Below are 103,976 nucleotides of genomic sequence, written 5' to 3'. Positions count from 1 at the left end.
CTCAACAAGAAGCAATTACAGGTTTCTTTTTATTCAATTCAAGGATTCTAACCCGTCATCTGTTCAGATTAAGACAAAAATGATTTACAATATATACAAACATAACCAATTTTTGCATGATACAATATAGATACGAACTAAGATGTGGTTTATTTTGTGATTTTGTACATACCCTTTATGCTTTCCACTCGGCTGAACTGCATAGTAACGATTGGAAGATAGAGGGTGATTAAGAACAGGAATAAGAGCAACACAATGAGGACAGTGTTAGCTTCTTGTTTTGAGGGAAAGGCAGCTTTTCAAGTTCATCATCCTTGCACTGTCCAAAACAAAGTAGGCTCAGCTTCTTCATCTAGGATCACCAGAATATCAGAATTTGGGCTTTCTAGGGGAGGCAATGAGAGAGCTGAGGGAAACTTTTTCTACGTAGAAAGAGGCCTTGGCAGTTGTCACATACATTTGATCTTTACGGTTTTGATTAATATTACCACTTTCTGCTTGCTTTCATTAACTTGAATGAAGATAACGTTGACCTATCCAATAGCAGCCAAATGTGAGATTTCTTCATTTTGGACAGGTTATATGGAGAATTTGTGACATCCTGTCGGTTCAGATGTATTTTACTCTGGTTCTATAATTTTTCTTGTGTTTGTGTTGCCCTAAAACCTTTGAAAACAGTTTATCCTAAATTTCTATTATAAAATTTAACTTATCTGTATCACCATACAAAAATCAACACATACTTGAATTTGTGATAAGGGTCTTCAAGATTACGTGTTTTCTCTATCTCAATAAAACATTAAATGGGGTCAAATTTAACCAGTTCTCACTGTAATAGCTTGAGCCTTCTCATATCATTTAGCTGTGCAAGTCACTAGAGATTTACTTCATATTTAGCAATTCTTAATTTGGCTTTGACACAGTGTTGTGTACCGAATATATAGTCAGAAATCAAAGTCTTTAAAATAGTGTCTGATTTTTCAAGTTGTCAACACCCAATTAACTGTTACATTCGAAATCTTTGAGAACATTCATGTCATGCTCTTTTAATATTGCTATTAATAACAGGACTAATTCACAGAACAATCTTGAAATGACACTTGCATCATAATTCCTATAGAGAAACATATTTAACTTTTCATTCATTGAACTACTACAGTGAAATCTATGCAAAAACAATGTAGCCTTAACACACTATATAATATAAGATCTGCAGTAAACCACATTTTCTTCTTCTCTCATGATTAGTACACTTAATCCCACATTTTTTTCTTCTCTTTCTTTGCTACAACTTCTAAACCACATTCTTCTTTTCAGGCACAGTTTCAGTCCTCGCAAATGACACCACTTCTGTTTGAACAACAACATCCACAACCACGACATTCTCCCTGTTATGACTAGTTTCACATGCAAATATTTGTTCCCATCTTTGTTCTGAGAATACATTGACCTACTCATTTGCTGTTTCGGTGTAGCTTCTTTAACAAACATGAAAGGACAATACCATTTACCCACAACAACTGGTTTAGAAGTCTTGTTTGACAATGGGAAGTTGAAATCTGGAAGGCGGAAACGGAGGTTAGCATCAAGACCTGCTGCTTCACCTAATTCAAAATTGTGGTTAGTTCTTGCTATCATCGTCCATCCTTTTCTTCTCAAGAATATTGGTGGATAAACATCTGGAGCTACTGATTTGGAGAAAAAGCCACTGATATCTCGGCGACAGATCTCAAATTGCTGAAAAAATGTTATTGGGGTCACAAGGCTGCGGATTTCTGTCGGAAATACAGTTGCATAAACAGCAGGTGGTCTTATCTTCCTCCTTTGAGCTTGTGATCGCTTTCCTGAAATAAATCCAAACTAAATGTGATTAAAATTACTCAGCATAAGTTATTCCCGGGAAATTTGGCTAAGTAACATCTATTCTATAAACTGGATTGGGAGTACGGGAGCATCCATCTTGCAGTAATTTCAATTAGATTTCTCTTGTGCATCAAAGACAGGGCCAAGTTGGTTTGAACTATGTCAAAAGCATTACTTAATAGGAGAATTTGAGCTTAAAATTGAGGCATGCCCTTTATGCATCCCACGAGGTTGTATTGCATAGTACTGATTGGAAGATAATAGCTGATTAAGAACAGGAATAAGAAAAACGCGATTGTAGTTGTCATAAAACGACACAGTTAGTCTCTCGTTTTGAGAGAAAGACAGTTCCCGAAGGTGATAACTCTTGCACAGTCCGAAACAACAAGTAGGCTCAGCTTCTTCATCTTGGATCACCAAAATACCAGAATTTGGACCCTCTGGTGGAGGCAACGAAAGAGATGATGGAGCATTGGAGACCTTATGTACATGGAAAGAGGCCTTGTCACATAATTTTTTTCTTTTTCTTGATCCTCAGTTTGCTATATGGGTATTAATCATCTCTATCTTTAATCTATTTATATGAAACATTACCTTGAATTATGACCTCAACAACTTGGACAAGTCATGCTATTTTTTATTGAATCTAGACAAATTGTTTATTATCGTTTATTTTCCAATTTTTTCTTATTTTCTTTCATAGTTGAATTGCATGACGATTAGAAAAGATAAAACTATTAAACTTGGACAAAGGATAACATATGAGAAGGCAAATGTTAAGGACCTGAAGTCATATTTAATTTTGCTGTGTTACCAAATTCAACATAATAATTTAGGGGTTGCAAGGAAGGAGGATACTGCACCAGTACATTACACTACAGGGTACAAACATTTAACATGAATAATTTGATAATTATCCAAAGTTGACCAGCTACAATGTAAATTACGTTAAGCATCATTTTCAAGCGAGATCACGCGTTTCTTATATTCCCAGGCTTATCTCAGAACATTTGTTGGAGTCAGCTTCACTTATTTGTTGGCTGTCATTGCGTAAATCCAATTTTATTTGCTGTTATTACTAACCTTCCTAGACCTGGTTTTAATGTTTAGATCTGCAAATCACTAGAAATTTATATTAATATTCAGCAGTTAAGCTTAATATGGCTTTGACATGCGTGTTGCATAAATATATTGACGGAATCATTACCTGTGATTTTTCAGTTCTTAATTAAGGGGTCAGATTTCATACACCGAAATGCTTTGAGAACATTCCTGTCGAGCTCGTTATTGATAGAGATTACAGGATTACTTCTCTACCTCTTTCCTTTTCTTTTTCAAAATAAAGAGATTGATATTTCAGAAAGACTACAGAAGTATGGAGCAGTCTTCAGAGGACAATATCTTCAGAATTTTACAAAATGCTATCATTGTTTGTCCAAGGAAACAAAGAAGTAAATAAACTTTTCATTCATTGAACTGAACTCTTATTACAATCAAAGCTATGAATTGAATAAAACAATGAAGTCTTAGACACCCATATAGAACATATTTTATACACATTAAAAATGGACAAAGTATAACTTATGTATAACAAAAGGCTCAAAATCTCATTCCCATTTGCTCCTAATCTGATGAATGTGCTTGAAATCATAAGTTAACACCAAGGTACCATCCATTCTTTTCAATGCATACCTCTCAACCAACACATAGCTACCAAATTTCCTCCAGTCACCAACTCCGTCAAACTGCTCTACTCTATTCACTCTAATTTGCCTCCTGTTCCCTCCAACCCACCCAAATCTTTCTTGCTCCCACTTCAGTCTCTCAGTGATTAGAGTACTCAACCCCACACTTATTTCTCCTCCCTCATTGCTGGAACTCCTGAACCGCATCACCCCATCTACCACATTATTCTCATCAGGCATAACCTCAACCCCACCATATGACACCACTACTGTTTGAACTTCAGCATCTACAACCGCAACATTGTCCTCGTTATGATTATTTTCACAAGCAAACACTTGTTCCCATCTTTGCTCAAGTGTCATCTCATAATACATTGAACTGTTTATCTGCTGTTTCGGTGTTCCTTCTTTGATAAACATGAAAGGACAATACCATTTTCCCACCACCACGGGTTTAGAACTCCTGTGTGATAATGGGAAATTGAAATCTGGAAGGCGGGCACGGAGGTTATTATCAAGGCCTGGTGCTTCATTTAGGTCAAAATTAGAGGGAGTTTCTGTCACCACTGTCCATCCCTTTCTTCTCAAGAATTCTGGTGGATAACCATCCGGTGCCACTGATTTGGCGTAAAAGCCTCCCCGGTCGCGGTAACAAATCTCAAATTGCTGATAAATGTTATCGAGATGGAAAGGCTGAGGTTTTCTGTCTGAAACAAAGTTGCAGAAACAGCAGGTTGTCAAGTCCTCCTCATTTGAGTTTGTGAATGCTTCCCTGAAACCCAATTTGAATATCCATCCATTAATTAGTTTATTAGTGTGAGCATATCTAGTAAAACCAAGTTTAGTTCATAATATTATACTTACCCTTTATGGCTCCCTCGTGGTTGAATAGCATAGTAGCTATTGGAAGATAGCGGGAGATTAGGAACAGGAATGAAGATAACTCGGTTGTAAGAGACTTGTGTGCTGCGGTTCTGTCCAGCACCTGAGGAAGTTGAATGGCGAGTTTTGAGGTTCTTGTTTTGAGGGAAAGGCAGCTCCTTGAGTTCATCGCTCTTGCACAGTCCAAAACAACAAGTAGGTTCCGCTTCTTCATCTTGGATCACCAAAATACCAGAATTTGGACCTTCTGGGGGAGGCGATGAAAGAGCTGAAGGAAACTTTTTGTACATGGAAAGAGGTCTTGTTACGTACATTTTTTCTCAAAATTTCTTTGATGTATCGGCTTTTTAGATTGAAATTTGGTTTTATCTCTTGGTTCAATCTATTTATACTAAAGACGATGGTGAATTTCAACGGCGTAGACAACTCAGACAAGTCATGTAATAGTTTGTGGAATGGAAGTCAAAGTCAAGATGTTGATTATTATCAAAAAACATGGGCAGAATTTTAAGATATACGTATTCAAAAGTTGACCCATTGCATCGTCAATCATGGAGTCTGGAAGGAGCAGGTGTCTTTCTTCGAATTGAGTTGGACTGATATTTATATGATTGCTGAGTCGTAATAGCTACAGCCCATGTTCTTTTGTTCTCCTCCAAACACGGGAACTATTATTCAAAGCGTTTATTTAATTGATGTATGTACAAGATTTGCTTCTGCACTTCACAATACATTATTAATATTAATCAAACTTCAAACGTTGAATGAAAACGAAAATTTGACCAAATTTTCTTCCATTTCCTTGCCGACCAAACAATGAAAAGAAACATATAATTTTTAATTCTTCTGGTTTCAACGTCAATTTATTCCCTTATAACCATTTCACGTCATTCAGTTTCAAACGACAACCGACCACTTTCTGTTCTACATCGTGGTGATGTGTCTCAACATAGCTTAGCTAAATTCAAGTTGCAACTGGTGATGATGTTTGTCCACATAAGCCCGATTGTTGAGTTAGTTATATCCTCACTGAGCATAAAGTCAGATCTCTTTGTTTTTCACTTTCTTTAATTTTGTATATTGTTCTCTCCATGCTGAAAATTCCAAAAACTACAGATTGGATTCTTGTGGTTGTAATGGGGACTTGAGGTAGATTACGAATAAAATTCAAAAAGCTCTATTTCTTCTTCATAGTGCATTCTTAATCATCAAGTCATCAACAGCAATAGATGAGAGCTGAACCTCTATAAATCCTGGAGTTCTTGATTGTTTTGTTTGAGTTCTCCATGTTCTTTCATTAGTTCAGCAGTGTATTGTTCTTTTCAAAGACTACGAGGTTTCCAATTTATCAAAAATTGTAAAGAGTTTGTGACAGTTATTTCTTTTCTATGAAAGCCGAGTTAATGATAAATTCCGCCATAATTCATTTCTAATATGGTGACTTAAAGTTGAGAAGAAAACCCTGCTACAAACTCTCTGTATTGATTCCCTTTATTAATAGAACAATAGAACCATTTTCAAATGACAATATCCATCTTATTTTATAAGATTTGTGTGTACAGACACCGAGAGATAAATTAACTCTTCATCGTTCACTACTTTACAATCAAACATACACATATAAATAATAATGTTCAACATTCTCTCACTCACCGTAGTATCTACACACCGAAACAGGACAAAGTTGAACTTCAGGCTGTAACAAAAGACTGCCAAAATTATCATTCCCATTTGCTCCTAATCTGATGTGTGTGCTTAAATCATAAGTAAAACCAAGCTCCCGTCCATCTCCTTCAATTTGAATCTCTCAACCAATACATACAACCAAAGTTCCTCCACTCACCACTCCTCCAAACTCTTCTACTTTCTTCACTCTCACCTGTTTCCAGTTCCTACCCCCCCCAAATCTTTCTTCCTCCCATTTCATTCTCTCAATGATAAGTGTACTCAAACCCACACTTAGTTCTCCCTCCCGCGTTGATAGAACTTTTAAACCACATCATCCCATCAACCACATTCTTCTCATCAGGCACACCCTCAACCCACCAATGACACCACTTCTGTTGGAACAACAACATCCACAACCACACCATTCTCCCTGCTATGACTATTTTCACTTGCAAATATTTGTTCCCATCTTTGCTCAAGTGTCAGCTCATAGTACATTGAGTTTTTTATTTGCTGTTTTAGACTACTTTCTTCAATAAATATGAAAGACAATACCATTTTCCCACAGCCACAGGTTTAGAAACCTTATTTGGTAATGGGAAGTTGAAATCTGGAAGGCGCGCACGGAGGTAGAATCAAGGCCTGTTGCTTCACTTAACTCGAAATCATCACTAGTTTCTGCTGTCATTCCCCAACCTTTTCTTCTCAAGAAATCTGGTGGAAAACCATCTGGAACCACTGATTTGGCAAAAGCCACCACCCCGTTTTGAGCCAAATCTCAATTTGCTGATAAATGTTGTCGGGATCAAAAGGCTGCGGCTTTTTATCGGAAACAAAGCTGCAGCAACAGCATGTGGCCTTGTCCTCCTCCTTTGAGTTTTGTGAATGCTTCCCTGAAACCCAGTTTGCAGAATTACATGTTATTAAAAATGGCATGATTGATCCTTATATGCAGAAAAATTAAAATATAAATACCCTTTATGCTTGCCACGTGGTTGAATTGCATAGTACTGATTCGAAGATAGTGGTTTTCAATAACTGAATGAGAATACAGGGTTGTTGATGACTACGGCACCAGTCCCTTAGAAGTAGTAAAGAAGGTAGTTAGGTTCTTGTTTGAGGGAAAGGCAGCTTTTTAGTTGATCATCCTCGCACAGTCCAAAACAAGAAGTGGCCTTTCATCTTGGATTACCAAAATACCAGAATTTGGACCTTCTGGAGAGGCGATGACAGAGAAGAAGGAGATTTTTTTTAACATAGAAGAGGCTTTGTCACATACATTTTTCTCAAAATTTCTTGACCTATGTGCTTTTTGATTGCAAGCTATTTTATCTCTTAATTTCGTCTATTTATCTCAAAGAAGATGTTGAAATTTCAACTGCGTAACAACTCAGACAAGTCATTGACTGTTTTATGGAATAGCAGATGTTGATTTTTATTATGATATGCAGAAACTTTGAGATGTACATATTCAAAAGTTGACCCATTACGTTGTCAATCATCGAGTCTGGAAGAAGCAGGTGTCTTTCTTGCAACTGAGATATGAACGAAATAGAGAAGCAACAGGAGCAAAATAATAATAGGAAAACAAAATAAACAGTAAACAAAAAAATTATATGCGCGATTTACCCTGGTTCATCTAATGTGAGCTACGTCCAACTGAGTCAATATTATTAAAATATGTCTCACTTCTCTCGTTTACAATGAATGAATTGCTCTCACACTCATAATAAGAGAAAAGTATGTTTATATATTAGGTTTAAGAGATTAAACCTAGTTTTACATGGATTCCTATTCTTAAGCCCAATCCAAAAAGGAATTAATAACTTAAAAGAAATCCTACAGCGGTTATACATGGAAAAGCCCAAAACCGCCTACGGGCTCGGGGGCGTTGCCCCCGCAACCCCTGCCCGCTCACTGGGGAGCGGGGCACCCGTCCGCTGACCAGGCAATGGGACCTCCGAGTGCGTCTCCGTTACCCATTAATGCTGAAGTAGTCGACAACTCTAACAAGATGGACTCGTATGATTGCTGAATAACATTAGCTCCCCGCCCATGGTCTTTTGTTCAGCTTCATAACGCGGAAACTCAATTCAATTTTCAAAGCGTTTTTTCGATGCTCTGTATTTGCTTCTGTCTTTCACATTAGAGGATTGAAGTTCACCCAATTAAATGTTCAACGCCAGTTTATTTTTTTTATAAACAATTGATCTCATCCAATTTCAAACCACAACTCATCACTTTTTGTTCTATCTGGGTAGTGAATGCATAATGAAGACTGTGGTGATGTGTCTCAACATAGCCAAAGTTTAGTTTACTGTATATTAGTTATAAAGTTCTATTTGGAACTACCGAGTATAAAGCCAGATCTCTCGTGTTCACTTTATCTGCATACTGAAAATTCCAAAAACAACAGATTGGATTCGAGTGGTTGTACCTGGGATTTGAGGTAGATTAGGTACAAAATACAAAAAGCACTGTAACCTTTTTAACTTTCTTGTTCAAAGTGCATTCTTAATCAACAGCAATGTATGTAAAGCTGAACCATAGTAAATCCTGGTGTTCTTGATTGTTTTGTTTGAGTTCTCCATGTTCTTTATCAGTTTAGCAGTGACTTGTTTCCTTACAAAGACTTAGACTTCTCCAATTTATCAAAAATTCAGAGGAGGACACTCTAAGAAACTTAGCTGGCCTTTAAGCGTTTGACACTCTTATACTTCTGCCATCAATTATTACTTGTTTATATGGTAACAAAAGTGACTTAAAGTTGAGAAGGAAGCCCTCCTTGCAAACTGTGAACTCAAAAGTAGCTTGTCAAATCAACTTTGCCAACAATTTATTTATTTATTTTTTTTTTTTTTTTTAACCTCTAAAACATTAGAAACAGGTAACTCTGTATTTCTTCCCTACTCTGGGAAAGTAAAGCATATATATCTGAAAAAGTTAACAGAACAACAGAATCATTTTGAAATGACAGTATCTTTATCATTTTGATAAGATGGTCATAATGTTTGTATACAGCAACAAAGAGATAAAGTAAACTCTTTATTCCTTCAACAACTTTACCATCAAAAGATACAAATGGAATAAACAATAAAGTTCAACAGTCTGTTACGCATCATAATACACACAGAAACAAGACAAAGTGCAACTTCTGGGTAAAGCAAAAGAAGAGCCAAAATTATCATTCCCATTTGCTCCTAATCTGATGTGTGTGCTTGAAATCGTAAGTTAAAACCAAGCTCCCGTCCATTCTCTTCAATTTGAATCTCTCAACCAATACATAACAACCAAAGTTCCTCCACTCACCAACTCCTCCAAACTCTTCTACTTTCTTCACTCTCACTTGTTTTTCATTCCCTCCAACCCACCCAAATCTTTCTTCCTCCCATTTCATTCTCTCAATGATAAGTGTACTCAATCCCACACTTAGTTCTCCTCCCGCGTTGCTATAACTTTTAAACCACATCATCCCATCAACCACATTCTTCTCATCAGGCACACCCTCAACCCCACCAAATGACACAACTTCTGTTGGAACAGCAACATCCACAACCACAACATTCTCCCTGTTATGACTATTTTCGCTTGCAAATATTTGTTCCCATCTTTGCTCAAGTGTCATCTCATAGTACATTGAGTTTTTTATTTGCTGTTTTAGACTACTTTCTTTAATAAATATGAAAGGACAGTACCATTTTCCCACAACCACAGATTTAGAAGCCTTATTTGGTAATGGGAAGTTGAAATCTGGAAGGCGCGCACGGAGGGTAGAATCAAGGCCTGGTGCTTCATGTAACTCGAAATCATCAGGAGTTTCTGCTGTCATATCCCATCGTTTATGTCTCAAAAACTCTGGTGGAAAACCATCTGGAGCAACTGATTTAGAGGAAAAGCCACCCCGTTTTTGAGCACAAATCTCAATTTGCTGATAAATATTTTCGGGATCAAAAGGCTGCGGTTTTTTGTCTGAAACAAAGCTGCAGCAACAGCATGTGACCTTGTCCTCCTCCTTTGAGTTTGTGAATGCTTCCCTGAAACCCAGTTTGCAGAATTACTTGTAATTCAACTAGTCTGAGCATGGAAATTAGGTAGTCTTTTTATTCAATATATCAGTGTTATGACCATCCAATATTAAATGTTATCATCACTCAGCAAAAAGCAATTACAGGTTTAAGTTCTATAACCTTTAATCCACTTGATTAAGAAAGTTGTTTAATACGTAACAGAAGCAAAAAATGGCATGACAGATCCTTGATGCATATTTTAATGGAAAGTAAAATTAAGTTAAATTTCACATACCCTTTATGCTTTCCACGCGGTTGAATTGCATAGTACTTATTGGAAGATAGTGGTTGATTAACAACCGGAATGAGAATAACACTGTCACGAGAGTATTGGTTACCACTCTCTAATGAGAATAACACTGTCACGAGAGTATTGGTTACCACTCTCTTCAGTGGCGCCCGTAAAGTGAGAAGCAGTCAGGTTTTTGTTTTGAGGGAAAGGCAAGTTTTGAAGTTTATCATCCCTAGAGAGTCCAAAACAACAAGTAGGCGTTTCTTCATCTTGGATAACCAAAATCCCAGAATTTGGACCTTCTGGAGGAGGCTCTGAGAGAGCAGCAGGAGACTTTTTTAACATAGAAAGAGGCTTTGTCACATACATTTTCTTTTTTTCGGGTCTCAGGATGTTATGTCTCTAGACTCTGGATTTCATTCATGTATTTATTTATCGGAAATTATGAAGCAGCTTCGCCTCACAACAGCACTTATTTCTCTTTTGTTTTACTCTCAATTGGTCCCCCCGGCATCATACCATTCCCTACTCCACTCCGCTCCACTAACAGAAAGTGATAGAGATATTTATTGAAGTTGGGCTTGGGCTTGGGCCCCCATTAGTTAAGCCTATTTATAGTTTTGGAAAGTCCATTTGAATTAATCGATAGCCCCGGTCTCCCTTCACATGACATGAGGATAAAGTTGTAAACTAAAGAATTTATAGTTAAAAAAGATATGGAAAGATAGTAATACTACGATATGAAAACATATTGACAGAAATGCGGTTAAGAGGAAGAAGAAGTAGTTAATGAAGACAAGAGCTATAAATTTAATGGGTATGTACTATGTAGTCCAAAAACCGAAAGAGAAAGGGAAAGTTGTTGGCTTTATTTGCCATGGAGATCTATTTTAATAATCATCTTTCAGTTTTTCTTTTTCTTTAAGAAAATGTAACAATCATCTTTGAGTTTCATATTACAATTTTCTTGCATTCTTAAAAAGATAATATCTCTTTTCCTTTTCCCCTTTTTTCAATAATAATTCCTGATTTTGTTTGTTTTAGCAAGGATTATGGCTTTTCTTTCTTTTTCTTTTTTTAATGTTTTTAGGAGAATAATCTATATAAAGATTTTTGGATATCTTACTCAAAAAGTCTTGAGTTTGAGTCTCTCATCAATGGCTAATAAAGTAGTCTTCGATTATTGTATTTGAGTTATTGTTCTTACAGTTGTGGTTAGTTAGTGAGTCAGTTAGTTTAACTATAGTTAGTTGGTAATTGTAATTAGTTGGTTTAACTATGGTTTACTTAAAAGTGTATATAAAAGAATATTGTATCTTCTTTCTCCTCTATAGCTTTACAGCCAAAATAATAACGTTGAAAGATATTCATCTTTTTCTCTGAATTGAAACATGGTATCAGAGCAGGCTTCTAAAATGTTGAATCGATTTTAAAGAGAACCAGCCCAAATCCGAAGTGATGCTCTTCTCAATCTTGATTTCTTTCTTCTTCAATTTTTTTCTTCAAATCGTCAATTTCGCCCAATTTTAGCAGAGATACAAATTGAGATATAAGATGTCGAATATCACTGATTGTGGATCTCCTCTCTACGTTCATCCATCAGACACTCCTGGTTCAATCTTGGTCTCGGAACAACTCACTAGTACAAAGAATTATGGAATATGGAGTCGCGCCATGACAGTTTCTTTGAGAACCAAAAATAAGCTAGGGTTTGTAGATGGATCTTGTGAGAAGTCCGAATTTGATCAATCGTTGCATGCTCAATGGGAGCGCTGTAACTCCTTAGTTCTTGCATGGATTTTTAATACAATGTCGAAGGAGATTTTCAATAGTATCGTCTATTCAACCAGCGCTCATCAAGTATGGCAGGACTTGCAAGAGCAATATAACAAGATAAATGGAACAAGAGTGTTTGGGATTCACAGGGAGATAGCCAATCTGGTGTAAGGAACAAACTCGTTGGCTGCTTATTATAACAAACTCAAGACTTTGTGGGATGAATTGAGTTCACTGGTAAGTTTACCACCGCCAGATAGTGACTCGGCCAAAGCTTATTTAGCTCACTTGAATCAGCCGAAACTGCTACAATTTCTGATCGGACTAAATGATTCTTATGGAATGGTTCGAAGTCAAATATTGTTAATGGTGCCTTTGCCATCTGTGAATCAAGCTTATTCTATAGTAAGCCAGGATGAGAGTCAAAATGTGTTAACAGGACACAATCAGGCTACTGACGTTACCACAACATTATATTCACAAGGCAACCAAAGAAATTCAGGCCAAAATTCTAAATATAAAGGAAAAAACCTTACATTGAATGTGATTACTGCCATGCACCTGGACACAAGAGAGATACCTGCTACAAACTTCATGGATACCTAGCTGATTTTCAATTTACCAAGGGGAAATCTAGAATGAAAGCTAAAGCCAACCAAGGTCAACCAAGTCTGGAGCAAGGATCACAGTCGCAATTGTTGAATACTGAAGTTGCTACTGATGGTGCTAAAGGAGGAGCTAACCTGGGAAATGTACTAACTCCAGAACAGTATGCTCAACTGCTGCAGCTGCTGGGAAAGGAGAATCTAACAACACCATCAACCAATTTGGCAAGTAAGACCATCTCATTATGTTCAAGTCTTGATAATGTGAATAATTGGATATTAGATTCAGGGGCCACAAACCATATGACCCATGACTTCCGTAATTTTGAATCTACCATAGCTAGTTAATCGTCCATGAATAGCTTCATAGGTCTCCCAAATGGCAGTAAAACTTCAATTAGGAATATTGGATCAGTTCGATTACAAGAAGACTTACTGCTTGAGAAAGTCTTATATTTACCTGATTTCAAATACAATTTGCTATCAGTATCTAAATTGACATCTTCAAGTCATTGCTCCATCATTTTTTATCTGGATTTTTGCATTGTCTAGGACCTTTGGAGTGGCAAACTGAGGGGGATTGGTAAGCTATGCCAAGGGTTGTATCATTTCATCCTTATCTCCAAAACAAAAGATTGTTTACATGATTTTGCTCCAACTTTAAGAAAAGCATTAGGCATATGCGAATTTGATTGTAATAAGGAGATATTTTGTAATTCTACAAATTCTGTTGATGCTCATATTGGTTCATCAATGAAAAGGTCTTTGAATATTAAAGATATTGTCCTTTGGCATAGACAATTGGGGCATGCTTCATTACCCACTTTGCAAACTATAAATCCTGAAATTTTAGTTCAAGAAAAGTTTCATTGTGAAGTTTGTCCCCTGGCCAAACAAACCCGATTATCTTTTAGTCTAAGTAAGACAACTACATCAAATGTGTTTGATTTATTGCATCTAGATGTTTGGGGACCCTACAAGGTATCAACACAAGGTAATGCAAGGTATTTCCTTATTGTGGTAGATGATCATACTAGAACTACATGGCTGTTTCTTATGCAGTTTAAAGCCGATGTGTATCACACATTGAAGAATTTTCTGATCATGATAAAGAATCAGTACAATAGAACCCCCAAGTCTATTAGAACAGACAATGGAACATAATTCTTTAATCAAAATTGCCAAGAATTGTTGTCTAGCTTAGGAATTATACATCAGAGTACTTGTGTCTACACTCCACAACAAAATGGAGTAATAGAGCGCAAGCATAGGCACATCCTCAACATTGCTAGAGCATTCAAGTTTCAGTCCCAAATTCTAGAATTTTTATGGGGTTATGCAGTAAAAGCGGCAATTTATGTTATCAATAGATTGCCTACCAAGGTTTTGAATGGTCTTTCACCTTTTGAGAAGTTCTATGGCCATCAACCTAAGCTAGATCATTTGAGAGTTTTTGGTTGCTTAGCGTATGTTACAAATCTAACTTTTCAAGGTAAATTTGCACCAAGGTCAATCCCATGTGCTTTCCTTGGTTATTCGGCCTATAAGAAAGGATATATCCTATATGATTTGCAATCCAAAACAGTGAGTGTTAGCCGGGATGTTGTCTTCCATGAAAAAAAATTTCCCTTCCTTATGCATCAGTCCAGTAAACCATTATTTCCTTTTGAGAATTTTATGGAAGAAGAGCTAGTTTATCCATCCTCTGATTTGGATACTTATCATGAGACAGAACTTGATGTATCTAACCCTGTAGCCCCTGTTTTACCTTCAACTGTACCTACTGTCTCTTCCCCTTCACACAACCAACTTCGCAAATCAAGTAGAACCTCTAAGCCACCTATTTGGACAACTGATTTTGTGTGTCCCACTCTGCCACAATCAAATCTGATCCCTACTATCAAATATCATATTCACAATTGCATAACCTACAATCATCTTTCCCTAACCTACCAAAGATATCTTCACTTACTGAACCAAATTCTTTCACCCAAGCATCCAAAGATCCCAATTGGGTTGCAGCCATGCAACAAGAAATTCAAGCCTTGGAAAGAAATGGGACATGGTCTTTGGTTTCTCTACCACTAGGTAAGGTTCCAATAAGGTGTAAGTGGGTATATAAACTCAAGTATAGAGCTGATGGGACTCTAGACAGGTATAAGGCCAGATTGGTGGCCAAAGGATTTACACAGAGGGCGGGAATTGATTATAAGGAGACTTTTTCTCTTGTGGTGAAAATGGTGATAGTGAGATTAGTCTTGGCTATTGCCTCCTTGAGAGCTTGACCTCTCTTTCATTTAGATGTTGATAATGCTTTTTTGCAAGGGAATCTTCAAGAAGAAATATACATGAATTTGCCGCAAGGTTTTTCCAATACACATGCTCAACCTTTAGTTTGTAAATTGCACAAGTCACTTTATGACTTGAAACAAGCTTCTCGAGCATGGAACACCAAAATCACCACTACCTTGTTAGCAAGAGATTTTCAGCAGTCCCCTTCCGATCATTCTTTTTTCTTTAAAAAGCATAATGGTGATATTATTATTCTTCTTGTATATGTTGATGATTTGGTGATTACATGGAGTGATGCTTCTATGATTCAAGCCACTAAAGATCTATTGCATTCAAATTTTAAACTCAAAGACTTGGGATCTCTTAGATACTTTTTGGGTTTTGAAGTGGCTCGCTCTTCCAAAGGTATAACTCTCTGTCAAAGAAAGTATGCCTTGGAATTGATAGTTGAATCTGGTCTAGCAGCTTCTAAGCCCACTTTGGTTCCACTTAACCCTCAATTGAAGCTTACAACTGTGGAGTATGATCAAACCTTTCCTGGACAGTTTGATCCCATCTTAAGTGATCCTTCAGTCTATCAAAAGTTGATTGGCAAGCTGTTATATTTGTGCCTCACCGACCTGATTTAAGTTTTGCAGTAAAATTGCTCAGTCAATTTATGCATCAGCCCAAACAATCCCATCTCAACACTGCCATGAAAGTTGTTAGATATGTGAAAGGCTCTCCTGGTTTAGGTTTATTGTTCCCAACTGATGGTACATTGCAGCTGCAAGCTTTTTGTGACTCGGATTGGGCCTCCTGCCTCATGACTCATAAGTCCGTAACTGGGTTCTGCATCTTTCTCTGCAACTCCTTGCTGTCCTGGAAATCCAAGAGACAAGTCACAGTATCTAGATCCTCATCCGAAGCTGAATATCGTGCTATGGCTTCCACAGTTTGTGAACTTGTTTGGGTGTCTCAACTGCTTACTGATCTTGGTTTTCCCCTGCAGCTTCCTATTCCCCTTGGCTGTGATAATCAATCAGCCATTCATATTGCTTCCAATCCTATTTTTCATGAACGTACAAAGCATATTGATATAGATTGTCACATTGTTCGTGCAAAGATTAAGGAAGGTTTAGTGCATCCAGTTCGTGTACCTACACAGGACCAGCCTGCTGATTTGTTTACCAAGGCTATTCCAACTGCTCTACATCGCCATTTGCTGCCCAAGTTGGGGGTGCTGGATATTCATCACCCACCAACTTGAGAGGGGGGGGGGGGGGGGGGGGGGGGGGGGGGGGGGGGGGGGGGGGGGGGGGGGGGGGGGGGGGGGGGGGGGGGGGTGTCTTGGATTATTGTATTTGAGTTGTTGTTCTTACTGTTGTGGTTAGTTAGCGACTCAGTTAGTTTAACTGTAGTTAGTTGGTTTAACTATGGTTTACTTAAAAGTGTATATAAAAGAATATTGTATCTTCTTCCTCCTCTGTAACTTTACAGCCGAAATAATAAAGTTGAAAGATATTCATCTTTTTCTCTAAATTGAAACAGGTAGCCACTGAAACTCTTACTTGACCGGTAGTTCTAAGGGATAGCCACTATAGTTCTTACTCGGCTGATAGTTTCAGGATTCTAGAGGTTTAGTTGATGTGCGCGTAAGTTAGCTCGGACACTCATGGTAATAAACAAAAAAAAAAAAAAAAAAAAAAAATTAGGAGAATAATTTATGTAATTTTCATCAAATTTTTACTTTAATGAACTTATATCCATACATAGGGCTAATGTCTATTGATTGAAGGAAGTGATCTTTACTCTTTAGCCCCCAGTGGCCTAGCCCACATTCAATGGACAAAATTGTAATTAAAATATTTTTTAAAATAATGGAACAATATCTTCCATTTTTCACAAGTATGTCATTGTCATAAACGAGGGCTAATGACTATGAAAGCAATTCTTCCATCCAAGCTGGGAATTTTTTTAATTTTTCAAATTCTATTGTTAAAATCAACATATTAATTATAAGATTTGGGATTTTCTTTTAAATTCTATTAACTTGGATTTATCAGACATTAATTCTAATATAAATTATTATTTACACAAACAAAGATGATCATTCTCACTTTCATAAACCTTTTAAGTAGCTGACAATATTTTTCATGAAGTTAATGAAAGAGTATAATTTCCTCTTTAATTTTGGAGTTCATGGATCCTCAAAATGAGATTGAAGCATTACATATACCTAACGACTATTTTAATCCAAAGAAATGTTTCCATCATTCAAATAACATGTATTAATTTTAATAGATTCTGTGATATCTCTTTTTTGTATTATTGTGCACAATAATAAACAATCCGAAAGCATGAAAATGTGAGTGGCATATTAATTAAGTAGTTAATTTGTAGGGCGATCTTACACACTAACATCCAATCCAAATGTGCATCCAAGTGGGTATGTTGTATTAATGTGAAGCATAATCATGAAAAACCAATACCATCCCATTTCCAAATTCTATTTAATACCTTATTATTTCACCCACCATTTATAGTATCTGTGTGCCCACTGCCCGTCAGGAAATGGTATCCAGCCCAGCGCACAAATGAAAATACAAATTAAAGCGCAAAACTTTAGCTTACTCTTTGCACTTTATTTTTCCCAAAGCTGCTTGTGAGATTCTTTTAGGTCCTCACGTCCTGCGATTCTGTTGTGAACTTTTGCGTTTTTTAATTACACCATTCACTTTCTGCGGCATTTATTATTGTTAAACAAAAATCTGTATTGCATATTCTTAAGTTTGTATATTTAAAAGCAGAGCAAGAGGTGCCTTTAATTTGTCTTTATTTTCTTTTTATGTGGGNATTATGTTCCTTTCTTCTTCCCCCCTTCATTAATTATTTTGTTGTTTTCTAATTGATTATCAGTTTCACATTGGATTAATTAAGATTCTAATTAACCTAACCTAACCTCTATATATATATTACGTTTATGCATATGATTAAGTTACAATATTCGCTGTCAAACTTGTTTAGGGACCCCATTACAATCACAATGCTAGCTCTACACTCATAAGTTGGCTCTATATGTGTTCGAGTTTTCAAAATAAAAATTTTGAGAGTGTAAAAACTTTTTGTATCCAAGTAATGATTTGATAGTGTTGATTTTTATGGCTACGTCCCTACCTTTCTTCTTCTGTAAGTCAACATGTTCTTATAATTACGCTGTTATGCACCTCATGAATAAAGCTCAATTCTAAAGCCATTTCAATGAACTGACGTCTACCCAACTCACTTTATATTATTCCATCTATTTCTTTTTTTTTTTTTTTTTAACTATTCAATCCATGATAATTTTTTTTTTAAATGAGGTTGTATTCACAAGCCGACGGGATCAAACATTACTTCTTCTCGGACGAAGATTATACTACCAGTACACCCAGAGACAGGATATTGTACTTATCATTTTAGTAGCTGCTACTATTGTTACAGTGAGAATAGAAACTGGTTCTAATTAATGTTACTACCAATAGCTAATACATTTGATCACGGGAAAGCAAAGCAAGAACTCTATTTACGGAATTCAAAATACTCACTTCACTTCTGGACTTCCCCTCCATGAGAGTTATAAATGTTAATTAAAAGCGAACTTGTTGCTTCCATTCACTCTTCGCGGTTGATATGTAATATAAAGAAATTTAAGTCATAACATCAAGAAGATCAACAAAAGCTCTCAAATTGATTCGTTGAATAATGTTCATAGATGCAAAAGTAAAAGGATATTAAGGGTGTCTGGGTGTTCTATTGTAGGTTAGTTATATCATGGAACAAAACAAAACCTAAAATATATGTAATGATTTTTGTTAACATACACCCAACAAGGGGATGTAGCTCAGATGGTAGAGCGCTCGCTTAGCATGCGAGAGGTACCGGGATCGATACCCCGCATCTCCATTTTTCTAAGATTTTTATTTTTCAAGGGCCAAACCTGGGATGCACTTGCCAGTGTACTAAAGCGAATATGGAGCTCTTCTTCATCATAAAGTCTTCAAATCATCTGATTTATAACCCATCAATCTGTCACTGGTTTTGTTACCTTTTGCGAGATTTTCTTCACTTTCTGTCATTGGTCTTGACTTTTCTCCACAAATCACTTCAATTCTCTTATGTCTCTTTCCTTGTTAGTGGTTTAGATATACATCATTTTTACTAGTAACAACAGTAGCTTATATCAAAATTATACCCTAAATTCAATTCAAATCATAGCATATCAAATTTGTCTACAAAATTATTGGTCACCTTTTTCTCAACTAATCTTTCTCTTCACAAAAGTTACTTTTATATTAATATTTTTTGACAAGAATACAAATATATATCAAACTATTGAAAGAAGTTTTTGTAAAAAATTTGTCCTTTCAAAGACAATAATATTATTTTGGTTGTAGTTATAGGGTGACTTGATTGTAAAAGAGAAAAAAGTTTTTATAAGTTTCTGAATTTGAGTCATTTTAAACATTAATAAGAGTGGTTACAAAAGGAGCATCATGAGCGAATTTCCTAACTAAAGATGACACTTAAATTTAAAACTGATGATAATTGAATGTATATAATTATAGTGTTGATATCACGTAATAAACAAATATATATTACTGCTTACGTTATTGACAAGTCAGTTGGTCTCATTCAAAATATATTATATAATTTATTTTAAGGAAATTGGAAGATAGATATGAAGTTAAGTAAGCATAACGTAAACCGTATATTATGTTGTCCACATGTTTGACATTGCATCATGATTTAATTAGACACGTCTATATTATGTCGTTTTCCTGTAGTCGTATAAGTGAAGCACGTGTCCCACCGACAAATCTAATACATGGACCCAGGGGAAGGAAGAAAACTGTTCGGCCCCTCTTTAACGTGTTGTGATATGTTAGGTACATGGGCAATGATGGTGATGAGAGGCATGCTCCACTTCAACGCAAGGCAATCAAGTCGTAGATGTGTAAAAATCCACTCAAGGCAGATAGTCTTTAGCGTGTCGTGTCAACTCAACTAACAATTCTCTTCTTCTTCTTCTCTTCTTCTCTTGTCTTTTCATTCTATAAATCTCTCATCTTTTTTAGTTTAATTAAAGTTATGTTTATGTGGAGCATTAATCACATGATTAGATCACTCAATGTGGACTTCATTTCTCTCCTTTTTTTTTTTTTTTTTTTTTTTTTTATCTTCAAAATACAGTCAAATGGTTATGGATCCAATGCAAGTCTCTTATTTTTTAGAACAAGTTACAAGAGAGGTTTAATGTGTCTCATCAGGCAGGATTACGGTTTAAGACAATTCAATTTACAACTCTACTGATTGGTCTCTTGACTACTGATGGTCTTTGATGGATGAGGTTTACTCCCTTCCTTCATTGAGTTGTTTAGATTTAATATTACGGTCACATTTAATAACATTGTAGTTACTAGTTTTTTGGTTGTAGGTGTTAATAAACTAAAATTAGTGAGAAGACATAAATTTACCCAATACCTGATATCTTATTTAATTTTTTTTCACTTTTGTGAACTATTTATCTTGTTTATCTAACGGTGATGAGGATTGGGTTGACATTAAATGTAATTACCTTATACTTGTTATTTATCAATGTTAGATAAATAAAGAGAATGGTTTACAAAAAATTATCAAAAATTTAAATCAAATAAACTACCAACCTAGCTTAACACACCATAAACTCTCATAATTCCTAATAAACCTGAATAAGATTGAATTATGATATTGTTACATGTAATAGTAATATATTGGTTAATTGGTAATGTTGGTTGAAGTGAGATTGTTGAAACTGAAAGCCAAACGTTACAAGTAAAGTATAAAATAAAGACAGAACATACAATTTATCCTGATTCGTTCAATTAAGGAATTACGTCAACATTAATAAAGAATTTATTGAGTATCAAATACAAAGATGAGAATATCAACTCAATCTTTTCTTCTTATTTAACTCTTTAAGTTTTACTATTATAAAGATAATAGAAACCTAATCCATTTGGGTTACCGAATCTAACCCAAAACATAGAATTGTCATAAACAGAAAATCCGTCAAAATTAAAAGAATATATATCATATCCATTTCAGATGTCCCTATTTGATCATTTTGTTAAATTTCCCAAAGTGAAAAGTCAAAAGGGGATGGGTTAATGGCAGATAGAAGAGTTGTGGGTGTGGAAAGAAGGCACGTCTAGGGAGTAAAGATTATAAGGTGAGGCGGCATGCCCAAGTCGCATGCAAAGTTGAAAATACCCATGATCATTGGCTTACAAAAACAATTTTTTTAACCTATCTTGCTAGACAACAATTTCTCTTAAATTTCATTTCTTCTTCTCCATCCTACATGATTGACCAAGAACAGAGAACAAGACAAAGATGACATAAAATTTAATTAAGATTGGTCTAATTAAGCTAACATAATGTTTATGGTAATTTTATGATGGATTGACCATAAGATCTTCATGATCTTTCTTCCTACCACTAATCCAATTTGGATGTTGCTTGAAAATCCATCTCCAACCTTTGAAACTTTTCCTGCTCTTTTTTATCCCTCTTTCATTCACTGTAATTCTACAAGAACCACCATGACACAACATCGCATCCCCACCGCCACAGGAACCTCCACTTTGATCATGTGACAAAAACTGATGATCACCACCTCTCATGCTGCCAAAAGCTGAGTTTGAATCTGACAGAACTCCCATTTTCCCAGCATGATGATCCCCTTTAGATTCTGATGGAAAATCAAATTTCAGATCAATGAAACCTGAATCTTCCCCACCAGTAAAGTAACTCTCTTTAAGTGAAAACACACGTCTATTAGCACCATTAACACCACCACCGTCAAGCTCCATAAGACTACTCTTTCTCATACCCTTAAAATCACTACCAAATTGATCAGATTCTACTGCTGAACTATCCCTCCTTGAACTATCAAACCCACTTTTTCTTGGCTCAGCTTCACTGAAGCCACTTCTTCTCTCTGGATCAAAGAGTAGACCCGCGTTGACTCCAGAACTCCTTGCAGCTGAAATAGAACTCCGAGCTCCAGAATAACTCATCAAATCACCACCGTCTTCTGACCCCAAAAGCCCACCGCCCCTGAAGCTACAAAGAGACCTGGACCTTGACACAGTACCCATATAATCAACAACCCATAAATCACTTTTCTCATCACATCCACCGACACTTTTGCCACAATCTTTGTCTCTTTTCTTCCTAAACAACCTTCCGATTCTCCACAACCCATTCTTTTTCTTGATCTCAACACAGCTACTGTTACTTCTCTTGAGCAAGATAACTTCTTCTGGTTTCTCTCCAGTACTGTTTCTGGGCTTAGAGTTTTGATTTGATGAAACCACTTCATTTTGCTTGTCATTTTCAATGAGAAATGAGACACGACCAACACTGCCTACGTCAACAGTGCAAGAATTCCGTTTGGAGGAGATCTCAGAGCAAGAGCATGAAGAAAGACGCTGCTCTCCACAATCTGAGCACACCAACTTCACTAAACGATCTTTAAGACAATAAGCACATATACCAACGGAAGAAGACTGTGGATGTTTCTTGCAAGGAAGATCCGATGAACAACTATAATCTGAGAACAGTTCATTGTTGTATACTTCCACAGCTTTCCCTCTATCTTTCATGGCTTCCCTTCTTTAATAGCTTCAAATTAAAGGTATATAAGAAAGAAAGATAAAAGAATGTAGGTTTGAAGAGTGAAGAAGAATCAAAAGAGAAGATGAGGAGTGAGAGAGGTTGAGAGATAAAGTAAAGATTTAGAAGTAAGGAAGTAAGGTAGTATCACCATGACATTTTAGAGTGATTAGAGATTAGATAGAGTGGCATAGAGAAGCGTCAACTTTACGTTTTCTTTCCTAAAAAGAAAAAATAAACAGTGGGGGAAGAAGAAAAAGCAGTGATATAGAAAGCGCTAGTTGCTGTTGCTGTAGGTATAATTGTGTAGGGAAGTGAATGCAACATCAAATTGAGTAAAGCAGTGAACTTGAAAGAAAATAAAAATAAAAAACAAAAAAAAAACTCTCTCTTTCGATCCATCAAGACTGGTAATGTAATGTAATGTAATGCTAATCATGCACTTGCCAGTACTAAAGCGAATATGGAGCTCTTCTTCATCATAAAGTCTTCAAATCATCTGATTTATAACCCATCAATCTTCACTGGTTTTTGTCACCTTTTTGCGAGATTTTCTTCACTTGCTGTCATTGGTCTTGACTTTTCTCCACAAAATCACTTCAATTCTCTTATGTCTCTTTCCTTGTTAGTGGTTTAGATATCATCATTCTCTACTAGTAACAACAGTTAGCTTGTATCAAAATTATACCCTAATTCATTCAAATCATACATATCAGATTTGTTCTACAAAATTATTGGTCACCTTTTTTCTCACTAATCTTTCTCTTCACAAAAGTTACTTTTATATATATATATATTGACAAGAATACAAATATATATCAAACTATTGAAAGAAGATTTTTGATAAAATTTTGTCCTTTGACAAGACTATATATTATTTTGGTTATGTTATAGTTGGATGACTTGATTGTAAATAGAAAAAAGTTTTATATTTTCGAATTCGAGTCATTTTCAACATTAATAAGATGGTTACAAAAAAGTATATATGATTTCTAAATTCGACTACTCTACTATTAAGGGAGTGACTGAAAGTTTAGAAGATGTATATAATCTAGTGTTATATCACGTAATAAACAAATATATATTACTGCTTATGTCTATTCCTGACAAGTCAGTTGGTCTCATTCAAAAATTTATTATATAATTTATTTTAAGGAAATTGGAAGATAAGATGAAGTTAAAGTAAGCATAACTAAACACGTATATTATGTTTGTCCACATTGTTGACATTGCATCATGATTTAATTAGACACGTCTTATATTATGTCGTTTTCTCGTAGTCGTAGATGGAAGCACGGTCCCACCGACAAATCTAATACTGGACCCAGGGAAGGAAGATAACTGTTCGGCCCCCTCTTTCAACGGTTGTGATATGCGTTAGTTTACATGGGCAATGATGGTGATGAGAGGCATGCTCCACTTCACGCAAGGCAACAAGTCGTAATAGATTGTGTACATCCACTCAAGGCAGATAGTTTCTTTAGCGTGTCGTGGCTCAACTCAACTAACAATTCTCTCTTCTCTTCTTCCTTCTTGTCTTTTCATTCTATAAATTCTCTCATCTTTTTTGTTTAATTAAAGTTATGTTTATGTGTAGCATTAATCACAAGATTAGATCACTCAATGTGGACTTATTTTCTCTCTCTTTTTTTTAATCTTCAAAATCTATCAAATGGTTTGGATCCAATGCAAGTCTCTTATTTTGTTAGAACAAGTTACAAGAGAGGTTTAATGTGTGTCATTAGTCAGGATTCGTGTTTTAAAACATTCAATTCAATTATACAACCTCAGTGATTGGTTCTAGATTTGCTTCCCTTCCATTATACTGAATTCTTAGATTTAATATTGGATGATTTAGTTTTCCTAGTTTTTTAAATTTATAATAGATGTTTAATAAACCTTAAAAATTAATTAAGGTATGTAATTATTCTAAACTTCTCATGTGTATATATATTATATATATACATTTTTTGACACTGTTATGAACTATTATCTTTGTTTATTCAACGGTGATGATGGATTTGGTTGACATTAATGTAATTATTTTATCCTGTTTATTTATCAATGTTAGATCATAAAGATAATGGTTTCAAAAAATATCAAAAATTTAAATCACAATAACCCTACCAACCAGCTCTAACACACACTAAACTCTCATATTTCCCTATCAAACCTGAATAGATTAATTTGATATTGTTACATGTAATAGTAATAATTGGTTAATTGGTAATATGTGAAGTAGAGATTGTTAATTGAAAGCCAAACATGTTACAGTAAAGTATAAAATAAAAGCAGAAACACATTTATCTTAATTCGTTCCAATTAAGGAATTACGTCCAACATTTAATAGAAGAATTTTTTGAGTATCAAAATACAAAGATAAAAGTATCGCACTCAATCTTTCTCTCTATTTTTCACTCTTTTAGATTTTTCACTATTATAAAAATAGATAAGAAACCTAATCCATTTTGCTTATCCGAATCTAACCCAACAAATAGAGTTGTCGTAAAGACAATCCATCAAGATTAAAAGAATATATATCATATCCATTTCAGATGTCCCCTATTCTTGATCATTTTGTTAATTTTCCCAAAGTGAAAGTCAAAATGGGAGTGGGTTATGGCAGATAGAGAGTTGTGGTGTGTGAAAGAAGCACGTCTAGGAGTAAGATTATAATGGTGAGGCGGCATGCCCCAAGTCGCAGCAAAGTTGAAAATACCCATGCATCATTGACTTACAAAAACAATTGTTTTAACCTATCTTAGCTAGACAACACTTTCTCTTAAATTTCATTTCTTTCTTCTTATCATTATGTTCCTTTCTTCTTCCCCCCTTCATTAATTATTTTGTTGTTTTCTATTATTATCAGTTTCACATTGGATTAATTAAGATTCATTAACCTAACCTAACCTCCATTATATATTACGTTTATGCATATGATTAAGTTACAATATTCGCTGTCAAACTTGTTTAGGGACCCCATTACAATCACAATGCTAGCTCTACACATCTAAGTTGGCTCTATATGTGTTCGAGTTTTCAAAATAAAATTTTGAGAGTGTAAAAACTTTTTGTATCAAGTAATGATTTGTAGTGTTGATTTTTATGGCTACGTCCCTACCTTCTTCTTGTGTAAGTCAACATGTTCTTATAATTACGCTGTTATGCACCTCTGAATAAAGCTCAATTCTAAGCCATTTCAATGAATGACGTTACCCAACTCACTTTATATTATTCCATCTATTTTTTAACTATTCAATCCATGATAATTTTTTTTTTTAATGAGGTTGTATTCACAGCCGACGGGATCAAACATTACTTCTTCTCGAGACGAAGATTATACTCCAGTACACCCAGAGACAGATATTGTACTTATCATTTTAGTAGCTGCTACTATTGTTACAGTAGAATAGAAACTGGTTCTAATTAATGTTACTACCATGCTAATACATTTGATCACGGGAAAGCAAAGCAAGAACTATATTCATGGAATTCAAAATACTCACTTCACTTCTGGACTTCCCCTCCATGAGAGTTAAATGTTAATTAAAAGCGAACTTGTTGCTTCCATTCACTCTTCGCGGTTGATATGTATAAAAGAAATTAAAGCCATAACATCAAGAAGATCAACAAAAGCTCTCAAATTGATTCGTTGAATAATTTCATAGATCAAAAGTAAAAGGATATTAAGGGTGTCGTGGTGTTCTATTGTAGGTTAGTTATATCATGAACAAAACAAAACCTAAATATATGTAATGATTTTTGTTAACATACACCCAACAAGGGGATGTAGCTCAGATGGTAGAGCGCTCGCTTAGCATGCGAGAGGTACCGGGATCGATACCCCGCATCTCCATTTTCTAAGATTTTTTTTTTTCAAGGGCCAAACCTGTGGGCCTTTTGTTGTATATCGAACTCTTTGTTTAATGAGTGAGCAAAGCAAAACCTCACGATTGCCCCGCCTGCACCACCAGGCCCCGTTTATTTGACTAAACTATACAAAAATGCCACTTGACCCGTCTCCGCATGTAGCTGTGTAGTGACAGTGACACTCTGTGTCGCATTCCTTTCCTGGCTTCAGAGTTAGCCCACAAATGGATGTACGGACGCTGCAATTCTACTGTTCTTTCTGGTCGTACCACGAATCTCCCCATTCTCCATATTTCTATACTCGCCCATGTGGGGCTTTAAAACTTTTTTATGTTAACGTGCAGTATGTCAAAGTGATTACAAATGCTCACGTGCATCACGAGTTGAGGAAGATCTCTGAATGATCAGGCAATTTCGTCATTAAAGTAAATATGAGGCCATTTACGGTACCAAGTGAAATGACTGTTTGGAGTCTTGTTTCTGCTTCTGATCGACTATTGGCTTCGTCCGAAGAACCTGCTCTGCTGCCTCTGCATATGCAAACTGAAAAATTACCTACACAAAGTGATTGAAAAACATGGGCTTTATGATTATTTTGGAGTTTGTAGTAAGATCTTTTATGTTGTTCCTTGGTATGTTTTTATTTTTGCTGCAGTTTAATGATTTTTATTCTTTAATTGTATGTTTGTTTTGTTTCTCATTGTCTGTGATTTACTTTTTGTAGGACTCTCTTTGCTTTGGTTTACCTCTGTAAGTATTTACCTCGTTTTGAGTTTGATTTACTTGGGAAATTAGTTATTCTAAATTTGCAGTTTCTTTTTCTGTTCACATTCATTTTAGTGATGCTTCAGTGGGATGATGATGGTGATGTTGTTGTTTCAACAGATATGCTTCTATACGGGCAATTGGAGACTGATTCAAGCTCAGATTTTAGGAAGTTGGTTGCATATGTATTTTATTTTCTTACTTTCCTCTTGAAGGTCTTTTGTGAAGCTACTCGAATGGTGATTTTACTACTCTTCTCTATATATATATATATATATATATATATATCTGTTGCTGATTAAACCAGACGTTATATTTGGGGTCTATTTACATGCAATCAAGCATTTGTCGTTCTTTTTGAATTAGATTACTTGATAAACGTCTGCAATTTGCTCATAGCCACCAATCCTTCAAATGTAGCAATGGGATGGAAATGCAATATTAATAATCTATTGAGTCAGTCCAACAAACAAATTGATTGTCCTCATATTTACTTTTACATTTGCTATCTTAATTATGCCAGGCTACCACTTTTGTGGCCCTACATTAAGCGGGTAATCTTCTGCTGGTTGGTATTGTCAAACTTCGATGGCGCTTTCTATGTTTACAAACACCTTCTTCATCCGTGCATCTCTTTTGGTAAAGATCTTATCAACCAGTTCAAGGAGAAGAAGAGTTCTTTTTCAACAGAATTAAGTTGTTACTGTGGAAAAAGATATGTAAAAGAGATTGGAGATGAAGCTTTGCATGAAATTGTTGCTAACAAGTATGACTAGTTAGATTCTAATTTGGAAATATTTGCTATGTTCAGAATTTTTATAAGATATTCAATTTTGTTTCTATTTTAAACTTATATTTGTCGTTGTTGTTTACATATGTTCATACGACAACAAGTGTTTATTCGTTGAAATTATTAGATTGCATTGGTGTAATATCAAGATTGTTATAGAATTTATGAAATGAAGTTAAGATATGCAGTGGTGATGCTCATGCATGTCATCACTCTCTCTTTCCCTCCCCTTATTTCCTTAAGCTTTGCCTTCACTTCTGTTGAAGATCACACAAAGCTTAATTTTGTATCAAAGTTACATATGTTGTAGTATGATGGTATGTGTTGTGATTTTAGCATTGTGATGAGACCCCGTTGGGCACGCTTTCAGCAGAAGAAAAGAGTGGGCAGAGAGGATAAAATGACATTTTTTCTAAGCATGGGACAGGTGCACATCCTTGGATTGGATTTGGAAATTCTGTTAGAGTGAAGTTGGGCGTAAAAGGGTTGACAGAGAATATTTTTGGTATTGAAAAAGTAGAGGGGAATTGGGTTGGGGAGGTACTGCCCTCGAAGCCAGCTGATTGTTCTTTCTATCTTTTACTTCTTAATTTGTTCTTGGGAATCTGCTATTGTCATCACTGTTCATTCTCTTCTTGTACTTGTTATCTTGTGAATTGTACTTTATGAATTCTGAAATTGTAGTGCATGAGTGTTTTCTGCAGGTGGGAATAACATAGGGTTCTAACAAAACAGAGGGGTTTCTAACACATTGCCACATGAATGTAACTTTTATTGTTCACTATATTATATGATATTTGTTTTAATAATGATTAACGTATGATGATGTATTGAAGACAAAGACTGTGACATGTAATTTTGCTTATTAACTTTCTAAGGAGGTAATTTTTTTTTCCTTGATGCAGTCAAAGGGCAGTGAGCACATTAATTTTGTGCAGAAAGACACAAATGCCTTAGAAGTAACAGAGAAGAAGGAAGTGGCTACAGCCGAGCAGGTAATTAAAGTTCTTCTCACATGGATTTCTAAATTTATTAATGGCAAATTGCCAAGGAAAGCCAAATTGAGAAAGTGTACTTTTAAAGTTGGAATTCTTAATACACTAGTTAATGCCCTTGAATTTTGAGTTAAAAAAATCTGCAATAGGTTTGTACTCATTGATTATTGACCTATGAATACTATATATCCTCTCGTCGACTTCCCCATATTTTACTTATTTCTCTTTTCTCTTTTACTCCACATGTTTTCATAAGCTTATGCTACAGTTAGCATCATATGATTGAACAGTCTTATCCTCCATTCGTTATAAGCAGGTTAGTCTAACAGAGCCTGGTCTTGCTCACTCTAAGATCAAGAAATTTGAACCTGAGGCAATTAAAGGAACATCAGAGAAAGTGGCAGCAAGTAGTGAATTTTCTGAAACACCAGTTTCTACGAATGTCCAGCAGGATTGGACCTTTGGTGTATGTCAAGTTACAATTTTAGTTGATCAGTGTATATATATGATAATGTGTTTAACTTATGATGAATTGGTTATATGATTATTGAAGAGAAAGTATATGCCATATGGTTTTACTAATCAAGTCTTGAGGAGCTATCCTTGTTCCTTTATGCAGTCAAAGTGCGGAGAGCCCATTAATGTTGTCCAGAAAGATACGAAAGCTGTGGAAGTAGCAGAGAAAACAGATATGGCGACAGCCAAGCAGGTAACTCAAGTGCATTCGATCTCACATCGATTTTTGAGTTCATTTAACAAATGCCCGAGGAAGCGCCATGGGGCATTTGTCGGGTGGTTAAGGCTTAAGACCTCAAGTTGTGAACTGTAGGCCTAGACCCACTTTCACTATGGGTTAGATTTCCTGCCACTATATAAGTCTTAAACTGAAAAGTTAAATGTTTTGTAGGGCCAATATACATGCCATAGGTTTGCCCCTCTGTCCAACTTCGACTAACAACATTAGGCCCTTGATTTTGAAGTCAGGGAGGACATGCTAAGGGGATTTGTTTCATTATCACACACACACATACCAAAGAAAAAAAAAAAGTTAGCCCTGTTCCTAAGATTTTTATTTTTCAAGGGCCAAACCTGGTGGGCCTTTTGTTGTATCAAACTCTTTGGTTTAATGAGTGAGCAAAGCAAAACCTCACATAATTGGCCCGCCTGCACCCACCAGGCCCCGTTGTATTTGATTAAGCTATACAAAAATGCCCCTTGACCCGACTCCGCATGTTATCTGTGTACGCATATCCTTTCCTTGCCTTAGCCCACGGAAATGGATGTACGGACGCTGGAATTCTACTGTTCCTTCTGGTCGTACCACGAATCTCCAACATTCTCCATATTTCTATACTCGCCCATGTTGGGGCTTTAAAACTTTTTTTATGTTAACGTGGCAGTATGTCAAAGTGATTACAAATGCTCACGTGCATCAGCGAGTTGAGGAAGATCTCTGAATGATCTAGGCAATTTCGTCATTAAAGTAAAATATGAGGGCCATTTACGGTACCAAGTGAAATGACTGTTTGGAGTCTTGTTTCTGCTTCTGATCGACTATTGGACTTCGTCCGAAGAACCTGCTCTGCTGCCTCTGCATATGCAAACTGGAAAAATTACCTACACAAAGTGATTGAATGAAACATGGGCTTTATGATTATTTTGGAGTTTGTAGTAAGATGCTTTTATGTTGTTCCTTGGTATGTTTTTAATTTTTGCTGCAGTTTAAATGATTTTTATTTTTTGATTGTATGTTTGTTTTGTTTCTCATTGTCTGTGATTTACTTTTTGTAGGACTCTCTTTGCTTTGGTTTATCCTCTGTAAGTATTTACCTCGTTTTGAGTTTGATTTTCTTGGGAAATTAGTATTCTAAGAATTTGCAGTTTCTTTTTCTGTTCACATTCATTTTAGTGATGCTTCAGTGGGATGATGATGGTGATGTTGTTGTTTCAACAGATATGCTTCTATACGGGCAATTGAGACTGATTCAAGCTCAGATTTTAGGAAGTTGGTTGCATATTGGATTTTATTTTCTTTAACTTTCCTCTTTGAAGGTGCTTTTGTGAAGCTACTCGAATGGTGATTTTACTACTCTTCTTCTATATATATATATATATATATTCATTCTCTGTTACTGATTAAAGTAGACTGTTATATTTGGGTTCCATTTACATGCAATCAAGCATTTTGTCTTGTCTTTTTGAATTAGATTACTTGATAAACGTCTGCAATTTGCTCATAGCCGGCCAATCCTTCAAAATGTAGCAATGGGATGGAAATGCAATTAATAATCTATTTGAGTCAGTCCAACAAACATATTGATTGTCCTCATATTTACTTTTTCATTTGCTATCTTAATTACTTGCCAGGCTACCACTTTTGTGGCCTTACATTAAGCTGGTAATCTTCTGCTGGTTGGTATTGTCAAACTTCGATGGCGCTTTCTATGTTTACAAACACCTTCTTCATCCGTGCATCTCTTTGGATGTTAAAGATCTTATCAACCAGTTCAAGGAGAAGAAGGAGTTCTTTTTCAACAGAATTAAAGTTGTTACTGTGGAAAAAAGATATGTAAAAGAGATTGGAGATGAAGCTTTGCATGAAATTGTTGCTAACAAGGTATGTGACTAGTTAGATTCTAATTTGGAAATATTTGCTATGTATCAGAATTTTTATAAGATATTCAAATTTTGTTTCTATTTTAAACTTATATTTGTCGTTGTTTGTTTACATATGTTCATAAGACAACAAGTGTTTATTCGTTGAAATTATTAGATTGCATTGGTGTAATATCAAGATTGTTATAGAATTTATGAAATGAAGTTAAGATATGCAGTGGATGATACATCATGCATGTCATCACTCTCTCTTTCCCTCCCCTTATTTTCCTTAAGCTTTGCCTTCACTTCTGTTGAAGATCACACCAAGCTTAGTTTTGCATCAAAGTTATATTGTTGTAGTATGGGTACGTATGTGTTGTGATTGTAGCATTGACACCATGAATGTAACTTTTATTGTTCACTATATCATATGATATTTGTTTTAATTAATTATTAACGTATGATGATGTATTGAAGACAAAGACTGTGACATGTAATTTTGCTTATTAGATCACACCAAGCTTAGTTTTGCATCAAAGTTATATTGTTGTGGTATGGGTATGTATGTGTTGTGATTGTAGCATTGACACCATGAATGTAACTTTTATTGTTCACTATATCATATGATATTTGTTTTAATTAATTATTAACGTATGATGATGTATTGAAGACAAAGACTGTGACATGTAATTTTGCTTATTAACTTTCTAAGGAGCTAATCTGTTTTCCTTGATGCAGTCAAAGGGCAGTGAGCACATTAATTTTGTGCAGAAAGACACAAATGCCTCAGAAGTAACAGAGAAGAAGGAAGTGGCTACAGCCGAGCAGGTAATTAAAGTTCTTCTCACATTGATTTCTAAATTTATTAATGGCAAATTGCCAAGGAAAGCCAAATTGAGAAAGGGTACTTTTAAAGTTGGAATTCTTAAGACACAAGTTAATGCCCTTGAATTTTGAGTTAAAAAAATCTGCAGTAGGTTTGTACTCGTTGATTATTGACCTATGAATACTATATATCCTCTCGTCAACTTCCCATATTCTACTTATTTCTCTTTTTTCTTTTACTCCACATGTTGTCATAAGCTTATGCTACAGTTAGCATAATATGATTGAACAGTCTTATCCTCCATTCGTTATAAGCAGGTTAGTCTAACAGAGCCTGGTCTTGCTCACTTTAAGATCAAGAAATTTGAACCTGAGGAAATTAAAGGAACATCAGAAAAAGTGGCAGCGAGTAGTGAATTTGCTGAAACACCAGTTTCTAAGAATGTCCAGCAGGATTGGACTTTTGGTGTATGTCAAGTTACAATTTTAGTTGATCAATGTATATATATGATAATGTGTTTAATTTATGATGAATTGGTTATATGATTATTGAAGAGAAAGTATATGCCATATGGTTTTACTAATCAAGTCTTGAGGAGCTATCCTTGTTCCTTTATGCAGTCAAAGTGCGGAGAGCCCATTAATGTTGTCCAGAAAGATATGAAAGCTGTGGAAGTAGCAGAGAAAACAGATATGGCGACAGCCAAGCAGGTAACTCAAGTGCATTCGATCTCACATCGATTTTTGAGTTCATTTAACAAATGCCCGAGGAAGCGCCATGGGGCATTTGTCTGGTGGTTAAGGCTTAAGACCTCAAGTTGTGAACTGTAGGCCTAGACCCACTTTCACTGTGGGTTAGATTTCCTGCCACTATATAAGTCTTAAACTGAAAAGTTAAATGTTTTGTAGGGCCAATATACATGCCATAGGTTTGCCCCTCTGTCCAACTTCGACTAACAACATTAGGCCCTTGATTTTGAAGTCAGGGAGGACATGCTAAGGGGATTTGTTTCATTATCACACACACACATACCAAAGAAAAAAAAAAAAAGATGCCCAGGAAAACCAATTTAGGTTAGGTACTAAGTAAAGTTGAAGTATCCTTAGGAAGGATTTGATGCCCTTCAAAGCAGTAATTTAGTGGGAAAAGTAGACTGTACAGGAATAATGAATGAATTTAGAAGTCTTGATTTTAAATAATTGCAATGGGGTGTACTCACTGATATTGATCTATCAATATTATCATCTACTTCTCCATGTGCTACTTATTTCTCTTTCTTCTTTCACTCCACATGTTTTCTTAAGCTTATGCTACAGTTAAGATTGAACAATATTCTTCAATATATCATTATTGGCAGGTTAGTTTACCAGAGTTCTGTTTTTTGCTGTCCGAGAACAAGAAATTTGAACCTGAGGAAATTAAAAGAATCTCAGCAACAGCGGCAGCCAGAAGTGAAGTCCCCGAAATACCAGTCTCTTAGGATGTCCAGCAGGAGTGGACTTGTAGTGTTTGTCAAGTTACAGCACATAGTGAGGCAATACTGAAGTCACATATTCAGGGAAGACGACACAGGGCACGTGAGGAGCAGCTGAAAGCAAAGAACCAGCCATTGAAAAGCAAAGTTCCACCTGCTCCAGAGGATAAGAAATCTGAAGATGGTGAAGTACCAACACAGAAGCCATTGCAAGTTCAACAAGATTACCTGACGAATAAATGGGTTGAGCTTAAAGAGTCTCTTTGGTGCTGCACCCTCTGCAATGTAAGTTGCACTAATATGGATATCATGTTTGGTCACCTTAATGGGAAAAAGCATTTGGCCCGGATTCGACAATCTAATGGTCTTGTTGATGGGCATACCGCATTCGAGCAATGAGTTTTAATGTGATGGTATGTATCGGTAATGCATGAATCCTATTAAATGTAGGTGTTAATATAATGATGTATGACCATATATGAAGATTGTGTGAATGGCTCTGTTTAGAGATGATCATCGACATTTTAAGTCTTGTGTATTATGTATCTCTAAAGAACGGGGAAGTTGATAATCGTGTAAATAGCGTGGAGTGTGGAGACATCCGCATTTGAGAAAATTTTATCATTAAGACATGTAAATGTTATTATGTAGGTTACTGAGTCCATTACATTAGGGATGGCAAAACTGGTGGATTGGATAGGATCCGGATCCAATCCTCATGAATTTTTATCCAATCCAATCTATTCTCAAAATCTAAGGGTGGATTGAATTGGATTTTTGTGGATAATGGATTGGATTATGAATTACTCAATCCGTAAATTTTAATATGTAAATTAATCTAATTTTTGTATTTTTAAATTTTAATCAAGTTTCAAATTTTCATATTAATTTTCATATTTTAAGCTTAAGTAATTAGTCAAAATATAATTTGTTCTTCATACTAATTTGTATTTTAATAGGTATTTAATAAATATTGAAAAATGTATTATATTATTATTAATTATTAGCAGGCACAAGTCAACCAACATTGACTGCTGATCAAAGGTGGTGCATTGGCACCATCTTCGGCCTAGTTCAGATTAGACTTCCCCGATCTACATAAGTTGGTTGAATCATCGGATTTCGATGTTTATTTTGGTCACAAAAAGGCGATGAACTATTCTAGTTTCGTTTGCAGCCAAAATTGGCGCATGAATAAGGTGATTCAATCAGATCCCTATAGATAAACTTGTTTCGATCTTAAAAGAACTAGATTTGACGCTAAATGATCACCTTTGACTGGTGGTTGACCTATCGTTGATCAACGAATGACTTGCCATTGACCATCACTAGTGATGCCCAACAACCATTGTCATTTCAATTTTTTTTTTTTTAAATCACTAAAAAAATTATGAAATGATTTATTCAATGAATTAAAATCTTTATTTAATTTCTTATTATATTTTGAAGAATTGTGTGTAGATAATGGATAATGAATTGAATATTAGAAATCCATAATCCAGTCCAATCAATATGGATTCTATGAATATTGATCGATTTCATATATGAACTAAATCCAATGCAATCCAAATTGGTTCAGTCCATAGGTATCCAATCTATTTAGATATTTTTGCTATCCCTACTTTACATCTATGAATTATGTTAAGTATTAGAGTGAAGTTGTCATCTGTTTTTGTGATTAACAATTTCCTGAAGACAAAAATCTGATTCTTGCTTAACTTCCATTGAATTTTCTAATGTGCGTTTTGGTTAAAGGAACATAAATTCATAAGGGTCAATTAATCGATATACCGGGCTGGCCCATTAAGTGTATTTTGGGACTTGGTCCCAACAGGAAAAATATCAAAGACCCAATTCAACCCATCGTCACCGTTCCTCACCCGCTCTCAATTCAATTCCCAGCAAAACAAAGCACAGAAACTACGTCCATGAATCATGAATCTCCTCAAAATTCATCCCCAACCCTTGTTCTTCTTTCATTTTCCCAAAACTACCTCTTCTCATCAACCTAAATTACCACTCCAATTTACCTCTTCTTCTTCCACAACTCTTTTTCATTCTCTTTCTCTCTTCAAACCCAGCTTCAAACTCTCTTGCATTTCGCAGGCCAAAACTTCGTTTCTTAATAATGAAGAAGAAAAACAAGGTATCAGCGTTAGTAATACTTTATCAGAATTTGATGACTTAGCCCCAGACGGTGTCGTTTACCAAAAGACACTGAGATTGGTGGAGTGCTCTATGTTCGCTGCAGTTACTGGCCTTGTTTACTTCTTGAGCAATTCTCTCTCCATCGAGGTTCGTTTCAGCTTTTTTGTTTCAGTTTTGAAGTAGGTAATTTATTCAATATTTATTTTTTCTCCGATATGGTATGTTTCGCAAATGGTTGCTTACAATTGTTTGTTAAAAAGAGGAAAGAAAAAATTGTTTTGATGTGTATTTATTTATTTGAACACAACCGAATTAATATATATATATATGTTTGAAAATAGGATTTGGGTTTGCGCAGAATTACTTTGGATGTTTTTTCTCATTGCCGATAGTAATCTCTTCAATGAGATGGGGTGTTGCAGCTGGGAGGAAAACTATGGTTTGTAACCATTTATTATCAATCCCTATTTAGAATTTTTTTTTTTCGTTTATTGCATTGGAAGTTTGTTTAATTATTCAATGATTGCAATTATTTTCAGGTGGCGACGGCCATGCTATTGCTTGTCTTGTCTGGTCCTGTGAAAGCTTTAGCCTATCTGGTGAGAGCTCTGTCATCATTAATGGTTCATTCCGCCGTATAAAGGCTGTTCTGTTCTTACACTTGGTTATATGAATGAGTGTGAACTGCTTATTTAATTGCAGTTGTTGGTGCGGTTGAAAATTCGTGGCCTCTTTATAATCATTGATGAGTTAGATATAATGCTTGTGAACTTCCTACTTCCTGTAATTGATACCAATATTTCCTACTATTCATGTGAATTTTATCTGAACACAAGAAGTGAAACCTCTGCGGATTTTACGGGGTTTTAAAACCTTTGACTTGGTCGAAGATTATGGAATACATTGAAGTCAGCATAGTGAAGTTTAAAAGTATGAGGAATTTTAGTCTGTGGAAATGGATGCTTCATTGCTTTGAGCTATATATGCCATGACTGCAAGGATAATATGATGAATTCTCTGTTCCTTTCTGAAGCAATGGCTTTCCCTTTTATTATATCTCATGAATAGAATACCATATTCTACTTTCCTCGGTAGAATGACTGATATTGCTTTTTTCTTCTGCAGCTTACACATGGTTTGCTTGGTTTTACAATGGGTTCTCTGTGGAGGTATTTGATACAAATTATGACTATCAAATGGGATTTTAATTTAATTTTCTTGTTTAAATATTTTTTTATCCTTCCTTAGGATCCTTAGGGAAGACATAAACATTATGATGAAATGAGATAAAGTTTCAGAATTTGAATAATTTCTTGTTTTACTCTTTTGTTTTCATTGACCAAAATTTTCATATTTTCTTCTCGGTTAACGACAATTTGGTAATTTTTTGTGAATAAGTCAAATACCTTGATTGCCCTTTTGTTATTCTTTGTCCTTATTAGGGATATTAAACTCTTGCATATCCTTCAACTTGCTTTAATTTCCTCAGATTTTTTCATATCTCAACAAGTTTAATGTTTTGTAACTTGGTAGCATCTAAATCCCCTGCAGTGTAAAGCCCATATTGAGTAAGTAGAGCCAAGAAACCCATTTAAGTTAATCTGTTGTTTCATTAGTGTGATAATTGTTAATGAGTTTTTACTCTTTGGCATGCTTCTCACCCTTGAAAATGAGATGACCTTTTATTTGTCCAAGCTAGGAATGAAAAACAAGAACAATCATTTTGAAATTTATCAAACTTGTATAGTAACTGTTCAATTTTCTTTGTGCAACTTTTCAGGAGGGGGACAAACTGGGGTCTTTCCATTTTCTTGTGCACCATTGTAGTGTTTTCTCCCTTGTTCCTTGAATTCCTTACCTGTGTTTGAACCAAAGCCCTTCTTTTCCAAATTTCTAACCGCAGTGGTATTTGTTAAAAAATGCAGGCACGTTCAACAGGTGCAATGGGGTATATTATGACATCCTCCTTCTTAATAAGAGAGAACATACTTGCATTGGTGATTATATTCTCTCTTTTTTTTTCAATTAGCTTGATTTGATATCATGAATTGACTCAAAGTGTTGTTTCATATGCTTGTAGATCACCATAAACATTCATGCTTCTCTCACGTTCATTTTCTCTGCCACGGGTGTTAATATAATTCCATCAATGAATGTGATATATGCTATATTTGGAACTTTGGTACCTTTCACTACTCTCCCTCCTAATTTTTAACTTCTTTTATGTTTGGTAAAAAAAGCTTACTAATCTTCTGATTACCAGGTCTTACTGAATAGCGGATTTTTTGTGTTCCTTCTCCACCTATTGTACACCGTGTTTCTTACCAGATTGGGGATGAGGCCTTCCCTCAGATTGCCAGGATGGCTAGAGAAGGCTTTATAATGGTGTCAGAGATTGTCCTTTTCCTGTAACTTGTACAATACAATCTAAGTTATAGTAAATTGAATACCCATTCTTTATGCTGGGTTCTGGTGTCTGGTGGTAGGTAATTAATAGCCATTTTGAACATTTGATATGATATTCAAGAAAATATTTTTCCTAGTTGTAAAACTGTCAAAGATGCAAGTAATCCATGACTCTGGCATTGAAGCTGTATGAAATCTGATTTATTAAGATGTATTAACAAAACCATCAATGCTAAAGAGAATTACGACAATACCCCTCTTCACTGCTACTGCTTTTTCACTTTTTGCTCCTAATTTTGGTTGCATAGTAATTGAGGGAGAGAGCAGGAGAAAGAAAATGAAAATAATTCATTCACTCCAATGTAAATTCTTATGTATGTTCTTTATGGTCTTGTTTACTAAGGAGTGAGTATCAAACTAGTTTCTCTAACAGAGCCCTCAAATATGAGAATTGAATGATTTAACCAAACTGGGTGCTAAAGAGTATAATTCCTGTTACTGATAAACAATCTGAACATATCCCATTTGTGCTCAAAATATCATGTATAGAAAAAAAAAATTTATAACTAAAAAGTAAAGAGAAAGTGAAGTGTATATTATTGATATAGTTTATGTTCAACAATTGCTATTTGAGTGTGTAAATGGAGTTCAAGACATTAAAAAACAAAAAAAGGCAGTACTGAATGTGTGGTAGACTGGTAGTGTGTTTAGCAACACTATTCTCAATTTGATCCAGCAGACCCAAATTCGTAATAAGCCCACCAGGATGGAACTTTGGGCCGACTGAAAGGAAATCATATTACCATGAAAACCCTAAAATAAAAAACATTTGAGGAAATTTTCATTTCTACCACTACGTTGAGTGCTCACTATCGTCTATATAAACCCCTAACCAAGTCCCAAACAGTCCGCTTTCTTTCCAATTGTAACGCAAAATTCGCTTCATTAGAGCGGGAAACAAAAGAAAACAAAGTCAATCCAACAATAATAATACAAGAACGAGACTGAAAATCCAGACCTAGTTTTTTATTGGCAATGTCGACTACTGTTGATCAAGATCAGCAGTGGCTGCTCAAATGCTTGTCTGCTACTCTTGATCCTAACCAAGAGGTTCGATCCTTCGCTGAAGCTTCGCTTAATCAAGCCTCTCTTCAACCAGGTCTTTCTCTTTCCTCTTCGTGCTTAATTTTAAAATTGATTGTTAAAGCGTGATTATGACCGATTGAGCTCTGTATGTGTTGATTAACGTCATAAGTTATAAACTAGAGGAGAATTTTTTTGAGCATTAGTATCATACGTATGGATGGACATGACGCGTAATTGATAATAGAAATTATAAAATTTAAAACTTTCAAGGCAGTCGTAACATAGAATCTTGCTATCTCATGCTTTATGAAAACATGAGAGTAATAGAAAGTTGCAGGTGTGTTTGATATTTTTACTCCTTGACCAGTTTATAGTTACATGTCTACCTCCATTTTTGGCTTTCTCTTCTCTTTAAAGCCGAGGATTCAATCCGTGAATCCTAAGGTTATGACTTATGATGTTCTTCTCTTGAAGGTTTCGGAGCAGCATTATCTAAGGTTGCTGCAAACAGGGAGCTTCCATACGGATTGCGCCAGATATCCTTTTTTATATTTTTAAATTTAACTTTCACAAACTACATGCTACCGTTTTTATTTTATATTATTTTTATAAATGATTAAAAAAACAAAGTTGGCTGCATTTTCATGTAAAAATGTTGTAAATACTCTCTTATATCGCTTTTGCTGAGAACATATTGTGTCTTGTTAGATTTAACATAACTTCACCTAGCTGCTGTTCTTCTAAAGCATTTCATTAAGAAACACTGGCAGGAGGATGACGAGTCGTTTGAACATCCTGTTGTTTCAAGTGAAGAAAAGGTATATGAGACTCCTGCAATAGAAGAAATGTGTGTGTTTTTATACTTTTGTATACTTTGAAATGCATTCTACTGTTATTTTCCTTCATCAGATTTGTAGTCTTGTAGTATGTGTTATAATTGTTTTTACTGATGTTGGTTTCTACTACATGTTGCAAATAATGCTGTATAATGGACATATTAAACAAATTAAGAGTTTGTAGTTGCTTAAACTTGCAGCACAATTAGACTTTTTTAAGAACAGCACAAACTACTTATGGAGATAATGCTTATAAATTTAGTTATTGGGTTATTTTGTGCAATTACACTTGCTTGTCAGGATTTGGACTCATAGTGGAGATATTTCTGGAATGCCATTTTGTTTGTGGGCAGAATTTTCAAAATTTGTTTTCCAATTACCTATTTTATCTATATGGTTCATTATATCTGGCCATGTTGTTATATCTTGTTATCAACAGTTGTAAATCAATTTATATTGTTAAACTTTCTAAATAAACATTTTAATTGGTGAATGCCTTGATTTTATTATACTTTATCTGCTTGTACTTGTAAAATCTGACATGGTTACATTATCAGGAAGTTATTCGCAGACTTCTCTTATCATCATTGGATGACTCTCATAGAAAAATCTGCACTGCAATTAGTATGGCTGTTGCATCGGTTGCAATTTATGACTGGCCAGAGGATTGGCCAGACTTACTGCCAATCCTCCTGAAGTTAATTACTGATCAAACAAACATGAACGGAGGTGAGGTCTTTGGGAAGTTTAATTTTCCGCCTTTCTTAGGTTCACTCTCCAATCCCCTCCCCCTTCCCAAATATTTTAATAAATTGTTTTAATACTGTGAGTGGCTTTGCATGGTAATTTATGTATTAGGTGGTTTTTTGGAATGCCTCTTTCTCATTATTTAGTAAAACTTGTATAAAGTAATATTGTTGCAATCAAAGTGTGTACATTATTTTAGATAGTTATTACATTGGAAAGATTGGTAAATTCATTCTTCTGTTTTGTCAGTTGCCCTATATGCAACAAAGTCGGCTAATTCTTCCATTGAAAGCCAAAAAAGGCACTCAATATTCATGCAAGAACCAGAATACACTGGTTATATTTTTTTCTGTGACGGATAGTACAAAACAAAAGTATTACTATAAAAAAGATTTGGTTGTACTAACATTATTTGTTTGGGACCTAGTTCAGATTATCAATTACCAAATTAGATAGGTTTATTACTTTTTGTACAGCGCTGAGATCAGGTTGAGGTTTTATGTTATTTTTTATGATATTGCCTCATATAAGGTTTAGCATATACTATTTTTATTGAGATCGCTTATTCACTTGTTTTATGAAGTTTGCATGAGCATATGTAATAACATTAGATAAATTTAAGCAAGTAATGAATGGAAAGCCTGTGTTTCTTTGAGCATGCCACTGGGTCTTATGTATATGTGATACTTAGAAATTATTGACTCTCAGAATTCTCTAAATATTTAAAAAAAGTTTGCTTTGTATAGTATGATCTATAATTATTTATTTTTTTTTAATGGGAAAGTTTTATTGTATGCTTACTGCAAAATAAGCACTTTTAAGATTATTAGGGCGTTATTGTTTCTATGCAAGTGATCGTTTTTATGATGTTGTTCTTGAGCTCCGCTATGTTCGATTAAAATTGTGTTCTAATATCTTGCTAGTGCATGGAGCTCTAAGGTGTTTGGCTCTCCTCTCTGGGGACCTAGATGATACTATGGTGCCAAAGCTGGTACCAGTTTTGTTCCCATCCTTGCATACAATTGTATCTTCTCCTCAGGTTAGTTTTGTGTTGTTTAGTTTGTATTCTTATTTTTCACCAATGTAAAGCCTGTCTATGCAGTAGCTCATTTTATTTATTCATTTTTAATTTTTTGTTAGGTATAGATTTATCAAAATTTAAAACAAGCAACTTGGCAGATTTTGTGTAATATGGTCCATTTGTCTGTGTGCACGCTGCACTACTCACAGAGTTTAATTGGACGACTACACTATATTGCCTAAAGTTGTTAAACGTACATGTGAAAGGTCAATGGCTGCTGTGGCCAGTCATCACTGCATTTATGTAGGTGGTTTTCAGTAATAAAATTTATTGTGTCTGGCTTTCATATCACAAGCTTGTTTCTCTATGTGCATTATTTTATTGTTTGTTCCAAAAAGAAAAAACAAGGTTTTGTTTTTGACGAGGAAATCATGAGATGTGAATATTTTGTGCACCCTTTTATTAGATGTCATGCATTCTGTATATTTGGAAGATTAACATTTCATTATAGCACTTCTAGCAATTTAATTATACCTTATTTCTCAGCTAGGAGAGTTAAGTGCCACAATCATGCATGCATTTGGCTGAAAGATTTTGAGGAGTTATTCAATATTCTGCTATGGAGGTTCCTTGGGTTTCGTGATTTCTGTACATCTTTTGAATTTGAACATTGATATCGTCTATGCATACAAAAATATTTTCAGTTAGCCATGTCAAACTCTTCTCTGATATTTTCATGTTGGTAAAATTTAACTGTTAAGCATTCTTCATCTTGGAACTGTCTTCTTATTTTATTGTGGAACTTGTTTTCCAGACCTATGACAAATATTTGCGTACTAAGGCCCTTTCAATTGTTTATTCTTGCACCTCCATGCTGGGGGTGATGAGTGGTGTATATAAGGTATTTTCTAGTCACCTAATCTTGATTGTCGGTGGTTTTGGAGTGTGGTTGAAAACCACTAGTTCTATAATGAATTGATGGATCTGTACAATTTTGTGTTTAGTTAGAAATGCATGCATTGATGGTACCAATGCTTAAACTATGGATGGATCAGTTCTCTGGTATCCTAGAACATCCAGTACAACCTGAAGATCCTGATGACTGGGGGATCAAAATAGAGGTTGGTTTGGTGTTTCCAAAACAGCTTTCTTTTTAATTATTTTTCTTAGCATTTCATTATAGTTAAAATGGGCCATTGATAACTGATTTTATGTTCTCTCTTTATCATTAGGTTTTAAGGTGCTTGAATCAGTTTGTTCAGAATTTCCCTACCCTTACAGAGAATGAATTTATGGGTGAGTTCATATTTTTTTTTAGGTAATCAGTGAGTTCCTATTTTCTTATTTCCTTATTCAAAACATTTAGATTTAACCCTCATACTGCTTGTTGTTGCAGTGGTTATGGGACCACTATGGCAAACATTTGTGTCATCTCTAAGAGTGTACATAAGATCATCAATTGAAGGTACAGAAGACCCCTATGCTGGAAGATATGACTCTGATGGTGCGGAGAAAAGCATTGATTCCTTTGTTATCCAGGTAACAAGAATACAACTTCATTCAACATTTGGGATCTCAACATTATTAACTCACTTCATATGTTCAAGGGTAGGAGTTAATTTTTTCAGCTGATGACATGTGATGCATTTAAATATCCTGTATTAGATTGTTAATTGTATAAATCTTATGTATGGTTAAAAATTAAGTTAGCTCCAGAAGGCTCTTGGGCAACCCTCTCCTTTTCTCACGTACCTACTTAGGCTTATGTAGTGCCAGATTTTATGAAATTCACTCGTATTTTTACAAGTTGTGGAACTGTCTGCATGTGGGTAATTGTGACATGCATTATACTGTTAATTTTGATAGATATGTAGATGGGATGTTGGAGTTTGGTTCAAATCTTTACAAACTAGAACTTGAAGGCAAAAGTCTATAACTTGTTTGCAACTGATGATTAGAGAATGTTGATAACTTTATAAATGGTTGACCTTAAGTAATCCAATCTTAAAATAATAAAGTGCCTTTATCTTCTGTTCATGGCAAAGGCAAGGCCAAGTTCTTTGGGTTAAAATTTTCTGTGAGTGTGCAGCTTCTAAAGGTTTAAAATTCATTTTTTGGGTTCGAATGTTTTGCTTAGGTCATATTGTAATTTTTTATTTTTTTCAAGTGTAGTTATTTTAAGTCATATTGGTCCTCATGATTTATTTCTAACATATATGTTGATCATTCAGCTGTTTGAGTTTCTGTTAACCATTGTGGGTAGTGCAAAGCTGGTAAAGGTGAGTTAAGAGAATTTTTAACCTGTTTCTTCTTTGTATTGCTTTATTTTTCTTCCAATTAATTTTATTCATAAAATTCTGTCTTTTAGGTTGTTGTGAGCAACGTCAGAGAATTGGTATATCACGCAATTGCTTTTCTGCAAATGACAGAACAACAGGTATATGTTATATATGTCCTGCTTTTCCTTGCTTTGTCTTTGATTATATGTCACATAGTTCTTGGATTTCTTCCTGTTTAATGCCAACCAGAAGGCCCACATGCTTGTAGATCAACGGAACACTCTTCTTCTGTTCTTATCCTCAATTGCCTTATGATATTCAGGCCGGCAATTATCTCAGAGCTGCTGATGAGTCTCCTACATCCTTGGCCACTACATCCACTTTCTCTAGTATTTTTATGTGAACCTTGATATAACTATTCTGACCCCATCTTTGTTAGGTTTCTCAACAATTCTTGGATTCATCCCTGACTCAAATCTCTTTGATCCTCCTTCTACAACTAGTTGTTGCACCTCCTTGATTTAGTATGATTAATAAACCCATTTTATGTGTTAGCATTTACTTATTAATTCATGTAAATGGCTTAGGGCCTTCTCGAAACGCAATTCAAATCCCTTTTGCAATAATTGCAACTAATTGAGTTCTTTTACTCTCCGTGCATCACTTTCTTGCATTTTCTCATTGCACTTTGGATTGGTTTGGTAAAGCTATTTTATATCATTCTGCACCAGTTAATTACCTACCTCTTTAAGTTTTACCTGACTAGTAAAATCTATTTATTGATGGAAAATAAAAGAAGAGAAAGAATGGGGAGAAAATTTGTGGAGAATTTGAGGGAGAATTCACTTTATTACTCAATAATCAATCATACCAAATCTGAATCCCAAAAGAACAGAGGCTTTTATTGATAGTAGTCAAGTCCTAAACAAAAGTAGGAAATGGAAATCTACCCTAGAAATCCAAGTCCAACTCAAACAAGAGTACAAATAGGAAGTAAATCCTAGGTATAAAAAGAATGGATTTTCAGTGAAGTCCTACACTATTATACCTTTCAGGATCTTCATATGGCATTGTTTAGTTAGCTTTGCTAATACATCATAGCATCAATTTATCAGGAAAGTTTTGATGGGTGATGCCTAATAGCTTTCTTGATCATTGTTGAATCTTCTCTCCAGAATCTTGTTGGCTTCATGAACCTAGGAGAAAGGCCATTCACTTGAAACCTATATGCTTCAAGAAAGTGGCCTTCAAAGGTTGGAAACTGTTGGCAAAAAGCTAGTTGTCCAGTGAGAGATTTGTCTTGATATTGTTCATATTCTGTCCATAACTACTGATGGCTTTGTGATTTAACTAGAAAATTTTAACGATAGAGATTGTTTGTGAAATGTTATTTTTATTTACATACGTCAAAAGTCATTGTCGGAATTACCAAAGTTGGAAAAGAAACTATAAGTGACAAATGACTAAACAGAACATTATGGTGTCTGGCTGTCTGCAATCCTTTGTATATAAAGTTTAGAGTAATATACTTTCCCAACTTGAATCCCGAATATTTCATCTCAAGTGATATGACAATTAGCCTAACACTATCACGTGATTGATGAGACAAGGCATTAATACCATTGCTGTTCCAATCAATTGTCACTTGACTTGGGATAAAATTTTTAGAATTCGACTAGGGAAGAGTAGTAATACTCAAAACATTTTAGGACCCTGGTTTTCATTAATCGTAAATGACTGTTGTCCAGGTTCATACGTGGTCAATGGATGCCAACCAATTTGTAGCTGATGAGGATGATTCTACTTACAGCTGTCGTGTTTCTGGTAAGTGTTTCTAAGCTGTCTTCAAGTTACTTAATCTTCTATTAGTCAAAAATCTTCTATTACTTAATCTTCTATTACACTCATATCTTCTTGTTTCCATTTCACCCAACTATCAATTGTAAAATTCATTTCAAAGCCAATGTTCACCCAGGAAATGGAACCTTATAGGAATTCAGACATTGTGCATATGGTTCCATAGAAAAACCAGACACTGGTGCTACTGCCTGGTTCTAAGTATGTCAATAATCTCAAACTCTGAGACTGTCAAGAGGCCATGCAATAAATGTTTCTTTTATAACTCTCCTTAATTTTGGGTTCTAATATTACATGTGTCAATCAATCTAGAGACATGATATATCTTGCTTGAGCAATAATCTTCACTCATTTCCGTCCACAATGCCAATATTCTAGCAGAATCATTAAAATCACACCTTATTCTCTTCATAAACTCATCTGGTGTCTATGATTGATCTAGCTTCCTTTCCCTTTCCCATACATAAAGCCTAGAACCTTTTTCTAGACATTCTTTCTTCCAACCAGAAATCTCCTTAGCAATTTCTCTAACTGATCCAAGGGATTTTTTGTTGGGATTTTCTCTTTTTGGATTGCTTGAAATTTAGCCACATTCTTTTAACATATTAGTGTTGCTTCTCACAGGTACCCTTTTGCTAGAAGAGGTGGTAACTTCTTGTGGTAGAGATGGAATTGATGCCATTGTAGATGCAGCTAGTAAACGATTTGATGAGTCACAACAAGAAAAAGCTGCTGGGTCTGTTGTTTGGTGGAGAGTAAGTATCAAACTTTTGGTTTCTGATGTAGAATAAGGGTATTCTCCAGGATCTCCGGCCTGGCCTTTGTCATTTAGGCTGCTGCAGAAACTGATAAGAGTAGCAGAAGGAAAACAAGATAGATAATATAGAAATCAATAAGATATACAAAATTGAGAGAATAAAGCACGATAGATAAGGGAGAACAACAAGATAGGGGAGAAATCCAGAACTAATAGAGGAAGAGATAATCTGATGAATACCCTTCTGTTCATACCCACTCTAATGCCTACGAACAACAGAAATAATCCAACAACAGACCCACAATGCGCATAAACCATCCACAGCAAAAATAACAGCAACTAAATGCACAGTAATGAAGAAAAGACTTTCGTTAAGATCCCAGAATTTACAAGACAGCAAAAGAGATAAGAAAGCAACACCCAACTGGTCTTTGAGGGCCTGCAACCTCCCTAAACCTTTTACCCAAAAGTCAGAGAATGCCTCTATCACCACATTCCTTCGTCCCTTTATTCTATCACCCAAGATTCTATCTAACAACCTAGGCCACCAGTAAGGCCACTTGTTGTAACAACCTAGGCCACCTGTAGCCATATCAAATGCCCACCTGTTATAACAACCCAAGCCACTTGTTATAACAACCCAGGCCACCCGTTACCCATATCAAATGCCCTTTTTGCCCCCTTTGCCCTTGCGTGTGTACCTCTGGATGATATCAGGTCCATCAATACCCTCCCCAAGGAGTGCCATCTTGTTCTCAAGGTGGAAGGAAGGGAACTGTTGGCATATAGCCTCATAATCCTCCCAAGTATTATCACAAGGAAGGAGATTTTGCCACTTGATCAGCACCTCATAACTCCCATTTAGTAATCAATGTTTCCGCAGTGCTTGTTCAGGTTCAACCTTAATTACCATGTCCCCGTCAAGAAACTCTGGAAGAGGTAGTGCATATATGGGGTGGGAAAGAGACTTTTTTTAGTTGTGAGACGTGAAAGACACCATGAATTTGGGTTGAAGGTGGGAGCTTTAACCTGTAAGCAACTAGTCCAATCCTTTCAATGACTTCATAGGGACCACAGAACCTAGGGCTAAGCTTCTCGTTAGGTCGCCATGGCAAGGATTTCAGCTTATATGGCTGTAACTTCAAGTAAACCAAGTCTCCTATCTCAAATTGAAGGTTCCGTCGCTTACCATCTGCGTATATCTTCATCGAGTGTTGCGCCTTTTCCAGATTACCCCCTTTAACTCCTCCAAAGTCAAGTTTCACTCAGTCAAGAGTTCATCCACAACATTCACCAATTAACTGTGTTCAGAATACTTGAGTAGGACCGACGAGTCTCTTCCATAAAGTGCTTGGAACGGCGTCATCCCGAACGATCTGTTGTATGTGGTATTGAACCAATACTCCGCCCAGGCAAGCCATCGGGGCCATTGTTTGGGCTGGTCACTCACAAAACACCTTAAGTATGTCTCGAGGCAGTGGTTGGCGACTTCGGTTTGCCCATCCGATTGAGGGTGATAAGCCGTACTCATGTGGAGTTGGGTACCTAACAATTTGAACAACTCACCCCAAAATGCACTCATAAATAGGCTGTCTCGGTTTGATACTATGGTGCGAGGGAATCCATGTAACTTAACTATATTAGTGAGGAAAAGGGCTGCCACCTTTTTGGCTGAAAATGGGTGTCGTAGTGTGATGAAATGACTATACTTGGTAAGACGTTCTATCACCACTAAGATAGTATCAACCCGTTGAGCTCTTGGGAGTCCCATCACAAAATCCATGGAAACATCCTCCCATACTTGAGAGGGAACAGGTAGAGGTTGAAGTAATTCGATCGGTTTGAGGCAATCATTCTTGTTCTGCTGACAAGTAGGACAATCTCGGACAAAAAATTGAATTTCCTTCGTCATACCTTCCCAATAGATTACCTGTGACAGTTGTTTATATGTGCGGAAAAACCCAGAGTGACCTCCCATTGGTGAGGAATGAAATTCTTGGAGAAGGAGTGTTACCTGAGGGCAAGATCGTGGAAGGACTATTCGGTCACCATAGAACAATTTGCTTCCTATTAATCAAAAATGCGGGTGACTGGTCGGGTTGAGTATCAAATCTTGAAAATTTTTGCTTAGCTTTACATCTCCTTGAACATCTTCTTCCCACTCTTGTTGACTCTCGAAGTAGCATGTCGAAATCACATTACACTCAATAAGACCTCGTCTGGACAAGGCATTAGCGACCTTATTTTCAAAGCCCGACTTGTATTAAATCTCATAATTCAATCCCAGAAGCTTGATAATCCATTTTTGTTGCTTTTCCCCCTGTAACCTCTGGTCATTCAGATAGTGAAGACTCTTCTGATCGGCTCGAATAATAAAATGGTGTCCCAACAGGTAGTGTTTCCATTTCTGAACTGCCATAACTATTGCCATAAGCTCCCTTTCATAAACCGACTTCAGTCTATACTTAGGAGGCAATCCTTGACTAATGAATGCTAATGGTCTGCCCTCTTGCGTTAAAATAGCTCCTAATCATTGGTCAGAAGCATCGGTTTCAATGATAAAGGTCTTGGAAAAGTCTGGCATTGTGAGAGTGGGAAGGGAAGTCATGAGATACTTGAGTTCATCAAAGGCTGCCTGTGTTGATTCACTCCATTGGAATGCATTTTTGCGTAGGAGATCCGTTGATGGCCTTGCCCTTGCCCCATACCCCTGCACAAATTTTCGATAATAACTGGTCAACCCCAGATATCCACGTAACGCCTTGATATCCTTTGGAACTGGTCATGTCTGAATACACTCTATTTTGGTTGGATCAACAGCCACCCCCTGCTCCAAGATCAAATGTTCGAGGTACTCAAGTTGTGAATGCTCAAACTTGCATATCTTTTTATTAACAACCAACTGATGCTGCTCTAAGATATGAAAAGTGGCTTCCAAATGATCCATATGAACTTCTAAGTTTGTATTGTAAACCAAGATGTCGTCGAAGAAGACTAACATGAACTGCCGTAAGTGGGGTTTGAACATGTCGTTCATGAGAGCCTAGAAAGTTGAACGAGCGTTTGAAAGTCCGAACGACATAACTAGGAATTCATAGTGTCCTTCGTGGGTGCTGAAGGCCGTCTTATTAGTTCACTCTCCTTCACTCTAATTTGGTGGTATCTGGATTTAAGATAAAGTTTAGAGAAGACCTTGGCTCTACCCAATTCATCAAATAGTTCGTTGACGGTTGGAATGGGAAACTTGTTCGGAGTTGTTATCTTATTCAGGGCTTTATAGTCGACGCAGAATTGCCAACCCCCATCCATTTTTCGTACCAATAACACTGGGCTTGAGAATGGACTTTTGCTTGTCTTGATGATGCCGGCTACCAACATCTCCTTGACTAGGCTCTCAATCTCATTTTTTTGATAATAGGGATACCGATATGGTCGAATGTTGGGTGGTTTACTATCAGGCTCTAATCTGATGGCGTGGTCATGGATCCTTTCCGGTGGAAGTCTTGGGGTTGTTTCAAATAAGGCTTCATGATGCTGTAATAGTTTCTGGACCCTCAAATCCCTAACTTCCTTCTCTTTTGATTGCGATTGTAGACTATTGAACTCAATCCAATACCCTGGACCTTCCAATTGCAATGTCTTCAGCAACCCTTTAAGTGACACCATGGTCTTGTTTAAGGATGGATCTCCCTTAATGGTAATCACTTCACCAGCCAAATTGAATTTCATTACCAGTGTTTTCCAATTAATCATGGTCTCCCCTAAGGTTTCCAACCAAGCCACTCCCAAAATGACGTCAGCTCCACTCATCTCAAATGGGAAGAAATTTTGAAGAATGGTGATACTCTGCAATTTAAGCTCAACCCCTTTACATTCCTCATCACATCTGATGTGATACCCATTGCCCGCTTTGACCCCGAAAGCTCTAGTACGAGTCACCAGAATATTCAACTCCACTGCCACTACGAATGAAGTTATGAGAGGCTCCACTGTTGACTAAAATGATCACCTCTTTTTCCCTAATGCTCCCTTTCAGCTTCAGCGTCTTTGGCCCATCAATTCCCACAACTGAGCTAATCAAAAGTTCAGCCTCGTGCGGTGTGAGGTTTTCTTCGCTCACGGCTCCCTCGTCAGATTCCTCCCTGTCGTCTCCTTCGTGTTCTTCCACCAACAATATTTGGAACTGTCTCTCCCCACATATATGGCCTGGCGTAAACTTAGCATCACAGCAATAACATAGACCCCTCTCTCTCTTCCTCTGAATTTCGGCTTCAGTCAACCTCTTATAGGGAAAATCTTGCCTAAAGGTATTAACACGGGAACTGTTTGCTGACGTTGACCCAGTAATTGAAATATTTCAGGGGAAGTTCGTGTAAATGAAGCTGGTGGGTTTCTTTGGTTATGGATATTGTTGGGTTGGGTTTCGGTTTTATTAGTGTCTTTGGGCTTGTAAAAATTTGAGTATTGGCGCGGCCCACTGACAATTCCCCCCACTTTTCCCATTCGACCTAGACCAGATTTGGCCTTATCCAAAGCTGGATTTCTCTCATCCACCCGTTGGGCTAGGAGAGAAACTTGGGTCAAGGAATCAGTTTGGTCCAAATGGTTGGGCTGTTGCAACTTAATCTCAGCTTTAATCTCCGATTTCAACCCATTTAGGAAGGTTGCCTTCAACACTTCTTCCCTCTCACCCATCGTCAGTGTCGCCACTTCCTTGAAACGACAACGATATTCTAGCACATATCCTACTTGTTTCGTCGACATGATCATCTCCAAGGGACTTACTTCTTGGACGCTGCTAAACCTTTGTAGAAATGCCACTTTAAACGCCGGCCATGCTATCATAGGTGTCCTAGATTTTGTCCATTGGAAACAATGCGGGGCTTCACCCTCCATACATAACACCGTAGCCAAAACCTTGTTTTCATCAGCTATCCACCCGTATGGATCTTCACCTGAAAATATCGGTAACTCCAACCTTCGTCCTCCCCATTCTCTCCTGTATCCCTCGTCGCCATTATGATATGTTTCATTCTCATAGGGTGGTGGTGGTTGGTTCCCTATTCCCGAGTGTTCTCCTTGCTCCAACGCCACTTGTCTCCATCGAGCCTCATCTTCATCATCCTTACGACTCATCCAGTTCTCCATTTCAACTAGGATTTCTCTCATGGAGGTAACAGTTTATGTCTCTCTCAACGTTGTCGACTCTACTTTCCATTCTAGTTCTAACCATACCCCAAAGAGCTTAAGCTTTGATTCCACTGATGAATACCCTTTTGGTCAAACCCACTCTAACGCCTTCCAACAACAGACCCACAATACGCATAAACCATCCACAGCAAAAATAACAGCAACTAAATGCACAGTAATGAAGAAAAGACTTTTCATTAAGATCCCATAATTTTCAAGACAGCAAAAGAGATAAGAAAGCAACACCCAGCTGGCCTTTGAGGGCCAGCAACCTCCCTAAACCTTTTACCCAAAAATCAGAGAATGCCTCTATCACCACATTCCTTCGTCCCTTTATTCTGTCACCCAAGATTCTATCTAACAACCTAGGCCACCTGTTATAACAACCCAGGCCACCTGTACCCATATCAAATGCCCACCTATTATAACAACCCAGGCCACCTCTTATAACAACCCAGGCCACCTGTTACCCATATCAAATGCCCTTTTTGCCCCCTTTGCCCTTGCGTGTGTACCTCTGGATGATATCGGGTCCATCATAATCCATAGGGACAAAACTGATAATTATATTTGTTTATAAACCTATCATGTCAGCAGTAGGCTTATTAAATAGAAATCTAGTCCTAATCAAATATGAAAGAAACTCTAAAACAATGACAAACCTAATAAACTCTGAAAATATTAATCCTAAAAACTATCCTATTCTTCCTACATCGAAGGAGCACATGAATGAGAGTACCTCTGAAAAACTGTCTGATGTACTTTCATAAAATCAGCTCAAACTGGGAGAGAAGTAGCATATGGATGGTTGTTGATTTTCCCAGTGAACAGTTACTTCAACTCTTCCAATCTAGGGATGAGGAATGACACCTCAAGAATCAATTTTTCTGCTACTAAACTTCGTTTCTAGGGAAGGGGAAAGTATAGGAGCCATAAATAAATGAACAAACTTAAAAACTGAGAACAATAGAGCTGAGGCCCAACGTCTAAAGCAAGTCCTTTGTTCCACAATCCAATTAGGTTGGCCAAATTTTAAGCTAACTTCTTTACAAGTTCTGTAAACAATCAGTTTTGAACCTGTTACCAATGACATTGAATCTATTTATATCTTCTCTATTAACGCAGCTGTGCATTGTATCTTTTCACAGATGAGGGAAGCTACTCTGTTTGCTTTGGCTTCTTTGTCAGAACAGTTGCTTGAGGCAGAGGTTTGTGCCTTATAATTTAGTTATTGGTATATATGTGGTATTTAGTTTTTAATAAAATTGACCCCGTTTACATAATTTATCCTTATAGGCTTCAGGACTTGTCAGAGTTAGCTTAGGGAAATTTCTAGAGCAAATGATAACTGAAGACATTGGAACTGGTGATTATTTTTTCTCATATTGGTCTGAGCTCCATAGTTGTATTCAGATCATTTGAACAGTGGCCAAAATTGAGCGTTAACTTTTTGTTTTGCAGGGGTGCACCAATATCCCTTTCTTTATGCTCGTATTTTTGCATCAGTTGCCAAGTTCTCCTCTGTGGTAATTTACAGTTTCTCCAGTTTTTCAAGGATTTTATTTTCAAAAATCTTCTAACTGGATAGCATATTATTCAGATTGGCTCTGGAGTTCTTGAGCACTTTCTGTATGCTGCTATCACTACAATTGGCATGGATGTGTATGTGTGTCTTATCTCTTATTTTGTATTTTTTATGTAAAAAATAGAATAACTCTTATGGTGAGAGTCTTTGGTTAACAGTCCCCCACCTGTGAAAGTAGGTGCCTGCCAGGCACTTTCCCAGCTCCTACCTGAAGCAAATAAAGGAATCATTGAGCCTCAAATGATGGGTTTATTTTCATCACTTACTGATCTTCTTCATCAGGTAATGTATGGCTAGTATATTCATTAGTGTAGTTGATGTCTAATTTAGTGGTTTTTTTACTTGATTCTGCTTTTCAGGCATCTGATGAAACATTGCACCTGATACTTGAAACGTTGCAAGCAGTGATTAAGGCTGGTGGGTCTAGATTTGTTTCTTTTAAGTAGAAAATCTTTTATGAGAGAGGTCAATTGTATCAGTTATGTTGATATGGTTTTTGTTCTGTACCATTTAATGCTGATCATCTGCATCTTGTGAATTGTTCTGGCCAAATTGTAGGCTTCTTGACGGCATCGATGGAACCTTTTCTCTCTCCTGTAATCCTAAATACGTGGGCCTTGCACGTTTCAGATCCTTTTATCAGTATTGATGTAATTGAGGTTCTGGAGGTAATGACTTGTCTCATTGATAGTTAACTTGAGTTATTGAAATCTCTGTGCTTGTTTTCATGCATGATGCTGCTATTCAGATCTAGAAGGTCAACTAATTTTGTGCTCGTATGATATTTGTCACCTGCTATTGAATCCTTTGAACAATCTCAGCCGTATTACTCAGACTTGTGTGAATTCATCTGAAAAGTGTCTAGGAACTCCATTTGTCAACAGGGAAAAGTATCTTACATATTTCTTATAGTGATTTAGCTTGTAATGAACCTGATTTAGTAATTGAAATTCATAAACTGTTTGATGAATAACTGGAGGAAAAAAAGAAAAGATCAGAGATAGAGAAAGAACAGGAAGAAGTAAAGGGAGGAATTAGAAGAAACCAATAGACTAAAATAACCTTGCATCTATGACTTTGCAATATCATCATTTCAGAGTGCCTCTGTGACAACCTATACTATTTTCTGTCGTTCTTTTTAATTTTTTTTTAAGGGAACTGTAGCATTTTTTCTGTGAACAAAGACTTGAAAAGTATTAGTAGATTTTAGGAAAAATTGGACTTCAATGTTTATTTTTATTGCGTTGTCTTTGATAATTATTGATGAGATATTAAATTTAAGTTTGATAATTTTGCAATATTTCATATTCTATTTCTTAGTTTCGTATATTGGGGAAAAAGAAGAGATTATAACGTTCTAGTTTTTGTTTTTAATCCTTCCCCAGGCAATAAAGTGTTCTCCGGGTTGTATTCATCCACTTGCTTCCCGAATTTTGCCATATATTGGACCGATATTAAATAAAGTATGGCTAGTAAGAATTTTCTTTTAAGTAGTGCATTACAGTTTCACAATTACTGTTTAAGGTATTTGTTTCTGATGCATCTTAATGGCAATCATTAGCCTCAACAGCAGCCTGATGGATTAGTAGCTGGATCATTGGACCTGTTGACTATGCTATTAAAGGCAAGTAATACTCTGCACGATGGTTATCTGATCTTTACTTTTTGCTTCTGGATTTTCATTTTTTAACTCTAAACAGCGTCATGATTGTATGACATATTTTGCTAATTACAGTTTGTCATAGCATTGTACAGAATGCTCCTTCCGATGTTATCAAAGCAGCATATGATGTTTGTTTTGATGCTGTTATCCAGATAATCCTTAAAAGCGAAGATCATAGTGAAATGCAGGTTAAGATTTTGTGAAAGAAGATCCATACTTCTTTACTTTTGCTAGTTGCATGTGACCTGTGTGAAAATGACCTTTTTGTCTCCACTATATTCACCAGAATGCAACAGAATGTTTGGCATCTTTTATATCTGGCGCAAGACAAGAGGTCCTTGCTTGGGGTGGCAATTCTGGATTTACAATGAGAAGTTTACTTGATGCTGCTTCAAGGTGGGATTTTTTTTTGTTCATTCTTTTGGTCGAGTGTTTTATAATCGTTGAAACCTTGAGAATTCAATAAATTTGAACACAAAATATGGATATTCTAATGAATTACATATATGTATTCAGTTTCTTAGTCCTTTTGTGCATGTGCCCGTCAGCTTGGGGTTGAGCTCTTTTGTTATGTCTTCTAAATCATTTTTCTGGTAACTGATATTATGCTGGTTATGAAAGATATGATGCTGCATGATTATTGCTGGAATCATATAGTGCAAGTTGCATTAGCCCACAAGCTGAAGCTTATAGACAAAGCCCTTATGACAGCCTTTCGCTTACGAGGCCAAAAATGAATCTACTCACCTTTCATGTGAATGAAACATGAACAAAGTTGTTGTAATTACTCAATTACATTGAGAATAACCTTTGATAATTAACAAATTGCTGCCTCATTTTGGCCCTTGTCAAACTGTTTACCTTTAGCTGGCTTTGTATTTGGCAAGTGCTTTTTTAGATTTTCATTTCTTGCTACTGAATTTTGAACAATATGAATGTAGGCTACTTGATCCTGATATGGAAAGCTCCGGATCACTATTTGTTGGGACCTATATACTGCAACTCATTTTGCATCTTCCATCACAAATGGCACAGCATATCCAGGACCTAGTTGTTGCTCTTGTTATACGCTTGCGTTCTGCTCAAATTGCGGGATTGAGAAACTCATTGCTTCTTATTTTTGCTAGATTGGTATTCTCATCAATTCAACTATCATATTTTAGTACACTTGATGCTTGTTCAAGTCAGCGTTTACATCATATAATGAGAGAGCAAGTTAGTTTTTAATTAATGCTGTCAACCGGAATTTTTGTTCTCAAATTTCTTTGTGCTCATTACAGTTAATCTTATTGGCTATTTAAGTTGGATTTTTACCTAGCTGTTGATACGATTAAAGTTTCTCATCCAATTTTAATGGTTTAAGCACAAAATTGAACCTCTTTATGTTTTTCTACAACTATAGAACTAATTTGAAATGTCACTTTTCTAAATGCATTAGCATCCTTCATTTTAATACATGTTCCCCTTCTTAGCTGTTGTGATCATAAGTCAGCACTCTCATGTGTTCTATGGACTCATTTATGCCTCTTATGTTTGATTATTCTGCAGGTCCATATAAGTGCTCCAAATGTTGAACAGTTTGTCAATTTGCTGATCTCTATCCCTGCTGAAGGCTATGATAATTCATTTGCTTATGTAATGTCAGAATGGACTAAACAGCATGGTAAGTATCTTTCTATCTCACAGGCCTGTGTTGTATCGGTATTATGTTATTTTTACAGTGATGATGATAAATCTTATTGCTGCCATATCTTGCAGGCTTCATTTAATTTTTCTTTTCCTCTGTAGAACTGCTCATTATTCTTTAAGCACTTTTATAAGTAAGCTTGACTTCTTTCTGCCAACATGCTACTTGGGTGCAGGGGAGATTCTAGGCGCCTATGCGATTAAAATCACTACCACTGCTTTAGCCTTGTTGCTATCCACAAGGCATCCTGAATTGGCAAAAATTAATGTCCAAGGTCATTTGATCAAGGTTTGCCTTGTGCCTTTACGACTTGAAACTGTTTTTAGTTTCTATTTCTTAGGTTACGTGCTTGCTTATTTAATAACTTAATATTTTTCTTTTTCATTGAAAGTCTGACACAGGAATAATCACTCGCTCAAAAGCTAAATTAGCTCCTGATCAGTGGACTGTGTTGCCACTTCCTGCAAAGGTACTTAAGATTTATGTTTTGTCTAAGTACTTTTGGGCAGACATTGTTTGTTAGTAGAAAGAGGTTGTGATGTGATACTGTGATGATACAAGAGCCAATCTTTTTGCCATGTCCATGGGTCATGAAATAGTTAGACATTTAAACCATACAAGTGATCTACAATGCAGAGCATGTTTTCATTTGTAGCCCAAATATTTTCATGTGTTACATCATTATACTGTTATTGCTATTAGAAAAGCTTAATTGTTCTGTAAGGATACATTTGCATTCTTGATGACACTGTCTACATTGCACTTTGTGTAAGTTGAACAGTTTTGCACAGCTAGTTCATCCATCTCCATCAGTTTTTGTGTCTCCGAATTTGAGATTTTTAAATGCCATTTTTAGCTGAATTGATTAAAATCTTGAATGTTTTGCCTCATCTTTGTCTGGGTAGTGCAGATATTTGCTTTACTGGCAGATGCATTGATTGAAATCCAAGAACAAGTTTTAGGTGATGATGATGAGGTAGCTTGTCTATTGTCTTTCATTTTGGGTCACATTCATCTTAACCATTGCGATTGGAAGGTAAACTGCTGATCAATTGTCATAGCAGGATAGCTGGGAGGAGGTTCATGAGGAGGATGTGGAATCTGACAAGGATTTGTTGTATTCATCTGGTGCTACAACATTGGGCAGACCTACATATGAACATCTTGAAGCAATGGCTAAAGTGTATAATGAGGTTCGGATAGAAACAATTACTTTCCTGATATTGTGTTGGAAGTTTAGGGTCGTTTGAGATTATTTTGCAAAGTTGATTTTGAAAATTGAGTTCATAAATGACATGAAAACAAGGAAATTGAATTTCAAATATTCAAGATTTGAGAATGTTTTTGGTATTATTTTTGAAAAATAGTATTTTTTAAAATAAACCAGAGTATGAACTTGTTCAATAAATGTTGTTTTCTTTTACTGTGTGTAATTGTTTTAGTACCTTGTTTAAATTCATAGGAATAAATTTAAAAGATAGATTAAAAGTCATTCCAAAAGGTTTAAAAAGAAAATGAAGCAACTTAAAAATATTTTTGATTTGAGATATAAAATCAGAGAACAGTGAAAACAGCTCAAAAAATTTGCTCATTTCATTTATAGATATTAGAAAATTATTTCCTGTTTTCTGAAAATGTTTTCCAAAAACAGTTACCAAATACATTTTTCTTGTTATTGGACTTCAAGAGCAGAATAATTTTTAAGGGGGGAGAGGAAAGACAATGAACGGAGCCTTAAAGTAATTTATTTATTTATTTTTCGGTCTCAAATTTTGCTTGATTATGAACTTCCAGAATCAGGATGATGAGTATGAAGATGACACACTAAGTGCCACTGATCCTCTCAATGAGGTGGATTCTTGACCTTAACGTTACCTATACCAGATTTTGTGGTTGGTTTGTATGTTATTAACTTTTAGCATCCATCACAGATCAATTTGGCAAATTATCTTGCCGACTTCTTCAGGAAATTCTCTCAAACCGACAGACAGCTGTTTGATAATCTTTTCCAGGTCCAGTTCAATCTCAATCAAGCCGATAATGAAATCAATAATTAGAGAAGCAATTGCATTTTATATTATATTTTGGCATTATGGAACTGAAACTTAAGATTCAGATTCTCATTTAATTTTTGACAATACAGTTTCTGACGCCAGCTCAGCAAAATGCTATTAAGGTGGTCACGAGCTGCTGAGGTTTGGATTTTGCATATCATGTTTTGATGGTGGGTGTTGATTTGGGTAAGTGTGGATTATTTATGTTTGATTGATTGGTTATTAGAACGAAATATTGTGTGCTTATCAGGTCTCCGATGAGTGTGTATAGTTTAGTTTTTGTCTGTATCAATATGCTGAGGGCATGTACCTGAATATTCCTAAAAAGTGATTTTTTAAATTATAAATGAGAAGTGCACTAATTCATTGGCTTTTTCCTTTAGAAACAGTATGTAACTCTTTTAATTTGAAAGTCTTGTTCATAATCTTGTTATATATATTGAAATATCAAAGTTGAGGAACTATAATGATATTGGTTGGTAATAATTATTGGCTTGTCCTAGGCCGTGATTATGCAATTTAATCCAAAATTAGCTCAGGGATTATAATCCTTCAATCTGATAATATTATGCGACCTAATAGTGCCGTATTATTAGCTTCCGGAATTTTCGGGTTATGTATTAGAGGTTCTTATGGTTAAATTTAAATAAGAATTGACTTTTGAGTATACTTTGGATTGAAAACTAACTGTGTAAAGTGGAATTCAATGTGGTGAAATCAATTGTAATTTGAAAACTTGTTAAGCGAGTGCAATCTTTGAAACAATAATTCAATAGTAGTTTTTGGAATCTGGTTTATTATTTCTATTTAAAAAAGGTTGTTTTGTCCCGTGACAATAGGAGATAAAAAGCAGTAGGAATTGTCGTGAATTAAATTAATTAACCACTTATATGAACCACACAAAAAGTCTTGGACGTCGATGTTGGGCTTTCTTCTTCTTATTAATACCCAAAATTTTAAAATAAATTCTGAGATTTTGATTCAATGGCATAGAACAGTTAAGTTATCATAATTATTTGTCAAATGCATTTGATTATTATTTGAGGCTTTAATAAATGTGTGATGTAAGGAAACATGATTAACATCCAATCATTGTAAATCTAGTATCGAAATTGGTAACTTGTCATGAGGATCATGTGTAAGAAAATTTGAGGTAGAACATACATTTTCTCAATGACTACAATTATCACTCTTTTTCAAATGTAAATGAATGAAAAGGATTTTAGAGAGTGATAATTGTAGTCATTGAGAACCATTCACTTCTTAGTCTTGTCTTGTATACATATCTAGACGACATGACTGAACATGTTTAGTACAATGAAGTTAAAGAGGGCCTACGCTAACGCTATCAATTTGAAGTTTGTATTTGAATTTCAACACAAATACAAAGTCCCGTCAGTATTATTAGACAAGATGTCTTCATCTTTCGCAGTCGATGTGTATATCATGTGGAGGAGAGATAGACTTAGACGCTACAATTTTCAGCATTAAATCAAATCACGTGCCCACTATTTAGACGTGGGATTCCTCAAAACCNTATTTGAATTTCAACACAAATACAAAGTCCCGTCAGTATTATTAGACAAGATGTCTTCATCTTTCGCAGTCTGTGAGTATATCATGTGGAGGAGAGATAGACTTAGACGCTACAATTTTCAGCATTAAATCAAATCACGTGCCCACTATTTAGACGTGGGATTCCTCAAAACCTTCCAACCAATCATTTTTAATTCTGTAATTGACTCTTCAACACATGAAACAGGAGATTGAAAAAGGCGGGTGAACTCCAGGCGAATTTGAGGAGCATATATATGAAGTGCATGGAGAGGAGTATGGTAGGGCCAAATAGTGGTTGAATAATGAATTGCACCGTTGTGGTACATGCATTCACCAGTTGAATAATTAATTGCGTTGTCGAAAAAGAGTCTCTTTTTCACCAATTTAGTTAAAATCCGTTTCATGAATTTCTACATGCATTACACGACGTTTCTATTCACTTTTTCTTTTCAATTTTTAATGTTATATTCCTAAATAATTATAACTTATTAATAATGTCTTAAATATTTTATTTTAATATATATTATATGATTATATAAAAATAATGTATCCCTATGATCCAATATCACAGTTTTCAAATGTAAAAGTCAGGATAAAAGCTTATGAGGTGACACATTCATTAATTTTTTATAATAAAAAAATTAAATATTTTAAACTATTTTGTAAATTTTTAAATAAAATACAAGTGGACCCCCTTTTTTTTTAATTTCTGTAAAAACTCCTTTAAAATAGGGGCGGACACTTTACTTAACTGGCATGTTTAACAGGTGTTAAACAGTCTTAAACCTTTTTTCTTATTTTATATTCATTTAAATAAACTCCTTATTTTAAACATTTTCCTATACATATAAGGTTAATTATATGAATTTTCATTTTATAAACTAAGAATTATATCATACTTGTAAAGTTTACTAGGGTAACCTACCCCTATCTTAATGGCTTCAGTAGTCAAACAGTAATCGATTTTAAATTATATTATCCAACCAAAAATTCAACTCATAATTATAATAAATTAAAAAATATATATATACGTATACACATGACATAAGGTTAATTTTATTTTTTTTAAGAGATTATTAAATTTCAAATATCCTAATCATTTTTTAAAACTATTAAATACATCGATATCTTACTTATGGATGGAAAAAATTATCTACAAAAGTCCTTTTACCCTGGCTCATAGTAACTCGTCGAATGTCAACTGAAAAAGTGAAGTGTATTTTGAAACTTTTTGGGTAGAAAAATGTCGTTAAGGCAAATCTTAGGTGGGAAAAAGTTGTTAACTCAATAAGGAATTCAAAATGTACGACTCCAAATTATAGTTAACTGATTGCAAGTTTAGCGCAAGAAAAAGACGGAAAGATTAGATTTAAGATGTAAAGGGAAAGTGAGAGTAATTTGGTAAGAAAAAATTGCACCCTCTCTATTTTAATCTAATTTAGAAATGATTTTTGTCTATTCATGAATTGTATTATTCTTTTTCAATAGCTACCAACTAAAAACTTGTATTTTTATCATTTAAAAAGGAAAGATAATGAATATTTCTTATGAAAACTATCAACTCATCAGTAAATTGTAGAGTTAAAAATAATACTAGGGACGTAGAACATAGAGGGAAACAAGAGGGAGCAGATGAAATTCGTTGTTCAAAATCTCAAATAATATACTTTTAAAGAATATTTTCTCTTAAAAAAAAAATAAAAAAAGAAACCTATATATTTGAACGGAATAAATTTTCCATACGAGAGGACTAGAAAGAATCCCATAATTTATCTCCTGCATTTTTGGGGAGGGTTTAAGGCTTTAAGCAAGTATTAAAGAGTCCTCTATTTAGCATATGATCAATTTATTATTTATCATGCACTACACCACAGAGCTAATTGACAAAATTATACTAATACTGTTCCTAAATGTTGATTTGACTTGTACAAGATGTTATTGTGATCCCAAGAAGGTACATAGATAGATTGAAATTGACATTTATCTTATAATAAATATTAGATTACAATTCAATCTCACAAACTTTTTCTTACAACTCTGACATGACAATTCGCAATAGATCAAATAAAAAAATTCATCAGAATCCAATTACAAGCTGTCATGTCAAGTTTGTAAAAAAGTTTATAAAACTGGATTGTAAGTATAATATTGCCCTTTTATCTTAACCACCATGACTCTCGTTCACTGGAAGTGACAGAGCTGAATTTCTTGAACGTCAGAATTTGCATGCCGAACTCGATGATGGACGGAACTGAAGCCAGAGAATCACGGCAAAGTGGGCAAGTTACATGCTTATATCCAACCCATCTATCCAAACAAACTTTATGAAACCGATGATCACATCTCAACTCTCTTATTTCTTCTCCTCCTTCAATCTTGCAAAGACACACTGCACATTCTTCTTCACCTTCGTTGCTATTCAACCTGTGGTAGCGAACGAACATGCTTTGTTCTTCATAGATTTCCGGCACTTCGGGGGTGCGATGGCTGAAGAAAGAATGCTGAAACAAGAACTCGCATGCCCATCTCAAATGGGTAATGAGTGAAATTATGTAACTCAACATGATTAGATTGAAAATTGGAGATTTGGCTACAGGGAAAGTCAGTACAAAAGAAAGAGAAATTTGAGATGACCAACGGAATTAATAATAATTGTTAGGGGAGTGTATGGCTTTATGCAAGTGAAGAAAAATAGGGGGTATTTATAGGAGAAAATGGGGAAGTTCGTAGAATATTAATTAGGAAGAGAAAAAATAAGAACCACTAAACATCTTGAATAATCCAAGGCAGCAGGCATAGGCTAGTTTTGTTGGAAACTATCATGCACTACCCTTAAGTTTTTAGAATTTACATTTTTTTTATTAAATTGATCTTCAGAGTTTGGAAACTATATTACTGATACCCCTTTGTCTTATAAAATTTGGAAATTTTATCAATGATACTGCTTTGCCCTAACTCTGTTATATTGTTGTTAGGATTATAAGAGTAAATTACCCTATTACCCCACTTGAAATATGGTTTTGAAATTTGTATTCATCCTTCCTATCTAAGAGTTAAGTCTTAAAATTGGCATTTCTTAAAAAGAAAAAAAAAAGAAAAATTCAAAAGGCTTTATTACAAGACCAAAATTACCATTTTAATTTACCTCTCTAACACTAATGGCAACATAACAGAGTCCGGACAAATGGGTATGAATGATAGAATTTTGAAACTTTGAGAATGCATTTGAAAAAAGATGCAAAAAAATTGTCATCGGAATGATAATGTGGGAAATCTTAGGGGTAGTGGATGAGGCTCTCCAATGTTAGTTTGTGGCTAGTTGTTAGGCCATGTATAACAGTGTTTAATCGTGTTTATTGTCTTCTTGCAATCAAACAATTTCGTTCACAGATTCATGATTCATGCCAGGGAAATATCAGTTTATTACCATAACTGGCAAACTCAAGTTTTTAATTCCACTAAAATAGCTAATCATAATGGTTTTTATTTTTATTTTTTAAGTAAGTTTACATACTTGAGGGCATTCATCAGATTTTGCTGGAGAATTAATGACAATTTTATTATCAAATTCCATTATTAAAAAAAAGAAAACTATTAAATACTTTCTTTGTTTACAATTTCATATCCAAAATAAGACAATGAGTTGAATATTATTTTCATAGATAAGGATCATCTATTCATCCCTTTTTATCTATTTTATTTAAGCTTTTTGACACATTGCATCTAATCAATTTTATTCAATTAAAACATATGGTTAAAAATCAGGTACATAAGTAATAACTATAAATATTTACCTAACAAATATTATTCTAAATACATATATTAATAAAATCTTTAAATGGATTTTTTTTTGTCAACTTTAAATGAAATATTTTGTTATCGTTATATTTCATATTCAATGAACCATTAATTAATATAATTATGCAAATAGTATGACCTATTGTTGACTAATATTACGTTCACAATCTAATCTTTTTCTTACAATTTTAACATGACAGTTGAGTTGATAATTGTCATATCAACTCCTATCACACCCAAAACATTATATGACTTTGACTAAATATGAACGGTTGTTTTTTAAAGATAAACAATCATTTTTTAAGGACAAGAGGTCATTTCTTCATTAGATTTTTTCTCATTCATAAGGAATGATTATTTTTTATGAAGAAACAACAATTTTTTATGATAGAATATGAAACACCATTCTTTATTAAGGAACGGTCGTTCGTCCCTAAGGAACGACTGTTCATATTTAATCAAAGTCGTCAATTGACGTGATAGTACCAATTTTGTTGTCACATTAAGATTATAAGAGAAGGTTGTGAGATTATATTGTAAACATAGTATTTTTTATTTTTAAATAGTGAGGAGGTAATTATGTCCTACTTGATACATATATAATTGTATATTGTGAAAGGATGAGAATGACGTAATAATAATATGGGTAGGTTAGTTTAATGAGATGGAAGTGTTGGTAAGTGTACTTTGTCTTTTGGATATTTAAAATAATGCAATGTAAGGGTCAACAAACACGAGTTGATAAACGTGAATCATGTACATGTACTAGTCAGTGAAAGTGAAGCTTATAGATGTCAGGGTCTGGTCTGGATGGTCCCAGAATTAATTATTTGACTTTCGTTGTTCCTGCAAAAGAAAACAGGAAAATCCCCAAAATCAGGGATTTTGAATTTAGGTATTTTGGGTAATGAATAGGTTTCCCATTTAGGTATTTGGGTTTTATTCCATACACAACTCAATACTGTTTGGGTTGTCCCAAATCCAACTCAAGGTAAACTGATTTGGGATTGAAGTGAATTTGGATGGGTTGCTTATTACCCATAAATTGTCATTCTTAAAGTTATCATATTATCCTCTCTAATAAATTTATGGTAATATAATATAATCATTCTATGGTACCAAGACAAAGCCAAAATAATCTATAAGATAAATAGGGTGTTCGTCTGAGCTTATAAGCTTTAAAATTAAGTTGATATGTTTGTTTATAACTTTTTTGGGTTCATAAGTTGAGCTTATAATCTAAAAAAAATAAGTTAAGGGGAGTTTAGTTTTTTTTATTTATTTATTTTTTATTTTTTATTTTTTTTACAGCTTATAAACACTCTGTTTATAAGCTAGTTTGACTAAGTATATTACCATATTATTTCTATTTAATTTTAAAATTCTATCGTATGATTTATTAATTGATAAAATAATATAGTATCATTTTTAGTCATTTTAATAATAAAATATACTTATAAACTATATTTTATCAAACGTGCCAACTATTTATCAGTCACTTATAAATACTTTAACCAAACACATAACTATTTAAAATTTCAAATATTTATAAGTTCAAATTAGCTTATAAGCACTAACTACTTATAAGCTAATTTTCATAAACTCAACTAAACGGGCTCAAAATGATACAATATTCCACTTAAATTTAAAAAGTTGATTATGGCCTAAACTTACATAAACATTCCATTTCTTTTAAGTAGATTTTATTTTTCATTCATCTTAAAATTTCGAAAAAGAAATTTCATGAAACCAATACAGAAAATGGCAGGTGGGAAGAGAGAGATGTAGTAGTTTACATATTAAGAAGTGGGCATTCAGAAGATTTCAATCTATATTCCCGAAATATTGTTGGTACATGATTTGAGAAAATTATTAATTTTTAATTACTTTTAGACCCTTTAAGTTTAAATTTCATTAAATACCCCCAGAAAAAAGTTTAAAAATTAACAAAAAACACCCCACCTACCCATACTTGCCAGATTCTGGCAACCACTGTCGGTAGTAACAGAAATCTATCACAACGATGAATTAACGACTGGAACTGGTCGTTAATTCACCGATTTGGCCTTTTTCCGGCCAGATCGAACGGCCAAATATGGATTTTGCCGTCGTCGACGGCCATATCCATGGTGGATTTGGCTAAAAAATGTATATCGACGCCCTACCCGCCAGATCACCGGTTTGCGTCGTAACGTCATTTTTAGACCAGATTTGGTGGTAGTTGCCAGAATCTGGCACTGTGGTGGGTGGGGGTTGTTTTGTCCTTTACAAAAATTTATATATTGGGATGTTTTAAAATAGCAAACATAAGGTTTTTTTTTGTAAATTTTTAAATTTTACCTCGTAATATTCTTATTCAACTACCCAATATTATTTTTAAAATCTTATCCAAAATAATAAAACAAACGGGCTTTGGATATTGAAATTGAAATGTGTTGGGATATGAAAAGAAACAAATTCATTAATGAGAGAGAAGAAGAAGGAGTGGCGGAGAAAAGGAGAGAGAAGAAGAAGAAGAAGAGGTTTTTTTTTTTTTTTTTTTTTCTGAGAATGGAGATTTGAAATTGAAAAGTGTTGGGACTTGGGATTTGGGAATATGTAATGAAAAGAAATTAATTAAAGAGAGAGAAATGGTGAAGAAATGAGTGAGGAAGAGAAGATGAAAAAGATTTAAGTTTTTATGTATTCAATAGTTTTTTTTTTTTTAATGATGTAAGTGGTCCAAGATTGGTTAAACCGGTTGAAAACCAAACTCTTGATCGAGTTAAGATCTGGTCTGATTTTCAAAACATTGGTTATGTATTAGAGGTTCTTATGTTAAATTTAAATAAGAATTGAGTTTGTTGGATTGAAAACTATTTGCTTTGGATTGAAAACTAACTGTGTAAAGTGGAATTCAATGTGTAATCAATTGTAATTTCAAAACGTGTTAAGCGAGGTGCAACCTTTGAAACAATAATTCAATAATAATTTTTGGAAACGGTTTACTATTTCTATTGAAAAAGGTTGTCTTGTCCCTCGTGCAATAGAATATAAGGAATTGTCGGAATTAATTAAGCACTTATATGAACCACACAAAAAAGTCTTGGACGTTGATGTTGGGCTTTCTTCTCCTTATTAATACTCAAATTTTTAACACAAAATTTTAAAATAAATTCTGAGATGTTGATTCAATGGCATAGAACAGTAAGTTATCATAATTATTGTCAAATGCATTTGATTATTATTGAGGCTTTAATAAATGTGTGATGTAAGGAAACATGATTAACATCCAATCATTGTAAATCTAGTATCGAAATTGGTAACTTGTCATGAGGATCATGTGTAAGAAAATTTGAGGTAGAACATACATTTTCTCAATGACTACAATTATCACTCTTTTCAAATGTAAATGAATGAAAAGGATTTTAGAGAGTGATAATTGTAGTCATTGAGAACCATTCACTTCTTAGTCTTGTCTTGATACATATCTAGACGACATGACTGAACATGTTTAGTACAATGAAGTTAAAGAGGGCTACGCTAACGCTATCAATTTGAAGTTTGTATTTGAATTTCAACACAAATACAAAGTCCCGTCAGTATTATTAGACAAGATGTCTTCATCTTTCGCAGTCTGTGAGTATATCATGTGGAGGAGAGTTAGACTTAGACGCTACAATTTCAGCATTAAATCAAATCACGTTCCCACTATTTAGACGTGGGATTCCTCAAAACCAATCATTTAATTTGTAATTGACTCTTCAACACATGAAACAGAGATTGAAAAAGGGAAGTGAACTCCAGGCGAATTTGAAGAGATAATGATACAAATCATGCCTTGGAATGAACAACAATTCCAAATCTGTTTGTCTATGAATAAGAAAGCTATAAGTTATGCAACCATGAATTGATTCTAGCTCAGTATAAATGCTGACACCATGTTTAACACATGCAAGTCAAACAAGAAGTGGTGTTCTAATGACAAACGAGCAAGTAACGTGTAAGAACTACTCTTGGGAGGATAACAACAAATTGGAACGGCTTCAAATACCCGTAGGTCTTATTCCCATAATTTATATTCATAATGACATATTTATAAAAGAATAAAAAAATAAGAACCAAACCCATAAAGTAGAGTGGTGTTTATTATTTTTACTTAATTAATATCTCATAAGAATAAAGAAAATTACATTTCACATTTAACAGATCTACAAGCAATTTTTTTCTTTTTTTTTTTTAAATTTTCTTCTATCCCAAGGATAAGAATAAATAAAAATCGAGAAAGTATATATAGTATGATACACAAAATTGAAGTGCACGGAGAGGAGTATGGTAGGGCAAATAGTGGTTGAATAATTAATGTACCGTTGTGGTACATGCATTCACCAGTTGAATAATTAATTGCGTTGTCGAAAAAGAGTCTCTTTTTCCCCAATTTAGTTAAAATCCGTTTCATGAACTTCTACATGCATTACACGACGTTTCTATTCACCTTTTTCTTTTCAATTTTTAATATTATATTCCTAAATATTTTAAATTATAAATTCTCTTAAATATTTTATTTTAATATATATGATATGATTATATAAAAATAATGTATCCCATGATCCAATATCACACTTTTTAAATGTAAAAACCAGAATAAAAGCTTATGAGGAGACACATTCATAATTTTTTTTTTTATATAAAATATTTTAAACTATTTTGTAAATTTTTAAATAAAATACATGTGGACCCCCTTTTTTTAATTTCTGTAAAAACTCCTTTAAAATAGGGGCGGGCAGGTGTTAAACATTCTTAAACCGCTTCAATTTCATTAACCCTTTTTTATTTTATATTCATTTAAATAAGCTCCTTATTTAAACATTTTCCTATCAAATAAGGTTAATTATATGAATTTTCATTTTATAAACTAAGAATTATATCATACTTGTAAAGTTTACTAGGGTAACCTATCCCCTATCTATAGGCTTCAATAGTCAAACAGTAATCGTTTTAAATTATATATCCAACCAAAAATTCAACTCATAATATATAAAATTAAAAAAAATATATATACCTATACACATAAAGGTTAATTTTATTTTTTTAAGAGTTATTAATTTCAAATATCCTAACATTTTTTAAAACATTAAACATCGATATTTTACTTATGGTGGGAAAAATTATTACCAAAACCTCTTACCCTGGTTCATTGGTACTCGTCGAATGGACTGAAAAGTGAAATATATTTATTTTTTTTTGGGTAGAAAAGTGTTGTTAAAGCAAATCTTGGTGGAAAAAATTTAGTTAACTCAATAAGGAATTCAAAATGTACGACTCCAAATTATGTTAACTGATTGCAAGTTTAGCGCAGAAGAGAAAGATTAGATTAAGACTGAAAGAAAGGAAAGTGAGAATAATTTGGTAAGAAAAAATTGTACCTCTCTATTTTAATCTAATTTAGAAATGATTTTTGTCTATTCATAATTGTTATTCTTTTTCAATAGCTACCAACTAAAAACTTGTTTATCATTAAAAAGGAAAGATAATGAATATTTCTATGAAAACTATCATCATCACTCATCAGTAAATTGTAGAGTTAAAATATACTAGGGACGTAGAACATAGAGAGGGAGAAGATGAAATTCGTTGTTCAAAAACTCAAATTATATACTTTTAAAGAATATTTCTCTTAAAAAAAAATAAAAAAAGAAACCTATATATTTGAACGGAATAAATTTCATACGAGAGACTAGAAAGAACCCATAATTTATCTCCTGCATTTTGGGGAGGGTTTAAGGCTTTAAGCAGTATTAAAGAGTCCTCTATTTAGCAATGATCAATTTATTATTTATCAGCACTACACCACAGAGCAATTGACAAAATTATACTAATACTGTTCCTAATGTTGATTTGACTTGTACAAGATGTTATGTGGTCCAAGAAGGTATATAGATAACTAAATTGAATGGTGTTATCTAAAGAAGGATATAGATCGTTGATGATATTTCTATAATAAACATTAACTCACAACCAATTCACAAACTCTTTCTTACAACTTTAACTGAATTCGCAATAGATTGGTGAAAAATTTATCAAAAAACCAATTATAAACTGTCATGTCAGTTTGTAAAAAAGTTTATAAAACTGGATTGGAAGTATAATTTGCCCTTTATCTTAACCACCATGACTCTCGTTCACTGGAAGTGACAGAGCTGAATTTCTTGAATGTCAGAATTTGCATGCCGAACTCGATGATGGACGGAACTGAAGCCAGAGAATCACGGCAAAGTGGGCAAGTTAATGCTTATATCCAACCCATCATCCAAACAAACTTTATGAAACCGTGATCCATCTCAACTCTCTTATTTCTTCTCCTCCTCAATCTTGCAAAGACACACTGCACATTCTTTTCACCTTCGTTGCTATTCAACCTGTGGTAGCGAACGACCATGCTTTGTTCTCATAGATTTCCGGCACTTCGGGGGTGCGATGGCTGAAGAAAGAATGCTGAAACAAGAACTCGCATGCCCATCTCAAATGGGTAATGAGTGAAATTATGTAACTCAACACTGATTAGATTGAAAATTGGAGATTTGGCTACAGGGAAAGTCAGTACAAAAGAAAGAGAAATTTGAGATGACCAACGGAATTAATAATAATTGTGGGGGAGTTTATGGCTTTATGCAAGTGAAGAAAATAGGGGGTATTTATAGGAGAAAATGGGGAAGTTCGTAGAATATTAATTAGGAAGAAAAAAATAAGAACCACTAAACATCTTGAATAATCCAAGGCAGCAGGCATAGGCTAGTTTTGTTGGAAACTTCAACACTACCCTTAGTTTAGAATTTACATTTTTTTTTATTCAATTGATACAGAGTTTGGAAACTATATCATGATACCCTTTGTCTTATAAATTTGGAAAATTATCAAGATACTGCTTTGCCCTAACTCTGTTATATTGTTGGTAGGATTATAAGAGGAAATTACCATAACCCACTTGAATATGGTTTTGAAATTGTATTCATCCTTCCTATCTAAGAGTTAAGTCTTAAAATTGGCATTTTAAAAAAAAAAAGAAAAAAAAAAAAAAAATTCAAAAGCTTTATTACAAGGCCAAAATTACCATTTTAATTTACCTTCTAACACTAATGGCAACATAAGAGTCCGGACAAATGGTATGAATGATAGAATTTTTAAACTTTGAGAATGCATTTGAAAAAAGATGCAAAAAAAATGTCATCGGAAGGATAATTTGGGAAATCTTAGGTGTAGTGGATGAACTCTCCAATGTTAGTTTGTGGCTAGTTTTTGGCCATGATAACGGTTTAATCGTGTTTATTGTCTTCTTGCAATCAAACAATTTCGTTCACAGATTCATGATTTATGCCAGGGAAATATCAGTTTATACCATAACTGGCAAAACTCAAGTTTTTAATTTACTAAAATAGTAATATAATGGTTTTTTTTTTTTTTTTTTTAAGTAAGTTTACATACTTGAGGGGATTCATCAGATTTTGCGAGAATTAATGACAATTTTATTATCAAATTCCATTATTAAAAAAAAGAAAACTATAAATACTTTCTTTGTTTACAATTTCATATCCAAAATAAGACAATGAGTTGAATATTATTTTCATAGATAAGGATCATCTATTCATCCCTTTTATCTATTTTATTTAAGCTTTTTGACACATTGCATCTAATCAATTTAATCAATTAAAACAATGGTAAAAAATCAGGTACATAAGTAATAACTATAAATATTTACCTAACAAATATTATTCTAAATACATATATTAATAAAATCTTTAAATGGAATTTTTGTCAACTTAAATGAAATATTTGTTATCGTTATATTTCATATTTAATGAACTATTAATAATCTAATTATGCAAATAGTATGACCTATGTTGATTAATATTATGTCCACAATCTAATCTTACAACCTTAACGCGACAGTTGAGTTGACAATTGTTATATCACTTCTACCACACTCAAAACATAAATGACTTTGACTAAATATGACGGTTGTTTTTTAAAGATAAACAGTCGTTTTTTAAGGACAAACGGTATTCCTTATAAGGAATGATTATCCTATGAAGGAACAATTGTTCACTATAAGGAAGATGTTTTTAGAAGAAACAACAATTTTTTATGATAGAATATGAAACACCATTCCTTATTGATAAAATGGTCGTCGTCCCTAATGAAGACTGTTCATGTTTAGTTAAAGTCTAATTGACGTGATAGTACCAACTTATTACCACATTAAAGTTGTAGAAAAATGTTTAAGATTAGATTATAAACATAGTATTTATTTTAAATAGGATGAGGTAATATGCTTACTTGATACATATATAATTGATATTGTGAAAGGAAGAATGACGTAATAATAAATAGGGAGGTTAGTTTAATGAGATGGGAGTGTTATAAGTGTACTTTGTTGGATATTAAAATAATGTAATGTAAGAGCTCAACAAACACGTGTTGTAAACGTGAATCATGTACATGTACTAGTCAGTGAAAGTGAACTTGTTTCTCCAAAGAAAAGAGAGAAATTGCCCAAAAGAATAATACTTACATTATTTTTACACTATTTTGTAAATAATCATGATATGATATATATTTAACTACACAAATTTATTATAATATTAAAAATTAAAAATAATTAAAAATTTATATAGTATAACATATGTCACATCATGATGTAATGAAAATATTGTCAAAAAGTGATGAAGTGTAGCATTACTCAACTCCAAAATTAGGGATTTTGCGTAATGAATAGGTTTCCCATTTGGGTTTTATTCCATACACAACTCAATACTGTTGGGTGTCCGAATCCAACTCAAGGTAAACTGATTTGGGATTGAAGTGAATTTGGATGGGTTGCTCTACCCATAAATTGTCATTCTTAGGGGGCGTTTGGTTCAGGAATGTTAGATTACTGGGAATATTTGATACTAGAAAGATAGATTACCTTAGAAAATTATTGAGAATTTTTAGGAAAATATGTTTGGTTAGTTGATGGGTATGTTATATTAATATGTTTGTTATGGGGAATAAATTGGTGGGTATGTTATTTAATACTAAATTGTCCCTTTTTTAAATACTAATATATATTTTTTTACTATTATTTTTGTATAATTTCTTTAACCTCCAAAATTTCAGATTTAGCTAAAACACCCCCGTTTATATAAAATTTAATTTATAACGAAATTACCCCCACCTCCTGCCGCCACCGCAAACCACCACTGGAAGTCTCCGAAAGTCCCCGGTGAGTAGCTCATCGTGACCAAGAGGCTTCGATATGGCCGTTTTCGGCCATATTGCTGATCGAAAAAGGCCATATCAGGCCAGATCTGGCCGCTAACGACCAGATCCCTGGCTATTATCGGCTAGATCTGGTTGGAAATGGCCAAAATAGATCTGGCCATTTCCGGCGAGATCTGGTCTGTATGGCCATTTTCGACCAGATCTGGCCTGATATGGCCATTTTGGCCAGCAATATGGCAGGAAACGGTCATATCGAAGCCTTCCGGAGTCTCCCACTGAATCTCGTTCTTTTTTAGGGACTCCGGTGATTTTCTGGTAGCGGCCCATGGTGGTTGGCCAGCTGCGATGGTGGGGTGGGTGACAGTGGTGGTGGTGGCTGGATGACAGTGGTGGTCTGTAAATTATTTTAATATAAGGGCATTATTGTCCAAAAATTTAATTAAACAAGGGTAAAAATGAAATAGGATATTAATGTAAATTTGTTTTAAAGTAAGGGTATTATTATCCAAAATTTTATTAATAAGGGATAAAAATTAACAAAAAAAAGATAACCCTGATAATCTCGAATACCTAAGAAAATAGAGGTAATCAGATTACTCCGATATTACCAATAGTAACCACTATTGGTATTTGAAGATTACCGGATATTCTATACTGACAACTAAACATAGTAATTAAGTAATATAAATGATATTACCCCAGTAATCCCATATAAACCCCCACCCCAAAAGCCCCTATGTATGTCATGGAAATATACAAATATATAATAACAAATTAAAAAGCTACTTACTTTAGCCCGCATTGCCACAGCCCTGCCCCTACCAACTCCAATTGATGAGCTCTTAGCCTTCAAGATTTTAGAAACATTTTAAGTTAGAAATCATAATACAAGAATGTGATTCACGAGAATTAACTTAGTTATAAGGATACCTTGATTCTAGCATCTAGACACTTGTACATTGGAGCATTCTTTAACATGTTCGGTATGACCATAAACTTGTATAAATTTCGTATTGTTTTCAAAATAATTCAGTCAATATGATAACAGGTGACCAAATATCTCAAGTTATAACACAGTTAGCTTGATCACTACGACCAAAATAGTATATATGATATAACACTTGACTTTGCTGCCCCGAATGAAAACATGCTTAAGTTGTGAAACCTTTCCATCCTGTTGAAGAAGAAATTGAATTCAGTAACCGATGGGGATGAAATGAAAGATAAAAGCAAATATGTGAAGAGAAAGTAATCACAATAGCAGGGATAATAATTATGAGTGCACTATAAAAGCAAATAAGAGATCCAATCCAACTCATGTAAGAACTAAAGCCATTACCCATGAAAAAGAAAAGGCACAAGATGGTTTATGTTATTTTGATTGGGGTCTCTTGTATGTTTTTGTTTGATTTAATACTCTTTGTCTGGTAAATACTTGTGGAGAAGAAAGCAATTTGCCAGCCAATTTATTAGCCATGAACACACGACCGTCCACTGTAGTATTGGTGAGTGATCCACAGTCTAGGAGGTAATTGTCTTTGGGAGCAAATTGACAACAACCAAAACATGCTAAACACAAGACTAACACAATGAAACCCTCTACAATCCATCGTAAGAAAGTCTTGAAATTGATTAAGCAATAAAAAGCTTGGTCCTCTTAGAGCTTACAATGAAGCGAAATCTAGGGTTGCAATACAGAAATAAAAATACAAAAACTTATTGCTGCTAATTTAAAACACAACTGGAATCAATAACCCATGTAGAGATACAAATAAAGAAGAGAAAATATGTCACCTTGAAGATCATTCAAGCTCTAACAAAGAGAAAGAGGGCTTAGGTTTGTGAATTCACAAGTAAACAGCAAACTCTGAGGACCCTTTTGGAGTATTTGAGAACGTTAACTACATAACAGGAAACTATTGAAAACAAAAATAGTGGAAACGAATCTATCCAAGTGCGTCTATTTCCGGCGAGGAAGGAACGCATCGTGGCGATTTCAGAGACTGGAGTTGCGATTTCAGCAAGGGATGGTTGCGATTGGCACGTGTCGTCAAGATTGAGTTTTGATTTGTGATTTTTTGATATTTTCACGATTTCATTCAAATTTTTTCAGAGTTTTTTGCGTGTAGAGGAACTGAGGAAGAAGAAACTGCACAGCGCAAAGGGAGAAATTAGGGTTTTTTTTGTTTTTCAGTTGGATCGGTTTTTCTTGCAGTGTTGGACCGGCGGTCCAGAACTGTTCACGCAGTCCATTACGGGTTAAAACGATTTATTGCATAATAGCGGATTTAATGTTGACTCTAACCGGACACATGACCGGTTCACGATCTAACCGGTTGGACTAGCCGGTCCGGTCCGGCTTTCAAAACAGTGGTCCTAAGCCATGATTATGCAATTTAATCCAAAATTAGCACAGGAATTATGATCCTTCAATCTGATAATATCATGCGACCTAATGCCGTATGATTTTTGGCACGTATTGGTGACCTAATAATGTCGTATTATTAGCTTTCGGAATTTTCGGGTTATGTACATTATTTTAAAAACCGGACCGGACTGACCGGTTGGACTGTCGACCGGTCCTCTATCCGGTCTAAGACATAATCAGAACCGTTTATAACCTTTGGCTCAGATTAGACCAGATTGAACCGACGGAACAGTGTCGAATCGGCGAAACAGTGTCGAACATTCGGTCTAACTGGTTTAGTAGAAAAACTGGGTCACCAAGAAAAAACTTATCTTCATCTTCACTCCTAACTCTCCAATTCTCAGAACTTCTCCATTGAAGTCTTTTCCATGAAAATTTTCGCTAAATCTGTAAAATGGCCCCCAACTTTCCCCTCACCTTTTTATCCACACGCCTCCCCTAGCTCCTTTCTCCCATGGATTCTATTTTCATTTCTTCCTCACTTCCCTCTCCATTCGTTGCTTTAAGTCTTCCCTGTGAAAACTAATTGTTGTTTTTTTTTTGTTTTTATTGATTGATAAAAGAGAAGCCATCAAATATGTAAAATGAACCCCAACTTTCCCCTCACCTTTTTATCCACGCGCCTCTGGCTTCCTTCTCCCATGGATTCTATTTTCATTTCTTCCTCACTTTCCTCTCCGTTCTTCAGTCTTCCTCGTGAAAATTAATTGATAATTGTTGTTTTTTTTATTTTTACTTATTGATAAAAGGGAAAGCTTAGAGTGCGTTTGGTACATTATTTCTACCCATATTTCCAATCATATTCCCGAAATATTGTTTGGTACATGATTTGAGAAATATTATTAATTTTTTAATTACTTTTAGACCCTTTAAGTTTATTAATTTCATTAAATACCCCCAGAAAAAAGTTTAAAAATTAACAAAAACACCCCCACCTACCCATACTTGCCAGATTCTGGCAACCACTGTCGGTAGTAACAGAAATCTATCACAACGATGAATTAACGACTGGAACTGGTCGTTAATTCACCGATTTGGCCTTTTTCCGGCCAGATCGAACGGCCAAATATGGACTTTTGCCGTCGTCGACGGCCATATCCATGGTGGATTTGGCTAAAAAATGTCATATCGACGCCCTACCCGCCAGATCCGACCGGTTTGCGTCGTAACGTCATTTTTAGACCAGATTCTGGTGGTAGTTGCCAGAATCTGGCACTGTGGTGGGTGGGGGTGTTTTTGTCCTTTTACAAAAATTTTATATATTGGGATGTTTAGTTAAATTAGCAAACATAAGGTTTTTTTTTGTAAATTTTTAAATTTTACCTCGTAATACTTCTCTATTCAACTACCCAATATTATTTTTAAAATCTTATCCAAAATAATAAAACAAACGGGCTTTGGATATTTGAAATTGAAATGTGTTGGGATATGAAAAGAAACAAATTCATTAATGAGAGAGAAGAAGAAGGAGTGGCGGAGAAAAGGAGAGAGAAGAAGAAGAAGAAGAGGTTTTTTTTTTTTTTTTTTTTTTTCTGAGAATGGAGATTTGAAATTGAAAAGTGTTGGGACTTGGGATTTGGGAATATGTAATGAAAAGAAATTAATTAAAGAGAGAGAAATGGTGAAGAAAATGAGTGAGGAAGAGAAGATGAAAAAGATTAAAGTTTTTATGTATTCAATAGTTTTTTTTTTTTTTTAATGATGTAAGTGGTCCAATCGATTGGTTAAACCGGTTGAAAACCAAACTCTTGATCGAGTTAAGATCTGGTCTGATTTTCAAAACATTGGTTATGTATTAGAGGTTCTTATGTTAAATTTAAATAAGAATTGAGTTTGCTTTGGATTGAAAACTATTTGCTTTGGATTGAAAACTAACTGTGTAAAGTGGAATTCAATGTGTAATCAATTGTAATTTCAAAACGTGTTAAGCGAGTGCAACCTTTGAAACAATAATTCAATAATAATTTTTGGAATCCGGTTTACTATTTCTATTGAAAAAGGTTGTCTTGTCCCTCGTGCAATAGAATATAAGGAATTGTCGTGAATTAATTAAGCACTTATATGAACCACACAAAAAAGTCTTGGACGTTGATGTTGGGCTTTCTTCTCCTTATTAATACTCAAATTTTTAACACAAAATTTTAAAATAAATTCTGAGATGTTGATTCAATGGCATAGAACAGTTAAGTTATCATAATTATTTGTCAAATGCATTTGATTATTATTTGAGGCTTTAATAAATGTGTGATGTAAGGAAACATGATTAACATCCAATCATTGTAAATCTAGTATCGAAATTGGTAACTTGTCATGAGGATCATGTGTAAGAAAATTTGAGGTAGAACATACATTTTCTCAATGACTACAATTATCACTCTTTTTCAAATGTAAATGAATGAAAAGGATTTTAGAGAGTGATAATTGTAGTCATTGAGAACCATTCACTTCTTAGTCTTGTCTTGTATACATATCTAGACGACATGACTGAACATGTTTAGTACAATGAAGTTAAAGAGGGCCTACGCTAACGCTATCAATTTGAAGTTTGTATTTGAATTTCAACACAAATACAAAGTCCCGTCAGTATTATTAGACAAGATGTCTTCATCTTTCGCAGTCTGTGAGTATATCATGTGGAGGAGAGTTAGACTTAGACGCTACAATTTTCAGCATTAAATCAAATCACGTTCCCACTATTTAGACGTGGGATTCCTCAAAACCAATCATTTTTAATTTTGTAATTGACTCTTCAACACATGAAACAAGAGATTGAAAAAGGGAAGTGAACTCCAGGCGAATTTGAAGAGATAATGAATACAAATCATGCCTTGGAATGAACAACAATTCCAAATCTGTTTTGTCTATGAATAAGAAAGCTATAAGTTATGCAACCATGAATTGATTCTAGCTCAGTATAAATGCTGACACCATGTTTAACACATGCAAGTCAAACAAGAAGTGGTGTTTCTAATGACAAACGAGCAAGTAACGTGTAAGAATCTACTCTTGGGAGGATAACAACAAATTGGAAACGGCTTCAAATACCCCGTAGGTCTTATTCCCATAATTTATATTCATAATGACATATTTATAAAAGAATAAAAAAATAAGAACCAAACCCATAAAGTAGAGTGTTGTTTTATTATTTTTACTTAATTAATATCTCATAAGAATAAAGAAAATTACATTTCACATTTAACAGATCTACAAGCAATTTTTTTTCTTTTTTTTTTTTAAATTTTCTTCCTATCCCAAGGATAAGAATAAATAAAAATCAGAGAAAGTATATATAAGTATGATACACAAAATTGAAGTGCACGGAGAGGAGTATGGTAGGGCAAATAGTGGTTGAATAATTAATTGTACCGTTGTGGTACATGCATTCACCAGTTGAATAATTAATTGCGTTGTCGAAAAAGAGTCTCTTTTTCCCCAATTTAGTTAAAATCCGTTTCATGAACTTCTACATGCATTACACGACGTTTCTATTCACTTTTTCTTTTCAATTTTTAATATTATATTCCTAAATATTTATAAATTATAAATAATCTCTTAAATATTTTATTTTAATATATATGATATGATTATATAAAAATAATGTATCCCTATGATCCAATATCACACTTTTTAAATGTAAAAACCAGAATAAAAGCTTATGAGGAGACACATTCATTAATTTTTTTTTTATAATAAAATATTTTAAACTATTTTGTAAATTTTTAAATAAAATACATGTGGACCCCCTTTATTTTTAATTTCTGTAAAAACTCCTTTAAAATAGGGGCGGGCAGGTGTTAAACATTCTTAAACCTGCTTCAATTTCATTAACCCTTTTTCTTATTTTATATTCATTTAAATAAGCTCCTTATTTTAAACATTTTCCTATACACATAAGGTTAATTATATGAATTTTCATTTTATAAACTAAGAATTATATCATACTTGTAAAGTTTACTAGGGTAACCTAATCCCCTATCTTAATGGCTTCAATAGTCAAACAGTAATCGATTTTAAATTATATTATCCAACCAAAAATTCAACTCATAATTATAATAAAATAAAAAAAATATATATACCTATACACATAAAGGTTAATTTTATTTGTTTTAAGAGATTATTAAATTTCAAATATCCTAACCATTTTTTAAAACTATTAAATACATCGATATTTTACTTATGGTTGGGAAAAATTATCTACCAAAACCCTCTTACCCTGGTTCTTGGGTACTCGTCGAATGCCAGCTGAGAAAGTGAAATATATTTTTATTTTTTTTGGGTAGAAAAGTGTTGTTAAAGCAAATCTTGGGTGGAAAAAATTATAGTTAACTCAATAAGGAATTCAAAATGTACGACTCCAAATTATAGTTAACTGATTGCAAGTTTAGCGCAAGAAAGAGACAATAAGATTAGATTTAAGACTGAAAGGGAAAGTGAGAATAATTTGGTAAGAAAAAATTGTATCCTCTCTATTTTAATCTAATTTAGAAATGATTTTTGTCTATTCATTAATTGTGTTATTCTTTTTCAATAGCTACCAACTAAAAACTTGTATTTTTATCATTTAAAAAGGAAAGATAATGAATATTTCTTATGAAAACTATCAACTCATCACTCATCAGTAAATTGTAGAGTTAAAAATAATACTAGGGACGTAGAACATAGAGAGGGAGAAGATGAAATTCGTTGTTCAAAAACTCAAATTATATACTTTTAAAGAATATTTTCTCTTAAAAAAAAATAAAAAAAGAAACCTATATATTTGAACGGAATAAATTTTCCATACGAGAAGACTAGAAAGAATCCCATAATTTATCTCCTGCATTTTTGGGGAGGGTTTAAGGCTTTAAGCAAGTATTAAAGAGTCCTCTATTTAGCATATGATCAATTTATTATTTATCATGCACTACACCACAGAGCTAATTGACAAAATTATACTAATACTGTTCCTAGATGTTGATTTGACTTGTACAAGATGTTATTGTGGTCCAAAGAAGGTATATAGATCAACTAAATTGACATTGGTGTTATCTAAAGAAGGTATATAGATCGATTGACATTGATATTTATCTTATAATAAACATTAACTCACAACCCAATTTCACAAACTCTTTCTTACAATTTTAACGTGATAGTTCGCAATAGATTTGGTGAAAAAATTTATCAAAAACCAATTATAAACTGTCATGTCAGGTTTGTAAAAAAGTTTATAAAACTGGATTGGAAGTATAATGTTGCCCTTTATCTTAACCACCATGACTCTCGTTCACTGGAAGTGACAGAGCTGAATTTCTTGAATGTCAGAATTTGCATGCCGAACTCGATGATGGACGGAACTGAAGCCAGAGAATCACGGCAAAGTGGGCAAGTTACATGCTTATATCCAACCCATCTATCCAAACAAACTTTATGAAACCGATGATCACATCTCAACTCTCTTATTTCTTCTCCTCCTTCAATCTTGCAAAGACACACTGCACATTCTTCTTCACCTTCGTTGCTATTCAACCTGTGGTAGCGAACGACCATGCTTTGTTCTTTTTAGATTTCCGGCACTTCGTGGTTGCGATGGCTGAAGAAAGATTGCTGAAACAAGAACTCTCATGCCCATCTCAAATTGGTAATGAGTGAAATTATGTAACTCAACATGATTAGATTGAAAATTGGAGATTTGGCTACAGGGAAAGTCAGTACAAAAGAAAGAGAAATTTGAGATGACCAACGGAATTAATAATAATTGTTGGGGGAGTTTATGGCTTTATGCAAGTGAAGAAAAATAGGGGGTATTTATAGGAGAAAATGGGGGAAGTTCGTAGAATATTAATTAGGAAGAAAAAAAATAAGAACCACTAAACATCTTGAATAATCCAAGGCAGCAGGCATAGGCTAGTTTTGTTGGAAACTATCACACACTACCCTTAAGTTTTCAGAATTTACATTTTTTTTTATTCAATTGATATTCAGAGTTTGGAAACTATATCACTGATACCCTTTGTCTTATAAAATTTGAAAATTTTATCAATGATACTGCTTTGCCCTAACTCTGTTATATTGTTGTTAGGATTATAAGAGTAAATTACCCTATTACCCCACTTGAAATATGGTTTTGAAATTTGTATTCATCCTTCCTATCTAAGAGTTAAGTCTTAAAATTGGCATTTCTGAAAAAAGAAAAAGAGAAAAAAAAAAAAAAAAATTCAAAAGACTTTCTTACAAGGCCAAAATTACCATTTTAATTTACCTATCTAACACTAATGGCAACATAATAGAGTCCGGACAAATGCGTATGAATGATAGAATTTTTAAACTTTGAGAATGCATTTGAAAAAAGATGCAAAAAAATTGTCATCGGAAGGATAATTTGGGAAACCTTAGGTGTAGTGGATGAGACTCTCCAATGTTAGTTTGTGGCTAGTTTTTAGGCCATGCATAACAGCGTTTAATCGTGTTTATTGTCTTCTTGCAATCAAACAATTTCATTCACAGATTCATGATTTATGCCAGGGAAATATCAGTTTATTACCATAACTGGCAAACTCAAGTTTTTAATTCTACTAAAATAGATAATCATAATGGTTTTTTTTTTTTTTTTTCTTTTTTAAGTAAGTTTACATACTTGAGGGGATTCATCAGATTTTGCTGGAGAATTAATGACAATTTTATTATCAAATTCCATTATTAACAAAGAGAAAACTATTAAATACTTTCTTTGTTTACAATTTCATATCCAAAATAAGACAATGAGTTGAATATTATTTTCATAGATAAGGATCATCTATTCATCCCTTTTTATCTATTTTATTTAAGCTTTTTGACACATTGCATCTAATCAATTTAATTCAATTAAAACATATGGTTAAAAATCAGGTACATAAGTAATAACTATAAATATTTACCTAACAAATATTATTCTAAATACATATATTAATAAAATCTTTAAATGGAATTTTTTTGTCAACGTTAAATGAAATACTTTGTTATCGTTATATTTCATATTCAATGAACTATTAATTAATCTAATTATGCAAATAGTATGACCTATTGTTGATTAATATTATGTCCACAATCTAATCTTACAACCTTAACGCGACAGTTGAGTTGACAATTGTTATATCAGCTTCTACCACACTCAAAACACTAAATGACTTTGACTAAATATGAACGGTTGTTTTTTAAAGATAAACAGTCGTTTTTTAAGGACAAACGGTTATTCCTTCATAAGGAATGATTATTCCCTATGAAGGAACAATTGTTCACTCATAAGGAATGACTGTTCTTTATGAAGAAACAACAATTTTTTATGATAGAATATGAAACACCATTCCTTATTGATAAATGGTCATTCGTCCCTAATGAATGACTGTTCATGTTTAGTTAAAGTCATTAATTGACGTGATAGTACCAACTCTATTACCACATTAAAGTTGTAAGAAAATGTTATAAGATTAGATTATAAACATAGTATTTATTTTAAATAGTGATGAGGTAATAATGTCTTACTTGATACATATATAATTGTATATTGTGAAAGGAAGAATGACGTAATAATAATATAGGTAGGTTAGTTTAATGAGATGGGAGTGTTAATAAGTGTACTTTGTCTTGGATATTTAAAATAATGTAATGTAAAGCTCAACAAACACGTGTTGATAAACGTGAATCATGTACATGTACTAGTCAGTGAAAGTGAAGCTTTGTTTCTCCAAAAGAAAAGAGGAAATTGCCCAAAAGAATAATACTTACATTATTTTTTTACACTATTTTGTAAATATCATGATATGATATATATTATAACTACACAAATTTTATTATAATATTAAAAATTAAAAATAATTAAAAATTTATATAGTTATAACATATGTCACATCATGATGTAATGAAAATTATGTCAAAAAGTGATGTAAGTGTAGCATTACTCAACTCCAAAATTAGGGATTTTGCGTAATGAATAGGTTTCCCATTTGGGTTTTATTCCATACACAACTCAATACTGTTTGGGTTGTCCCGAATCCAACTCAAGGTAAACTGATTTGGGATTGAAGTGAATTTGGATGGGTTGCTCATTACCCATAAATTGTCATTCTTAGGGGGCGTTTGGTTCAGGAATGTTAGATTACTGGGAATATTTGATTACTAGAAAGATAGATTACCTTAGAAAATTATTGAGAATTTTTAGGAAAATATGTTTGGTTAGTTGATGGGTATGTTATATTAATATGTTTAGTTATGGGGAATAAATTGGTGGGTATGTTATTTAAATTACTAAATTGTCCCTTTTTTAAATACTAATATAATATTATTTTTACTATTAATTTTTGTATAATTTCTTTTAACCTCCAATATTTCAGATTTAGCTAAAACACCCCCGTTTATATAAAAATTTAATTTATAACGAAATTACCCCCACCTCCTGCCGCCACCGCAAACCACCACTGGAAGTCTCCGAAAGTCCCCGTGAGTAGCTCATCGTGACCAAGAGGCTTCGATATGGCCGTTTTCGGCCATATTGCTGATCGAAAACGGCCATATCAGGCCAGATCTGGCCGCTAACGACCAGATCCCTGGCTATTATCGGCTAGATCTGGTTGGAAATGGCCAAAATAGATCTGGCCATTTCCGGCGAGATCTGGTCTGGTATGGCCATTTTCGACCAGATCTGGCCTGATATGGCCATTTTTGGCCAGCAATATGGCAGGAAACGGTCATATCGAAGCCTTCCGGAGTCTCCCACTGAATCTCGTTCTTTTTTAGGGACTCCGGTGATTTTCTGGTAGCGGCCCATGGTGGTTGGCCAGCTGTCGATGGTGGTGGCTGGGTGACAGTGGTGGTGGTGGCTGGATGACAGTGGTGGTCTGTAAATTATTTTAAATATAAGGGCATTATTGTCCAAAATTTTAATTAAACAAGGGTAAAATTGAAATAGGATATTAATGTAAATTTGTTTTAAAGTAAGGGTATTATTATCCAAAATTTTTATTAATAAGGGATAAAATTATAACAAAAAAAGATAACCCTGATAATCTCAGAATACCTAAGAAAATAGAGGTAATCAGATTACCTCCGATATTACCAATAGTAACCACTATTGGTATTTGAAGATTACCGGTATCTTATATTACTTGACAACTAAACATAGTAATTAAGTAATATAAGATGATATTACCCCAGTAATCCCATATAACCCCCAACCAAACGCCCCCTTAAAGTTATCATATTATCCTCTAATAAATTTATGGCAATATAATGTAATCATTCTATGGTATCAAGACAAAGCCAAAATAATATATAAGATAAATAAGGTGTTTATTCGAGCTTATAAGCTGGTCAAACTAGCTTATAAGCTTTAAAATTAAGCTGACATGTTTGTTTATAACTTTTTTGGGTTTATAAATTGATCTTATAAGCTAAAAAAAATAAATTGGGGGGAGATAAATTTTTTTTTTTTTAAACAGTTTATAAGCATTCTGTTTATAAGCTAATTTGACCAAGTATATTACCACATTATTTCTATTTAATTTTAAAATTCCATCGTACGATTTATTAATTGATAAAATAAAATAATATCATTTTTAGTCGTTTTAATAATAAAATATACTTATAAACCACATTTTACCAAACGTGTCAACTACTTATCAATCACTTATAAATACATTAACCAAACATATAATTATTTAAAATTTCAAATGTTTATAAGCTTAAATTAGCTTATAAGCACTAACTACTTATAAGCTAATTTGCATAAACTCAGCTACACAGGCTCAAAATGATACAATATTCCACTTAAATTTAAAAAGTTGATTATGGCCCAAACTTACATAAACATTCCATTTCTTTTAAATAGATTTCATTTTTCATTCATCTTAAAATTTCGAAAAAGAAATTACATGTAACCAATACAGAAAATGGCAGGTGGGAAGAGAGAGATGTAGTAGTTTACATATTAAGAAGTGGGCATTCAGAAGAAATGGGTGTTAGAATCAGCATTCCTGAGCGTTTGAGCAATTAGCTTTTGAGCTTTCCTGTGCCTTATTTCTAACCTCATGCTCCCCGTCTTATCAATCTTACGATATGGTTTCATTATCTGGCCCCACAATTCTCAGTTTAGACAGTAGTGTTTTCATCAATCTCTTCAAACTCATCATTAACGCAACTAGCTTTCACAAAAACATAACCGGCATATATACAAACAAGATAAAAGAATATTATTCTGGATTTTGATAATTTAGTTAAGAGACAAGAGGAGTGGAGAAGTAACCAACCTTATGGAGACTGGGTGATGAAAGCGTTAATGAGTAGGAAAGGTCATGGGCTTGCAAGATTTATATATATATATATATATATATATATATATATATATAGAGAGAGAGAGAGAGAGAGAGAGAGAGAGAGAGAGAGAGAGAGAGAACACGTAGGGGCTATTTATAAGAGAAGATTATCTTGTGAAGAATTCAAAGATTCATTCTTCCTTATTAACTTATAAATTAATAGAAGTGTCTTCAAAGATGCTTGGCGTCTTGCAAAATCATATTCGTCAACTAATACAAAGCCAGTGGTGAGTCTTTTGATTCCGATTTTTCCTGGTAGGGAATATCAATCCATGTGACTTCTGTCACATGCAGGTCAAGATCTAAATATAAATTGGACAAATCAAATCACAAATCACAACTCACAACCAAATCTATTCTACAATCTTCAAAGAATAAAGAAATGAGTTGTTTTTAACTTTCTTATGGATTGGTTGGCTGCAAACTCTGTTACCCTCCATGTATAATTTGACCTTTATTCAATTATCAGAATGTTTAACATTAACTTAATATCCACCTTTCATGTTCTTTCAAAACATGAGTATATAAAAATATATAGTCACAACCACAAATATTTTGCAGTAAGGGAGGCAAAATGTTTCTTCCGTAGTTTGAATATGAAAATAGCATTTTCATTTTGAACTCAATTACGTTCTGCAGTCTCTCTAATTAAATTGGAAGTGGTTCTTAATAAGTGGACTTTGGAAGATTTTGATTGTCATCTTACCACAACGCATAATGAACTCGTTCAAGTAGATGGAGGCAGAAATTAATCCAGGTTTGGATGCTTTCAGCTCCGTAGACTATTAATATTCCAGAAGCATGAAAAACCACGATGGATAAATTGGTGGAACCAATACCGTATCGTCTCTTAACAAGCATGCCGATAAAGAATAAGAATCCTTCAGCTAAAATATCACCACCACCATTATCATTTCTTTGTAAGTGGTGGCAATTTTTTGTGGACTAACAATTTCGCTTCTTCCTTCCCAATCACACTCTTTCAAGAAAATTCTACTAACTTCTTTTAATGAGGAATCAGATAACGCAGTGCTATTAGTAAGGAACAATACCAATATTGACCAAGCTATAGTGCTTAATTATTACTACAAATTAAACGAGACTACAAGATATATACACAAATAAGTATACAGTAATATAATACATTCTCGTTGTTTTCCATAGCCGGAAACCAAAAACAAATCATACCAACCTATTGAGATCTATTAGAACAATAAAAGACTTGCAATAGGCAAACTAGAAATAAAAAATTCGAGAGGGGATTTATGTCAACGGGCAAAATTCTTTGAACAGAAGGTGACAATGCAATCAGAATTGCGAATATCAGAGCAATGAAGGAAGAAAAACACACACATATATATAGAGAGAGCTTGAATCTACAAATGCGCAAAAGATATTAGAAATTGTCTGATTCCCAGCTCAGCAACATGCTAAAATATTCAACAAAGCAGGGAATTAGTTTCCACAGTTATTTAGGAATAATACCCTTGATGCCTCATGAGCACCTTACTCTTTGCTTTTTCTCATGTATTTGATGATGTATGAAAACAATAACTTGATCCATAAAAAGTCTTCTTCATGCATCTTGAATAGAATTAGGCCACTAATTGTAATACACGGAAACTTCGATTATTCTATCTGCTGTCCTGCAGTTCCACCTGGGTGTAAATAATCTCTTTTAAACACCTACACACAATACATTTAGCAGACTTTTCCACAGATCCTCCGCAATATAGGAGTAAGTAGTACCAAACAGGAAAATTACATCTCATTCATTTTTCAATTAGCAATTCATTTTTTTTAACGATTATTTTTCATTTTACATTCGCAAGGGTATTGTTATGCCTAAATGATATGCTGATGTCATCTCCACCTATCAATACTCAGTAGACTTTTCCACGAATCAAGATTCAGCAGACTTCTTCACCAATCAACTTCCACTCCCATCCGTGGTCCGTCCTCAAAGGTGGGGATAATTCCCATCCCTAACCTTGGCCCGCGGGGATGGATTCACTCCCGTCCCCATCCCAATGTATGGGATTTTCGCGGGAAAATTCCCTCGCTGTGATCAATAATGATCCTAAAAATACTAATACAATCAAATGGAATTAATTTTGATGTCATTTTGTTTCTTAATTAGTATTTTTTTTTTTTTTTGTTTTGCTATAAATAGCATTTTACCCACCATAAATAAAGCTCATTTTTATATGCATATTTTTCTATGAATTGAATATTAATCAAGGATGTTGGTGTAACATCTAACTCTTTTGGCATATTCTACCAAATTTTTTACTATAAATCAATTGTATGCTAGCTTAGGCTTTATCAATTAATTTTTCATAGAATTAATATAATTATATTCAATCTTAACATAATTTATTAGGTAAATTGATTAATTATTCAATTGTATGGACGCTTATGCTTAGTTAGCCCTATTAATTTATTAATTGTTTCATAAAAATTATTATAATTATATTCAATCTTAACATAATTTACTAGGTAAATTGATTAATTATTCAATTGTGTGGAGAGGCTTAGTCAGCCCTGTTAATTAATTAATTTTTCATAAAATTAATATAATTATATTCAATCTTAACTTAATTTACTAGGTAAATTGATTAATTATTTAATTGTATGGATGCTCAGACTTAGTTAGCCCTGTTAACTAATTAATTTTTCATAAAATTAATATAACTATGTTAAATCTTAACATAATTTATTAGGTAAATTGATTAATTATTTAATTATATGCAAACTTAGGCTTAGTTAGCGTTGTTAATTAATTAATTTTTCATAGAATTAATATAACTATATTCAATCTTAACATAATTATTACTAGGTAAATTAATTAATTAATTTATAAAACACTTTCTCCACTACAACTAATAAAATTAGTTCATTTGTAAAAGGGACAAATTTCATTAACCTAAGTTCCCGACATTGATTAAGTTTAACATTATAATTAATTGATCAATTAATTAATTAAAAAGATAATTGAATTTGTATAATTTGTAAGTCGTTAACGTTAAACAATTGTGTAAAATCTATATCGGTTTTGTAATAATCTAATCTAATTTATTTTTGGGGCATGTATTGATATTTTGTTAAATTCACAAAATAATAATATATATATTTAATTATTAGACTCCCTCATTTAAATTATTTTTTCTATAAATTTAATACAACTATTAAAAAGTATTATAAAAGTAAATATTATAAATTTAGATACATTATTTAAAACCATGATTCTTAAATCATGGGATCCTAACTTTATCTAAAATCTTGAAAAAGAAAATAAAAACATAAAATTCTTAATAAAAGAACAATATGCACGGTAGGGCGGGGTTGCATGGGGTGGGATTGACAGGGCGAGGTGGGGCAGGGATTGCATAATCCCTTCCCCGGCCCGTCCTTAGGGTCACAGAATTTTAGTAGACCATCCTTGACCCCACTCCCCTCTTTTTTGGGGATTCCCCGTCCCATTCGGGTTGGGTTAGGATGGATCCTGTACAGAATAAAATACCAATAAGTTATTTTACTGTTATTGTATTATTCAGTTACATTAGTTAGATGCTGAGCTGTAAAGCAACTAGTTTATTAGAGTAGTTTTGTTTTAGTTAGCTACAGCTCCTTGTATACATACAACAACCTTTCACTTTACTAAATAACAGCAGATACGACTTTACTCTGTTCATCTTTTACTCTATAAACTTTCGTTACTTTGTTCATGGTATCAGAGCGATAAATCCTTCACGAAATCATTACTTTTCTGGTTTTGTGACATCCTATTGCTTCTAGTTAACATGGAACCTGATATAAGGAGCTCAAATCTTCGAAGTGAAGCAGTAATGGAACCTGATTCAATACGAACAACAGACAATATACGAAGTGGAGATTTTCTTTATCTGCAAAACTCTGATCATCCAGGTATGATCCTTGTCTCAACTCCACTAATGGATAAGAACTACTTGTCTTGGAGTCGTTTGATGAAACTCGCATTAGGAGCCAAAGTGAAGTTAGGGTTTATTAATGGACAATGTAAAATGCCTGATGAAAGTTCTCCAGAATTTGATCAAGGGAGGAGGGTAGATTGCATGGTTACTTCTTGGATTTTGAATTCAATTTCGAGAGAGATAGTTGAAGCTTTCCTGTATACAACTTCGGCAAAAGATTTGTGGAAGCAATTGGAAGAAAGGTTCGGTGAATGTAATGGACCTTTGTTATATCAAATCCAAAGGGATATCAGTTCAATTAGTCAGGGAAATATGCCAATATTACAATACTACAAAAACTAAAGAAGTTATTGGATGAATTGACATGTTTGATGCCTATACCACAGTGTAGTTGTGGAGCAGCTAAATCGGTTGCAGAAATAACTTCTTTTAATCGTTTGATGCAATTTCAGATGGGATTGAATGATAGCTTTGATCATGTTCGAAATCAGATTCTGGTTATGGATCCCTTACACACTATTAACAAGGCATACTCAATGATCTTGGGAGTTGAAAAACAGAGAGAGGTACATGTAGCATTTGTAGATAATCTTGAAAATAGTCCTATGTTTGCAAAAGCACAGGTTGTTAAGAAAGAAGCTAATGGCAAGACAGGATACAAGAGGAAGGATACGATTAAGAAGTTAGAGAGACATTGTGATTTCTGCAATAACAATGGTCATACGAAGGAGACATGTTTTAAGCTTCATGGTTATCCAGATTGGTACAAAGATTTGAAGGAACAAAAGGGAAAGACTCAACACAAGACTTATGCAAATATGACTGATACACCTCTGGAAGCTGAAAAAGAACTTGGCAATACTGGAACTGAGTGGGGAACAACAATATCAGAATTAATCTAGCAAGAGTTGGCCAAGCTTATGAAAGGAAAGGCATCAGCTGATGGCTCTACAATCAATTTTGCTAATTTCGTTGACTTTGCAGGTATTGGTCTAACACAAGCAATAAGTTCGATTGAATTTTTAGGTTCAGGATCTTGGATTATAGATACAGGAGCCTCGAGTCATATGTGTAATGATCTTGCCTTGTTTAAAACCTATAATTCAATTCATAAACCTACACCTGTATACTTACCTGATGGATCAATTAATTTTGTCCAACACATAGGAAAAGTCGTTTTGCAGCAAGCCTTAACACTTAATGAGGTTTTACATATTCCAAATTTTAAGTTCAACTTACTTTCAGTAAATAAACTTTTAGAGTCTGCACTCATCAAGTTTGTTTTTTTACCCTACTCACTATCTCTTACAAGACTTGCAGATTGAGGCAGTATTGGCAGTTGGCAAGTTAGTGGGAAGATTATACATTCTAGATAAATCCTCTTTTACAGTAGAAATTATTAAAACTTTTTCTTCATAGTTTGTTTCTAGGTCTGAATTACCTGCTACTACACATGCTTGTAACACCTTTTGTTTTGTCACTAATAATGTACCATCATCAACTTTGTGGCATCAAAGATTAGGCCATCTATCACATGATATTCTTAATAAAATTTATGTTGTCAAACATTCTGATCTAGCAACCTTTATCTGTGATGTATGTCCTTTGTCAAAACAACATCCATTACCTTTCCATCCTAGCACAACTCACTCTCACACAGCTTTTGAATTGATTCATATTGACATTTGGGGACCTTATAAATTAGCTACACTTACAGGGGCACATTATTTTTTAACTATAGTTGATGATTTCAGTAGAGCTACTTGGACTTTTCTTTTAAATCATAAGAGTCAAGTAGTACATACATTGACTACATTTTTTAGAATGATTAAAAATCAGTTCTCCCTGTCCATTAAAAAAATCCAAACTGATAGTGGAACTGAATTTCTTAGTAAAGATTGTCAGATTCTTTTCCTTGAACATGGCATTTTAAATCAAAGATGCACTTATACACCCCAGCAAAATGGATTAGTTGAAAGGAAACATAAACATTTGCTTCAAGTAGCTAGATCCCTTATGTTTCAATCAACTCTCCCTAAATATTTTTGAAGGGAAGCCATACTCGCAGCCACTTATATTATTAATAGATTACCCACTCTTGTCCTCCAATGGAAAACCCTTTATGAAACACTTTTCCGTAAACCTCCAGATTACCTTTTCCTTAGAACATTTGGATGCTTATGTTTTGCTACCAACACACATCCTCATAAAGATAAGTTTGCCCCTAGAGTTTATAAATGTGTTTTCCTAGGGTATAATAGTGGTCATAAAGCCTATAAAATGTTTGATATTCAGTCTAAAACAGTGTTTATGTCTAGGGATGTCATTTTTCATGAGCATTCTTTTCCTTTTAAACAAAATAGTCCTACTTCAACAACTGTATCTTTACCTCAAATTCCTATCACTGAAAATCATCACTATACTCCTCCTAATCATACAGATTACCTTTACCCCTATTGTCACCTTCATCACCTCACTCCTCACCAATTATACCTCCTCCTATACGATGCAGTACCTGAACATCCAAACCACCTACTTGGTTAGTAGAATTTGTCTCTAATGTTCTTACTTGTCCATCAACTTCCACTACCATTGCTGCTCAGCTTGGTGTCTCTTCACCACATATACCTCCTACATTTCCTTATGTACAGTCACCTCTTTTTACTTCAGAATATATGTCCTTCTTGGCAAATGTATCTAATGTCCAAGAGCCTGCTTCTTACAATCAAGCTTGACTTAATGATTAGTGGGTACAGGCCATGCAACATGAGCTTAAGGCTTTAAAAGCCAATCATACATGCAAGCTAACCTCTTTACCTGCAGGAAAGAAAGCCATTGGTTCACGATGGGTTTATAAGATTAAACTTAATCAAGATGGTTCAGTTGACAGGTATAAAGCCCAATTAGTTGTCAAGGGTTACAACCAAGTAGAAGGTGTTGACTATGTTGATAATTTTTCCATTGTGGCAAAATTAGTTATTGTACGAATTTTTCTTGTTGTGGCTACTGCTAAATTCTGGCCTATTCGTCAGCTTGACATTAATAATGCATTTTTGCATGGTTATCTTGATGAAGAAGTGTATATGTTACCACCTGTTGGTTATGATAAAGTTGGACCAGATCAGGTTTGTCATCTGAATACTGTATCCCTATGATCCAATATCAGGTTTCCTAAATATTTATAAATAATGTCTTAAATATTTTATTTTAATATATATTATATGATTATATAAAAATAATGTATCCCTATGATCCAATATCACAGTTTTTAAATGTAAAAATCAGGATAAAAGCTTATGAAGAGACGCATAATTAATTTATAATTAAATTATTAAATATTTTAAACTATTTTCTAAATTTTTAAATAAAATACATGTGGGCCTCTTTTATTTTTAATTTCTTTAAAAACTCCTTTAAAATAGGGGTGCCCTTTGATTAATTGGCAGGTTTAACATGTGTTAAACCTATCTTTACTTTCATTCACCCTTTTTCTTATTTTATATTCATTTAAATAAACTCCTTATTTTAAACATTTTCCTATACACATAAGGTTAACTAAGTTTATTATATGAATTTTCATTTTATAAACTAAGAATTATATCATACTTGTAAGGTTTACTACTGTTTCAGGGTAACCTAATCCCCTATCTTAATTATTGAATGGCTTCAATAGTCAAACAGTAATCGATTTTAAATAATATTATCCAACCAAAAATACAATTCATAATTATAATAAAATAAAAATATATATACCTATACACATAACAAAGGCTAATTTTATTTGTTTTAAGAGATTATAAAATTTCAAACCTCATAACCATTTTTTAAAACTATTAAATACATCGTTTTCTTATGCTCTCTATTTAAGATGTAAACGGAAAGTGAGAACAATTTGGTAAGAAAAAATTGTATCCTCTCTATTTTAATCTAATTTAGTCAGGATTTTTGTCTATTCATTAATTGTATTATTCTTTTGCAATAGCTACCAACTAAAAACTTGTATTTTATCATTTAAAAAGGAAAGATAATGAATATTTCTTATGAAAACTATCTACTCATCAGTAAATTGTAGAGTAAAAAACAATACTAGGGACGTAGAACATAGAGGGAAACAAGAGGGAGAAGATGAAATTCGTTATTCAAAAACTCAAATTATACACTTTTAAAGAATATTTTCTCTTTAAGAAAAAAAAAAAAAAACTTATATATTTGAGCGGAAAAAATTTTCCATACGAGAGGATTAGAAAGAATCCCATAATTTGTCTCCTGCATTTTTGGGGGAGGGTTTAAGGCTTTAAGCAAGTATTAAAAAGTCCTCTATTTAGTGTTTGGTCAATTTATTATTCATCATGCCCTACTCCACTGAGCAAATTGACAAAACTATACTAATACTGTTCATAGATGTTGATCTGACTTGTACAAGATGTTATTGTGATAGAAAGAAGGTACATAAATCGACCAAAATTGACATTTATCTTATAATAAACATTGTCTCACAATCAAATTTCATAAACTTTCTTTCACAACTCTGACGTGGTAGCTCATAATTGGTCAGTTCATAATGAATCAAGTGAAAAAATTCAGTTGAAACCAATTACAAACTATCACGTCGAGTTTATAAAAAAAAAATTTATGAGACTGAATTGTAAATATAGTATTGTCCTTTAGCTTGAACACCATGAATCTCGTTCACTAGAAGTGACACAGCTGAAATTCTTGAACGTCAGAATTTGCATGCCGGAGAATCACAGCAAAGTGGGCAAGTTACACGGTTATATGCAACCCATCTATCCAAACAAACTTTATGAAACCGATGATCACATCTCAACTCTCTTATTTCTTCTCCTCCTTAAATCTTGCAAAGACACTGCACATTCTTCTTCACCTTCGTTACTATTCAACCTGTGGTAGCGAACGACCATGCTTTGTTCTTTGTAGATTTCCGGCACTTCGAGGTTGCGATGGCTGAAGAAAGAGTGCTGAAACAAGAACTCACATGCCCATCTCAAATAGGTAATGAGTGAAATTATGTAACTCAACATGATTAGATTGAAAATTGGAGATTTGGCTACAGGGAAAGTCAGTACAAAAGAAAGAGAAATTTGAGATGACCAACGGAATTAATAGTAATTGCTGGGGGAGTTTATGGCTTTATGCAAGTGAAGAAAAATAGGGGGTATTTATAGGAGAAAATGGGGAAGTTTTTAGAATATTAATTAGGAAGTAAAAAAAAATAAGGACCACAAAACATCTTGAATAAATTCAGGAAGCAGGCGTGGGCGAGTTTTGTTGGAAAATATCAAACACTAGCCTTAAGTTTTTAGAATTGGCGCTTAGATAATAACTTTTACATTTTTTTTATTAAATTGACCTTCAGAGTTTGAAAACTATATCACTGATACCCCTTTCCCTTATAAATGAATCCTCTAAATTAGAAAACTTTATCAATGATACTGCTTTGCCCTAAGTCTATTATATTGTTGTTAGGATTATAAGAGTAAATTACCTTATTACTCCTCTTGAAATATGATTTTGAAATTTGTATTCATCCTTCCTATCTAAGAGTCGAGTCTTAAAATTGGAATTTAAAAAAAAAAAAGGAAATTCAAAAGACTTTCTTACAAAACCAAAGTTACCATTTGACCTCTCTAACACTAATGGCAACATAACGGAGTTCGGACAAATGGGTATGCATGATAGAATTTTTAAACTTTGAGAACACATTTAAAAAAAGGTGCAAAAAATTGTCGTCCTAAGGATAATTTGGGAAACCTTAGGGGTAGTACCTGAGATTCTCCAATGTTAGTTTGTAGCTAGTGGTTAGGCCATGTTTTTCATGTATATAACAGTGTTTACTGTTTAATCATTTTTTTTGTCTTCTCGCAATCAAACATGCAATTTCATTCATGGATTCATGACAGGGAAATATGTTCATAGCATTAAATTATGATAATAGACCATTTAACATAACTTGCTTATCTATATACAAGAAAATTAATCAAAAATAAAAATTGCTTGGGTGTGGTTATCTCTCTTTCCATGGGATTTTATGATAATCCAGTATTAAAAAAACAGTTAAGGATGATGTGAAGTGGTATTAATTTCTGTTTAAATAAGTTTACATACTTGAGGGGATTCATCAGATTTTGCTGGAGAATTAATGAAAATCACACTAATAATGAGAAAACTAGTAAATACTTTCTTTGTTTGCAATTTCATATCCAAAATAAGACAATGAGTTGAATGTTATTTTCCTAGATAAGGATAATCTATTCATCTCTTTCATCTATTTTATTTAAGCTTTTCACACATGGCATCTAATCAATTTAATTCTACTAAAACATGGTTAAAAATCAGGGACATAAGTAATAATTATAAATATTTACCTAACAAAGCTATTTGAATATAAAAAAAATACATTAACCAAGCACATAATTATTTAAAATTTCAAATGCTTATAAACTCAAATTAGTTTATAAGCATTGACTATTTATAAGCTAATTTACATAAACTCAGTTAAACAAGCCCAAAATGATACAATATTCCACTTGAATTTAAAAAGTTGATTATGGCCCAAACTTACATAAACATTCCATTTCTTTTAAGTAGATTTCATTTTTCATTCATCTTAAAATTTCGAAAAAGAAATTACATGTAACCAATACAGAAAATGGCAGGTGGGAAGAGAGAGATGTAGTAGTTTACATATTAAGAAGTGGGCATTCAGAAGAAATGGGTGTTAGAATCAGCATTCCTGAGCGTTTGAGCAATTAGCTTTTGAGCTTTCCTGTGCCTTATTTCTAACCTCATGCTCCCCGTCTTATCAATCTTACGATATGAGTTCATTATCCTTGGCCTCACAATTCTCAGTTTAGACAGTAGTGTTTTCATCAATCTCTTCAAACTCATCATTAAATGCAACTAGCTTTCACAAAAACTATAAAACCGGCATATATACAAACAAGATGAAAACAATATTTATTCTGGATTTTGATAATTTTGTTAAGAGACAAAGAGGAGTGTGAGAAGTAATCAACCTTTATGGAGACTGGGTGGATGAAAGCGTTAAGTGATAGGAAAGGTCATGGGCTTATGCAAGATTTATATAGAGAGAGAGAGAGAACATATAGAGGGCTATTAATAATAAACTTACGTTAAGAGAAGGTTATCTCGTGAAGGATTCAAAGATCCATTCTTTCTCATTAACTTATAAATTAATTGAAGTTCTTCAAAGATGCTTGGCGTCTTGCAAAATCATATTCGTCAACTAATACAAAGCCAGTGGTGAGTCTTTTGATTCCGATTTTTCCTGGTAGGGAATATCAATCCATGTGACTTCTGTCACATGCAGGTCAAGGTCTAAATATAAATTGGACAAATCAAATCACAACTCAACCAAATCTATTCTACAATCTCCAAAGAATAAAGAAATGAGTTGTTTTAACTTTCTAATGGATTGGTTGGCTGCAAACTCTGTTACTTTCCATGTATAATTTGGCCTTTATTCAATTATCTGAATTTTTAACATTAACTTAATACACACTGTTGATGCATGATTTTGACGCCAACTAATCGACACGTGCGTAACGTTGGTTGGCCAAGAGACACACGTGAGTATGGATAAAGTGCGTAGTAAATGTAGTAGTGAGAGATTTTTAAAGTGGTTCGAATACTAAGGTAGCAAGCCCTACGTCCACTGATAGTTGTATTAATATGGTGGGTCAGGTCGTAACAGCGAACTGACTTACAAATGATTAGCGAAAAGTAAATGCAAAGTTGCAAGAGAGAGAGAAAGATAACTAATTCGGAGTGTAAAATGGCTGAATCCCCTCAATGAAGGGGTCTTCTCCTTTTTATAGTGAGATGAGCGCGAGTAATCATCATTAAATCTGTGGGTTGGTGTGAATGTCAGAATGAAATCTGGCTTTATATCACATTGCCCACCTTCCAAAATCCAAATTGATTTCATGCGATTTGGAGCAGGGAATGGACACGTGGGATCTCCACAGCGTCTGGCAGGCTTGGCGTGCGCTTACCGTTCTGACATGAGCAGGTCACACCCCATCACTCAGCCCTTGATTTCCCAAGCATAACAGAAGTCCCCTCGTTTTTAAGGTTTGAGGATTGAACCTTGGAAACTAAGCCATGCCACGGTTGGAGGTTTTCTGGAAATTCTGACAATTCCGACTTGAACGAAAGAAGCTCGGGGTAGGGCCTTTTGCGAACACGACCTCGCATGATCCTCGTTCAAACGACCTGACAGCCATCGCTCAGATGACCTGACTGCCCTCGCCTGAGCGACCTGACAGCCATCGCCCAAGCGACTTGACCTCGTCAGGTGTTCCTTGCCGTGCCTTAGGGATGGAGATTTAATGAAGCAGCTTCTGCGTTGACAGGCACTCTGCGCGTGCTAAGCGTCTACCAGGCGCATTAAATGCGTTGTGTGCTGACGCGTCATTGCTTTGACAGAGCATTAATTGCATGGCTCGCTCGAAACGACAACTTTTATCTCAGCATTAAATGCGGCGTGGGGCGCAATTAATGCGGAGAGAGAGAAAGGCATCGTTTTGATTCCGATGGGTGGTAGACGTCGGTTCATAGCCCATATAAAAGCCCAAATTTTTCAGACGATGCCATCAAAATCTCTTTTGCCTCGAGCGAAAAATCTTTGCAAACCGGAAACTTTTCTTTTCCAATCGGCATCTCTTCGATACCCGAAGCAGGAACCGTCCACGGTCACCTCCCCCAAAAGGTAAGGTTTTTTTTTTTTTTTTTTCTTTTGGTTTGATGGTGCAGTGGTGTTGGGTCTTCTGATCTTTCATTAGAGACGTGACGTCGGAGTAGGATTCGAGCCGTGAATGGCGGCTCGAGTCACTGTTAGGGTTTAGGAATTTGTTCCATGCCGCCATACGGGGTAACATACGATGGCTAAAATGACCTTCTGTCTATCCTTGTTGCAGAATGCGGAATGGAACCCTTAGCGTCCAGATCCGAGGAAGGAGCCAGCTCGTCTTTGCGAGATGTTCTCACGGACGCATCCCTCGAGGTCTTCTCGGTTCTCACCTGAGAGGAGTTCGAGAGGGTAAAGAGAGTTCGACGTCCGTGCGGAGGTGTTCCTTGACGACACCAAGTCGTCGCGACATCCTTCTGATGGCTTAGTTGCGATCTCCGAAGAGATCTTCAAGGGTGGGGGGATGATTCCTTTCCACCCTTTTATTAGGTCGGTCTTGGATCACTTCGGGATCGCACCAATGCAGTTAACACCAAATGCATACGTCATTGCCGTTGTGATATACATCGCGTGCTGCGGTGGAGCTAACAGCGGTGGAGCTCGGCTGCGCGTATTTCCTCAAAAGGAGTAAGGACAAGGACTCCTATTACTTGTCCCGGTGATCTACCATTGCCGCAGGGATACATAGCTATCCCAGCAACGCAGGGGCCTATAAGACGAAGTTTTTCTTTTTCTGTTACGACGGCTACTGCCACTTTCAGGATCCAAGTAGGTTCCTCTTCGCTAGATTCCTTAACTGTACATTTCTTTTCCTAACGACCTGCATTCTTTTGCAGTTAACAAGTCGACCAGCCTGAACCTGCTCACCGACCCGGATAGGATCGTGTCTTTTGGGGTTCTCCCCGAAGAAAGTCGAGACGCGAAGAAGCTCGTGACGATCGCGAACTTGCTGAAGTACGATTTTTTTAGCAATAACGCATCTTTAGAGTCCCCAAAGTGTAAGTTGGGCCGACTGATTCCTTTCTGATCGTAGAACAATTTTTGTTTAGTTACTAATGTACTTGCATGCAGCGACCATGCCTCAGAAAGAGTCCGAGCAGCCCCGGTGAATGCCATTTAACTTCCCTCGATCGAGGAGGGCCAGGGCGGCCAAAGTTGCTCGCCCCATAGAGGCACAACTAGTGTGAACTGTCGCACCTTCCAAGCCCCGACCTGAGGAAGAAACAACCAGAACAGAACAGGTCGCTCATCCATCGCCTGGTCGCCTAAGGCGGAAGACAATGGCTCAGCGGTCGAAGAAGAGGAAGCAGATTCAGGTCGACGAGTCAGAGACCGAATCTGAGGCCGATCAACCCTTGAGGTCGCGACTGGATGCTGGAAGGAGGTCGAGCAAGGAACCCGCGGATGAGACGGTTGCTGCCGATAAGGCGAAGGACACACCAATGCTGGACGCGCTGGGGAACCTGCCCGAATATCTGCAGCCGATAGTCTACTCTCTACTTGAGTGTGGACTATTGGAATCATACAACGAGTTCGCCGATTCGGGTGATGTTGACTTGATGACCATGTCGGTTCAGCATCTAAGCAAGGTGAACGAACTGTTCTTGAAGAGTTCGTCCGCCATTTTCATCCTAACTCATTTCTTGTTCGTAGGCTCTGCTCGCCATGAGAATGTCCCTGGAGAAGGCTCGGCTGGGAACCGCGATGGGGGAAAATGATTTGAAAGAGGAGATCGCGAAGCTCAAACAGAGCCTGAAAGACGTCGAAGCGGAAAGAGCGCTGTCCGCTGAGGCAGCGAAAAGATACCTGAACCAAAAGACGGCCGCTATGCGTACCGTAGACTTCCAAAAGACAGAGCTTGAGTGACGCGTGAAGGAAGTAAAAGAGCTTCAGAGGACAACCGCTAAACTCTCCAAGGAGGTCGGAGAGAAAGACCAGGAGCTCCAGACGACCTTAATGCAGGCTCAGCGAGCCGAACAAGAAATTTAGGCCTCTGAAAAGAGAAGGCTAGCTCTTGAGGCTCCAGGAGAGTCAGGGAAAGGTTGCCTCCCTGACTGAAGAAATGCAGGACTAGTCGGAGGAGGTTGAGGATAAGGCCGTCGACTGGGCGATCCGGTCCATCTATGCCCTGCGACCCAAGAACCCAAATTTGGATATGTTTGACCTCCCGGAGGAGTGGCAGGAAGCCTTGCAGACTTTGGCGATGGAAGATGATAAAGCAGTGGCTGCCCGAGGATCCGACCAGGCGGAGGGTTCAGGTTCTGCCTCGAAGAAACCCCCCACCGACCAGGCCTAGTGTGACGAGGCTAACCCACTAGGAGTTAGTAGGGCCAACTGTTTTTGTTGTACATAAATGAAATACATTTTGTTTTCAACTGTTGTTCGCTTAATCATACATGAATGCAGTTTACAATTCAGTTTATTTACATAGGCAATATTACATGCGAACTGTTACAAGCGAATAGAATAATATTTTAAAAGTAAAAAGGAAACTAACAAAATCAAAAGCTAAATTTCAATGAGAGTCGAGTTCTGGATTACTGATAGTATGGCCGGAGGTGCTCAGCATTCCAAGCTCGGGGTACTTTGGAACCGTTCAGCCTTTTGAGATGGCAAGTCCTCGGTCTGATCACCTTGTCAACCCGGTATGGACCTTCCCAGTTCTGTCCTAGTACCCCTGCACTTGGCTCCCTGGTTCCGAGGAGAACTTCTTTTAGCACAAGGTCACCGACCTGGAAGTCTCTTCGCTTGACCTTTGAATCGAAGAACCTCTTCGCGCGTTGCTGGTAGGCTGCTATCCTTAGTGAAGCCTTGCTGCGGTGTTCTTTAACAAGATCCAGACTCGCTCTCATAAGTGCTTCGTTTTCAACCTCATCGTACAAGTCCTTCCGAAGAGAACCGGTTCCTACCTCCACAAGAATCATTGCTTCGCAGCCATAGGCTAGCGAAAAGGGCGTTTCTGAGGTAGAAGTTCTCGGAGTTGTCCTGTATACCCATAGGACTTCAGGGAGATCGTCGGCCCAATTTCCCTTGGCCGCCCCAAGTTTGGCCTTCAACAAGATCCAGACTCTGTAACGCCCTACTTGAGGTACGTGTAGTTAAGATTTGATGAATGGCTTGAATGTTTGTTGATTTATCCTCATTTGAGTCTGTATGTTGTTAATATTGCTTGGTTTACCCTTAGTTGAAAGGGTGTATTTGGTTTGGTTGAGTGATTGCCCTGAAAATTTGTAAGACTTGGCGAAATCTCGATGTTACAGTCTTTGCCGGGGCGAAGAAGAAGCTTCGCCGCGACGATGAAGTGCTACATCTCGTGTAGCTGCTGTGAGTTTTCGCCAGGGTGAAGAAATAGCTTCGCCACGGCGAAGACTTGGCTGAATGTTTCCCTTGAGTTTTAGAGAATTTTTCCTTTTGGGACTCAATGACCATTATACCCCTAATTAGTAGGAAAAGTGGGGAGTAAAATGCAAGGAAATTGCATGGAGAATAGTCTGAATGGGGTTGTTTTTGCAAAGAATGAAAGGTCTTAGATGGAATTTCAAAGAAGGTGCAAGGGTATATTGGGAAAGAGTGGAGAAAATATGAGATATTAAGGGTTTAGCTTTAGAAACCCTTTCATTTGCTTCTTCACCACCGCCTCTTTCATCCTTCAATTCTTTTGAATTTTCATTCAATTTTCCAAGGATCTTTGAAGAGCTTTTGACTAGAAATTATTACAAGTTGATCCTAAGTACTAAAAGGTGAGAATCCTTACTCTAGATGTAAGTCTTATTGTTAAAAGAGTAGAATCCTTATTGAGTTTGTATTGAAGGTTTAAGAGGAAGTTTCAAGCTATCAAGAGTAGAGAGCTTAAGTGGTTTCTCCTTGAGCTTAAGGTAAGTAAATCCACCTAAGTTGTGATTTATATGATTGAATGATGTGTAGAGATTTATATATGCTTAATGCTTGAATTCCTATGTTTGAAATGAGTTGATGAATTCATGAATGAGTTCAATGTTGTTGTATGAAAGAATTTTCACCATGAGTAGGGTGGATTGTGTTGATAAGTTTTGGTAGAAGTATGGAGAGAATTAGAAGAATTTGAGAGGCATATTTGAAGTGTGTTTTCTTTGCAGGATGTATGATGATTTAAAGGAGTTGAACTCCTATTTTGAATGGTTAAGAAAGAAGTATAATTCAAGATAGAATAGAGTTTATGTATGCACACATATTGTTTGATGAAATGTCTAAAAGAAGCATAAGTAGAAGTAGAGAACCTTACTTTATGCAACATAGCATATTTGCTTGTCATGAATGCATATAAGAAAGATTTTAGGCATGAGCCATCCTTATGCATATGTTTAATTGAGTAATCACATGAGAAAGAAATATGAGAAATGAGAAAGAAACACTCTATGAATAGAGATAAAGAAAAGAACTAATTCTCTTAGAATAAAGAGAAAGAAAGAACTAGCACTAGAGAATAAAATGATTATTAAATGCTACAGAAAATAAAGAAAATAGGTCCTGCGATGGGGAACCCGTGAGTGTAGAGTTACCCGCATGTAAACCGCCATGAGAGAGAGC

At 34.7% G+C, this 103,976-nt stretch overlaps 7 protein-coding genes, 1 long non-coding RNA gene, 2 other non-coding genes and 1 pseudogene across 11 annotated transcripts; 6 read left to right on the top strand and 5 right to left on the bottom strand.

The window, feature by feature from the left end:
- Positions 1-1,238: 1,238 nt before the first annotated feature.
- LOC116132128 lies at positions 1,239-2,822 on the bottom strand (annotated as a pseudogene).
- Positions 2,823-3,315: 493 nt separating this feature from the next.
- Positions 3,316-4,801, bottom strand: LOC116132106. The gene is made up of 2 exons (XM_031417781.1): positions 4,413-4,801; positions 3,316-4,320 (listed from the first exon to the last, which is right to left on the bottom strand). Exons 1-2 carry the CDS (start codon positions 4,742-4,744, stop codon positions 3,471-3,473), a joined length of 1,182 nt encoding a protein of 393 aa, XP_031273641.1. The 5' UTR covers positions 4,745-4,801; the 3' UTR covers positions 3,316-3,470.
- A 1,095-nt stretch (positions 4,802-5,896) lies between these two features.
- Positions 5,897-7,435, bottom strand: LOC116132109. The gene is made up of 2 exons (XR_004128376.1): positions 7,074-7,435; positions 5,897-6,991 (listed from the first exon to the last, which is right to left on the bottom strand). It is a non-coding gene; the product is annotated as an uncharacterized LOC116132109 (long non-coding RNA).
- A 1,695-nt stretch (positions 7,436-9,130) lies between these two features.
- Positions 9,131-10,785, bottom strand: LOC116132107. Its single transcript, XM_031417782.1, has 3 exons — positions 10,547-10,785; positions 10,401-10,503; positions 9,131-10,132 (listed from the first exon to the last, which is right to left on the bottom strand). Exons 1-3 carry the CDS (start codon positions 10,764-10,766, stop codon positions 9,283-9,285), a joined length of 1,173 nt encoding a protein of 390 aa, XP_031273642.1. The 5' UTR covers positions 10,767-10,785; the 3' UTR covers positions 9,131-9,282.
- Positions 10,786-18,921: 8,136 nt separating this feature from the next.
- TRNAA-AGC lies at positions 18,922-18,994 on the top strand. The gene has a single exon. It is a non-coding gene; the product is annotated as a tRNA-Ala (tRNA).
- A 2,528-nt stretch (positions 18,995-21,522) lies between these two features.
- Positions 21,523-23,092, bottom strand: LOC116132127. Its single transcript, XM_031417797.1, has one exon. The coding sequence runs from the start codon at positions 22,735-22,737 to the stop codon at positions 21,523-21,525; it is 1,215 nt and encodes a 404-aa protein (XP_031273657.1). The 5' UTR covers positions 22,738-23,092.
- A 3,438-nt stretch (positions 23,093-26,530) lies between these two features.
- Positions 26,531-26,603, top strand: TRNAA-AGC. The gene has a single exon. It is a non-coding gene; the product is annotated as a tRNA-Ala (tRNA).
- A 3,833-nt stretch (positions 26,604-30,436) lies between these two features.
- Positions 30,437-34,636, top strand: LOC116132162 (HVA22-like protein a). The gene is made up of 7 exons (XM_031417821.1): positions 30,437-30,864; positions 30,959-30,985; positions 31,122-31,244; positions 31,535-31,784; positions 32,504-32,593; positions 33,212-33,301; positions 33,949-34,636. Exons 1-7 carry the CDS (start codon positions 30,809-30,811, stop codon positions 34,069-34,071), a joined length of 759 nt encoding a protein of 252 aa, XP_031273681.1. The 5' UTR covers positions 30,437-30,808; the 3' UTR covers positions 34,072-34,636.
- A 1,282-nt stretch (positions 34,637-35,918) lies between these two features.
- Positions 35,919-38,673, top strand: LOC116132115. 2 transcript variants are annotated; one of them, XM_031417787.1, is made up of 8 exons: positions 35,919-36,360; positions 36,572-36,652; positions 36,753-36,812; positions 37,339-37,382; positions 37,994-38,036; positions 38,139-38,210; positions 38,294-38,395; positions 38,477-38,673. In XM_031417787.1, the coding sequence occupies exons 1-8, from the start codon at positions 36,001-36,003 to the stop codon at positions 38,594-38,596; spliced, it is 882 nt and encodes a 293-aa protein (XP_031273647.1). In that variant the 5' UTR covers positions 35,919-36,000; the 3' UTR covers positions 38,597-38,673. The 2 variants fall into 2 exon arrangements, with proteins under 2 accessions (XP_031273647.1, XP_031273648.1); XM_031417788.1 differs by lacking the exon at positions 36,572-36,652.
- An 835-nt stretch (positions 38,674-39,508) lies between these two features.
- LOC116132154 (importin-9) lies at positions 39,509-59,761 on the top strand. The gene is made up of 33 exons (XM_031417814.1): positions 39,509-39,778; positions 40,180-40,241; positions 40,431-40,523; positions 41,099-41,270; positions 42,212-42,327; positions 43,124-43,210; positions 43,314-43,430; positions 43,542-43,605; positions 43,706-43,848; positions 44,541-44,588; positions 44,678-44,746; positions 46,337-46,412; positions 47,070-47,200; positions 53,541-53,600; positions 53,689-53,758; positions 53,854-53,918; positions 53,993-54,054; positions 54,136-54,259; positions 54,337-54,394; positions 54,536-54,645; positions 55,363-55,440; positions 55,539-55,601; positions 55,733-55,828; positions 55,927-56,036; positions 56,582-56,771; positions 57,189-57,303; positions 57,503-57,615; positions 57,719-57,796; positions 58,238-58,303; positions 58,389-58,520; positions 59,122-59,178; positions 59,259-59,339; positions 59,471-59,761. The coding sequence occupies exons 1-33, from the start codon at positions 39,655-39,657 to the stop codon at positions 59,519-59,521; spliced, it is 3,081 nt and encodes a 1,026-aa protein (XP_031273674.1). The 5' UTR covers positions 39,509-39,654; the 3' UTR covers positions 59,522-59,761.
- Positions 59,762-90,529: 30,768 nt separating this feature from the next.
- Positions 90,530-91,581, top strand: LOC116132126. Its single transcript, XM_031417796.1, has 2 exons — positions 90,530-90,921; positions 91,071-91,581. The coding sequence occupies exons 1-2, from the start codon at positions 90,530-90,532 to the stop codon at positions 91,579-91,581; spliced, it is 903 nt and encodes a 300-aa protein (XP_031273656.1).
- The last annotated feature ends 12,395 nt before the right edge of the window (positions 91,582-103,976 follow it).

The sequence above is a fragment of the Pistacia vera genome, unplaced genomic scaffold (genome assembly GCF_008641045.1).
Source record: "Pistacia vera cultivar Batoury unplaced genomic scaffold, PisVer_v2 Contig249, whole genome shotgun sequence".
Lineage (NCBI taxonomy): Eukaryota > Viridiplantae > Streptophyta > Magnoliopsida > Sapindales > Anacardiaceae > Pistacia > Pistacia vera.
The sequence above is the reverse complement of the archived record's forward strand: the minus strand, read 5'-3'. Positions and strand labels throughout refer to the sequence as shown.

Bases quoted from the DNA above. Each gene is read 5' to 3' on its own strand.
- LOC116132106 (XM_031417781.1), bottom strand. From the start codon at position 4,744: ATGTACGTAACAAGACCTCTTTCCATGTACAAAAAGTTTCCTTCAGCT. The intron at 4,321-4,412 runs GTAAGTATAATA...ATTGGGTTTCAG, and splicing joins CCACGAGGGAGCCATAAAGG to GGAAGCATTCACAAACTCAA.
- LOC116132107 (XM_031417782.1), bottom strand. From the start codon at position 10,766: ATGTATGTGACAAAGCCTCTTTCTATGTTAAAAAAGTCTCCTGCTGCT. The intron at 10,504-10,546 runs GTAACCAATACT...CATTAGAGAGTG, and splicing joins GGGCGCCACTGAAGAGAGTG to GTAACCAATACTCTCGTGAC. The intron at 10,133-10,400 runs GTATGTGAAATT...ACTGGGTTTCAG, and splicing joins CCGCGTGGAAAGCATAAAGG to GGAAGCATTCACAAACTCAA.
- LOC116132127 (XM_031417797.1), bottom strand. From the start codon at position 22,737: ATGAAAGATAGAGGGAAAGCTGTGGAAGTATACAACAATGAACTGTTC.
- LOC116132162 (XM_031417821.1), top strand. From the start codon at position 30,809: ATGGGCTTTATGATTATTTTGGAGTTTGTAGTAAGATGCTTTTATGTT. The intron at 30,986-31,121 runs GTAAGTATTTAC...TTGTTTCAACAG, and splicing joins TTTGCTTTGGTTTATCCTCT to ATATGCTTCTATACGGGCAA. The intron at 31,245-31,534 runs GTGATTTTACTA...ATTACTTGCCAG, and splicing joins TTTGTGAAGCTACTCGAATG to GCTACCACTTTTGTGGCCTT.
- LOC116132115 (XM_031417787.1), top strand. From the start codon at position 36,001: ATGAATCTCCTCAAAATTCATCCCCAACCCTTGTTCTTCTTTCATTTT. The intron at 36,361-36,571 runs GTTCGTTTCAGC...GGGTTTGCGCAG, and splicing joins GCAATTCTCTCTCCATCGAG to AATTACTTTGGATGTTTTTT. The intron at 38,037-38,138 runs GTAGTGTTTTCT...TAAAAAATGCAG, and splicing joins CCATTTTCTTGTGCACCATT to GCACGTTCAACAGGTGCAAT.
- LOC116132154 (XM_031417814.1), top strand. From the start codon at position 39,655: ATGTCGACTACTGTTGATCAAGATCAGCAGTGGCTGCTCAAATGCTTG. The intron at 41,271-42,211 runs GTGAGGTCTTTG...ATATCTTGCTAG, and splicing joins TCAAACAAACATGAACGGAG to TGCATGGAGCTCTAAGGTGT. The intron at 53,601-53,688 runs GTTTGTGCCTTA...TTATCCTTATAG, and splicing joins AACAGTTGCTTGAGGCAGAG to GCTTCAGGACTTGTCAGAGT.
- LOC116132126 (XM_031417796.1), top strand. From the start codon at position 90,530: ATGGAACCTGATATAAGGAGCTCAAATCTTCGAAGTGAAGCAGTAATG. The intron at 90,922-91,070 runs GTTCGGTGAATG...ACCACAGTGTAG, and splicing joins TGGAAGCAATTGGAAGAAAG to TTGTGGAGCAGCTAAATCGG.